Genomic DNA, 144,179 nt, shown 5'->3' with positions numbered 1-144,179 from the left:
GGTGATTAAAAATCGTTGGGGAAAACAGATTATTGACTGTTTCTTTTTTTAAAAATCAATCTGTAAACACAAACAGTCTGCTTTAAGGAGTCAACGCGAGGGGGGAGGAGGAGACAGTTAACGTTTTACCCGTCGGTTTAGATTTCACCTCAGTTTGGAAGTCATGTGAGGAACAGTAGTTGTGGTTTTGGCTGATCCCTCGCTTTCACAGATCCCTTGATGCGTAACATTTTGCACATTTCAACAAGTGCGGAGCCACAAAAACTAGCTTTGTAAGTGTTTCACGAAATGTCCTCCTTCTGTCTCGTCCTCGTCTCTTTACAAAAGCAACAAAAAAGGGACGAATTACTGTAGCTCCAGACAGCCGGGGCTCGCCGAAAGTTTCAAGTGCCTCTGTTGACCGCACACAAAGACGCTGATCTGCTTAGCGGGCTTAAAACTCTCCCTCTTCCTCTGTCGTTTCTCTCTTTCTTATGTCGAGCTCTTCCTAAAACCCCTACTCATACCCCCCGTACACACACCACACACACACTCTGAGATGCCTAAAACGCTGCGGGCCAGATCGCCGGCCCTGAATGAGGATCTTAAAGACCTCTCCCAACCACCTATTAAACAGCTTAGAGGCATATAATTGTCAAACAGGCGCTTCTCCCCAGAATGGGTTTTTAAAAGCCACATTGTTCTTCCCCGCCACCAAAGGTTGAGTAATCCTGAGGCTTAAGCAGCCGAGAAATGGTCCGCCTCATTCTGTTTCTCTCCCGCTAATAAGATCCTTCCCTTTTATGAATGCTCCTGCTTTAATTGTTTGACATTAATGCTAATCGAGCCTTTGTCTTTCTTTGTAACTTCACCCGCCAGACTTACATATATTTGTTTCCTTTGTGCTCCTTTTATTTTTTCTCTTTGCCCATTTCATTTCAAATATTTGTTTAGAAAGTATTTCTTAGTAAAACAAAAAAAAAAAAAAGGGAAAGAAATTGGCGGTAATCACGTGCCGCAGCGATGAAACGAGGAGCCGCGCCACGTTAAAATCCAGAGTTGAACCCAATTACATTTGTGCATAACGATATCGGAGAAGAATCAATCAAGGAGTCCTTTTGCCACAGCTAATCAGATTACGTTAGTGTCCTTGTTGCTCATTCATGGATCACAAACGCAGAAAATAAAATAAATAAATATATAAATAAATGACAAAAACCCGGCGGTGACTTTCTCTGACGGCTTATTTTAATTGGAGGGATGACAAAACAACTGCCTCCTGAAGTCTTGATGTCTGGAAGATAATTTGAAGGCCGGGAGTACAAAATAAAAAAAAAAAAAAAAAAAAGAGCCACTCGCTCCTTAATTAAAATTTTTTGCTCTCCTTCCTCCATGACCAGACGATTACCACATTAGATACCTATTAGCCTCGTGAATGTAGGCGGAGAGACCCAGAAGACTCTAATAAAGCGGGAAGGAAGATATTTGGTTGATTAAGCAGAGCAGGAGCAACCATCAGATCTCTTTTTCTGTGTCTTGGTTAGTGCACTCATTAGTGTGTGCAGCAACGCAGAGTTTTCTGAAGGTATGTGGTGTATAAATGCGCCTAGATATTAATCATTATATCACTTATTTTTTCAGTTTTACTCAGGAAACTACATCAAAGTCAAGCTGAACTTTCGTTCCTCTGGTCGTCCTAAGAACTCGTACGCCCCGCTTGTTCCGGACAACTCAATGACAAACCTCAACATTTCCATAAAGACAAGTGCACCTCCAACACTGTTATTCCTGTCGCCGAGAACTTAAACCAAATAAAATGATTCGAGAGATTGGAATTGTTCAATTAGCCTCCGTCGGAGCCAAGCGATTGGCGGAAAAATGAAATCGCGGCTCTCCTGCCTGAATCTCCAGGTGCCGGGGTCGAGGATTTGTAGAGAACGTGATTGGTAGCTCGTCCCTTCCCGAGAGTCGTTCCAATTGCCGGTCCCGCGCGGACCCCTCTGACCCCTCCAGCCTCCTCATCCTCCCAACGCCGTGGCTCCATTTAGCAAACAGAAGCTGCTAAAGGACTGCTAAGTTGTACTTCAGCGGTCCTCCAGTCCAATCACTCATTTACCTGAAGTGATTTTATCACTCTCCAGAGATAATCATTGAGAGTCCAACACAAAGTGCTGGGTTATTGAACTGACAGCGAACAATTAGCAAAGTTGCAAACCTTGTCCGTTTTTCTGCCTGCGTGCTGCCGGCGTCTTAATAAGGCATTACCGGGGTGAGTTTTGTGCACGAAATGTGCTTTATTTAGATGCTATGATGTAAATACATGCTGGCGAGTTAAAACTAGACATTAGTCTCTAAGTAATGGACGCTGGATATCCTCTCCAGATGGATTTCTCTCTGTCAAGTAGCTCTAAAAGGTTTTAGGATTTGTGGAGTGGGCATGGCCACTGGTTTTTGCATTTTGGGTCCTGCACTCGCAGTGGTTGGTCTGAGGGGAGATTTTAAGAGGGGAATTATCTGGAATGGAGAGGGTGGAATGAAGGCGATTTGTGCGCGAGTGTGTATGTGAAATAGAGAGAGAGAGAGAGGGAGAGACCGAGCTTCAGTGGTCCCTCTGGTCAGTGTGCAGGAGCCTGAAAGCGTGGGCTGTGTTTGAGAAGGCTGCCTGCAGCAGCAGCTTTGCTCAGATCTCCCCTAATCCTTCCCACTTGAACCTTAGTCCACCACAATCTGCATGCCAACAGATTAACACAATACGCAAAGATAATTCAGCCAGCCCAGGACTGACAGTGATCTCACAAATCTCTGAACGGCCGAGGGAAGATACCTCCCCAAAAACCCAGATTACGTCCACAGATCTGAAGCCTTAGACCCTCTTAGGGGCATATATTAGCATTACCGCTGGACGCTTTTATTTATATATTTATCTGATTTTAAAAAACAGATAATGCTGCCCGGTCAGCTTGAGTGTCACAAAATCTGCCTTGGGTGGGATGGAGGGATGAGATCATATCCCAGATTGAGGGAGAAAGAGCAAGAGCGGGAGGTGGAGGGAAAGAATGACGGAGAGGGCTCCGTAATCCATATTATATGCTGCTGGAGATCAGGGGAATTATTTAAGAAGCTCTTTGTTGTTGTTCTTTTTGAAAGTGGCGTTTGGGGACGGGATGAGGACGGCCTGTCCCATTCTGTGGCAGATTATGTGATTTCAATTAAGAGGATGGAGATTGAAGATTGGAGAATTATGATTTGGGGCTTTCAGAGAGATAAGATTGAGAGTGATTAAGATGAATGGGAGAAAGACAAAGCATATGTTTAGATGTTTATTACAGTGACCGCTCACTGTAAAGATTTCTTCCTCTGGTTCCCGTCAAGTGCAGTCACACTTCAAGAGATGGAGGGGGTTTATGTTAACCATTACAAGTGTTAACTCTTAAATAGTGACTGTTTTAGAGCACGTTCCTGCAGAGGTTGCAGAGATTTATCCTGGACGTTCCACTAAACCTTCTCAGCATCACAAGGAGAAATAAACCTTCATATCTGGCAAACTCAAACTACTGAAGGTTTATTGTGGTTTTAAATGATTGAATAGATTTCTAAATGCTCGACATGTGTATTTGGTCACCGGCCGTTTACAGTTACAAAGAGGAACTACAGAGAGCTTAAGTTGTATTTGTACAGGAAACAAACATTTAAGTTCTTTGGAAGACGTTCACTCGTTGCTGATTGAGAATCAGCTGCAGGCAAATACAGTATATACTATTTTGCAGTAGGCTCAAATTTCGTGACAGTCCCGAGCAGGTGCGCCAGCAGTCATGCATTACACGTCAACTAAAAATAATTATTTTCTGAAGAAGACAGAGTAAGATAATATAAGATGAGATGAGATAAGATAGGACTTTATTCATCCCCGTGGGGAAATTAGGGTGTTACAGTGGCAGGGAACAACAGTGCAAGATACAAAAAGAGAAACTATATAAAGAGAAACTATATAAAAGTAAATACGCTATGGTACAAAATATATTTTCATATTGCATCAGGTTTTCAGTAGCTAACCAGAAATTGAAAGAGGTGCTAAGGAGACATTCATGAATATCTTGAATAAAACAAACTCCAATAGGAGTTGCACCAAGTATTGCACAAAAAAAGACATGAGGTAATGACAGGATGAGTTGGTATATATTGTGCTCTTGTATGTCCAAGAATAGAAGCTCGGCAACAGCAGCAGGAGTCTGACTGCTGAGGGGACCAAAGACCTCTGGAAGTGTTCCTTCTTGCACTGTAGGTGCAGCAGTCTCTGGGTGAAGGAGCTTCCTAAAGTCCCAACTGTCTCATACAGGGGATGAGAGGGGTTGTTCCTGATGTTGGACAGTTTAGCCAACATCCTCCTCTCCCCCACCTGCTCCACTGAGTCCAGAGGACAGCCCAGGATGGAGCTGGCCCTCTTGATCAGTTTCTCTTTCTGTCCCTCTCCGTGACTCCGCCACACCAGCAGACCACGGCGTAGAAGGTTGCCGATGCAACCACAGTCTCATAAAAAGGTCCTGAGTAGTGTCATACCTCAGTCTTCTCAGCAGGTGGAGACGACTTTGTCCCTTCTTGTAGAGGACATTCATGTTGTCCAACCAGTCCAGTTTAGTGTTCAGGTGAACGCCCACGTATTTATAGCCTTGGATGTTCACCGGCGCCGATTGTGTCGGCTTTCTTTGGAAGTCAGAAGACAGAGTAGCTCATAGCATCCGACAGCATGGAGGAGTCTCCCTTCTATCTCCAGTGCATTCATTCATTCATTCATCTTCTGTAACCGCTTTTTTCTGTGAAGAGTCGCGGGAGGGGTGGAGCCTATCCCAGCTGTTATGGGGCGAGAGATTGTGTACACCCTGGACAGGTCTCCAGTCTATCTCAGGGCTAACACAGAGAGACAAACAACCATTCACACTCACATTCATACCTACGGCCAATTTAGAATCACCAATGAACCGAACCATGTCTTTGGATGGTGGGAGGAAGCCGGAGTACCGGGAGAGAACCCACGCAGACACAGGGAGAACATGCAAGAAAGGCCCAGTCGGTCAATGGATTCGAAAAATATATAATCCAAAATAATCCTCATTCATGTGAAGAAGGCCAGCCTTGCGGTGAAGTGGAGGTGCCAGTGCGGAGGAATTTTGGCAAAAACATCCAGGCAATCAAGGGAGGCAATCGAATATGTGCACATGCATATTCCTGATAGATTATTTTGTACCAGGAACATCTCATAATCAATAGTACATTAAAAAACTGCTTAAGAAACTCATCAGTTACTCAAACTGGACGTCGTGTGTCATGCTTAACACCTATACCTGAAACGAGTGCACCAAACTGTATCCCAGCCTCTGGTGTCTGGTGTCTGAATGTTGGTATTTGACATGAATTCTGGGGCGTTTAATCCTCTAATGTGGACACTGACTCTTCAGTGTCCACATTAGAGGATTAAGGAAGTGCAAAAGCATGTCTGAGGTTCATTCACAGAGAAACATTAGCTAAATAGACAACACCCAACTTGAACAGCCACCAATTTGTGTCTCCACTGCTCACACAACTCATAACTTTTTTGTTTTTTGGGATGGGGGGGGGGGGGGGGGGGGGGTATGTGTGTGTACGTGTGTGTGTGTGTTGAGGGGAGGGTGTTGCCAAACTTCTTCCCCATTGTGTTTTTCCCCAGTGCCGGGCTGGGATAGTTTGGAGAGCTTGCTCTGTTCCCGCGGCGACAGACTGCGGCCCCTCTCTGCCGCGCTCAAGGGCCCTTGAGGCGGCCATTATCTGGACGCCCGCCTCGCCGAGGCATATGGGTAATTACTGAGCTAATAGAGTGATGGAGGGAGAGGCAGAGGCAGGAGCCTAGGCCAATTAGATGATGCATTAGTGCTCTGTCTTTTGTAAGCACCTAATGTGTGGGGAAAGGATGGGGTAGATAGAGAAAACGTGTCATTTCTGAAGGGTCAGGATCCTTGAGCAAATGCAAACAGTCTCTCCCTCTCTCTCACACACACACACACACACACACACACTTGGGACTTAGCTGCAACGCATACACACAAGCATACGTGCGTGTACACACCAATGCTGAGACCACATTTGCACTTACAACGTACCAAACCACACACACACACTGATTACCGCGCTTTGTTTTGCTCTTTTCTCTAAGTGTCTGAAGAGTGTGAAGTCGTAATTATAGCACACTCTGGCTTTACCTCATGCCTGCATTCGCACACACACACATAAACACATAAACGCACGCACACACAGAAACCAAATGCAGATGAGTCCAAATAAACGAGGACACCCTGCCCAGTCTATTGAGGTCTGCTATGAGAATCCACTCCATCAATTACATTAAAGAGGCTGCCTAATGACGGCCACAGCTGTAATCACGCTCAGCTGAAGCATTTTACACCCCGCTTCTTTGTTTTCACCTATTATCATCCATCCCACAAAGGAGAGAAATTCTATCTCAAGCATCGCCGCAGTGTTTTGAGTTAAGAATGTGCTTTTTTTTTTTTTTTGTCGCCATCCAGTTTTGTCAGATTGTGAATCAGTGTTTTGGCAGTTGCAGCTGGAGTCGTCGAAGTTGGCAGGGAGAGAGAAAGAGAGAGAAAAAGTTGTCTGCTTTGTTGCTAGCTGAGTTTTGCAGGAGGAAAGCCGGTCACAACATCGGATGCAAAAAGTTGAATTTAAAACTTGTTCTTTTTGAGGGTTCGCTCGACGTCGCGGGTGCAAGATTTCGCACCGCAAATTACCGCAATGAATTGCGACCTCTCCAACTTTTGTAAACAGCCGGGACTGAGTCGCTCATTATGCTCGCCGGACAGCCCCCTGTACCACAAACATGTTCTCTTAAATCGCACCCAAAAGAGCTCCGTGTCATTAACTTAATTATTAGCCCGCCGCACAATTAGCGTCAAAACAGTCTCATCAAAGGGTGAACGCGACCAGGACTTTCCAAAGCGTGTGATTAACACTCTAAATCGACTTCATTGTTACACCGGTGACAATAACTCCAAGGACCTTTGCTGTCCTCGCCGCGTCGCCCCCGACTGGACCACGGCGCTCGGCCACTCTGGCGCCAGCCCCACAATTACAGACGTACAGAATGTGTGTGTTTCGGTGTGAGGCCGAACGTTTTGCACGAAGCATTGTTATTCATTCAATTCCAACAGATGAAGCTATAATAGCGACGTATTATTATTCCCTATCAGAAATAGCAGCTCTCATTATCAAACAAAAGACACTATTACTGATATCATTATCAAAAGGGGAAATGGAGGAGGGGGTCCGTAGCTTTCAGCGTTTAAATGACTTTGTTTCACGGCCCCCTTAGCGGGATTTTGCTCTTACCATGATTGGCATGTAAAAAAAAAAAAAAACGGGTCAGCTTCACATCTTTGACCTTGTTGCTGCTGAGTGACAATGTGTGAAGTTAGTGGGCGATCATTGTTAATGGTGAAGCCACGGCTCTTCTATCGTGTGGTTTTTGTTTTATGGCGGCTGTGGAAATACCTTAATTGCACCTAATTCAAGCCTGTCTTTGATGAGGAGGAAGGCGGGGGAGGGTGGGGAGGTGGGGTGGGGGGAGGGGTGCAGCGGTAAACTCAACTGCGCTTGCACTTTTGCAGACGCATTGATCTTTTGTGCAGGCAGGGGGCGCGGGGGGCGGTAGCTGTGGGGAGGTTCAAAGACGATCCCAGACTGGATCACCTTGAGGAAGTTGCTTCAGGTGGTCTTGACGCCGCGGAGGCGCCAAAATGAAAGCGGCCCGCGAATAGGGGCTCGCATGAAAATATGTTTTGAAAGACAGTCTTCATTAGATATTGCGACGGCTTGACGCGCGACCTCGGACACGGGGGAATGTCTTGCTCGTGCAAGTCTTTGTAGACTGAAACAGTCTGGGCTCATTCCTCTGGTTCACATGAGCCACTGCAAGACGTCCCTGATAGTGGGGCAAAACACACAGTCCTCACTTCGTACTAAAGGTCAGTTCATTTAAAGCTTGAAGAGTTTGAAGAGTCCGTAAAATGAAGTTCCTTTTTTTTGTATTAAGGCAGCTTTTAAAAGTTTTGAACCTATCCTTTAACATGGGTAACTAGCCTGAAACCCCAAGATCATGCACTGTGGTGAAGAAAACTTGTTTTAACAGGGAGACACTTTAAGAAGCACCCAGCTCACATGGTGGGGACTCAACTGTGTGTTGGGGGAGAGGTGGTAAAAAAAAAATGTGTGTGGGGGGGAGGGGTGGTAAAGCATCCATGCAGCAGCATATGATGATGCTCGATAAATAAGAGACTGAAGCAGTTTGGAGTCTGGAGTCGATCTTGCACCACTGCTATGACCGTACCGGCTGCAGTTTACGGGACACCTGCCCTGATTTACCATTTTCTTCTCACGATTCAAAAGTTGTGCACACATATCCTGATCAGGCATAACATTATGACCACCTTCCTAATATAGTGTAGGTCTGCCTTGTGCCTCCAAAACAGTTGTGGCTCTATCAGAGAATGGACATGGGCCTTTTGAGGAGGGTGTCCTGCGGTGTTTGGCAACAGGATGTTGTTTGAGGGGGCCTATGGGTTGAGGGGAGGGGCCTCTGTGGATCATCCCACAGATACTTGATCAGTTTGGGATCTAGTGAATTTGGAGGCCAGGTCAACACCTTGTGCTGTTTTTCCCTAACCCTAACCCTGTTCCTAAATGGTTTTTAATGTTGTGGCTGATCAGTGTAGAGCCGCAATTCAGATTACCAATTTACAGATGCACAACGGCCAACTCCTGTCAGTTATGCAAGCACTTCCCTTGTTTCCCGAAGACTAAATAATCTCATATTTGTCCGTTGACGCCAAACTTTCTTTAGCATTGCATCACTGATGTAGTTTACAGTCATTATTCCTGCAATAGTAATCAGTGCGTTACTGTAATTAGTTTTTATTGATAGTGTGGATCTTCTAAACATGATGAATTTACAGGACGTTAATGTGAGCTAAATCTGTTCCCGCAGCAAATCACAACTGTGGTCAAAATCTCATCATAAAACTTTAGCCGAACTATTTGCAGGGCTCTCATTTGCGAAAAGTCGACAACCAGACAATGTTTGACATACAGTATGTGCATAGGTAGCAGTGGGATAACAACTCTCTGTGGCTCTGCGGTATAAATGTGTGTTAGAAAGATTTACATAAGCCTAACACGCTGTGTAAATACTGCTCAACAAACAAGACGCTGGCTTTACCCTCCTCTACGTTCCCCCCGCCCCACCCCCACCACCCCTGGTTGTTAGTGATACAACCGAGTAACGGACTCTGGGACGGTCGAGCCGAAAACAAAACACATGCTAATGCGCGACCCGGCTCTCGAGTCTCACCTCCTGAGATAGAGCACCATAGTTCTCAAGTACGGCCAACCTGGTCCTTAATCCATCAATGGGAGGCCCTCCTCTCCCAACATTCAGACACATAACCATCCCTCCATCCTCCAGACAGAGAGCTCTCTCCTCCTCCTCCTCCTCCTGGGGCATCCCACCCTCCCGCACACTTTGGCCCCTGCCCCAGTAAGACCGGTCCCCATCTCCTCTGGGCTGAAGGGCCCTTCAGACGTCTACTGAGAAAGAGCAGAGGGGGTGGGAAAGAGAAGGAGAGGAGCTGGGCAGAGAACAGAAGAGACTGGAGAGAGAGGGGAGAGAAAAAGATGTGAACAGAGAAAGATTGAAGGAGGAGGTAGAGGAGAGGATGAATATTGGATCGGGCCCCTGAGGGTTATGGCTATAGTTCATGTCGCGTATTAATGTGTGAAGCGCTGGTATTCTCTGTCATGCTAATCTCTCTGAGTTTCTTTGTTGTGTTGGCTGGTAGTGTCACATACACTCATCTCTCTCTCTCTCTCTCTCTCTCTCTCTCTCGCTTCCTTTGCTTTCTTCCCTTCATGTGCGCCCCTTTTGGAGTGGACGATCAGAGGGAGTAATAGGGGGTAAACAGTCCTGTTGTCTAAAAGGATCACATTTGAATAACTAATACACTGTTAGCATTAGCATACATTAATTATTCAGCCCTTTGCGAAAGGTGCTAGCCGTTTTCCAAATAAGCCTCAGTTGTTGTTGTTGGGTTTTTTTTCTCAGTTGTTATTTACAGAAGGAATGCTTCCAGGAATCAGGACACATGAAAGGAAAGAAGAAAAGGGGAAAACGTTAAAAGCTAGCTAGCATCAGCTCCGCCGACCGTCCCCCCCCGGCGCTTAACGGTGTCGCCTGACCTCGTCGCGTGTTTTTTTATTTTGTTTCACCGCAGAAAAAAAAAAAATGATTCAGACGCAGCGCTGAGCTGAGCGGCGAGCGAGCAAGCTGATTACTTTATCGCTTTGAAATCTTGGACGGGGCGAGTAATTGCGAGGACGGGGCCGAGCCAGAATTTCCTGGAGGTAGCGTATCTCTCAAGTCTCAGTTGGTGTGTGGATGGAGGAGAGGAGGACGGGGAGGACGGGGGGGGGGGGGGGGGGGGGGGGATCTTCTCCTGCTTGTTTATCCACAGTAATCAGGAGTCTGTGGAGCAGGAGCGGAGGCTTGGCAGTAGGGGGACACTGCCACATTAGACAGGAATGAATAGCAATGTGCCAAGCCTGGCACGGCAACACTTTAGACACAGCATCCTTTTTGATTTGGTCAAAACTTTAGAGAGAGGAGAGAGAGAGAGGAGGAGGGGGGGATGTTGAGCTGGTGAAAACTGGACCAATGTTTCAGTTATGTTTTTTTTTTTTTGTCTTTCCCCCCCTTCCCTTCCCTTCCCTTCCCTCTGCCCATGAAGTTTTGCGGCAAAGCAATGGGGAGGAACAAAAGAAGCCGTTCTGGGTTGACAAAGAGGAGAATAGATGGTATGCGAACGACAAGCCGCCATCTGCTCTGGAGGACGACCAAAATCTTGACACACTTCAGCAATCCCACAATCCCCTGCTCCAGGAGCGTTCCAGGCACCCCATTCATGCTCGCCCCTCCGCTCTCCCAGAGTCTGTGTGATTTCCCCCTTTTCTCTCCTCCTCAATTAAGTCATTAATTCCTTTCTTCGCCCCCCTCTTAATGACCGCGGAGGCACAAACAAGCCCCGGTTGCTTCCTATTGAGGCCCCGTGATTGGGCATAATTGCTGCGAGGGCCTAAGTACGGAGAACGAGGGAGGAGGGATGCATTGTTTTTTTGGCAGCGGCGGAGAGGGGGGCGCGCAGGAGAAGACGCGCATTAGGTAGGGACCCTTCCTCTCTTGACCTGCGCCGCATTAGTGTCAGCGGACACTGCCCCTCATCAGCGAGGGGGGGGGGGGGCAATGATGGTGAATTGATGGGATCGAGACGTGGGGGACAATATATGGAGGAAAACGTAGGAATTCGGCTTTATAGAAAATGCAAGGCGTCCGCATAAATTTCCATTTTAAACAGCAGCTTTTTTTGTCCACCTGCTCATTATTATGACACATCATGTCTTCATCATGCAAGTTTCAAGACTGTGATGAGAGCCTTCGGGGGGGGGGGGGGAAGGTGCCAAATAACTGCAACGTCCTCGAAAAAGCCTGAAGACCTTTGCTTTCTACTTTTATTTATTGCCGTCTGAAGTGGTCATCTGGTGCGTGCACGGCGCTCGGCTTTTCTTTCTTTTTCTGCGATCCAACCGCATTGTCTCGAGCTAGGCGGGCTCTCCCTCGCTCCACTTTTTCGGATTGGTCCGGTTAAGAGAAGGTTCGGGATTGGTTGTGACTGGCGCTGGCTCGCTACAGAAAGAAAAAAAACATCGAATGGCTCCTAGCTAGCAGTGTCCACCAAGGATGCCCTCCAAAGGAGCGGGAGTCCAGCATTCCTCCCTAAAAATCAGCCGTCTTGTTTGGCTGATTGTGCATTATGTGACCATCTGCAAAAAAAACGGACGAGTGTGTGTGTGTTTATGAGTGTGTGTGTGTGATTGGGAGGAGGGGTGGTGGCTGCAGTAGCGGAGAGATGTGCAGGGAATTAGACAGTCTTTAATAACACATTTTGGGGATAAATGCATTTTTGAAATACTCACAGATTGCTCCATTTATAGATGTGGAGGAGCAGAAACAGAGAGAAACAGAGGGTACAGATAGAGTAAATCTCCAGATTAGAGATTAGCCATAGTGGCAGATTTAAAGGGTTGTCTGGTCCCCCGCCAGCCTGCTCAGGCATCTATCTAGCTTCTGCTGGCCAGGCCTGCCATGGCCCTTCTAAGTAGATCACTCAACCCTTATACCGAGGGATGCCATGTTACCACAGTTGTCTCCTACGGTCCGTTCTTTTCTTCCTCGCGCTCCCCTGTTGTCTCTCGGATCTCAGAAAACGAGACAAAGGGTTCTGCCCGAATCCGTCAAAGGAATGGGCTCGACGGGAAGCGTTTAGTCCAGCCTCCTTGGCTTCGGCGGCGGGCTTGTTGGGCCTTTCATGTGATTTCCTCCCTCAAAATAAAACTCCAAAGCCGCCTCGCTAATGTCCAGATCAGAGGAGCAGTTAAGCACTGCCACCGACCGTTAGTTTCCGAAAGGATGGAGAGGATGAAAAAAGGCGAGGTGGGGGCATTTACTCCTTTTTTTTTTTTGAAACGGTGAGAGTGAGTGTTTGCGTGACGCAAAGAGCGATGTTCCCCTTGGCCTAATGATTATCTTTGATGATTTTTTTTAGGCCCTTTAAGCAGTTCTTATTGGGAACTAATTCCTGTTTTTGCATGGGTGTAAGTAATCTGCTGTAATCGGCATATTCGGCCCAAACACACTCACATATGTATACACAGAAAAGCAGCGGGTCAGATAACTATTACACACACTTGTGGCGTAAATCCCATTGAGGCTAAGCTGCAGGGGTTGGACACAGGGGGTGGCTCCAAAAGTAAGAGGTTAAATATGATCTGTGGGAACTTTTACCGCCTCGGTCATTTAACCCCTTTATGTATTTTTAATCGGGTTTGGGATACGTTTAAACAGACATTTCAGGGCATCTGTTTACTTCCTAAATCTCATGAGCGTTTGAGTGCATTGTCAACAGCTGAAGTGCAAGTGCACTGATCCACATAAATAACACTATATGTTAAAATGATCTGTGACAGGAAAACAACAAGCACAGATGCAAATGTATGTGATTAGGTTCAAACTTATTTTGGGATATTTAATTACTCTCTTAAAGGGGAGTAACCGTTTTTTTTTACAACCTGGACCTTATTTCTGGCATATAATATGATCGTTTAATCACCCATATAACTTTTGTGTCATTTGGAGTTGTTTGGATGATATTTAGATCCGCGTATATCCATATAGTGGGAGTGAATGGGGCACCGAAACGCAGCCTCCAAATAACGTATAATCTGCCGTGAAACTCGTTCATTTCACCAATATTTTGTTATGATACTCTAGTGCTATTCCCCGTTGAGTCCAGAGTTATCTGTTATCATCATCTGGGTCTGTAGATTGACCTACTAACCTCTGACCTGGATGATGTCATCTCTGAGCGCCGCACCCACGACGGTCGGCTTGTTTACCTGTAATTTGCTACTGCTAGTTTTTTGAAACATGGCTGAATATTTTTCCGATTCTGAGGTTGTGGACGACGACTTTGTTTATGATGGACGTCCTTACCGTTTTGAGCCAGAGTATACGGATGAGGAGCTCGTTGAAAGGAGGATGTGGAGGCAGAGAGAGGAACAGCTGGCCAAAGAACAACAAACCGCTGCACGTCTGCGAATGGACAACAGGTAACTCTGGACTCAACGGGGAATAGCACTAGTGTATCATAACAAAATATTGGTGAAATGAATGAGTTTCACAGCAGATCATGCGTTATTTAGAGGCTGCATTTCGGTGCCCCATTCACTCCCACTATATGGATATGCGCAGATCTAAATCGTCCGAACGACTCCAAATGACACCGAAGTTATATGGCTGAGTAAACGATCGTATTTTATGCCAGAAATAAGGTCCAGGTTGTAAAAAACGGTAATTCCATTTTAAAATGAAGTGAACTAAGTGACTGTATTGCACAGTTTTAACAGAGCCTTGAACAAAGACTGAGCAGCTATATCTTGCCTTGCATTATTCTCCTCTAAGCTGCTTACAACCCAGTTGTGGTCTGATACAGAGATGAAATCTTGGAGAGGCGTGTCCCTGGATCCACGAAGCGGTGGCCGCTGATTTGAGAATAGCGCTCTTGGACGGAGGATGTGCTCTGGGGGTATCACGCGCACCCCAAAAGACGGTGGGACACAATGAGAAATCACAGCTCTTTCACTTTCCGTCCATCTGCCCGCCACGGAGCGTGCTCAGTGTGTGCCACTTGGCTTAATTCTGTCCCATCAGCCACCACAAAAGCCCCTCGATCCAATCACAGGGATCAGACCCGGGCCAAGACCACGAGATGGGGAGCCAAGGAACAGACCAGAATCAACAGCCCATTCTCTCAAGATCACACACACACACACACACACATAGAGAAAATATGGAGGCGAGAAGACACACAGGAAATATAATACGGAGGAGGAATGTTTCCACCTTTTCTCTTTTTTTTTTTTAAGTGTCCCAAACTTTTCCTCCGGGGGTGAATGAATAAATGACAAAAGTCAAAGAAAACACGAGGTGTGAAAAGACGCCATATGTTGAATCTGTAATGCCCTTTTTTATAGGCCAGAAGATCAGGGTAGAAAGATGAGGACAGAAAGATGCTTCTCTCAAATACCACACATTCCCCCTCTCTCGCTCTCTTTCTCTGCCTCTCACTCGCTGACTGTTAATTGTGTGAGAGCAGGTCATCAGTAGCAGTGCATTAGAATAATGGAAATAGATGGCAGAGACCTACGGATGGCAACACAAGCCATCTTCCCTATTTGCATGGCTGTGTGCTTTGGGACAATTATGTCATTATCACAGACCTCCGCGTGTTCGTGTGTACTTGTGTGTTGTTGTGTGTGTGTGTGTGTGTGCCGGGTGACAGGTGTGCAAACGAAGCTGCTAAGTGCCAAGGAAATCTGAACTCTTTCACTTTCTCTGTCGCCCGTTAATGTCTCTTAATAGCGCGTCCTCTCCCCGTGTTTCGGCTCTTATTGTTTAATTATTGAGCTCCGACTCAAAAACTTCAAAATCTTTTTTTTTTTTCTGATTTCCAGCCGATAAGACGAGTCCATTCAGTGGCTGTGAGGCTTTCGACGAGGCTTAATGGAAGATGTCTTTCCAAGAGTTTGATGAAAAGGCCGGTGCCGCTCTTGTATCTGCTTTTGAGAATCTAGCGACTAGTGCAGACCCTTCTGAGTGCAGCTAGTCTGAAAGAAAACAACCAGCAAAAGGTTGAATGACCTGCGGTCAGTGAGCTGACAGAAGCAGCGTCTCATCTACTGTCCAGGTGTGAATAAGCAAATTTCCAATACGGGCCCGTTGATGGGCATCAGTAAGCAGTGATTCAAATATATCAGTATAGTATAAAAGCAATTTTAAAATCAAACTTAAACTGGCAGGTAGCAACTAACAGAAGGTTAGGTCTTCTGATCTAAACCGATCAAGCCACAACATTAAAACCACTGACAGGAGAAGTAAATAACCATCTTGTGACAATTCAATGTTCTGCTGGGAAACTTTTGGACCTGGCATTCATTCATGTGGATGTTACTTGTACATGTAGCACCCACCTAGACCAGACAAGGCACCCCCACCCCTAGGGTTGCCAACTCCCTGAAAAATAAATAAGGGACACCTCATTGGCAGGGCCGGCAGATCTGATTGCCTTCACCCTTCCCGGCGGGGTGAATTTTTTTAGCCAATATTTGTGTGTGTGAAACAATTTTTTAACTATTTGACTGGAACATGAATTGAATTAGATGCATATTTTTGAGTGATATGAACACTACACATCGAATCGAATTATTATTCAACAATTTATTTTTAATACAAATTAACAATGAAATAAGTAACTTTCTTACACAGAAACATGTCCTGCTTAACTTAAAACTGTATAAATTAATATTAAACAATATTAAAAGCAGAACATTCCTTTTGATTCTCACGGTAATACGGGACAAAGTGCGTCCCGTTTCAGCTCAATATGAGACGCGTACTTTTGTTTCTAAATGCGGGACAATTACGTTTTTCAAGGGACGGTTGGCAACGCTACCCACCCCATAGCAATGACACTCCTTGATGGCAGCAGCCATCCACAGCAGGATGCAGCCTGACACAGACACACACACAGAAACAGTTTAGGACCAGCACGAGGTGTTGACCTGGCCTCCAAATTCACTAGATCCCAAACTGATCAAGTTTCTGTGGGACGCACTGGAACGATCTGTGTATTTTGGGTGTTATTGGCAGTATGTTAAAATATGTTGTTGTTTAAAAAGTAGTACAAATTGGACACAGCTATGATTTAGTTGGGAGAACTTAATAAAATTGTTGAAATTGTAAGCAGGCTCTGGTGCCTGACACCAGGAAGCTATGCAGTTATAAGAAATAAGAAAAAAAATAGGAACGCACATAAATTATGTCAAAACAATTCCAACACAATTATATGCCTTTTTATCCTCGCTTTGAAACCTGTCGTTTGTAAAAGGCTGCTGACAGTGTATTGTATTTCCTCAAATAGTTCTTTGTCCAAAATAGGCACAGATTGAACAGGCCAGTGGTGACTTTATCCGACTTTTAGCCAAATACGAAAGTCTTACTCGGATCCCCAGTGACGAACCCGACTAGTGCGACGTAGATCTGATGTACCTTTGTCGTGACAAGTGGAAAAAAAAGATGCATAGAGATCCCTTCGCTTATCAGTTGGTATGAAGCTGCGGCAGACGGGTGGTCAGTTAATAAAACAGTAAAACCACAACGTCGCACTTTTTAAACTCGCTTAAAGGGAAAAGTGACACTTGTTGGAAAAATTAGTTTTGATTGAAAAAGCCAGACTTTGCTTGTTTTCAATTTTTATGCTAAGCTAGGCTAACTGAGCGCTGCTTGCGGCTTCGTATTTACCATACTGACATGAAAATGGCATCTTCTCATGTAACTCTTAATAAAAATATGAAGAAATATATTATCAAAGTGTGTGTTTAAGTGAAAACCATTAAAACGTGTTCAACGCCCTAAATCTTTTTCCCACCTAGGAAAGTCCCCTCTTTAAACAACATACAATGAACTAAACCTAAATGGCAGGGACTTCCCATCTTAGCCTCCTCCACCCATCACCTTGTGACCTCTCCAGGCTATATATGGGCCACAGACACGGCCTTCCTTCATTTCCAGTCTGCTGGCAAAAAAAATAATAAAAAAAGACAAAAGAAAATAGTTCAAACTCAGCGACAACATCTTCCCTCCTTCCTCCTGTTCCTCCCTCCTCCACCCCTGAAATATGAAGCCTGTCACACGTTAGCGGGACCTCTTCAGATGCCCGGCTCTTAAGAAAACAGCGCTAAAAGCCGCCGGAGGCGACCTTCGACCCGAACAAGTGTCCGCAGCCTCCGGCGTACACGACTGACACTTCCTGTGCTCGTCAAGGCAGGGAAAGGGAGGCCACCTGCTAACCACACGCCGTCACCTTTCTGTGCGTGTCTCTTCCCTTGTTCCTGCTTAGATTTGATCCCACTGAAACAAGTAACGACCCGCTGAAATCAGCACCAGCCAGGCGCTTTTTCTCTCCACTTTCAAAACAGCCCCCCGGAAAACGCACACAAAGTACATGTTTTGATGGCGGCAGCTGGATCACGGCGCGGCCTGGATTTAAAAAATTAGTATTGACACGACAAATCTGAGCAGTTACGAACGCGAACAACAAGAGGCCATTAAATCCATCAGCGGAGTCTTCGGGCTGTTTCAGTAGCGTCAGAGATGTTGGACAACATGCATTTATCTCACTAGCAGCAGGCATTGTGGAGAAAAGGTGTGAGGTCTTTTTTTTTTCCGTGAAACCTCTTAGCGTCCCATAATCAGGAGTGATAATGTGTCTCATTCTATGCTAATGTGTGTGTTTTACAGCAATCAGGCGACAGGTGATGATAGCACACGCTTAGAGAAGCTCGGGCTGTGTGTGTGCGCGTGTGTGTGTGCTAGCGCGCAAGTGTGGACGCAAGGCACCATTAGTGACTTCCCAGGTCCTCTTCAGGAATACAATGGGCGGCGAAATTGCTTTAATGGAAAAAGGCTAATGCGAGATGCGCACACACACACACACACACACACTCGGCAGGCGCGCTCGCACAAGTACACACACGTGAACACGCTGCCTTAGCAAATCACTCAAGCCTGTGAGAGGTAGAAAAAGGGAGGATATTATCACTTACACTTGAAAAAAAAATAGAGATGGAGGTGAGAAAATAGACGGAGAGGAGAGAGTTGGCGCTGCTCTTCTTCCACTTGCTTTACGCTTCCGCCCACTGCTGTCGGTAGTTTTCCCCAAACAGAGGCGCAGGTTCTCGAGTTAAGATGTTTTCTCCTTACGTCTGTGAAGGTTCTCAGTCATCCAGGTCATGGTATATCCAACAAAGGTTCAAAAAAAGGCAACTGGACTTGTAGAGTTTTTTGAGAAGACGTTTCACTGAAGAAGCTACTCGGATGAGTGGTGAAACGTCTTCTCAAAAAAACTCTACAAGTCCAGTTGCCTTTTTTTGAACCTTTGTTGGATATTTTCTCCTTACCTTCCTTATACGTGACCAACTTGTGACAGTTCAGTGTTCTGCTGGGAAACTTTTGGACCTAGCAATCATTCATGTGGATGTTACTTAGACATGTAGCACCCACCTAGACCAGACCAGGCACCTCCACCCCATAGCAATGACACTCCTTGATGGCAGCAGCCATCCCCAGCAGGATGCACACACAAAAACAGTTTAGGAACAACTCAAAAAAACAGAGACCTGGCCTCCAAATTCACTAGATCCCAAACTGATCAAGTTTCCCTCAAAGGCCCCCCCACTAACAACATCCTGTTGCCAGACACCACAGGACACCCTCAGAAGGCCCATGTCCATTCCCTGATGAGTCACAACTGTTTTGGAGGCACAAGGGAGACCTACACAATATTAGGAAGGTGGTCATAATGTTATGCCGAACAAACATGGCTGGCTGTAGTCTTCACGGTGCGTTCAAGTACAGCTTTCTGGTCCAGACACAAGTGGCGTGAGGCAACGACACAGTCTGCATTTTCCGTCGACAGTTCTTTGTTGCGTCCGGGGCCTTTTTTTTTTTTTTTTTTTTCTTGCCGCTGCCGCTCCATCCGCCCAAAAATAGATCAGATGAGTAAGACGCACGTGAGTCCATTAGCTCGCATGTGGGAGAGCTTCAGCGCAATAAACAAGCAGCTGTACCTGCTGGACCAGAACCTTCCAAGAAGAGCACTTCCTGTTAGCAGCTGGCGGCCGGGACATCACGGCCTGAACCCCGGTAAATGGACAACCCGGCTGAAGACAACCGGGGGGCATTAGCATAACGTCAACAAACAGCGCACGCTCCTTTTTTTTTTTTTGTCTTTGAGAGCCAGACACACACACACACACACACGGTCTTGCACTGCTCTGTAAGACAAGGCACGTTCCTCCTTTGCCACTAATGGTCTCATTTGTGCCCTGCTCAAGGCTGGCAAGGCCTGCAGCATCTGTTTGACTGGAGGCCATGCCATAAGGTGCTGGGACTCCAAGGATCCTCAGCGCTCCCTCAAGAACACGGCTCCGTGCCCCGCTAACCTCACCCCTTGCCTCCTTTCACCCCCCCGCCTTTTCCACTTTAGCCATCATGAAATCATGACATCCAGTTAACTCCGTGGCCTCGTTTCTTCCCAAAGTAGCGCCGCCTCTGCTCTCCTCTCCTCACCTCACATCACCTGGAACCCTTTTCTTCCTTCTCTACTCTCTCCTTCTCCCTCCCCACCTCCCCCTCATTTCTAATTTCTAATGCCCCGCCCTGTCAAGCAGTGTGACATGTCATCAACCTCCCTTAATCTGCCTCTCGCCTTTCTCTCTCTCTCTCCCCTCCTCTAAACCTCCTCCTTTGCTCTCTCCCCCTAGGGTGAGGGAAATGTCATCTGGCTGGGACTGTAACTTAGACTGTCTGTGTGTGTGTGTGTGTGTGTGTGTGTGTGTGTGGCAGAATGCGTCTCACGGCCAGGAAGACTCGCGCCTTGGAGGAACAGACAGATTAGCGGGTAGAAGTCCCGCTCCCAGCGCGGCGTTCCGAGCCACATTCCCAGGGAACGCCTCTCCTCCTTAACAAGCATCACGTTCCCCTCCAGGTCGCCCGCGGCAACCCCACAACCCCAAAACAGGAGGAGAGGAGAAAGTGATCTGATTGCACACACACTCTCTCTCTGTGTGTTAATTTTTGCTTATCTCTCTTTTCTTTGCTGGATAGTCTTTTGCCTCTGAGCTGAAACCTTAAGATGTTTTTTTTGTGTGTGTGTGTGTGTGTGTGTGGTACAGGACACCCCGCTGAGGCCTCTTTAAACCCTCTCGAGAGTGTGTGTGTGTGTGTGTGGATGCGGAGTATAAAGGCCTAGAAGGAGGCACAGCCGGGGTGAAGGGTGGTCTTATGACAGAGGGGGTCCGCGGCTAACAAGCGGTGCGGAGCCACAGAAGGTGTGTGTAGCCGAGCGTGAGGAAACATTTGAGACAGCGCAGGCCCACTGAGATGACCGTGGAGCTAATGCTATGTTAGTGAGCTGCTAACGGCATGCCTGGGCCCTGGCAGGCCGCCCTTCCACACGGATCACAGAGGCCCACAGCGCAACGAAAGGAGACACCTCAGGTCTGGGGGGGAGGTATTACCAGTGACACATCTTTTGGGCACCGGTTGGGACTCCTTTTACCATCTGAGCCTCTCGTAACTCTCATGACTCACGAGCGTTATATAAAAAAAGACTCCCAAATCCAATGTGGCGGCGAAGGTGAGGTGGAACAGCGCTCAGAGCGGGAAAAAATAACCGGCGCTTCCAGTCGAGGTACATGGAAGAGGTTTTATGCGGCAAGACACGCCGGGTAATTTGACTTGAAGGGAGCTGAGACATCTCCTAGGGTTAGCAGGCGTTTAGGCCGTACTTTCTCTCTCTGTTACCCGACACAGTGTTTCCTGTCTTGATTCAAATGCACAAATCTAATCCGTCACGTTGTTCAAACCCACGCTTTGAAGGGTGCAAGCAGAAATCTGTATATCAGGAATTACACCAATAAAATCTACCGATATGTTAAAAAAGTGTTGGCAAAATATCGAATATGTTCGGGCAGCGACGTCAAAAATAAAATCCAGTAACGTGACTGACTGATTGAATTTTTATGAGCTTTGTTGTTTGTTTCTATTCGTTTTGACTGAGATGTGCTAAAAGTATGCTAATTTAGGCCGTCTGTGTATCATGAAGGCCCGGTTAGCATTAGCGCTAACTACTTATAGTATAATAATTAGTTTTTTGTCTTCTTCCTAGGGTTGCCAACTGTCCCTTGAAAAACGGAATTGTCCCGTATTTAGAAACAAAAGTAAGCACTTTGTGCCGTATTACCGAGTGAATCAAAAATAGTATGTAAAATGTCAATGGAATGAATGAATAACAGGGCACTTTGTATGAAAATTTATGTTATTTGTCATTTGTGTCATTTGCACTCGTTCAATAGATAATTAGATCAGCGTATATCCATATAGTGGGAGTGACTGGGGCACCGAAACGCAGCTTCTGAACAACGCATTATCTGCTGCGAAACTCGTTCATTTCGCCAATATTTTGTTCCCCGTTGAGTCCGACGTTACCGGTTATCGGTGCCCCATTCACTCCCACTATATAGAAAATGTCAATGGAATGAATGAATAACAGGGCACTTTGTATAAAAAATTATGTTAAACTTATTCCCAGGCCGTCTCCTGCTCTGTGACCAATGAGCTGACAGCAGGATTCCCGCTGTCAGCTCATTGATTGAGGTACTGTTAATTGTGAAGAACTCTGAAAACCCATACACAACTCAGTTTAATTGAATTCAAAATAACTTTGTCATTTGCACTCGTTCAGTAGATATTTAGATCAGTGTATATATAGTGGGAGTGACTGGGACACCGAAACGCAGCTTCTAAACAACGCATTATCTGCTGCGAAACTCGTTCATTTCGCCAATATTTTGTTCCCCGTTGAGTCCGGCGTTACCCGTTACCCGTTATCGGTGCCCCTTTCACTCCCACTATATGGATATATGCTGATCTGATTATCTCCTGAACGAGTGCAAATGACACCAAAGTTATATGGGTGAGTAAAAGATCGTATTTTATGCCAGAAATAAGGTCCAGGTTGTAAAAAACAGCAGTTCCCCTTAAAAACTAATTAAATAACTAGGATTAGGGATTAAGATTAGTCTATGTCCTCCCTTCTGTAGCTGGACTGTTACACCTTCTCTGACGAAACAAGGAGTGAGTGCGTTTGACATGGTCTCAGGTGGTTTCAGCCTGTAAATATGGCAACCCATTTCTTAGTTTCCTCACGTTTATGTCTATGCTATACCTTGAATTTCCTCAACCGAATACTGTATCCAGTAAATTAAAACTCTTGTAATTGTTTGTCTTGCTGGTTGTTGCACAATGTGTCCTTTAAAAGAAGAACTCACAGGGGTCATGTTGTCTGTTCTGATGAAGGCTTCACACTGAAATGCCAGCTTTGTCAGTCAGACGCACATTAAAACACTGTCAACACTGGGGTTCCTGAATATCAAATTCAGATTCTGGAAAACCTCAAGATACAGTAGTTATATGAGCAGACTGAAACGACATCACTCTCATTTAGCGGTCAGAGGTTGCACGTCGAGTACAACGCATTCAGGGTGATTACATGCGACGTCGCGGCCCTACAATATTAGCATTGGCCCCTCGGTGAACCTGTCGCACTGTCTTGAGGCAGAAAGCTAATGAAGGAGCGCTGCAGGTAGAGGGAGCGCGGCGCACACGCGGTTGGGGGGGGGGTTCAATGATCTGTTTGTAAAAATCACTAAAACCCTCAAGGCCAATCTGCGGTTCATTTCGGAGGCCGTGTTTACACTGAAACTGGAATCAGAACCTGATTGTGTGCCTGTTTTGCACACTTATCTCATTACCACCGCAGAGCTTAATTTTTTATTTTTTTTTCCAGTCCATCGCGGGAGCTAAGGTAAAGAGACAGAGCTGCTTTGTGCTATCTGATCAGATTAAAGCACGAGAGACAGCCCTGGGCGCCGGGGCAGTGACCCCCGCTTCAACAAGTAGTATTACAGCAGTTAATTAAAGTCAGAGTGGGAGGGGATTTTATTAGGCCTGTATTTATTATCTGCAGACGATGATATAAGAAAAATCTGAACTTTTGTACCATGTGTAATGTGCAGTGGGAGGTATTTTATTCTTGAATCTATTTCTGCATACTTGGATCTAATGTTCTTTCCATGCAGACGAAGCAAATGTGTGGATTTCTATTATTTTGAAAAAGAAACGTGGCGCTTCTGGCGGTAGATAGTTTGCCCTTCCGCTTTTTGTTGATATTGTTCGGCCTTGCTTCCTCAGTGACGCTGAACATCAGCTGCTACTGCTGCAGTACTTCTCCATGAGTCGAATGCCTCGAGAAGATCAGGTCTGGACAAAGCGAAATATCCAAATTTGTTAAAATCTGTGTTATTTTACAGGTGACTTGAGGAAAAAAATGCAAAACTGAAAAGAGCTTTATACCATTTTTTTTTTTTTTTTTTTTTACAGTGCTGTTCACCTGTGCTTTACTATGCCGTTGAGCCTGTGTGTGCGCGTTGGTAAGATGTGTGTGTGTTTGTGTGTTTGTGTGTGTGTGTGTGGGGGGGGGGTAATGAAGAGGCATTGTGTCTCCTCACAATGACATCATGGCTCTGACAGAAGCTGGAGAAGACGCCCGAGGTCTCAGAGCGGAACTCTTCAGCTTGGCGCAAGTGTGTGGTGTGTGTGTGTGCAATTGCGGGTGTAAGTGTGTGTCTGTCCCAGGGCTACAGGAGTCCTCCTGGGCTTTGCGAAACGAAAGTCAACCCGTCAAAGACAAAAACAAAACCTGACCACCAGCAATATGAAGCAGAGGGCAGGCCATTTGGCTGCTGCTGCCCGCGCGCTGGTGCCTCTGTGTGGAAGCGAAGGGTGCGAGAGCTGAGGGGAGGTACATTTAAGGAAAGAGGGAGAGAGAGAGGGAGAGAGAGGGAGGTGGGTGCAGGAAGCTGCAGAAGGGGTTCAGGGGTCAATTCAGCCTGCAGGCCCGGGTGACGCTTTCAGGGCTCAGAAAGAGAGGCCTGCGTTGCATCATGGGAGTCCTTGGCGTGTCCTCTTAATCTTGCCTCTGACCAGACGGATCCCTCCCTGTGGCTTCGCACGCACACACAGGAACACACATACGCAATACAACACACACACCTTTGTATGTGAGGAGTCATACCAACAGGGGTGGAAGACGTACCCAGGTCCTCTTGTTAGGGAGAAGAATAACAATGTCAGAATGTGCCATTAGAAGTTAAATCAACAAAATATACCCACAGTACTGGAGAAACATGCACCGGTGCTAGATTTTTATATTCAGAACTTTAGAAAGAGTTAGAACTACTGTTTTTTTACAACCTGGACCTTATTTCTGGCATAAAACACGATCGTTTACTCACCCATATAACTTTTGTGTAATTTGCAGTCGTTCGGGAGATATTTTGATCTGCGTATAGCCATACAGTGGGAGTGACTGGGGCACCGAAACGCAGCCTCTAAATAACGCATTATGTGCCGCAAAACTCATTCATTTCACCAATATTTTGTTATGATACGCTAGTGCTATTCCCCGTTGAGTCCGGAGTTACCGGTTATCAACATCCGGGGTCTGTAGATTGACCTACAGACTCCGGATGATGTTTTCTGACCTGGATGATGTCAACTCTGAGCGCCAAGCGCACCCACAACGGTCGACTTGTTTACCTGCAACTTGCTACAGCAAATTTTTTGGAGCACGGCCGAATATCTTTCCGATTCTGAAGTTGCGGACGAACCATAGCAGTAGCAAATTACAGGTAGACAAGCCGACCGTCGCGGGTGGGCGGCACTCAGAGATGACATCATCCAGGTCAGAAGACATCATCCTGGGACTGTAGGTCAATCTACAGCCCCTGGATGATGATAACAGGTTTCTCCGGACTCAACAGGGAATAGCCCTAGCGTACGATAACAAAATATTGGTGAAATTAATGAGTTTTGCGGCAGATAATGCGTTATTTAGAGGCTGCGTTTTGGTGCCCCAGTCACTCCCACTATATGGATATACACAGATCTAAATATCTCCCGAAGGAATACAAATTACACGAAAGTTATATGGGTGAGTAAACAATCGTATTTTATGACAGAAATAAAGTCCAGGTTGTAAAAAACAGTAGTTCCCCTTTAAAAGTCTAGTTCAGGGGCCAGGACTGGGAGCAACTGGGTGAAAAAATAAAGCTGATTAATGTAGCAGGAGGACTAAAAAATAAAAATAAAAATAAAAACCTCTGCTGAATAAATCAATTTGGAGGTTTCTATAGTCTTTGCATTTGTGTGAAATTATCTGACTTCTTAGTTGGATGAAACCAAACAAGGTAAAAGGGGAAATGTCTCTCTATTCGGCAGAACGGCCCAACCACACACCGTTTCTCGGAAAGGGTCACAGAAGAAATACAGAAGTCAGTTGAAAAAAAAAAAACGCAAGGGTTTAAAAGGAGCTCGTCTGTTTGACGGCTGTTTCGTTTCGGTGTCAGTTCCGAACAAAATAACCCAGAGAAGCTTCAGAGCGGCAGAATCCTTTATGACTGCAAGTGAATATTCTCCAGGACATGAATAAACTGGTTGAGTTGTGAAGCAAAGATCTATAATGAAACTATATTTAACTTGTATTAAACTGACGGAAAGAGGAAAGTGCAGAACCTGCAGAGCACATCATGTGTAAACCTCCAAATACATACAAATCAGACAATGCCATAAAAAGAAACGTGTCCATGAATTAAAGGGATTCTTTACGTAGAGCGTGCAGCATAACGTGCTCTGAGGGAGTCTGCAGCAAATCCAGGCTCATCTCACATCGACGCTGAGCAAGATTGACAGGTTTCTTCTCTGAGCTCGAGCGAACCTCTCGCCCCGAGTGTGTGTGTAATGTGAGACAGGTCTTGCGTCGAGCACTAATCAGCCCAGACTCTTGACCCCCGTGGCAGTAAAGCCGACACAAAGGGAGCGCGCTGCGACGCCGCTAACAAGCGTGTAAATGAGCGCGTGTCGTTTCAGGTGGCGGTGACTGAATCAGAATTTTCTTCAAATGGCAAAATGTCACATTTCTGAAGAGATCATAAGGCAGGAATGTTAAGTGACTGGACTGATCTACAAAAGAAATATAACTTGTGTACAGAGGTTTTCCAGAATCCGGCTCATATGTTTAACTGAAACCTTCCTCCGTTGTTCTGACTGTAAGTGGATTTCGCTTCATTTGGACTGAATCTGGCCAGCTGTTTTGTGGGATTAGGTCTTTTAGGTCTAAGATAGTCACAAGATTTAATCAGAAAAAAAATAAAAATACTACACTATATTGCCAAAAGTATTCACTCACCCATCCAAATAATATAATTCAGGTGTTCCAATCACTTCCATGGCCACAGGTGTATAAAACCAAGCACCTCGGCACGCAGACTGTTTCTACAAACATTTGTGAAAGAATGGGTCGCTCTAAGTAGCTCAGTGAATTCTGGTAACGTAAAATGACAGAGCGGGGTCAGCGGGTGTTGAGGAGCATAGTGCACAGAGGTCGCCAACTTTCTGCAGAGTCAATCTCTACAGACCTCCAAACTTCATGTGGCCTTCAGATTAGCTCAAGAACAGTGCGTAGAGAGCTTCATGGAATGGGTTTCCATGGCCGAGCAGCTGCATCCAAGCCATACATCACCAAGTGCAATGGAAAGCGTTGGATGCAGTGGTGTAAAGCACGCCGCCACTGGACTCTAGAGCAGTGGAGACACGTTCTATGGAGTCATGAATCATGCTTTTCCATCTGGCAATCTGATGGATGTATCTGGGTTTGGCGGTTGCCAGGAGAACGGTACTTGTCTGACTGCGTTGTGCCAAGTGTGAAGTTTGGTGGAGGAGGGATTATGATGTGGGGTTGTTTTTCAGGAGCTGGGCTTGGCCCCTTAGTTCCAGTGAAAGGAACTCTGAATGCTTCAGCATACCAAGAGATTTTGGACGAATCCATGCTCCCAACTTAGTGGGAACAGTTTGGAGATGGCCCCTTCCTGTTCCAACGTGACTGCTCACCAGAGCACTAAGCAAGGTCCATAAAGACATGGAAGATAGAGTTTGGTGTGGAAGAATTTGACTGGCACGCACAGAGTCCTGACCTCAACCTGATAGAACACCTTTGGGATGAATCAGAGCGAAGACTGTGAGCCAGACCTTCTTGTCCAACATCAGTGTCTGTAAGAATGGTCAAAAATTCCCATAAACACACTCCTAAACCTTGAGGAAAGCCTTCCCAGAAGAGTTGAAGCTGTTATAGCTGCAAAGGGTGGGCCAACGTCATATTAAACCCTATGGATTAAGAATGGGATGTCACTTAAGTTCATATGAGCGTAAAGGCAGGTACATCTCCTGCATGTGTCCTGCTGCTTCCTGGAAAACTGGAAGCTTGTAGTGTCACACACGAAAAAAAAACGGCCCATGCGTATCAACTCCTGCTGGATATTTACTACACTGCATGTGTGTGTGTGTGTGTGTGTGTGTGTGTGTGTGTGTGTGTGTGTTTGCATGTCTGCGTGTTCTCTCACATCCCGGTCACAGTGACACTCAGCGGGGGTGGCAGCAGCTTTCTAGGAGCATCACGGGCCCAGCAGACACGACGGGTTGTAGCCTCAGAGCCGGCGCGGCGCGGTCTCACCTCCTCGCGTGTCAGCAGCGCGGCTACACAAGAGTCACCGCCACGGTTCGTGTACTCATCCAGGTATATTTATTGGCGTTTTTCAGAGTGCACCGACAAGACAGGAGAGCACGAAACGAGTGAGCGTGAACAGAAATCAGCGAAACGATGCGTCTGTACGACAGCACGTGGAATATGAAGCAGGTCATTTGTAGTATTGTTCTCAAAAGCCTCGTGATTATACAGGAATTGATATATGTCATGTTACGTATCCATAAAAATGTAAAAGTCACAGATATTACAAAATCACCTTTAACGTCTGGGTGGCAGGTTAGTGGGCGGACAAGTTGCTCAAACACACAAAACACACATGAGATCAAATAAAAAACAATAAAATAAAAAGAGGATTTGGCTGACATGGCAGTAAGTGATTGATAAATCCAGTCTGTTTGACACCTGGGTGTACCTTTCGCCCGGCACGGCATCCTTAAAAAGGGTTTATCTACAAGACACACGGGTTATTTATTGTTCCGACACATTTCTCATAGTAATAAATATATCACACGGATCCTACATGCACAAAATGCAGAGTTGTACAGTGCAGAGCATGTCCTCTGACGTCGATAAAAAACAAACAAAAAAAAAGGGCTGGTTTTTAAATGCGTCGCTAATGCCTCGGCCTTCTTTGAGTGGAAAACACTCGCTGTCCACACAGGAAGAAGGTTTGATCGCTTCTTTTTTTTTTTTTTTATCTATTATCTATTAAATAACTTAATCTTATAAGTAAATACTTCACTCAACAACACCCATGTCCTACCTATAAACATTTTGTTCATTCACCTTGCATAGTGTCCGTCTTATGTTCATGGAAAAAATTGGAAAAAGTTTTGATCATGTGGAGCATCTGTTCACGTCCTGTCAGCTAATCTCGGCAGATGGAAACAAACCGAGCGTATTGCAACGTGGTAAACTCGAGAAGTCATCGTGAATCGTTTGAATAGATAACTTACAGTACTTAAGTAATGCAGTGAGAACATCCTACTCCCATTTTGGCCTAAAACTAACGTAGTGGAGCGTGAAAGCTAATGGATAAAACTGTGTAGTGGATCGTCCCTCAGTACACACACTTACTGTTTAAATTATTGCACCGCACGTGTGTGAAGTGTTCCCTGCGTCGAATAAACGTTACACAGTAAATGAGAAACGAGCACTGCACAAAGACGGTTATTCTGATAGTTGGCAAAAAAAAATGAAAAAAAAATGGGAGATTTTATGTATAGAAATGCACAGTCTGGATTTACTGTGAATCTATTCGCGTTTCCAGTCCGGAGGGGGAGTTCATACTCTCCCAGCATCCTGCAACTCTGGTTTCCACGGTTCCGCAGTGCCGCACAGCGTCTATTTGGGCCAGTCCACCGTGGCAAAGAAGGGGTGGGATCTGATGTCGTCCGCCCCTCCGACGCCCGCCCCCAGCCTCTCCGTTGGGTTGTACTGGAGCAACTGCACAAGAGGACGGAGACGGAAAAATATAACAGTATTATTTCAACTAGTGAGTAAAAAAAAAAAAAAAAAAAAAAAACGCGATTAATTAATTACAAAAAAATTATCGCGTTAAAAAATGAATGCATTTAATCGCAGTTTGCATTCTAAACAACGCTCAACTTTTGTCACTGCATGATGTCCTGGTACACCGATTACACTGATGCACACGTCTGGGCTCGGCTAACCGCTACCAAAATAGAGGAAATCGAATAAAAGCACGTTGCTAGGACTGATGGAAGGCAAATTTTATTTAAAAAAAACTACCTGATGGAAGCCTTGATAAAAGCGGGGTTTTGTGCAAATTGTGCAAAACAGAGTTTGCATACCACCGAAGCACTTCAACCCGACGGTGCCATCTAAATGCAAAGCGTGTCGCAGCGAGCACAGAAATCGCCAGAGCTGTGAGCGCTCTGCGAACAAGATGTGTCGGCAGCCCAAACTGTTTAACCATTTAAAGTCAATACTGTTCTGAAATGGCGCTTTAACTTTAGGTCTGTTCAGTTTTGACCAGTTTCTGCTATTGAAATGCAATTAAATGCATTTTTCCAGACAATAAAAGAGCTTGAGTTTACAATATTTATGTCTGTGTCTATTATTTAAATCACTAAAATCCATTGAAAGTAAAAAAAAGTTGCTTTTCTGGGCAAATACTGTTATGCGATTAAAAATGCGATTAAAAATGCGATTAATCGAGATTAATTCATTACAAAGTTTCAAATTAATTAGATTGATTTTTTTTTTTTAATCGAGTCCCGCCTCTAAAAAAAACAAAAAACAAACATATTTTCAATGATGAAGTATCAGAATCTGAAATAATAGTTTGTGACAAAGCATTATAATTATTAAGTTAGTACACTGGGCCTTTTCTAGCTTGGTCGTCCCGGGAGGCCGGAGGAGCTGTGGCTTTAGCGGTGATAGAAGCAAAACTTGAGTTTGGGATGAGAGTGAAGGGAAAGCTGATCCGAACTGTAAACTTATGTCCCCATGAACTTGGAGTATTGGCCGAAATGGAGTCTTGAATATGGAATTAGTTGCCTGTGTAAGATGGCTGGGAGCTCGGAGTAGAGACACTCCCTCACCTCAAAAAAAGAGGAGCTGAGGTGGTTTGGATGGAGACGGTTTACCAGACATGACCAGCTGAGGGGTAGAGACCCCAAGATAGATCTCTCTGGAGGAATTACATATCTCGACTGGCCGGGGAATATTTTGGGATTGCAGGGAGAGAGAGATGTCTGGAATGCCATGCTTAGCCTGTTGTCACCGCCACCCCACTTCGGATGAGCAGATGAAAATGGATGGGTGTGATGAAAAGTGACTCTATATGCATGAAGATTAAACAGCGTACAGTAAAACTAAGACATCAGGCAGTTTAAATGGATCTGAACACGGTTTAAGTTGTCATGGTGGTGTATGCTTGCTGTAATCTGTCTGCAAAATACACCTCTTCCCAATCATTTACTGTAGTTCTAGTGTGAGCTGGTATTTATTTAATTATTATTTTAATGAAGGGACAGACCCATTTTAGCTCCTCTATTTATTTCTGTATTTATTCCATTATTATTGCTGTTGTTCCCTTTGGGTTAGACTTGCCATACCTTCTCTTGGGAGAGGGAAATCTGATTCTGTAGATAAATTGACCATTAGAAGTACAGAACAGTACAGTACAGTAGACTCTCACCTGCTCCAGCAGAGACCTGGCCTCCTCCGAAACCGACTCGGGGATGCTGAGAGCCGTGTGGCGGCCGATTCCCGCCGGATGGCAGCGCAGCAGAGACTGCGCGGAGGGAAGGAGCAGTGGAAAGAAGGGAGACGAGATACCGATCAATATAAAACACACGATCGCAGCGACACCCACCCAGGAGCCCGGGTCCAGCCGGGACGGGACAGATAGGAGCCCGGAGAGCACCTGAAACAACACTGATCGCACCAACGACAACAAGTGGCGTTGTTGCTCTTTCTTGGATGTGAAAGTCACAGAAAGTATGACGTGGAAAATATTATTGTTTGTTCTTCGTTCACACGGGAGGGGGAAAGCTTACTGGAAGGGACAATAGTTGATTTGCAGTAAATACAAAAGCCGACCCAGGTCAAAAAAAAAAAAAAGAAATTTACACTTTCATAATAACTGACGGTGGCAACGGCAATTATTACTGAAACTTTAAATGCTAGAGGAGAGCGTATGCGGCAAGTGAAACCCATCAACTGTTTGTGTTTGTACTGGTGGACTCTGTGTGTTTTTTTTTTTCCTCCATCAGTTAGGTTGGTTGCCTCCCCTCTCTCCCTCTCTCCCTCCTGATACGTGCTGCAGGAGTTCTGGCTTCGTTCCTAGCCGCAGTCAAGACTGCTCCAGGCAAGATCTTATCCTGCAAGGATCAAGAGACTCTATGTGTGCCTGCCTGTGTGTATCGGTGCCAGGACCGTACCAAGACATAATCATCAAAGGAGACATCTGTGTGACGGCGCTCTCTTTTTCCTGTTTTTTTAAACCCAGGTAATGGGGCTGTATTGTTTAACATGACAGCACAAACCTAACAACCAAACTCACGTTTGGGCCATTAAAGAGAAGCACTGACAGCTGATATTAAAACACACCCAGCGGCAATCAGTTACAGTTTATTCAAATTTAATAGACTAACTTGAAGAGACGCTCTGCACCTGCACTGGGCGCGTACTACTGTGTGTATATATTTGTTCTTCCAGAGAGCGGTAAATTATAATTAGCATGTAGGAAATGGATTCAAAACAAAAGTTTCCTCCCTAGCCTGTCTTGAAAGACGCTCCCTCTGATAATGGACCAGGCGAGCCGCGGCACCTTGAGAGCCGCCCCCCGGTCCTCACCTTCCACGCCGATCCGAGGTCGGCGTGCTCCGAGCTCAGCGCTGCTCTAGGAGCCAGCGAAGGGGCCCGCGGAGAGCCGACCCCACGGCCCGGCAGATGGAGCTCAGGCTGGGGGAGAAAGTCACACCGACACCCCTGGCACTCCCCGAGAACCAGAGTAAGAGACGGCAGCCAAGACGCACCTCGCACAAACGCACGCACGCACACACACACACACACACCGAAACAACAAACTCCACCCACTCAAACACACACACACGCACGCACGCACAGACACGCGCGCAGAACCGCACACAAACCTGGCACGACCATAAAGAGTGTGAGAGAGTTGAAAGCCAAGACACCTACAGACATCCCACAACACCTTAGCAACAAAGATGGAAAAAACAAACAAACATTTATCTTTTTTTTTTGTTTTTTTTGTGCTTTTTGACTCACCGTGCTTGTCAGGAGCTCAAACAGGATGGCGCCCAAGCTCCACCAATCACACGACGGCGTCTCCTCGCCGATGCCTCCCACCTCTGAAACCGGAGCAAGAAAGAGAAAAAGAAAAATCAATAAATTAACAAGCAAAGGAAAGAAAATGTGCTGCGGAGAATCAACCAGTAATAAACGTCAAATAAGAAAATAACCAAACTAATTTTATTTTTATTTTTTTTTTAAATCCCAGGCTATTTAAATTACCTCGCGCTTAAACCCTTAACATTAAACTGTTTCGCCCCGACATCTCGGATTACTTAATATTTCATTGAGCTGAAGTAATCAATTCAAAGCGGGCACAAAAACACGGTCACAGTCGCACATGCACGCACAAAGTGTGCGGCTCATAAAAGGGCGATTTGCATAATAAAAAGCAGTTAAATTGAGGAAACCGTCTGTGCTGCAACTTCACACCATCTGCATGACCTGACCTCGAACACACACACACACACACACACACGCACGCACACACACACACACACACACACACACACACACACACACACACACACACACACACACACACACACACACACACACACACACACACACACACACACACACACAAAACAATAAGAAATGTAAAGCGGGAACACTTGAGAACAAATTTGGATCCAGTTTCTTTGCTTGCGTTTATTTTTAGATCTAGATTATGGCCACGGATAATGATTAGTTTCATTGTCTGTTCATGCGGTGGTGACAGTCTCCTTCCTTGATTTATCTGTCAAAAAGAGAATTTAAAAAAAGTAAAACCCTGACGTAGTTCAGTAGAAAGTCCATTAATCAAAATCTTCTTTGTCTTGTCGGGAAACTTCAAAGATTCTCAGCAGGAAATCCTTTGACTGAAGAGATCAGAGAAGTTTTCTGTGATCTGTGAAGACTGTTCTCAGCCATAAAAGTCATGATATATCAAAAAGCGTTAAAACAGGACTTGTAGAGTTTCTCGAAGGCTGAACTGGACTTGGACCAGCGGCGAAACGTCCAGTCGCCTTCCTTCAACGCTCCGGGCTGTGCTCTTTTACGCGCTCACACTTCCAAAAACCTCCTAAGGTGATCCGTTCATGGGAGGTTTGCTCACAGCTCGCGGTCTGAGCCACCGGGACATCCACAGTCTGTGTTTAAGTAAGACACAGAAGAGTGATACTTGTTTGCTAAAGTCAAGCGCGTCCTCGTGCGCGCATGGCGACTCCACTGGGTACCAGATGGCCGCTTAGCTTCCCCTCTCCTCTGCTCTGCTCTGCTCTCCAAAGGGAGGGAGGCCTGGTCACCCAGAGGGCCCGGGACCAGGGGTCACGTCTGTGTGCGCCCAGGGACCAGGCTCCTCAGCTGGGGGAGCAGATTAGACAAAGACCCTTCATCTCCTGGAGGCTGCCGGGAACTCCGGGGCCCTGTGCAGCTCTCTTGCAGCCAAGGTTAGAGAGGTCTATGATACGACTTGCACGTTTCCTATACACACACATGCATTCACAAACACACACACAGCCAACTGAGCAACCAGTCTTCAGGGCTCCCCAGGACGACTGTTTTGACAGCCAAGGAGAGAAGATCGTCATTGAACGGACCAGTGATACCTGTGTAGTTATGAGCTGGGGGGAAGATACTGGACACACACACACACGCACACACACATCTCAGAGCAAGGTCGATGTCATCACAATAGATTAATGTCTAAGGAGCTGCAGGGAGAGTACAGTGGAGCTGGCTACACTTACCGCTCTGTCAGAGCGAGGCAGGGAGAAAGGGAGATCGAGAAAAAAAGAAGAGGACGGGAAGGGAGAGTTAACTTCAGGCCATGGGTCATTCAAACCCCTCTCTCACGGCGCACTACACGACGCGCACGCTCTCTCCGATCCGATCGCACCTACACGCCAACCTCAACAGCCCAGCCTAAGAAAACAAAAGGACACCGAGGACAACAACCCGTTGCGTTCACCTCGCGGCCTCTTCCTCTTCTTCCCTTTCCTCTCAACAATGCAGTTCCCTCCTGCTTTGAATCTTAATCACACTCCATCTCCTCCCTCCTGGGGGCCATAAGGAACTTTCTCTCTTCTCCTCTCGGGCCAACTTCCCTAAAAACCTAACCGACAGTCATTACCAAAAAGGGGAAGCGAGGTGCGCGCAGGTAGGAAGTAAGGAAGGGGTCGGCGTGCGACGTTCCAAGACGAGGCGAGGCGAGGCGAGGCGAGCTCGTCCGCAGAGCAGCTTTCGGGGCGAAAACTGAGCAGAAGACGCAAACGCACGGAGGCGAGATATAAAAAGAGCAGTAAAGCAATTGAAAAAGACACTAAACATGAGCCGAAATAGAATGAAACGCATAAAATGGGAGCATAACAATACAATACACCATATGTAGTGGTTCATATAAGACAAACGAACATAAAGGAGACATAATAAGATTTAGTTTTAGGTCTGGGGACGGTTATCCGTGCTTTATAAAGCAGCAGTTAAATCTCAACGTCACTTATTGGACACGCAGGAAGAGAACTGGCCGTTATCAGGTGCTGGTGTTTGATAAAGACTTCTTTAATTTGACTTTAATTTGTCTTAATGCAGCTTTAAAAACACCGGTCTGCGTCTACGGCCGCCCCCGGACTCCTGGCTAGGTTTCTAGTTTTTAACATCGGAGGCCGAAGATTCAGTTTAGCACGGGTCCAACACTGTTGACGTTGTAAATCCGCTCGTCATCTGCATAATAACAGTAAAACGTTCCCCCGCGCGCTCCCTGTCGACAGGTTTGACATAACCAAATAAACATATTCAAAACAAACGCGCTCGCACATCTTCACGCCGAGGGCCCCGCATTCAAATCGCAAAGCAGAAGTACTTTCAGGGTACGGTTTCTTCCTTGAAAGGCCCTTTCAGAACAATCAGATAGCCGTCACCTGATTGTTTGGAAAGGTTTGTTCAAGGAAGAAGCTCGGTGTCAAAAGGGGAACTGGGTTTTTATTTTCCAGTAGATCACGCACTGCAGAGCAGGTAAAAGGATAAAAAAAAATAAATAAAAAAAAAAAAAAACAGCGCGCGCACGGCGGGGTCCTCAGTAACTGTCTGGTTACCTCAGAGAGGAAGAATAATGAATTTCCCCTTTCTTAGACACTGAAGACAATCAGCTTTGGCCTTGCTTCCTTCTCAGCAGAACAATAAACAATTCCTGTTTCTGCTCAGAGTTACAGTCACTCAACAGCTAGTTTCTTTTTTTTTTTTTTTTTCCTTAACAGAGAACAAAACATTAGCCACCTGATGTTTATCGGTCGCGATGAAACGGCGACTAAATAAATAAGCAGAAGTGGCCCGGGCAAACAGATTAATACCCCGACACTCCCGTGTTTTCTGGGTGTGAATGTGTGCGTTTTAAAAACATGTTTCCCCTCCTTCTGACACACACACACACGCAGATATAGACACAGGCGCACACAGCGGAGGCCCCCCTGCTAGCTTTCTGGCAAACAGTCATAAATCTGTCATCAGGAATGAAGCCATTGCTCGAGCTGACCCTGTCTGGATAAACAGCAATACATAACAAGGGCAGGAGAGACACACAGCCGCTAACCTCTGCAGCGGCGGTGTGTGTGCGCACGTACTATACATACATCTATATACACACACACATACGCGGCGTAGGAGTCTGCAAGTATGCGGTAAACGCCAGCAATCTGAGTACAGGATGGACATATAGTTGACTGAATTTAACGTTTAGTTGGACGGGATGAAAAACAAGTAAAAAAGAAAATGAATCCAAGTGAGATTGGTTGCTGAACGGCAGCGTAACACACCCCCTGCTGGCGGCTAAGAGGTATTACACGCGGCGATCCACATGGGAGCAACAGACGTTTAGCAAACAAGACCTTTCACGCCTGGACAGAGGTCGGCTCGCTCCTCGGCGCACTTCACCAAGAGCTGCCTTTCCCGCACCGCTCGGCGTGTTTTACCGGCCCCTCTCCCGCCGTGTAATATTCCCCGACTCGTGACGTGTGCGTGAGCCGTCCGGAAATTAAACACAGACGCTCCGCTCGAGTTTTCTACGTCTACCTGTACGGGATTAGATTCGCGCGCTAAAGGGCGCTTCAACAGACGTAGAGGGGATTGATAGACACATTCAGTAACTTTGAAAGAGTATTACTTATAGATATTAAGTGCACGTTTGGTTTCAGTTTTAACAGAGCCATTTTATTGGACATTATCCATCAAGTCCACAAAAAAAGTACCTCACTGCTTCTAGCGATGAGAATAAACTGACATTATTTACAGCAGCAACTTACGGTGCACATGTCTCTGCTCAGCACTTAGATTTTAAGCTGCATTATGAATTGAACTCCTGAGATTAACTCCTGTCTTTAGGTCATCTACTGCGAGCCACTAAAACACACTCTGCCTCTAAATGCTTCTACGTCTATTAGACAGCTTCTGGACAAGCTGCTGCTAAAGGAATAAAAAAAAAAAACAAAAAAAAAAAACAACGAACACTCTGGATATTAAACAGGGCATTTGTTGCTTTCAGGTTTATTACAGCGGCGAGATAGTGTACGTCCCAGACAAAAGGAGGATTTAAATCTGAAGTGACCTTCCCGGCTTGAGAGAGAGAGAGAGAGGGTGAATGTGAGAGAATAGTTTAACGCAAGTGTGCGGCTCGTCGTTCTCGGCGGTTTCAACAGATGTCTGCGCGTTTAAGAAAGGAGGCTTCGATCGAGTTTAAAGCGCCGACGCCACGGGAAACGAATGCCCCCGCAGACGGGAGCGCTGAGCGGGGGACACGGTGCTGCAGTTGAGCAGCAGTTTGTTTTCGGCAGCTTTTTTTTTTTTTTTTTTTAACACAGCGTGCCAGAGCTGCCACGAGCCAGCCGAGGGCAACACACACACACACACACACACGGGGTCACCGCTCGGCCGGGCTGACTGCTGCGCAACAGCACACTCTGCAGGACGGCGCGACCGCAGCAAGGTCCAAAACGCTATTTCAATCTGGAAGGTATTTAAAATGCAACATGACACTATTAAGATTTAACCCTATTAAAGTAAATGAATATAACTGGTGCATTTAGTCTTCTATGAGTTTTACAGTATATGGTTTACTTTACAGTGGGGTAGGCTAATATGTGGATATGAACGGGGGTTTGGTGGACACAGGAAAGAGGATTAAGAATGGAAGTAACTCAAAATATCTCAATATGACAAAGAAGAAAACTCACACAAGAGATAACAAGAGAAAACGAAGACATAAAGTGTACTGGTGTGTTAATAAATCTCTCACCCGGTGCACAGTACATGTTGGCAATGGCCTCCTTGTCGCAGGACTCCTCCACTTCACACCAGCTGCAGAAGTAGGTAAGCTGAACGTGACCTGAGGAGAAAGCAAAAGACAGAACGCGTCAGTCGCCCACTGTACGCCTCTCACCAAACCCCGCACAGTCATGCCGTCACTCCGCCACTCAACTTTTTCCCAAACTATTAACTCACCTTTTCGAGCACTTCCTTCCCCTTCCTCCTTTCCCGCCTCCCTACATCCCCTCCGCGAGCTTTCCAAGCACACAGCCCCGGCGATTACTCCTGTTTAGCGGCTACCCGTTAACGCTATCATTAGAACTAATGGTGTCATTAGGTAGCCGCGGCCATTAGCCCGGGCTAGTCAGACTGATGCACCACACTAGGCCGTTGATGGGCCCTTTAGAACAATAATTACCACCAGGGAGACGAAAACATCCACTCAGCTAATTAGATGCTTGTTGATAACGAGGTGGAGAGAGATGATTGTAGGACGACAAAGGAAGAAGTTGAGGGAGAATCTGTGACCTCGTGGTGAAACGGCGCTCTCGCTTCTGGAAGAGCCTTTCGCTCCGGTAAATGGATAAGATCACGGTTGACTTATAGATGCAGTTCCTCAGTCCAGTGCTGCATGGACTATAGCTTGACTCGACTTCATACGAAACAAGTTACTTAGTTCAGGGTAAAAACAAAACAAAAAAAAAAAACGTGGCATTTTTCTTCTTTTTTTACACGCTTGCTGTTGCCTTCTCTTTTCAGTGAAACCAAACTGGCAGGATCAGTTTTAAGGAGGTCTTTTAGGAGGCGTAAGAAGTCCTTGCAATACATAAATCAATCAGCCACAACATTAAAACCACTGACAGGAGAAGTAAATAACATCGACCAACTTGTGACAATACAATGTTCTGCTGGGAAACTTTTGGACCTGACATTCATTCGTGTGGACGTAACTTAGACATGTAGCACCCACCTAGACCAGACCAGGCACCCCCACCCCATAGCAATGACACTCCTTAAAGGCAGCAACCATCCCCAGCAGGATGCACAAAAACCGTTGAGGAACAACTCAAAAAAACGTGAAGAACAGCACAAGGTGTTGACCTGGCCTCCAAATTCACTAGATCCAAAACTGATCAAGTATCTGTGGGATGACCCACGGAGGCCCCTCCCCTCAACCCATAGGACCCAAAGGCCCCCACTAACAACATACTGTTACCAGACACCACAGCACACCCTCAGAAGGCCCATGTCCATTCTCTGATGAGTCCCAACTGTTTTGGAGGCACAAGGGAGACCTACACAATATTAGGAAGGTGGTCATAATGTTATGCCTGATCTGTGTATATATATATAGTAGGGATGTACCGAAAGTTTTAGGCCGAAACAACCGCAGCAATTTTCGGCCGATAATGGCCCAAAAGTGCATTTTCGGTTTTCGGCGATAAATTTTCGGCCGAAAACTAAGCTGATTGTTTCTTTTAGGAAGTAAAGGAATATTAACTTTTCATATTCTTACATAAATTATTGTTTAAAACCCCGCACAATGGAAATACATGTCTCACCTTGATGGTCAAGCAAGATGTTATTGGGATTCAGGTCCCGACAGATGATGCCTTCTTGGTGCAGAGAGTCCAGGGCCGTCACCATCTCCACCGCCCAGCACCGCACAAACTCCTCCGGGATACGAGCTTGGGACACGGCCAACGACAGCTCGTCCAGCTCCGCAAACAGCCGCGACACTTCTTTATGAAATTCGTTGCCACCTGTATTACTAATAGCTCTTGATGATCCACCATCAAGACATAATAAACTCTCGACTTGCGCGCAGGCCTCGGTCCCGTTTGCGGCCGGGGGGAAGCCTGCGCTGTCGCCGTCGGGGCCTGAGATCACGTTAGCACGGGGCTCTGATTTCTCACTATGGGGGTCGGTATCTGTAACGCCCGTGTCGACGGGGAGGTCGTCGTTTTGGCATTCTTGATTAACGAACAATTTGTCAGAGGCCTCCTGCCCGAACGTCAGGCTGAAGTCGTCCCAGAGCGAGTTGAAAGGGGAAGAGGACGCAACACTGGTGTCGCAAGTTGCAGAGGCCGTACATAAAGATGAAAGCTCCTGCTCTAGCGGCTGCTCCTCCCCATCCTCAGGCTGGACGGGAAGCTGTAAAACATCGGGCTGGACGACTTTTTGAGGAGAGGCCGTGACCTCGAGACCCAGGCACACTCCTGAAGTGTCTAATTCCTCCTGTAAGGGGTCTACAGCCCCAGTCATTACAGGGAGGTTGACCAAAAGGTCCGGTGGATGACTCTCATCCTCGACTACCGCTTCTTCAAATGAGATGACTGGCACCGACTCGTTGGAGCCTTTATCGCTGTAGTCCAAGCCCCAGAACTCAAAGCCGGGGCCCTTGACCTCCTGAGCCAGCTCCGGAAGATCCTCAGTAACATCCGAGCCCAGGTCCGACGTAGAAAAAACGGGCGCCTGCTTATGGGAGAGGCGCTGCTCTCCTAAGTCAAGACAGGCCACCTCACTTGCGCTGTCTTTGCTGTCAATGCGAAAAAACTCCATCGGCGTGTGCTTGGACTCGTCCAAAGACAGAGGCGCGGAGGGGGAGCGCAAAGGACTGAAGACGTCGCCCTGATCCCGCCCCTCGCCGCGGCATTGTTCGCTATCGTTGGCGAGTCCGCTTTTGTCAGACAGCTCGCTGAAGAAGCCAAGCTCCTGAGAACTGATGGGCGACGAGAGGCTGTCGTTGCTAAGCAGCGAGCGGCTACGCGAGGAGGTGGTGGTGGTGGTGGTGGTCGTGGTTGCGTTGGGCACCTCCAGCGAGAGCATCTCCTGCTCGCTCTTCTCTTCGTCCCCCTCCTCCTCTAGCGCATCTGGCTCAACTTTATCTTGTTCGTACTCATTGCAAAGCGTCAAGTAACTGTTGGTGCACTCTTCTTCAGAGGTAGCTCCAGAGTCTGACTGAGCCCCAGTTTGATCTTTGAGGCTGCGAGGGAAAATGCTCTTGAGAGGAGACGCAAAGCGCTTCTGTCTTTGCTTCTTTTGCTCCGAGACGCAATCTGAACCAGCAGAAGGCCCCGAATCGCAACTGGCCGAATCTACTTCTAGCTGCGCAACAGTATGTCGTGGAGAGTGTACCGCCGCCGTGTGGCTCTTCTGGATGAAGGGGATGTCAAAGCTCTCGTCCGGGCTGGAGTTGCGCAGATACTTCCCGACGTGAGACCACAGCTTCCCACCTAGAGATGAAAGAAACAGAGTATGAAGGAGGGTGCATGACCTGGGCAAACAAAGGTATTAGGAGACGAACTGAGGAAGTAGAAGGAAAAATGCGCCATTTCTAGATCACAGATTACAGTCCTCTTCCACTAAAAGGAACTCAGTTACTTCACTTTTTGTTTTCCAATCAGGGTAACAATCAATTTTGTTCCTGGACCACAGTTCCCATTTCTAAAAAAAAGTCACTGCTTCTCGGAGAAGCAGCAACATCGAGGCTTCTCTTACTTCGCACAATAAGCAGGAACAAGGTGGAAGCAAAGAAGAGGAATAGTTTGTGTTGATGTTCAAAGTTGTGCAACGGACATTCAAAACAATCTGCACCAACACGGAGTAAGCTCTTGTCAGCCCTGCAAATACATATTTGAAGGAGCTGTGAACTAGACGTTAGAGAAGCAGATTTAGAACTGTAAGGTCACTAGCTCAAATCCTAACCCCAACCCTCGACCTAACCTCTATGACCATGGTACCTAACCCCACAAACTGCTCTCCAGGTGCCTTGTATGGCTGCCCACGCCTCCTAGTGTACTCATGTTTGTTCAAATGCATGGGTTAAAATACATATTCCTTGTGGATGCTTGCTTGTGTACCTATTTATAACAATCAGGCACAACATTATGACCACCTTCCTAATATTGTGTAGGTCTCGCTTGTGCCTCCAAAACAGTTTTGACTCATCAGAGAATGGACATGGGCCTTCTGAGGGTGTCCTGTGGTGGCAACAGGATGTTGTTAGCGGGGGTCTTTGGGTCCTATGAGTTGAGGGGAGGGGCCTCTGCGGATCATCCCACAGATACTTGATCAGTTTTGGATCTAGTGAATTTGGAGGCCAGGTCAACACCTTGTGCTGTTTTTTTGAGTTGTTCCTAAACTGTTTTTTTATTGTGTGTGCTTGTGTCAGGCTGCATCCTGCTGGGGATGGCTGCTGCCATCAAGGAGTGTCATTGCTATGGGGTTGGGGTGCCTGGTCTGGTCTAGGTGGGTGCTACATGTTTAAGTAACATTCATGTCAATGCCAGGTATAAAAGACAGAATATTGCCCTGTCACAACTTGGTTTGTGTTATTCACTTCTCCTGTCAGTGGTTTTAATGTTGTGGCTGATTGGTGTATTTCCTAACCATTGGCAATTCAACTCGGCACTTTTATAGATCTTCAAAGATGCTTGCACTTCAGCTGTACCTGTGTTAACGTGTCAATACAACAAAGTATGTTCACACAGACTCTGTGCAGTGAACCGCTTTGTTCAGTCGCAAACAAAACCTTGAGGAGAAAAACACCTTTTCGCCACTTTGCAGACATGAATCTCACTTTTCCGTCTATGAAAACACTGCATCTAAATAAATTTGGCTAAACATCCACATAAACAAACGAGTGTGCGCGCACACACACAGCTGCAGTGTGAGCAATTGGAAGCCAGCATCTGTTGTGTGTGATGAGAATAAATAGGGGAGTTCACAGTGATGATAATGATAGCAGGGGCAGCTCGATGGCTTAGAAAGTAAAACCATCCACATGTTGTTTGGTCCAATGTCACTCAGGTCACCCCCTCCCCCCTTCTGCCTTTCTGTCTCTCCCCGTTCAGCTGCTTCCACGTCAGAAGAACGACGCGCAAGCAGCAATCTTGAATTTTCCGCTTTTGACTGAACCGGCATTTGATTAGGTTTATTAGATCATGTTGAACAGCCCCGTATGATATTCAACACTGTCCACTAATATTAGCTCAAGGGTGGGTACGGGCCGCGCCAGATTGAATAGGTTACAGGGCGTTTAAAAAATATGGCTGCCTTTCACCGTACGCGCTCACCCGCTCTCGTGCGCGCGCGCGCACACATCCTAGAGTGAGTGGGATGTAAGGAGGCCCAGGTGTTGGCATAGCTAATGAAGCGTGGCGCCACCTGGTATTCAGAATAATGACCTGTGACACACACCCATCTCTATCAAACATCTGTCTGGAACAAGGGCACAGAGAGGGGCAGGAGATGAGAGGAAGGAGGGGAGGGAGGGGAGGGAGGGTCGGGTGAAGGAAGGGGAAAAGAAGACGTGTCTTACCTTCGGCGTACTGCAGCAGGAGGAAAACGGTGTCTTCGGAGACGATGAACTTCCTCAGCTGCACCATGTGGGGCACAGAGTGAGGCATGATGGTCCTCTTCGCCCGCCCGCAGTCGCTGCTCTTCCTTAGACCCTGCAATACGGAGGCGAACGGTTAAAGGGTAAGTAAGCACGGAAGTAATCGACGTGCACGTAAGGACGAGAGGAGAAAGGGGAAATTAACCCGAATAATAAGGAGGAGACGGCGAGGAGGAGGCGAGCATTTAGGCTACGTGAAGTGTAAGGCGTAAAACAAATGAGCGAAGGAGTTGCGGCAAAGGAGAAACCTTCCATTACAAGTGCCAGCCATGCCCCGTGGCAACCCAAAGTCACCGGATCCATCAAGCTACATACCGCACATGACTTTAAAAGCGCCACACAAATCTATCAGCGCAAAGTTCACATTGGGTGCGAGAGCGGGTGGGTGTCAGAGTGTGTGTGTGTGTGTGTGTGTGTGTAGTCATTTGTGGCAGCGCTGCGTGTTGGCATCTGGCACACGTCTCACACCTGAGAGCAGAGGAGCTGACAGGGACAGGCCCATTAGAATCAATTACACCGGTCACACACACACACACACACACATAGGGGGCTTTCTGGCACACTTCACACTTAACAGTCGGGACGACGGGGAAGCGGGGCGAGACACACGCACACACATTACTACTTACTTTCAGGATGAACGTCTCTTGGGTTCTCTTGTCCATGACCAGGAGAACCTGAGATGGAAGGGTGCCATTAATTGCCGGGTACGAACAGGCATGCACAGAGTGAGATGATGCAGCGGCTACGTCCTCTGGAGTGGTGTTTTTCCAGAGGCCGGGTCAGGGCGTGCACACGGGGGTCGCCGCGAGATAAATGGACGTCCCGAAATTATGCGAGGAAAGCTAAAATGTTGGATCAGGGGTCGCGTTAACTGAATATCTTCCGTCATTGACCTTTTTTTTTTTTAAAGTGACGGAAAAATCTGAAGGCCGTCCGTCATTTTGACAGATTGCAATTCACACCCCTGACCACTTGGTGGCGAGTGAGCTTATTAATTGGCTCTTGTGTCTCATCGCAGTTTGAGTTCCAAACATCGGCTAACCATAGACCATAGACATATGTCTCTATGCAGAATATATGTCTATGTCTATAACAAAATGGAATTTGCATACCACCGAAGCATTTCAAGCCTACGGTACCGTCTAAAAGCTGTTTACGCTAGCAGTCCCGTTCCGAGCACGGACAAGACGTGTCGGCAGCGTTGACTGTGGGCAGCCGAAACTTTTTTTTTTTTTTTTTTACCATTTCAAGTCAATATTGTTCTGAAAAAAGTACTTAAAGTTAATGAAACTTCAATAAAAAATTAAATGCTACTGAATATGTCTTTATTATCATCTTAAAAAAATTAAAGTGACGGGTAAAAATAGATTACGACGGGATTTTTATGACCCTGTCCGTCAAAATGACCGACAATGAAATCGTATAGCGCAACCTCTGTGTTGGATCCTGTCGCGTTGGAACGAAGCAGTCGCGGTCATGTAACTCGGATTAAAAAGAAACGCCTAGATATGCGAAGTGCAAAAGCCATATGGTGGGGAAAAGGTTCAAAATTGAGCAAGAACAAATACGGGGGAACAGTGCAGTCATTTAAAGACACACAAAACCAAACTGATGGTCAACAACATTTCATGTATTTCTTCCCTGAGCCACAAATATTTATTTTTTTGGAGCATATGTGCTCCTTGAAAACTACCGGAGCTATTAAACGTGTCCTGACAGAGATAGTAATGGTTAGCTGTAAATCAGCTAAATGGACCCAAATGTCCACAAAAAAAAAAGAAAAAAGAAGTTCCAACCATTTCTCATTTAACTTTCCCCCGTTCTCTCCCTCTCCCCCTCCGCCTCTCCTTTCTCCTCCTAATATCTTCATTTCCTCCCTTCTTCCGCCTCCATTTTCCCTCTGACATCTCCATTGCTCTTCTGCTCCCTCGCCGTCTCTCGGGGGAGCGCTCGAAGCATATGTGTGTAACCCCCGGTGTGTGTGTGTGTGTGTGTGTGTGTTTGCGCGCTGTAAGTGCGTGTGCGCGCCCTCCCTCTCCATGTGACCCTGACTGGGACCAAACAGGTGCGGGCTAAATGGAAATGAATGGAGCTGTGAGTAAACAGAGCGGCGGCGCTAGCCAGGGCGCTAATATAATTAAGAAACAAACATCAGGGAAGGGGGGAGGTGGCGAGGACGGGGGAGAGGGGGGGGCGGCAGGGTGAGGAGCTCTCTCCATCTGTCCCCTCTGTCCCCATTTAAAGTGAAAGGAGGAAGGAGGAGGAAGAGAAGTGGAAAGCCATTACTGGATAACTTTGTTTCCGCTTGTGTTTTTTTTGTTTTTTCTCTTTTCTTTACGCCCGGATGGTTTTTGACATATTGGATATTTCGGGCGCACCTCTACGGAGGAACACGTGTTGGTGTTGTGTCAACATTTTCCTTAGGGTTTTTTTTTTCTGTGTGTGTGTGTGTAGGATGAGCATCATCGATTCAGTGTTGTGTGTCGCTTTCTGAGCTGCTTGCCAAGTCATTTCATGGCTGAGTGGTGAAGTTGCTTCGCAGGCAGCTGGTTGAGAGGACCGGCAACCCAAACTGACCTTGTGGTAGTCATAAATGATGCTAAACATACACACACTCAGCCCTAACCGTACATCAAGTAAATCTATTACGCTTTATTGCCTCGGATAAGGGAGGCGGTCGAAGAAGGAAAGGACACAAGGAGGAGAAACTCGGCGACGGACGCCGGACGCGTTCTGAGCCAAGATAATGATCGAATAAATGAGCGTCTGCTAGTGGAATCATTTGAAGATAATTCTCTCAAACATTTATTTATATCACTTCCAGATAGTAAACTTACCTTATCGATGACCCCTAACACTCTGTAAGCTACCAGTTCTTCAGATGGACTCTGCTGCCCTCCTCTGCTAGTGGATGAGCAGCACTGAGCTCCAAAGACCTTGAGAAAGTAAAAGAAAAAGCAATCCGTTTATTAAAAGTACGCTAATTTGCCATTAAAAACGAATTCACAAGAGACATCTGACCTAAGTAAAATCTGAAAAGCAGAAAGTCATGGTTATAATAGACTCAAAATAGACTTTTTGTGATGTTTTCCTCGCTCTCTGAAGTAGTCTGAGGACCATAAACCACAGACCACCACTCACCACTGTCTGCGTTGAACCTTGACCCATGTTGCTTCTCAGATGCTGACTGGATATTTGCTCTGCGCGCATCAGATACTCAGCAGTCTTCTTCTTCACCGCCTCTCGCCGAGTGGCGCTGGGTTCGCCTAAGGGAAGGAAATCAATAATTATTCAGTGCAAAGTAGTTTCTACAGAGCAGGGTTTGTGCACTAGCATGTGTTTGTTGGACAAAGTAGCGTGCTATTAATGTTGCAACCTACTGAGCAGCAAAGTTAAAGGGGAACTACTGTTTGTTACAACCTGGACCTTATTTCTAGCATAAAACACAATCTTTTGTGTCATTTGGAGTCGTTCGGGAGATATTTAGATCTGCGTATATCCATATAGTGGGAGTGACTGGGGCACCGAAACCCAGCCTCTAAATAACGCATTATCTGCCGTGAAACTTGTTCATTTCACCAATATTTTGTTATGATACGCTAGTGATATTGCCCGTTGAGTCTGGAGTTACCCGTTATCATCGTCCGTAGATTTGTAGATTGACCTACTAACCTCTGATCTGGATGATGTCATCTCTGAGCGCCGTGCGCACCCGCAACGGTCGGCTTGTTTACCTGTAATTTGCTACTGCTATGGTACGTCCACAACCTCAGAATCTGAAAAATATTCAGCCATGTTGCAAAAAAATAGCAGTAGCAAATTACAGGTGAACAAGCCGACCGTTGTGCGTGTGTGTGTGGCGCTCAGAGATGACATCATCCAGGTCAGAAGACATCATCCGGGGTCTTTAGATTGACTTACAGACCCCGGATGATGATAACAGGTAACGCCGGATTCAACGGGGAATAGCACTAGCGTACGATAGCAAAATATTGGTGAAATGAACGAGTTTCGCGGCAGATAATGCGTTATTTAGAGGCTGCGTTTCGGTGCCCCAGTCACTCCCACTATATGGATATACGCAGATCTAAATATCTCCTGAAGGAATACAAATTACACAAAAGTTATATGTGTGAGTAAACAATCGGATTTTATGCCAGAAGTAAGGTCCAGGTTGTAAAAAACAGTAGTCCCCCTTTAAGAATGATGTGTTAAAGTTTGGTCTTTCTACGCTAGATGTGACATTACGTGATGTTCTTAGGGCACTGTTTTTAAAGTCTATGGGCCAAGATTTCTAATCAGTTACATACTCTAGTCTTCTCTAGTTCTCCTGCCTAGAAATTAAACAACATTTTTAAAAATCTGTATAAAGGTATGACAATGGAACCTTATTCTTCTGACGATTCTGCATTTGCACTTCAATGAAAGTCTTTGTTCTTTGCTTAAACTTTGGGTAAAGGGAGTAAAACCTTTACATGACATGGGTTCAGTGACAAAACACACTCCTTCGGTCCTTCGGTGGCATTCAAGTGGACACCACTGACCTATATGAAAAGGCCAAACTGACCTTGCACTCCTTGCAGCAGCAAGTCGACTCCGCTGCGGTAGCACGAAAAAGCTGCCTGGTAGTCCTGCTCTTTTTCCTTTTGCACAGCGAAACAGATGAGCTCGCTGGCTTTTTCCAGGTAGTCCGACTTTACGTCCTTGGCTTTCTTCACACCGCCGGAGAAGAGCGGCGTTCGGCCTGGCCAGCTGACCTCTGGGTTCGGAGCTGAGGAAGCGGGGACAGCGGCAGGAGACGGGGTGCGGCGTTCGTGCAAGGAGGGCAGGCGAGGGCTGCAGCTGCTGCTAATGTTGGTGGCTCCCCCGTGTGGCTGGTTTGGGGAGGTGCGACCTGAGGCCATGCCATCATCCAACTCGGCCAAGGAGTCTGTGTCCACCGCAAAGGAGGTCAGGTCGCTGTCACTTGACGGGCCTGGGGAGGACAAGAACCCGCATATATATACACTCCACACCAGCCGAACGACTCAAATCTAATGGAGGTGAATTTGTGTGCGATGCAAACTTTACCTCCATACTCGGACGTGATAGTCAAATCATCTGCACCGCTGACGTCTTTTTGAACTGAAAAACATGCCCACACTTTTCTAAGCCAGTCTGAATGAGGAGGTGTCGTGATTTTGGTGGCGGCTTAATGCGTGTGACCCTACCATCGGAGCTACAGTCTGACAGACTGTCAGCCAGGAAGTCAGAGAAGGGCTCAGCAGGTCCAATGAGCTCTGAGCCGTCGTGGACCTCACCTCCCTAGAAAATTATAAAAAAAATACTGCAGTTAATAATCTTTCAGGGATCATTCTTACACTTTTGCCTGTGTGTGTCAAGCACCTTAAAGAAATCTTGGATGTGCTGACTGTTGTAAAGAGCGGGGATATTAGCGGAGAACTGCAGGAGATCCTCCGAGCACTGTCTTCTTTCTTCGATCACAGAGTCATCAAAGCGACCTTTAATGCACACATGGATAGAAAGACACACACATACGTGATACCTCCACTGAGCTAGGGATCATATCAAGAGAAGTAATGCTTGTTTACTGAGTAAAACGCTAATAAGATGCCTCAAGTGTACTGGGCCGTTACACACTAAATCTATGGCTGGTCATTTGCCTTCAGAGAGCATCTGTGCGTCACAGTCTGCCTTTGTTTTCAGTAGCTCTTTGATGTCTGTTCTGCGTGTCTTGCCTTTACAATTTTTGTTGTTTCAGAATAGAACCACAACCAAAGGAAAGAGCAATTGCAATGCAATTATTATAAAGACAGGCTTGGTTTCTATACGTCTATCTAGGCAACGTGTCACGAGGAGGGTTAGTTTCTTACCGAAGACCTTGGCCTTAGCAAAGGGAGGAAACAGCTCAGACTGGCTACATACATTCTTGTGCAGCTGCCAGAGATTGTGATGGAGCTTCCGGAAATCACTGTATCTCTTCCATACCGTTATCTATAGAGAGAGACAGAGGGGAAATGGAGAGAGGCAGAAAGGGAGCGGACTTAACAGAGGAGGAATAGGTGACTCTGTGAACCGTGGAGCTTCACCCGATGGATTACATCAGTTTTATTTACCCAACACCGCCTGAAGATTTGACTTGATTTTATATTTGTCTGTAAATTCAACAGAGGCCCATAAGAGCCTCAAACGACCGGCAATTGTAACATAAGCAACTCCTCCAGTGTTCACACATGGGTTTACAGTCCACATCTCATCATCACCTTGTGAAATAACGCTTCAAAAACAAGTCTGAACAAAAACTCTCGCACACAAAATAAAGTCTTTACTTACTTCGTGGGATATGGCAAAGCATAACGGCCTCACGTTAAGACGCAAGTCCGTTTTTGCTAAAACCTCGGAGCCTGCCGCTGAGGACAACTAGACCGTTCGCCACTCCCAAAGAGAAGCGAAACTCACTAATGGAGGCTTGTGTGTCTCCATTCAAAACTCTCTCGCTCTGTCTCTCAGATACACACACACACACACACAATGTAATTGACATCAGGCGTGCTGCATTAAGGGCTGGTTCCAGGCTGCACAGCGTTCCTTTAGTGTGTCAGAAACGCGAATCAAAACGCACGTGAGCTGGTTTTACTGCACGTTCGCGGACACATGATGAGGAGTTATGTGGTTAAATGTCTGTTCTGTCTTTTAAATGAATAAAAACCAGCACAGTGATGAGAGATTTGGGGAAAACCGCACTTGGAGGAGGAGACGGGCATTCCCGAATATCTAATCTGTGGACGTGTAGGCAGTTAAGTTGAATTCAATTTCTGGCCTGAAGCTTTGACTCAAAAAAATCCCACTTCTAAAGAGGAAAAATGGGGGATGTACATGTAAGCACAACATGTTTTCCACAAGTAGACTTCTGTCACTTTCACTTTCTATTTGGTTAAAATCTCCCAGATCATGACTGTGAAACTGAAACAGTTTAAATGTCTAGTGGTTTTAGCTAAATCTCGACCTGAGTTTGGGAAAATTACAGAGAAAATATTTGACCAAACCTCTTTCAATCAGCCCATCAAGCCCATTTTAACCAACTTAAAATGTAAAAGGTTTGCACGTATTTACAATATAAAAACAACGTCTGCGCGTCTTACCTCTTGCACGTCCTCTGGGTTCTTCCTGGAGATTATCTGTGTAAAAGAAAAAAGGGAGAACAGGACTCAAGGATTTGGAAACTCTGCGCGAGCCGCTACAATAACGAACAAGGACCCCGCTCTGGCTGCGACAATGACTGCATTATGAAGCAGATGACGGAAGTCTTGAGCGTCAGAACGAGACATCGCCAAGAGCCAGGCGGGGACAAAGACACTGAGACTGTCCCGAATGATGGGAAGAAAGGGAGCGGGCCCGTGTACTGTAGTCACTGGACTCACTGAAGGTCTTTATTAGGGGATGTACTCAACCTGTGAGCTGCTGTGTGTGATCAACTTTGACAAAAAGGAAACAAAAACAAAAAACAGCTTGGTTATAATATAAAGCCATAAAAGCAGGTGGATGTGTTCTGGGGTTTTCTTCCTGAGTTAAAATATGTTAGCATAAAGAGACTTATTATTATAGTGGAAGATGGACTTTTAAAGAATTAAAGCCACTAAAATGTGGATCATTATTAAATTAACCCTTGACATTGTTCCAAGATCACAACTTAGCTGAATACAAGGTTTGCCTTTATAACAACAACAACATTACTGATAATAAGGTATTTTTGATTGGAAACGTTGCTTAAAATATAACCACAACACGAGCTGTCCTTTTTTTTTTAACTTGCTAGCTGCTTAGCATCTCAGCAGCTAGCTAACACCGCAGTGTATTGAATCAGCCTGCTTTATATTGCTAATGTTATTTAGCAACTACACAACCCACTAGGGGTTAAAAAAAAATGTATTTTAAAATGTAAGCAAGTCTAAACATATCCGTTAGCTACACGTGTGGTGTCCGTTACCGCTGTCAGCTCGTTATTAAAAGGTTTCACTGCCGTTTCTAATGTTTTTATCATCCGCATCACATTAGCCTGGCTAGCACGGGTCGAGCTAAGCGTCATCTAGCTAATAACACCTAGCATCAGCCCAACCGTTAAGAGTGCCCATCATCGTTTCACTCACCGTCGCGGTGACCTTGTACACCGTGTAGCCCTTCTGGTGCTTTTTCGGATCCGTGACAGTATAAAACCGAGCAAGTTCTCCTCTGTCCCGCTGCGATATCATTCTGAGAGAGACAACATTGCCGAAGCTACCAGCCGGCTAGCCGTACACACATTCATTCTCTGATTGCAGCCAGTCACTGACAACGTCCGCATGTACTTCGGAGCGCCCCCTGGAGGGACACCCGCGGTACTGCAGGCGGCACGTTGCCATAACGGACCCATCCCAGTTCAGATCAGTTTCAGTCATGATGTGTTTTTATTATAGAAGCAATGAAAAAAATTGACATATGCATAGTGCATATAATGAAAAGAATAAAAGGAATACAAACAGAGATAAATGCCTTTGTATTGGTGCTTTAAATTCTAGTACATTTTCATGGCAATAGACTAAATTAGAAGTATATCAAGCACTGTGGTGATAATGCTTAATTATTGCTTATTGTTCACTCACTTTAAAGCCTGTCAGCTTTTCTCAGAAAGAGTTTCTATCATCGCTACTACGCAGCCCTATTCATTGATTATGATCTGATTCATTTAGAAATATTGAAGTTGCAGCTACTGTAGAAATAGTATGAAGGTTTACAAATGCTTGTTGATCCTTGAATTCACTGTAATACAAATTTTCCCTCCTGAATTACACGAATTGTTATTAATATGAAATCAAACTACTTTTAATCAGCTTGAATTGAGATGTACAGTAGCAGCAATGCATTCTTTTGCGTATAATGATCAATGTATTGCTGAATGACTCCCCGCTTGGCGATTAACAACAGATGCATGCTATGAAATGAGGAAATGAAAAGAGTGCAGTTGGATCTGTTGCTCATTCGACCGCGTTACAATATCGCCATCCCGGTCAGCAATGCTATGACGATTCCCGCGTAGTTCACAACGCAGGAAGTGCACAGTCCGTTTGACACAATGGTAATCTTGCATTCAGCGGCGGGTGTCTTCATCATCTTGTTGACAACTCCCTTAGGTTGCGCGAATGTACTCATTGTGCTCTGTGAAAAGAAAAATCGTATTATTATTATTTGCACAAAGGAGCAGACGCTTGAAAAAAAAATAAATAAAAAAAATGTGATACCTACATTGTCATCTGTGATCATCTGAATTTGCGGCAAGGTCTTAAACAACATTTCACGCTCAGCAATTTCATCGTGGTCTGACTTTTCCTCGGCGTATCTGTCAGAAACGAGAAGAGAGCATGCTGAGAGCACTGTTTCGGTCTGCTCTGAGATCATCGGCCTGCCCGTAAGAACTCTCGCACACATTCACGACCAGCAGACACTCGCCCCAGCAGATGAAATCACCAAAGACCCCTCACACGTCCTCCACTCAGCATTTCAGTGGTTTTCTGAACCTTGTAAGTTGTTGGCAAACTAGCAACCGTTCAACCTCAGGTGAAATAAATGGGAAGGACTGCATCAGGCTTACTCTTCCTTCATGTTGATCGCTGACGTATTTGGGTGGCTGATGCAATAGGAGATCTTGATTTCGGGGTAGTAGAAGAGGAAGGCCAGGCACATCTCGTCAGTGGTGGCGAAACCCATCTGGAAGGAGGAAAAAGGAATTCTGGCATTTCTCTGTATATGTAGAGTATGTAGATGGACCCCTTTTTACAGTGGTATGGAAATATGATAGCTAGGCGCTGTAATATTGTTTATTATCTCGTTTAGATTTATGCTCATCGAAGCACTAAAACGCTTAAAGCCAAAAAAAAAACTAAGACAGGTTGTGTAACATCGACCTACCTTTGTGTCTTCAGTGCGATTCTCTGTGTTGTAGGTGCACTCCACTGTGATCTCGTCGCCCTGCAGTGGGAGACCAGTAACACGGCATCAGACAACTAATAACCCGATTAAAACTTTTCTATATCGCGCCAATGAATGGGTAGCAACTGAAAGCGTACCGGCTGGATCGTCTTAACGCTTCCCAGAGTCACGATTTGTTGCATCTCAAAGTCGTAGTTTTCATTTAAACCCAGGAAGTCGATCTGCTTCCCATTTCTACAAACAGTTCATGAAACAAGAAGGTCATTGTTGAGGAGCAAGCTCCAAACGTCTGCATTATTTCCCCTTTAAAGCTCATCCACCCCAAATTCACCATTCATAAAGGTAGTTACCAACGAGAGCTCTTTATTTACAGAATCAATTTTGGAGCCTTATTGAGTACCTGAAGTGGCCAACTCTGACTTTCCTCCCGGCCAAGTGAGTGTGCAACAGCACAGCAAACACCGTAAGTTCAGGCACTGGATCTATAATCTATGGGTGGAAAGCAGAGGCTTTAACAAATGTAGCTGAACTTCTTAGTGTGCTTAATAACCATTGGCATTTGGAATCCATACGGCGGAACGTCATACGTGGGAAAAGTGAGCGGTTTCGCAGACGCCGTAGGTGTGGAACTGCTTGGCTTTCGGAGGGATGCCGTACTGTAGTCCACCCAGTGACAGCACACCTGTGGTCAGGATGCCTACGTCGTGCTGGCGGTGTTGGGCGGTGTAGTACAGTTTTAGTCCGGAGCTGTCTGTAATGTCTGCATAGAGAGGAAAAACAGAGATCACAGTGGTAACTCAGGCGTCAACAATCTGAATTTCATTTTGAAGTCAACTAATGTCAAGTTCTGTGACTGCATCTCGTATGTTTGGGATGTTTTTGTGTTGACAGAGTCGCTCAACAGACTCACAGACAGAGATACAGACCAAAACTTGCCATTTACACTATGTATACAGTATGTATACATATACCCTAAAAACTAGTCTTGATGGGTTTTAAACCTCAAAGAGTTCTGTGGCCCCACAACAACAAATTGGCCCTCGCAACTTAAACAAACAAGACCACAGTCTGCCTGGCCAAAGAAAAAATCTCCACCTGGATTTAACTAAGCAAAGGTAAGAGCCTCCTATTGGATAATTACTGCATGGTTGATTATCTTTCAGCTGGCAACAAGTTATTTAACCCCAACTGATGCAATGAGTAGCTTCTCATTTCTTAAACAACTATGTCTAAAGACACATCCTGTGGTCGTGGAAAAGATGTTAGTCTGTTTGAGAAGGGTCAAATCATTGGCATGCATCAAGCAGAGAAAACATCTAAGGAGATTGAAGAAACTACTAAAACTGGGTTAAGAACTGTCCAACGCATTATTAAAAACCGGAAGGATAGTGGGGAACCATCGTCTTTGAGGAAGCGAAAGTAAGATCATTTCCACACATACAATGTGAAGGGAACTCAAGGGATTGGGACTGAACAGCTGTGTAGCCTTAAGAAAACTCTAATCAGTGAGGCTAACCAGAAAAAATGGCTTCAGTTTGCTAGGGAGCATAAAGATTGGACTCTGGAGCAATGGAAGAAGGTCATGTGGTCTGATGAGTCCAGATTTACCCTGTTCCAGAGTGATGGGGGCATCAGGGTAAGAAGAGAGGCAGATGAAGTGATGCACCCATCATGCCTAGTGCCTACTGTACAAGCCTGTGGGGACAGTGCTATGATCTGGGGTTGCTGCAGTTGCTCAGGTCTAGGTTCAGCAACATTATGTGTTGTCTGTGAAGGTTCTCAGTCATCCAGGTCATGGTATATCCAAAAAAGGTTTAAAAAAAGGCAACTGGACTTGTAGAGTTTGTTCAGAAGACGTTTCACCACTCATCCGAGTAGCTTCTTCAGTTCTGGTGGACTGGTGGGAAATCTGAGGTTTAAATAGGAACTCCTCCTGATGTTCACGGGCATATTCCAAGATGACAATGCCAGGATTCATGGGGCTCAGATTGTGAAAGAGTGGTTCAGGGAGCATGAGACATCATTTTCACACATGGATTGGCCACCACAGAGTCCAGACCTTAACACCATTGAGAATCTTTGGGATGTGCTGGAGAAGGCTTTGCTCAGTGGTCAGACTCTCCCATCATCAATACAAGATCTTGGTGAAAAATTAATGAAACACTGGATGGAAATAAATCTGGTGACATTGCAGAAGCTTATTGAAACAATGCCACAGTGAATGTAATCAAAGCTAAAGGAGGTACAACAAGACTTTTGTTTTGGCCAGGCAGTATATTTAGAGAGAGAGTATGTAGGCGTAGGGTTTACCTGCTCTCTTGGCTAGGTTGTTGTAGTGGATCTCTAGCCTATAAAGTGCACCAGTATCATTGCCCTCGCCTCCAATAGAAATTCCCGCATTTCTTGGAAGCTCAAACGCCTGCAATTTCAGAAGGAAACTGTGAATCAAGTTGGACAATCACACTGACGCACACCAAAAGACGGACAGCGAGATGAACAGCATGAATTCAAAGACGGTCTAAACAAACATTTGCCCTTGTGGATCAATACAGTCCAAGTCTAAGATCCTCGATTCTCCCTCACCCTTCCTCCCACTGCCCACGAGGCCACTACTGTAAGGCAGTAACTCCCGTTGCGGCTCCTGAGGCAATCGCCGTCATACGGTTCAGTCACAAACGAGGGGCAGCGGTACAACACCATGTGATGAACGACGTCATAGTTCTCAATTTCCGGTTCAATCTGAAAGTAAAGCGGAAAAGAAATGAGCACGCTTGGTTTTTATTCTTTCCACAATTACAAACTAGGTGAAGGTACGTGACACCAAGAAAAGGTTACCATAAATATATGATGCTTGGTAGTTAACCTGGATAGCTTCTGGATCTTGCAGTGATAGTAGGTCGTTGTGGGAGGCAAAGTGATCTGCAAACAATAACAACATGAAACAGCTTAGTTTGGACGGCTATTCGTATCCACAGTCATCGTTATATCAGGTCACAGCTGCACTCACGTTGTCTGCTTTGACACTGATATAGTCGGAGGGGGCCAGCACGGTCCTTTGCTCGTGATTCAGCAGGTTTACTTCCTTGGTACCTCGGCGGGCCCCATGATAAGAGATCTCATCTGTTGTTCCATAGGCGTAGATTAGTTTGATGGGCTGGGCCTAGATTCAATTGACCGACAGAGGAAAACAATGATCTTCAGACTTTGCCGTTTACAGCGCACAACCGCAAAAATCGTCACAGTGTTGTTGTTGTTCTTTTTTTTAATCAACCGAAACTGTGTAGAATTTCATGCCTACAATGGTCAACAAAACCTTGCCTGCCTCTTTATGTTGTTGCCATTGTCTTCACATTGGAAAACACCCATTCACAAACACCTCACATAACCGATTTCACATCGTGATAAGCTGGAAACTTGAGTTATACACAGAGAATAAAAGAAAATCTATATATAGGATTACAAGTAATGGGTCACAAGAGTAAAGACTGAACTTAACTGAACCGGTTCAGCTGCACAGAACACTTGATCTCGTCATTCTTGATTCACAACCTTTTCATTGTAGAGCGTCATGTTTTATGGAGATGCAACATGATATGGGGATTTTCACACCAAATATCACGCGTATGGATTTTGTTCTGATACGTTACTGCACAATGAGATAAACTTTTAAGAATGCTTAATGTCTTACGGCAGTGGTTCCCAACCTTTTTTGGGTTGTGACCCCATTTTAACATCACAAATGTCTGGCGACCCCAGACACATTTTGTTTTCTAGAATTATTTTTTTTGATCATGTTTTTTATACTGTGTTGCAAATACAGAGTGGCCAGATTACTGCACAGTGATATTTATTTTCCCTGATAACATGTACAGTTAGGCGAGCTTGTCTTTACAACTGTGTTTCCGTTATCCGGTAATTACCGGACCTTGGCCGGTAAAATCTGCCGATGTTCCCTCAAAGCAAATCTTTAATTTTATTAAAATAGGCAATTTTATTGGTCTTTTTGGCAAAGAAATTTCAAGTGAGGACGAGACGGCTCCTGCTACAGCGCCAAGTTAATTAGGAGTCCATCAAGTGCGCAAGGAGACGCCACCGCTGCAATCGGGCCATTTTGGGTCAAGTGACTCAAGTGACTCGCACGACCCGGCTCATATTGATTCGGAATGATCTGAATCCTTCGAAAGATCTGTGTTTTACACTACTACTGCAGAACTGAATCAAAACAGCGGTGCAGCAAAAATTCAGCTGCTGCACACTTCACAAAATGCGTAAAAAGTAACTTTCAATAAAACGATTATAAATTGACATGCTTTAATATCTTTCTTATATAGCCTGCATATCACTTAGCATTTTAAGGCCAATAAATTCAGATAATATTTTACTGGAATTTCAAACATTTGTCCAGTAAATTGAAAACCTGCCGGTCATGTTGTCCGGTGCCAATTTTTTCTTGCGGAAACCCTAAAACTAAATCCAGCTTCATACAGATATGTGCTTGCAAAAGGAACCAACCGTTAGACATTTCAGGCGACCCCATTTGAATTCCAGATGACCCCACGTGAGGTCGCGACCCCGAGGTTGAAAAACACTGGTCTAGTAATTGATAAAAAAATTAATTAATTCTAGAAAAAAAAAATTCTGCTGCTTGTCCACTTTGGGCATGAATTCCCCTGTGGCGTAACGGTCCTAATGGACAAAAAGACAAAAAACCTTCAGTCCTCACTTGAAATCTCTTTGCCAAAAAGACCAATAAAATTGCCTATTTTAATAAAATTAAAAATTTGCTTTGAGGGAACATCTGCAGATTTTACCGGTCAAAGTCCGGTAATTACCGGATAACGGAAACACAGTTGTAAAAACAAGCTCGTCTAACTGTACATGTTATCAGGGAAAATAAATGTCACTGTGCAGTAATCTGGCTACTCTGTATTTGCAACACAGTATAACAAACATGATCAAAAAACTAATTCTGGAAAAAAATGTCACTGTGGTCGCCAGAAATTTTTGATGTTAAAATGGTTTCACAACCCAAAAAAGGTTGGGAACCACTGTACTAGACATTTCAGGCGACCCCTTTTGAATTCCAGACGATCCCACGTGGGGTCGCAACCCCAAGATTAAAAAACACTGTCTTACGGTGATAGGGAAGTCCTGGTCATCACACGTTTGGTAGGGCCTCCGAAAGCCTATGATGGTTTGCCCTTCTTTTTCCTCCATAGAGAGGAGAGTGTAGCTCTGCTGCTCGTCCACTTTGGGCATGGATTCCCCTGTGGCGTAACGGTCCTAATGGACAAAAAGAGAAAAAACCTTCAGATAGCAGACAGCTTAATATTAGCCTAGCACTATTGTGCTATACTAAAAAACGAAGTGTTCAACATGACATAATAAGCGCTTACTGTGAAGTAGCTCGTCCCGGAGTCAAGGCCCCCTATGATGATGTCCGACCCTGCCATGCCTCCGTCCGGACTCAAACCAAGGCTCACCCAGCCTGTTGAGTTGACTACCAGTTTGATTGTTATTTCTTCTTTCAGACTGTCAAAGCCCCACTTGATGCACACGAGGTGGCCCTGGTCCAGGTACTCCATGAAGGGCAAGTCTGGGTCTGTCGCCCATGCCCCTTCGGTCCAGGCCAGCAGCAAGGAGGCGAAAGGAAGCAGAGCATACATGATGTCTCTGTGAGGCTGGAAATCTTCAAACTGAGCTCAGTGCCTGTGGAGTTGCCAATGCCCAGCCCCATCCCACCCCTGCCCCCTCCACTCGAGACACACCTGCACTGCTAGATGAACTCAACCGATACTGGAGTGCTCAGAGAGTGCTCAGTCATTTAGCATTTGCCCTTGCGGAACAACACATCACTTTTCCGTGCTCTCAGTTGCACTCCTTCGGCGTCAACCTTCACTACGGTTTCAAATTCAAGGATTTCTTCAAAGCTTTCACTCAGTATTGAATCTGAACCCGCTCGCTTACTCATTCATACCTTCTTCCCATGCCTCTGGACTGTAATCAGACTTCTCCTAGACTAGAAGTTGAAACAGGCTCACCTGTTTTCTTACTTTCCCATAGACAGACAGACTGCTGCTGGACGCAGGTGTTCGATATATGAAGAGCACAAATGAAAGGTGTACAGATTAGCCCCTCTCGGCCATTGTCACCTTCTCATATATCAAACACTTTGACGAGCCAAAACCATTTCACCCTGAAGGAATGTGAAAAATGCTGCTGTATTCAAATGCTACACTCCTAGAGTCAGTGTTTTTTTTTTTTTTGCTGAGGCAGTGTCACATTTTCGTGTTTACATATCTCTATGTTTATTATATGCATTTCCGAAACTTCAGGCATCAACTTTAACAGAAAATGAAGCTGCTTTCAGCTTCTGCACAACAACCAACGCTTCAGTTGCAGTCACTACAACTGACATTTCATCTATTCACGAGACACTTCAGCTATCTTTGTCTTTCAGCGGTAATAAATGTATACATTTTAAATGACTCCATAAAGACGCTTCACATGCTTTTACTGCGACTTCCACTATTTTTACAACCCTTCAGTTATCTCTGGTGCCTCGGCTATGTGATCTGAGCGTCTATGCAACAAAAGGCAGATTTTAAATGACATGCAAACACACCAACTAACACTTTAACTGCTACCACCGCAGTTAACACTTCAGATAATGCGTTATTTAGAGGCTGCGTCTCGGTGCCCTGTCACTCCCGCTTTATGGATTTACGTTGATCTAATTATCTCCTAAACGAGTGCAAATGACACAGAAGTTATATGGGTGAGTGAACAACCGTATTTTATACTAGAAATAAGGCCCAGGTTGTAAAAAACAGTAGTTCCCCTTTAAATCGTCTTGATTTGGGATTGTTATTGATGCACCATAAGTTGAAAATGCACACTCTTTCCGGTGAAGGCTAAATACTATTGCATATCTGCTGAACAATATCCACTAGGGGGTGCGCGAGATGAAAAATGTAATGGCGTAGAAGAAGAAGTCGTCTACTTCTTTTATTTCCATACCCCCTGTGTGTGTTGACAGGGTTGTGTTCGCTCCACGGTCATTTAAAGTTGCTGCAGTTTTTGTTTAACGTGGCTGAAAATATAACATTCCCCCCCTTATCTGCTTTCTGCCCGAGACCCCGAGCCTGTCATTCATCCTCTTTGCTCTTAAATGTGGAAGATGGTTCATAACTTTGTTCCATTATATTGAAAATGTTTAGAGTGTTTCAGTTGGGATCGTGATTATTTTGTTATATGTGTGTGTGTTCTGGTCATTTATAGCATATATGGCTATAAAAAAAAAGTTTGTCGCCCTTTTTGGAGGCCAAAAAAGTTTGGGAACCGCTGTTTTAGTGCTTTGTCAATGTGATTAAAGATGAAACCATTCTAATGGTATCGGAGGAAAGATAAAGAGTAAGTGTTTCCGCCCGGTTTCGAACCGGGGACCTTTCGCGTGTTAGGCGAACGTGATAACCACTACACTACGGAAACTGACACGTCACGCTCCAAATTACATTTAAGTAATTAACGTGTATCACTACACTTCATTTACTGTGTTCACTGATAATTAATGCAGCCTATAGTGTTCAACACACTCAGTTGCCCCTCTGGAGAAGAAGGTCATGAATCGCAGGAGGCTATCTCCATGGTATAATTCCTGCAGTCCAAAAACAATCTTCATTTGCCATAGTTATACATCTACAGGGTGAGCATTGCCAAAACAACAAACAAGACAAGTAACCAACATCATTTCTAACTTAACTACCAAACACACCCAAGATAAAATAACCTAGTCATTCAGTATATTCAGGTAGTCAGCTGACCTCATTCTTTGGGCAACATAATGTTGCTGAACCTAGACCTGAGCAACTGCAGCAACCCCCAGATCATAGCACTGCCCCCACAGGCTTGTACAGTAGACACTAGGCATGATGGGTGCATCCAGAGGTGTCAAGTAACGAAGTACAAATACTTCGTTACTGTACTTAAGTAGATTTTTCAGGTATCTGTACTTTACTTGACTATTTCTTTTTCTGACGACTTTTTACTTTTACTCCCTACATTTTTACACAAATATCTGTACTTTCTACTCCTTACATTTGAAAAACAAGCTCGTTACTTTTTTAACCTCCACGTAAAGGACGTGACATGATCGGACATGACTAGAGCATCGGACTAGAGAAGGAAAGTCTACGATGCGCTTCCTGTGTTCTTCTTCTACTGTTTTGAACAGGCAGCCTGTTGGTTAGTTTGAGCTCTGCTGCCCCCTAGTGACTGGAGGCTTGTTTATCGTTCAAGCATCAATAAAGACAGTAATACTGAAAGTCCACCTGACCCCACTATTTGAGAACTACTGGTCTAATGTGAAACAAACAAATTCATGTATGGTGTGGTGTCTGTTGCTATCATTAGCTTTTTGAGGATTTTTTGGAAGCTAGTTTACAACATTAGCAATGCTATGGAAACACACCTTTTGATAGTTTATAGCTAACACTACTTAGCGGTTTAAAAACAACAACCCAATAACCCTCAATTTATTATTAAAAATTATTCAGATGTTCATGCAGGACATCTGGTCAATTCAGTCTAGATTATTTTGCTAGAACTTTTTCATTTTGCAAAATTAACGGATGAATTGTTTCATTAATGGCAAAATCATTTTTACTTTTTACTTAAGTACATTTCAGAGCCTGTACTTTCTTACTTTTACTTGAGTAAAGGAGTTGAATCAGTACTTTTACTTTTACCAGAGTATTTTTTTACACAAGTATCCGTACTTTTACTTAAGTACAGAATGTGAATACTTTTGACACCTCTGGGTGCATCACTTCATCTGCCTCTCTTCTTACCCTGATGTGATGGTTCCCCGCTATCCTTCCAGTTTTTAATAATGCGTTGGACAGTTCTTAACCCAGTTTTAGTAGTTTCTTCAATCTCCTTAGATGTTTTCTCTGCTTGATGCATGCCAATGACTTGACCCTTCTCAAACAGACTAACATCTTCTCCACGACCACAGGATGTGTCTTTAGACATGGTTGTTTAAGAAATGAGAAGCTACTCATTGGATCAGTTGGGGTTGAATAATCACCCATGCAGTAATTATCCAATAGGAGGCTTGTACTTATTTCCTTAGTTAAATCCAGGTGGCAACTTATTGTTTTGGCCAGGCAGTGTAGATTTGACTCACAGTCATAACAGAAGACAGATTCTGTCTCTCCTCTGGTCTAATGGTCCATCCTCAGCAGTCAGAGACACCTGGAGACAACACATTTCAGTATTTCAGTCAGTAATGCCAGCAGATGGCAGCATTTCATATTCTTTCAATTCTCAACGCAAGAACGTCTCTGATGTCTGATGTTCATATTATATCAGAGATGTTTCACACGTAAAGTGAAGTTCCATTTGTAAGTGAAACAAAGATTGTTTAAAGTATACAACAAAGGTCAGTTTTCATATAAGAAGCCTTAAAATGCACACCTGGAAGTGATTTTAAGCTCAATCCCAGCCCTTGCCTTTTTGTTTTCCTTCCCCCCCCCCCCGAGTCAGGAGCAGTTGGAAGTCAAGAAAAGGCCAGCCAAAGTGTTGCATCTGACTTAAAATACATCCAAGCTCTGCATGTTCAAAGAGAGGAATAATAATAATAATAAACAGACAGGAAATATTTCTATCAAAGGAAACTGCTTTATTCTCCTGATGGGAGCCGCGGAGTAGTGGTTAGAGGTGCGGCTAGGGATCAGAGCGGGTCCCAGGTTCACCTCCCCCCATGTCCATGGCTGCAGTGCCTTGAGCAAGCACCTAACCCCCAACTTGCTCCCCGGGCACAATCTGCTTCGAGATATTCACCATGTGGAGCAAATAAGGTCGTTGATTCATATGAATCTGAAAGGATGAGGCCTTGTTGACTTGTAGAGTTATAACAGAAGTGCATCAGTGATGTCAGTAAGCAACTAGAACTGTCCACACTGCAGGGTTAAAATATCATATAATGCTATTACATTAAAAGAGACATGATTAGGGCTTTCTTAAAAAGATAGGTTATCAGAACTGATTCAGTAGAAGTTCTACTAGTGGGGAGTTCCAGAGCTGAGGGACCCGGACTACTGAACTCCAGGTACCTTTAGTCTTAAAGGGGAACTACTGTTTTTTACAACCTGGACCTTCTTTCTGGCATAAAATAAGATCGTTTACTCACCCATATAACTTTGGTGTCATTTGGAGTCGTTCGGACGACATTTAGATCTGCGTATATCCATATAGTGGGAGTGACTGGGGCACCGAAACGCAGCCTCTAAATAACACATTATCTGCCACGAAACTTGTTAATTTCACCAATATTATGTCATGATCCTGCTTTGCTTTGAGGTGTTGGTGACGGGGCTGGTACAGAGCATAGCAGTGGACCAGGGTTTACCAAACAAAGATGTTTTTGCCGAATTTCTCAAGGGATAAATAGATATAGACACGTATTGGTGGGAAGTCTAAGTTTGAATGATTCTGATCCAAGTCTTACACTAGCACATCTTAAAAATAAATTTAAATTTAAAACGAGTCCGCTTTTGGAACGGCTCTTTGAATGGAACTACCTTCAAAGAGCCATAAATCCCATCTCTACTCGTCTGGAAAGTTGCAGGCAAGTAAATGGATCACTTCATTGGTGAAGCTACGATTTTCACAGTATTCACCTCTGTTTTCTAGGTTTATGGAGAAGGATTCCTACAGTAGCCCATACAGACCTCAGCGCTTAGAGGAACTACTTGACGGCCAAAGAAGGCCGAGCAGTACTGACTGTCGTGGACTTTCCTCCACAGCCGCCCAACCTCAAGACTTTAGAATTGAATGAACAGCACAAAAAGCAGAAGCAAATCTTGACAACCATTTAAGAACTCGGCTTATCACGCCATCGAGTTCTCAGACCACATCCCTAGAACTGAAGAAAAGTCTGACGATATGAATGCTTGCAAATTACACAGGAATCTTCTCCATCACTACCATCTATTCCATGTGGTGGATACTAATAGAACCACTGTGCACAGGGCGAACACCTTTTCTTCATTTGCTTGCTAATGCTGTAGCTGCAGTACCCCTGTAGCTGCAGCATTAATCATTTATTTTACCTTTGACCTCACGCATTTAATCACACAGCACACAATGATTCACACCTATGCAGGTTGTAATTTTATTTACAAATAGTAAAAAAAAAAAAAAGAGACCAAAAATATATTCGCTTTAACATATATACATTTACAGGTGTCGCTATTAGACTGTGTACAACAGGACAAATCTCAAGTACACGTGGAGACGGGGTTATAGTGGCTAGTAGTAGATGTTGGGCAACAGAACTTCTGAACGCTGCAAAGGACACAGACTCGGCTCTAAAGCTCCAAAGAAGCTAATTAAATCAGAGGAGGCCTGGTTTCATCTCGGTTCATCAAATCCTGTTTGGAATCATCTGTATTTCCTGGGCAGGTGTTTGTTCAATAGGTGAATTTTAACCAATATCAAGGCCACTGTTAGAAAACCATTCAAAGATCTTAAGAACACAGGCATTAATATTACAACAATAAAGTCCTGACGTATTCATAGCATCCTTAAGGTGAATTAGTGATTTTGGACAGTATAAATAAAATGGCCTTGTTCTGACATTGATAGAAAACAAAAATAATCATAATATTATAGTAATAATCTTAAAACGAAAGATATAAAAATCCAAATAAACTGTCAAAATGACAGGTCATAATAGTAAGAGTACTGAGTTCTAATTTAAAAAAAAAACTAAATTGCAATATCAAGCTAGAATTCTGAGAATTAAAGTCATGACGTTCATTATATAGAATTAGATTACTAATGGAATTAATAATATAAAAAGCATACAGCAGTTGTAGGGAAAATGAAAGTCATGATATAACAAAACACTACCGAAATAAAAGTGGCATATTTAAAAGAGAAGTTGTGAAACTCCTGGCAATAAAACTTAATTACAAGTGTCATAATATTATGGGATAAAATTACAAGAACAAAGTTGGGAATTTACGAGAGAGAGATTATATTTTGTAAAAGTCTAAATGTAACATACTGTTGTATGATGTAATTGGTTTCATCCATAATAATTTTAGTTTAACTGATTTTAGTGTCGTAAAATTTACAAACGGAACCAATGTAGTCAAGTGAATACGCCTGAGTAGCTATAATATTCAATTAAACATTTCCAAACAACTAATTCTAATATAACATACTTTTTACTTTTGTTATTACAACTTGGTTTTAAAGAACTTTTTGTCACATATTTTTTTGTAAAATTACAACTTTATTCTAATAATTTTCACCCCTCCCAATATATTTCAACCTTTTTTTTTCTCTTAAAATCTCAAAATGATTTTTCTTAACAGTGGCCCTAATATTGCGTCTCTGGACCTGGCTCCAGCAGCGTGAGGTTACTTAGGTCCTCACTCACTCGTGATGTTAGCATTGTGTGTGAGAGCAGGAGGAGTAGAGGTACAGCAGGATGAAGCAGTCAATGAGGAGGATGGTGTAGAAACACCTCTGCGTGTGCAAGCTCCGACCCCGCTGAAAGCGAGTCAGCAGCACGGCCAGCAGCAGGAAGAAGGTGGCGGTGTTCAGGAGGAGGAACAGTCTTATGTAGGAAGCTGTACTGGGGAAACCCTCGCTCCCTGTTGTGGCCACCATGTGAACCTCTTTAAATTTGCGTCCCTTGACAAAGCCCCCCTTTCTGTTCTTACGGCTGTCTGGATAATCCATAAACGCCCGCGAGTCTGCGTCTCCCTCCTCTGGACTGTCCTCATAAGTCCGCTTTGAAGTCCTCTGTCTCTCTTTCTTCTCGTTCACCTCAATCTGTGCAAAAATGTCGGGCATGCTCTCGGAAAGCTTCTCCCCAAGGTTCAGCCTCTTGCCCCCTTTACCCTTGCCCTGTTTCTTGGACATAGCGAACATCTTCTCGATAACCTCCTCCGTCTTCTTCTTGTCAGAGAACTGAAGGAGGCGCTCGGCAGTCTTGCGGAAGCTGGCAGAGTTGAGAACCCGTCCCAGGATGTGTCTTTCCATCTGCTGGAAGACGGGCTTGACGTGCTGGAGGTTGTCCTCCATCACGTTGACGTATTCCTCTACTTCCGCTGGGGAGCTGTCTACGACAGCTGCGGCCTTCTCGAATACAATCTTTTTGTGGTCCAGAAGCACCATGGCAAACAAGGGCTTGCTGGTCACATCTCCCGTCAGCAGGTAGATGGTGTAGGTGTGGTCCTTGGTGGCCAAGTAAATATCCACTCTTTTATCATCACCGCGCAGGCTAAAGCTCTGTACATCCACGCCTGGTCCAAAGAAAATGTAGGCCACCCTGGTGTGAGGGTACCTCAATGGCATTGTGACGTTCACATAGTTAGAGCCATTATATGGGTACCCTCGAGGATAATTCCAGTAACCTACCATTCCTTTGTTACTGTGGTTTGTGTCATCCATCCAGAACATCTTGTATTTATCCTCCCCGTGTGATACAAATGCTCCATGAACACCGTCCACCTTTGTACCTTGGAACGGCAGCTCCGTATTGTGAAAGAAAGCGCTCATGGCCCGAGCTGGGCTGTCTTCATCCAGGTGGATGTGGTCTACAAGGAGGAGCAGCTGTGGGTGAAGAAGGAGCAGGTTCCTCTGGAAGCTCCTGATCTTCAGTTCGGGATAATAAGCAGAATGTCCCTCACCTCGGATGAATACCATTCCCTCTCTCTCAATCGCGGCCTCTACTCTACCCTGAGCATCAGCTGCAGGCCCCACCTTGTACTTCAACCACTTTGAGTCGCAGGCTTCCGTAACTTGCCCAGCCCACGGCTTGAAGCAACTCCCTGAGAAGGTCGGGCTAAACAACACCGCGTTGTTCAACAAAGTGTACTTGGGTCCATACAGTGCCTCAGTTATGAATGGGACACCATTGGGTGCAAAGGTGAAAGTGTTCTGATCGGGGTGTTCGTGGCCGGCGTTGAAGTTCCTCCACCCTTTAATCCACTCTTTGTACTTGTTCCTATGAACAATGTCAAAGATGGCGCGCCCCCCGAGCTTCCCCGACTTGAAGGAGAGAAAGGAGCAATTGGTGTTCGCAGGTAAAGCGCTGCCATACGTGACCACACCCCAGTCCTCAAAGTAGTGCAGTTGGGATGTTCCAAAATCTGACGGGGGTTTTGGGATCAAGCCTGGGTCATACCTGCAAGGCAATCAGAAGACAGATGTCAGTCACAATAAGTCACAATAAATATTAAATAAGATACTTATGGAAATACACATCATGCAAGATACCCATTGTCTAATCACGATTTCTTATCATGAATTTAAGCAGCTTACCAGATGAACTCAGTGTGGAGAGTACACCATCGCTGGCCTTTTCCAGCCTGCCCTGGTCCTTCGCTCACCCTGTTCTGATGAATCAGATCTGCCAGCCAGTTTCCACTGCCATTACGCAGTACATAGCGGTCCAAGAAGACCAGCTGGCTCTCAGGACCGTAGAACCAGTTGTAGTTGGAATCTGCAATGGCCACAGTGCGTTGAAAACCTGGCGAGATGTGAAAACACAGTGAGGGCAACTTTAGTGGTGGCCGTCATGCAGAAGTAATTCATTTATTGTAAATAATGGGAAAACATGAGAAATGAATTGCAGATGTGCTGAATGATGTGAAGTTTGCAGTTGCCAAAATGTATTTAATGATCCCTTACAAACTAAGAGTGGGATCTTACATCTAAATTACAACACTCCCACACAGAGCAATTACAAAATCTGTGACCTGTAGTCACAAATATACAAGTTCCCCAACAACATGAGCCTCTCTGAGCAACCTCACTCCCACACTAAACAACTGTTAAAATTATTTCAGAAACCCCCTCGTGCTGTAAAACCAAGGTTCAACTCAGATTTTAACTGATTAGAGGGCTTATGTTTCAGCACCTCAGAGATATTCAGAGATCAGCTAACATCCTGCATTGCTTACACTCATGAACTCAGGCACTCATACTTAATCTGATTGTACCTCAAATGACACTTCAAATGACATTAATCTAATCTTTCACAGTCAAATACTATCATTTTTACTTTAGCTGGTGTTGATCCTCTCATTGTGTTAAAATGATCCACACAAATACAAAAAGTCAAAGGAAAGCAATCATCCTTTACATTTAAACTCCATTCAGTGATTATGCCATAGCACATTTAGTGCTTATATGTACATCAAGTCTCATTTTAGCTATTTTTGGTGCTCATATTAACTTTTAAGGTGTGTTGATTGATTCATTCCATCAATTTATGCATTCACAGCTTAGAAAGGCACCCAGAAAGGTAAAAACTACACACATGAATATCCCATATAGCTCAGTGCAGAAGCAGCTCTTGAATAGGTAGCCTATGGTTATTTTCTGCATTTAGCTGCCTATACGTATAAATCTGGTAAAAGCGTACCATATATATTTCACAGGTATAAATAGTAAACAGGTGTGCTGATCATAGCATTTACCCGGCAGCATGGTCCTGTACAAGAAGGCGAAGTGTTTAAGAAGCCAGGGGTGGTCGAAGTGGCCAATGGCAAAGTGGCGCTGCACCAGGAACATGTACTGGAACAGAGAGCGCGTGGTGTAAGTCCCGTAGGCGACCCCTTCGTACAAAGTGCCATCAGTCACATCCTGCAGAAGGATCATGGACTTCTCCATGATGGACAGGACCTGCTTGGTCCACAGGTAGGCCTCCTGGAGGTAACCTGGAACACAATGAACACAGCTAGTTGAGATGGTGTGGAGATCACCAGTCCTTCCTTTGTTGAATTTTCTGCTTTCACCCATAATATGATTTCTTACTTTTCATTATCGCTTATCAAAGTTTCTGTGATATGACAAACTTGCGTAAGTTTTGAACCACTGCTTAGAGATATCACTCATCCCAGTGGATTTCACTTTTTTCTGGCAGAATTGTGTAAACCAACATTGAAGAAGAGATCTATTTTAAATCACGGATCATCAAGATAGGTAGAATAACAAACATAGCCTGTGAGAATAGAAAATAGAACTATTGACGTGCTGGTCTTTTTGGCATTTTTTGAACATACCCATTGAGTGCAACTGACATTTTGTTCTAACAAAAAGAAGAATGTTTCAAAAACGGACACAAACGGCACAGTAGCATCTTAAGTTGTCCAAATGGAAATTGTTAAATTTGTGCATGCAATCACTCTTAACTACATGATATTTTTTGCAGTGATTTTTGTAGTGTTGTTTGAATTAGTGTGACTGTACTAGCTGGAAACAGAAACTTAAAGGGAAGCTACTGTTTTTAACAACCTGGACCTTATTTCTGGCATAAAATCTGATCGTTTACTCACCCTTACAACTTCTGTGTAATTTGTAGTTGTTCAGGAGATATTTAGATCTGCGTATATCCATGTAGTGGGAGTGACTGGGGCACCGAAACGCAGCCTCTACATAATGCATCTCGTTCATTTCACCAATATTTTGTTATTGTACGCTAATGCTATTCCCCGTTGAGTCCGGAGTTACCTGTTATCATCATCTGGGGTCTTTAGATTGACCATCCTGACCTGGATGGCGCGCACACCTGCGACAGTCGGCTTGTTTACCTGTAATTTGCTACTGCTATGGTTCGTCCACAACCTCAGAATCGGAAAAATATTCAGCCATGTTGCAAAAAACTAGCAGCAGCAAACTACAAGTAAACAAGCCGACCGTCGTGGGTGCGCGCGGTGCTCAGAGATGACATCACACCAGGTCAGAGGTTTGTAGGTCAATCTACAGAGTGCGTAATGCGTTATTTAGAGGCTGCGTTTCGGTGCCCCAGTCACTCCCACTATATGGATATATGCAGATCTGAATATCTCCCGAACGACTACAAATTACACAAAAGTTATATGGGTGAGTAAACATCGTATTTTATGCCAGAAATAAGGTCCAGGTTGTAAAAAAACAGTAGTTCCCCTTTTACTACCACAAAATGTAAAGTTACCTATTTATTTTTTTGCGTGTCATGTTCTTTTAACAGATCAGAGTTTTCATCTAGTCCAGAGAAGCCTGAGAAATATCTACTCCAGTATGCATACATTAAATCAGTTTCCAGGTAACCCGCACATTTGAAAGTGTAAGCTCAAGACAATACAAACAACTGCAAACAATTAATATACAACAGTGTTAAGTGACAGATTTCTACAGAGATCACGGTAATCCACACTGAGGCCGTGAAAGTGCTTATCTCATTGAGAACATGCCAAGCGAGACCCTGTGCAATACAATAACCTGCAACTTCTCATTTAGAATACATGCGTGAGTGTGTTATATCACATGAATAGATAAAATACATAAGCTAACCACGTTTTTACCTAAAGAAACCTTCCAAACACAACATAGTGGTGAGATGCTTTCCATAGCCACAGCTCTATGGAAAGCAAAGGTACCACTATGAAACAGTGCACCATGTATCCTCTCTCGCTCGTGAACACACACTTGCAGAGTTTACTATGAGAACAAGTGACCGCATAAACACTCAGCCACAGTTCACTGAGGAATTGCAGGGCAGTCAGCTGGCTCTGGCTGACACCCGCCCTGGCGACTGGCTCCACCCTAAAGGATTTGTCCCCAACAGTGTTTGGTTTGGGCTTGGGCACCGTTGGCCTTGAACAGAGCAGGTATTTACGATCAAACAGGAGCTCTGAATATACACAAAGACCACATTTACACAAAGAGAGCTTCGTCAGTGTTCACAAAGTCCTTGTGTCTCAATCTTTCACAGATAAAGTTTTGTCAGAATACACAGTGCATCACAGTTTGTTGCGTATAGGGCTTCGGAACCACAGACGAGCTGGGGCGCCCATGCTGACCCCTGTCCACAACCAAAAGCACCAACACTGGGCATGTGAGCATCAGAACTGGACCACGGAGCAATGGAAGAAGGTGGCATCAGGATGAACTATGGGAAAAAGGCAAGCCAGCGGAAGCAGTGTGATGCTTTGGGCAATGTTCCGCAAGGAAAACCTTGGGTCCTTCCATCCATGCGGATGTTACTTTGATGCGTACCACCCAGATAAGCATTGTTGAACACCATGTACACCCTTTCATTGAAGCAGTATTTCCTGATGGCTGTGGCCTCGTTCAGCAGCACAACAATGAGTTTGAGGTGTTTACTTGGCCTCCAAATTCCCCAGATCTCAATCCATTTGTGGGATGTACTGGATCTATGAAGGCCCCACCTCACAACTTACAGGACTTAAGGGATGTTTTTTGTACAGTATCTTCACCAGAAGCATACAACGAAACAACAAAGGACCATAAAAACAGAGACTAAATTTACTTTTAGCACCCATTACATTGTGTGTGGCTATGATATACTGTATATGAATGCAGTCAGGCTACCGCTCAGTGATTCCTGAGTAAAGCTGCTAAGTTAAGTGTTGTTGTTTTTTTCAAATATATCATGTGTTAGCAATCTGTTAAAAAGCTATTTTCTCACTCATGCTGGTTGAGTGAAACTATCATCTCTTCATGAGGTCCCTTGTAAAGCGCACTTTTAACAAATAAAACATGTCACAAACAAAGCACCCAAGCGCTGACTCCAAACAATTCTTCTCCCAGGTTAAGACACACACACGGAGCTGGAGCAAACCTGGGCTTGACACAAAATGAAAGGAAGGAAGGGGTCAGACAGGGTCCCCCCTGAGATTTTACAGAACTGTGCGCTGTGTTGTCGTGGTTGTGCTTCCCCCCCCTACATAAAAAACCCCCAAAAGCAACCACTGAGACCACGGTGGTTTTTAGCAATCCAGCTGTCCTTTAGTTCCCATCAGGACCAGATTGTTTTGTACCAGATATCAAAGGGAAAGGAGAATGTGACAGCTAAATGGAGAACCTCATATATAGACGAATTATGAAGGATTAAGAGCAGCTAGGACAGAGGGTTTCTCTCATAAGACTGGCAGTTCTCACCATGTGAACCCATTATTTGAACCCCTTTGAATTTAATACATTTCCGCAAAGAAATTACTCAAATTATCAGCAGATTTTCAAGTTCTGACAGAGGACAAAGAGAACCCAATCAGACAAATGAAACATAAATATTCTACTTGTGCATTTATTTAATGCAAAGGTCGTTCCACAACATTTCTATTGCATTAAGGTCAGGACTTTGACTTGGCCATTCCAAAACATTCATTTTGTTCTCCATTCTTTTTGCAGAACGACTTGTGTTCCTGGGGTCGTTGTCTTGCTGCAAGGACTCAACTTATCTTAAGATTCAGCTTTTTTTTTTCTTCAGAATTTGCACGTATAATTCAGAATTCATTGGTCCATCAATGATGGAAAGTCATCAAGGCCCAGATGCAGCCAAACAGGCCCAAACAAGGACATTACCACCGCCATATCCAAAAAAGGTTCAAAAGTCCAGTTGCCTTTTTTAAACCTTTTTTGGATATACCATGACCTGGATGACTGATAACCTTCACAGACATACCACCGCCATGTTTCACAGACAAAATGAGGTCCTGAAGCTGGAATGCAGTGTTGTTTCGTGACAAGAAGGAAAATGTGATACCTCTAATTTAAACCAAACAATTCCACTTTGGACTCGTCTGTCCACAAAACATTTTCCCAGTGGCTGTCACACAGGATGTTTAGAAAACTGCTCCTGATGTGTTCTCCTGATGTTGGATTTGTGAACATTAGCCAATGCGAGAAAGGTCTTTAGTTGCTTAGAAGTTACCCTGAGTTTCTTTGTGATCTCTCGATTATGCGTCTTGCTTTTGGAGTGATCTCTGTCGGTTGACCGCTCCTGTGGAGGGTAACGGTCATCTTAAATCGCCTCCATTTGTTCTCAATGTCTGCCACCATCGCAGTTATTTGAATTAAAATTACGGTTATTTTTTACAGTAAAGCCTCTCTTAGTAAATCCTCTGAATTAGCCTTCAGACCACGTGAGATTAAAACCTTTCCAGTGAAATCCAGACAATGAAATTCCTTTAGTTGAGCTGCATTTTGGTTACTTGGCAGGTTTTAACTTTAAAACCTAGCATTAAACTATTTTCACATAAAGGTAGACTGATTTTTCTGTTTGAGCTGGCACAAATCACATTTTTGACCACTAAAACATGACCTACTTGTTTGTGATTTATATAAAGCTTTACAAAACACGTTCGGTCAAATTCTATTGGCTGCAGATAACTCTACCCACTACCAACAATACGGTAGTGGGTACAGTTATCTTTACCAAACTGTGTATCATGTCTGGTATGGGTCAGTTTAAATAAAATGAAACCAATCTTACTCTGGACATACTGTCTGTTGAACAGAGACAGTATTACTGACCACCCCCTTTGCAGTCAAAAAGGCAAAGACACCTCAGCGTTAAGAAGACTGTAGTCACCACACACTTACCTTGGGTCATGTAAATCAGACTTCCTGTGAGCAGAGCCACACAGTTAGTAGGCTGATGGTTGTGCAGGTACTGGAACCCCCAGCCTCGGACGTAGGATTTCTCGTACATCAGACGGGACGCGTTGCCAATCACCTGAAGGAAACGCTCCTGTTGGCCCTTGTTCAAGTACTCATACAGGAAATCGTAAGCGGTGGCAAACCCAACCAAGGAGTGGGCCAGGGGAACTTCATCCCACGGGGCGTCTTTGACAAGCCTGCAATAAGAGACAACAAGATAAAGCTAAGGGTAAGGCATCAGACACATGCGGAGCACATGGATAAAGACAAAAATTCTGCAGTAAGCAAGTGTGAAGTTTCCGCTCTTTACAATAAAATCCCGGCAAATGGCTTGTCAAGAACAAGAAACCTTGCCTTTGCCTTTTAATTAACATTAACACGGCTGTTAAATCCCTACTCACTTTGAAAGCAAAAATAAAGAACATTTTACAGCTGCAGTAATAAAACACATATAAAGAGAGATTAACAGAGTGTCATGGGTAGATTCTGCTCCGGTCAGCAGACTCCAAGCTCTAAGGCTGCTGACTTGGCTGAATTTAAGGAAGGTGTCGGTGTTAAAAAGTCGAAATGTTCTGTAATCAGTAAAAAGAATAGATTATAGACGCGGGGCGAAGTTTAACAGCTGAGCTAAGCTGATCTAAAGGAACACAAATCATCTCACGCCTTGCTGCTGTTGACTAGACCGCTCAGTCAAAGGAGTTAATGAAACCATCCTCACTGTAAGATGAATCTGTATCTAACACTCAAGTCTTATTTGCTAGATTTCAGTAAAAGCAAATTCCGGTACTTTCATTCTGATGCGTTGCTTGCCAAACAAGGATCGTGAGAGGCTGCAGAATCTCCAACAGCTTTCCAAAGAAACATTAGAAGAAACACGTTTTTTTATTTCCTTATTCCAGATTATCAGCTCTCGTATGTGTTGCCGACAAAAATGCGATGAAGTGTTAATTTGCTAACTGCAGCAACAACAGAAAAAGTGATTGGAAGAACCACTTCTGTGTTCAGAAAAGAAAATGAGCTAACAAAGAATTTTACCCCCACGCACAGTTTTCATTTTTGATGGGATACCTATACTTTGAGTTGTTGACATCAATTAGGCATATGAAGAATCCAACAATGTCATTTAATAATATGCTTCTTTAATCAGTCTAATCCAATTTATTAAAATAAGAGCTGTTTCTCTATGATGCCAAGCTCCCTACTACAGATGTTGAGACTACTGTTCTTGTAGAATTGAAGCACGTGTCTGTGATTTTCAGGTCTAATTTCTTCTGGGTCAGAACTTAGTTTTGGTTTCACTTCAGCTCTCTACAGACCCTAGATGTTAATACACACCTTCCACATGTTGAGTGGCAGCAGCTCAAAAAGTGATGCCAAGTCATTGTTGGACTATATATTAACTATGCCAAAGCACACACAACCATGCTTCTGTATGTTTGCTCAGACTGTGTTCTCTTTTTTAAAGAGGCAGGCACCAATCTGCCACAAAGTGGAAGCTCTCCTCTGGAGCACAGTTCCAGGAGTTGCTGCAAACATAACTGAAGGCCATGAACACCACAGCTGACTGATTTCTGGAGCCAGTCTGCAGAAGCCCTAAGAGGTTCACTGACCATAATAAAAGTGCGGCCAAGGAGAAAACTCACAGTGTGCTCCGCAGACGTGAAAACGCATGCTCAGTGGCTTTTCGCTGATAATCGTGATAAATGCCCCGCAAATTACACTAATGCCTCGCCATCTAAAGCCCCCCGAAACGACTGACCACGTGTTCAGCGGCTGGCGGGAGCACAGCAGCCGCGCAGCGAAATGGGAAGGACGTGATTGCCTTCCGCATGAAGTGAAAGGGCAAACTCAGATCATCACTCATCTAATCTTCTGCGCTTGTTATGTTGAACAATACAAGGAAAACGAGGTTGCTTCCTGAGTATCCGCGCTATTTTTAAGCTTGGATCAAGGGATAATTGTTTGCCTGTACTGTGAGGGACATCAGGCGAGTTGCAGCAAAACCCTTGTCACATTTTTCATCTCGGACTGCATACATTTCTACAACGTCGGGATTGCGTAAAGAGATGAAAATGTTGGGGGGACAGTTTGAGCACTACACACATGTCTGCATTATTATTTATACAGTTTATTGAATAGCTATTTAATGTACTGGAAAATAGTATGATATATATTAACAGGTTGTATTAGGGCAAGTTATTAGATATTATAACCCCTGAGTATACAGAATTGAACAAGCCTGTGTTTTAACACTTTTTTAGCAAATTGCACTGAATGTCATCTCAATAGCGAAGATTCTGATTCTGCTTCTGTTTCTGTTTCTCACTCCTGGTTCTTTGAGGTGCAGCTTTAGAACAGGTTACATAGTCCACCTGTTTCATTTCAACTGCAAATATTTGGATTAGGGATGCCAAGATCAAGGCATTTTTTTTAAAAAAACGATCAAATCTGACTGAGCTCTCAGCAACGCCTGTTTTACATCTGCTGCGAACCAAAACCAAACGTCAAAGAGCATGGCTGAACAAGGCTGCTATGTGTAAGAACTTTGCAGAACTGAGAAGAGGTTTCTCAGTTCAGTTGCCAGGTTTAACAGTGTTGACACAAGTTTCACAAATGATAACGGATGTGGGGTTTTTCAAAAAATAGCAGAGCATCTTCACCATCTATTCTTATCTCATTTGACCATAAAGTGCTGACATGCAGAACCCGAACTTAAGTCTCAATCCAAGCCTGCACTATGCAGCTCACATCTGAACATTTCATTTCCTTTCACTAGGGGTGGGAGTGGGAAGGGGCATGTTCAGCAAACAGCTGCTAAACATATTTCCTGAACTAGACCTATCAGACCACAATGCATCTTTACTAGAGTTCTGCCCACAGAGAAATATGAGAACACTATGGAGATGGGATTGGACAGAGCATCTGAAAGGAGGATTTGATATTAATCAAAGCTGGAGGTGGATGAGATATCAGATACCATCAGTAAAATCTGGAAAGATTTCTAGTTTTCTCAGTAAAAAGAAAAACTCAGATTAGACGAAAAGAAACAAGAGATTCAATAATAAAAGACAGAAAAACTACCAACTAGGCTGAGACGCCATCCTCTCCATGTAGTCCTTGGCCAGGTCGAGGGCTCCGGCTCTGTGTGGGTACAGAAGGCAGAACATGGACAGCACACCAAGGTTGTTCCCATAAACCTCATTCCAGCGGGCGCTGAACTCAGCGGGGCTCCAGGGGGGCAGGTACTCCTCTGGGTGCTCTAGCATGGTTTCCCCAGCTTCACGGATCCTCCTTGCCATCTCCCGGTGAGTCCCTGTGGCAGCATACTGCAGCTCCTCCACATCCCCGCGACTGAAGTACAGCATGGGATGGCCATCGTAGTTGCCTCCCATGAAGGAGATTCCTCCGCTAGGGTCCACTTCCACTTCGGCCGCTGGAGCGAGGAGGGGCCACAGCAGACTTATGAAAAAGACTGTGGGGGCCCCACGGGTGTAGGTTCTCATCGTCTCATCAGAGAGAGGACTGTGGCATTGCCGAATGAGCTCAGCTGAGAGAGAGAAGTGAGGGGGAGATTTGAGAAAGCCAGCCCATATTCTGCACAGTCTTTACTTACAAAAGCCCTGCATTCCTTGAATAATTAGATACAGCTGTAGGCCTGATGATGCAGGCTTTCCATACTGATGCAGGCCATCGCTGAGCGGCACTGTTAAGAACGGATTGGTCCTGTTCTGTCAGTAATGAAGTGACTTTTATTTGTAGAGCAACTTTTTAGAGTAGATGTCACAAAATTCAACAGACAGAGCCATGGTAGCAGCCACTGCTTTTTGGGGTGGACAAATTTGTCAATGTTACCAAGAATTTGATGATGCACTCCCAGATTTGAAGGTATTACACCTCTGCAGACTATATTATCTAAACCTCCCAAGAGCTTTATATTATCAGACAAGTCTCGCCATGCACACCCAGATGGCCAGACAAGCTAGCCTGGAGGTCATAAACGGACCATTCCTGCAGTAACATTACTCTGGTCTGCTGAAACAAGCTCTAAGCCAAACTGCCCAGCTTTAAAGAGAAGCACAAGTTGGCCCAACATCTCTAAACTGAACATGGGAGTAAATTCCATGACCTTAGTGGAGCTTGCCAAAGGCCTCTGGGAAAAGCATTTGGCATTGTATAAATGACGTCTAGACTGGAGTCTATTCTAAAGGGGATGTACATGCAGTTTGTGTTGTATTAAATAAACAAGGAGACCTCAAGTTCCAAAAGTTAATTTTGACACTTGACCTTATGATGCCTCACATTCCTTTGTGCTGAACATGAGCACAGATGATTCATAGCCCAGACCACATAGTCAACTCTGGACTAATTTATAACGATAAAGCTGGAACTAAGAGAGCATCCCTTATTTTCTTGTTATTCATAGCCCAGACCACATGGTCAACTCTGGACTAATTTATAACGGCAAACGTAAAATGTAAGACCTTTTCAAATTTGAGTTTGGTTATATTTATAGTTAAGATTTTTTCTGTAAATCACATTGCACCCAAAGAATCTCCAATTACTAGCACACTATTTTGCTAAAAGAAGAAAACATTCCATTAAGTTCGAGCTTGCAGCTCTTAAATGCGTTGACCTGCTACTCCCTTTTTCTGTTACATATCATAGTCAATCAAATATTTGTTACACATGTTATTAATTTAGCAATCAATCTGTGAGTTTAGAAAACAAAGAATAGATTACAGGATAACTGGTTATAGACAGAGCCCTGTAATAAGGGTGTAACCGTGTCAAAGCTTTCTCTGCCATGCCAGGAATCAAATACTAACAGAGAAGTGCAAAGTCCTTTACAGGGCTGAGTTTTAAACCTAAAGGAAGAGGCACTCCTCATATATCTTCTTGAGCAAAGATTTTTTGATCTATTTTACCTCTGTCTGACCAGATAAAGGGAAGCTGGATATGACTTGATAATGATAAATATCATTATTTATCTATTATGTGCACATCTAAAAGTATTCAAGTTATATGTAGAGTATCTAAACAGGAATATACCTGGCATGTGTGCGATACTTAAGGACACAACTCACCCTGGACACTCACTTTTTGACCTGCTACTATCCGGTAGATGGTTCAGAACACTGAAGACCAGTACTGACAGAGGAATGGCTTCTATGCAAGAGCCATAATCACACTGAACACCTCAAACAATAAAGAAATAATGTGAACTGTGCAATAATTCTCACAATGTGCAATGCATCCGTGCAATAATGTGCAATAATTTTTCACAAACAAGTGCAATAATTTCACGTGATGTGCAACAACAGTCACTTCTTATTATGTGTGAATGGGGCTGTTAGTGTTTATAGTTTTGTACATATTTTCTTAATTCTAGTTTTTTACATTTCCGATACTTCTACGAAACCTAAGGGGGACCTCAGGTCACCTTAATTTCGTTGTACCTGTACAGTGACAATAAAGACATTCTATTCTATGTCTTCATAAATGTAAAATGTTCATGATATTCATGCATGTCAATATGTATATTTAACCTCCTTACCACCTCAACCCTCAATTTCCTGATGCAATATGAAAATATTTTTTGTACCATAACGTATTTATTTTTATATAGTTTCTCTTGTTTACCGTATTCTATCTTTTTTTGTATCTTGCACTGTTGTTCCCTGCCGCTGTTGCACCCTAATTTCCCTACGGGGATAAATAAAGTTATATCTTATCTATTCCTATAGTGTAGCTAATAAATCTCTAATGCCTTCAAAAATCTCCTGAATCGTATTACTCACCTTCTGGTTCTTGTCAGCATCCTCCAAGGACTTATTATTCCTCTGCTATTAATGCCTATTGTCTGTTTTTTTTTTTTCTTTAGACGGTTATTTAAAGTCTCTAAGTGCTATAGGTGTCAAGTAGTAAGCCAAATAAATGATTTATTACTATTTATTATCCTTAATACCTCTGCAATAACATGTAAATTTTAGAATCCCTGTTTACACTTACCCTGTCTATCTGCAGAGTCTCCATTTTAGTCATACAGCAATGTTTACATCTTGTGTGGACGGTTAGGAAAGTTTATAGCAGTTTTGTACATATTGTGTTTTTTGTTCATTATTTTTAAAGTGCTGCTCGCTTGTGCTTTAAATTTAAATAAAGTTTTTTTTTTTGAATATGAATCAGAAACCCCAGACCAAGGTTTGAACATTAGCCTTAACTAGCTTATTCTAAAAACTCTCTAAATAAAGTAGTAGCTCAAGCAAATAGTCCCAAATTAATAATAATAAGTGTCCCTGGACACACTGTCCCACAGTTCCGCGAAGGTAAAAGAGAGGAGGATTTTTACAGTTAAACCACCAGAAACAGTTGTGGCTGTACCCTCCCTCCTCCCACGGAGACCGCTGAGATGCTACCTTTCTGACTTTTTCAAACTTCAAGCTAACTCCTTCGACCACAGAGTCTCTCCGTGACATTAAAAAGTCCCATAAAAAGTCCAAAAGTCGCGCGATAACTACTCACTCCGCCACGACGCCGACAGAAATATCACTCACCGATGATATCGATAATCCAAATCCGCGCACAAAAGTAGCCTTGTTCCTATCGACCCCGAAAAGACGTCGGGAGCAGTGAAAAAAAAAAATTAAAATAAAAAATAAATTAAGTTTTACCTGTCAGAAGCGCTGCTCACAAGTACGCTCCTTGCTGTGGCCATCTCCCCTCGAAACAGCAGTGATTTTAAAAGTGATACTAATGCGGTTGAAGGTGTTTGATGTTGTTAGTTTTAAGGACTGAGAGAGAGACTTGGTGTGTGCGGAGGGAGGTATGTGAGAGTGCGGAGCGAGCGTCATGCTGACTAGTGAGGAGGGGCGGCTTAAAGGGGACCTAATGGATTATGGGGTATGCCCTCCTCCCACTCAGCTAGGCTAACAGGTAGTAGAGAAAATAGATCTCATGTAAAGAAGATACAGGAGACAGTGTGGTAATGAAGTCTACCTGTTTACATCACCTAACGTGTACTGGTCCTCACACTGCATCATTAATCTTCTGGCATCATTATTTAACATTTGGCTAAATGCAGAGTCTAGCCTGAAAAGGCTTGCTAGCATTAGTGTGAAGCAGATGTGATGTGATTCTTGTTAGACAATCCTTAAAACAAACCAATGAAATTTTAACATTTAACTAAAACTAAGCCTCTGTCCTGGGGATTTTGATCACAATTTAGGGCCTGTTCAAACCTTGCATTAAGATCCAATCTGGGCAATCCGATCGTAAAAGACAGGTGTGAACACCCCCAGGATGCACTGAGATTGCATTTGAGAGACCCGATCTCTGGTCACATTTGGATGGGTGGCATTTTACCACTTTCCCTTTGGTAGAGTGAGAACACAATGCGTCCTGGGTCACGTTACAGTAAAGATAGTCTGCTCAACAGGGGATCACAAGTGCTATTATAAATGATCACCTGAAAGAGAAAAAACACCGTAAATGATGTCTGTTCATTAGAAATTAGAGCATTTTAAAAATATTTGGTACTTGTAGCCGTGGACTAACAACATAACTATAAGCAAGAATTAATAAATGAAATTACACTTTCTGTGGCTCCATCATTAAAAACCTTGTTGGCATGTGGTTGATTATTGATGCAATCATGTTGATCCCATCACTGCAAAGGAGCTGTGGCGTCGTGGTTAGAGAAGCAGCTTGGGACCAAAGGGTCACAGGTACCCGAGCTAGCACCTAACCCCCAATATATGTTCACACTATGTGAACGACTGGATGATCAAATGCAGAGAAAGAATTTCCCCATGAGGGATCAATAAAGGAATAATTATTAATATCATAATTATGTTTGATTTTTCTGCTTCCACAGCTTGTTCCAGATACGTGTGCAGCAAACCGCTGTCCATTGTTATGATACAGTGGTTGAGATCCATTAGATAGATCAGCTGTTATAACCACTGTGCCCAAAATGATGTTAATAATAATAATAATAATAATAATAATACATTTTATTTAAAAGCGCTTTTCAAGATACTCAAAGACACTTTACATAAAGAAAACATCAAATTAGCAAAACAATGTGAAATATAACACAATAAACATGTTCAATGTTTATTTGCATACAGAGCTTAAAACTAAGATCAGATCTCAAGTGCTGGCTGGAGACACATTTGGAGATCCATGCCAGGTGTAACCAAAGGTACTTAAAGCTGGCCACTTGTGATCAGATTGCCCAGGAAGGACTTTAATGCAAAGTATGAACGGGGCATAAATGTAGAATGTGCTCATGACTGCATGCATGGCTCATATAAGCTAGCGCTTGCACATGTGCAACTTACATCTGGTAGTGACAGCTGCTTCTGTGTTTTGCGGACCACTGCACATGCTGTTTAGGGTTTCCCCTGCTAGGCCCGGCAAGCCATTCCCTGCCTTGGAGTTTAAATGCATTTTTTCGAGGCTCTGGGAAAGCAAATATATGGAACCTCCCTGATTAGAGTCATATCGTAATCAGTCGTAATAAAAGAGGAAAACCTAGCCTTATTTGCAGTTGTAGTCCTGAGAATTTTACTGTCAACTTCTGAAAGATATAGCTATAACTGACAGCTCTTTTTCATGGCAGACATTTTGGCTTGTTTAGGCAGGAAAAGCCCCTATGTCACTAAAAACATTAACAATGAATGCATTCCATTTAGGGAGTTAGTTGAGCTAGTTCCAGGATCTTGGTAGTGTGCATGCTGGCTCATTGTAATGGATTACCGGGAAATTTGATGGAGATGAGCCATTGTAGATAAAATTTGTTTCACCGTGCCTTTCCAGCTCTAGCAAGCCAAATATATGCCATGAAAAAGATCTACTGCTCTGTTGGTCTTAAAACTTTGACAAGTTTACTCAACTATTACGCAGTTCAATCATATTCTCTTGAGTGAAAATGGCAAAATCACATATGCATATCTTGAACCACACATGCTTAGACACAATGCAGAATCAGATCAACTGAATCTCAGAAAGGCTAGTGAAACTATACAAGAGTACAGTTGGTGGCAGTAACACACCAATCAATCCACGGATGTTTCAAACTGACATCCTTACGTCCTTGGAAGCTGAAAAACTGTGTTTTAGCCAATCACAGGTGTATTTTGATGAAAACAATGAACAATCAAGAGGATGGCTGCATTGTACAGTACCACTTTAAGAAGCTAATGCTAATACAGCAATGATGGCCTGTGCTATACGTATACTGTACAAGGACAAAAAAACTATGATTCTCTACCTACTTACATCGTTTTGAATGAAAGTGAATTAACACGTCTTAGTCTCAGCTTCATCTTTATACCAGTTCAGCTCCATTATCAGTGTAATGTACTGTAGGTACTGTGCAATATGAAGTTTACAAGGAAAATGCTTTATGTAAGAAAATTGTAGAACATTTTATTTCATTGACAGTACTTCAACATTTGAACACAGAATTGAACTTTCCCTGTGTTTTGAACAACTTAAGACCACAAATGAATCCAACATAAGGCAAGTGTTCAAGTCAAACCTTCCAGATCAGATGAGTAATGGAGAATGCGATCACTACAGCTGTATGCATTACACACTTCCACACACAGCACAAGTAATAGTACACTTTGGATGAGCAATCTCATATACTTGTGGCCAGCTTGTATGCTGCTTATTGTATTTTCTCTTCACTCTGTATGGTTGGCATAGAGGCAGTTTTGGGGTGTTTAGCCTAGCTTAGCACAAAGCTTGAATGAACTCCATGTTGCATCTTGTTTACGTACTTACGTATCTTGTTGAAACAATGCCGTTGTGGTTTTGAGTTGCGAATGAGCAAATTTGTGATTCGAAACAACTAGTTACGAAAACCATACACATTAAGCAGTCTAGGGTCTTGTCCCAACGCAAATGGTGCTGACTAGCTATATAAGTTTAAAATAATATCTTTGTTGATGATGTCAGGCATTCAATATGAAGCAACAGGCTACAACCAGAATTAAAACAATCAATTGTTGTCAAGTTCTCATGAATATAATTTGGATCTGGTGCCAATGGTTTCTCCGACCCTGGGCCTTGGGCCTTAGGCCTTAGTTATTATGAACTATGAAGTTAACTAATGAACTATGAAGTTAACTAATGAAGACCATTAGTCAATGAAAAGCTTCCTTCAAACATTTGCAAGTTCAATTGTCCCACACTGGATGGAGATTGACATTTTATCCTGTGGTTCAGTCTCCGTGCTAAGCTAAGATAAAAACTACCAGGACGCACAAAGATGATACCAATTCTCTGTGACAGCATCAAGACCTGTTTTTTTTTTTTTTTCCTCCCAGACAGAGAATTCCTTAAATCTTGTGGTAAATCTTGTCATTGCACACCGACAAAACAACCATTCAGAAGTCGGTTAAAGCATATCTCCGTCTGCATACGAATGAATGAAGCACGAGTAGTCCACATTTTTACACAATCACTCAAAGAGCACATGTCACCGTTGCACCAAAAGTAATACAGAGAACATCTAGCATAGTCGTCATCATCCATTATTATTATTATTATTGTTTCCCAAAGTTGTGTTTTTTGAAACTGCTTACACAAAGGACAGTTTGTGCTAGTAATTTAGCAACAATGACCTGAAGATTAAACACCTTCCACGAAACTGACACATGGGAAACAATAGGCCTTAAACCTCATGTTAAGGTTACTAAATGTATACAAGTAAACAATATCTAAAAAATAAAAGGACTCCACAGTTAAAAGTGTTGTACAGTAATACTAACACAATGGCTTCAAAAGACCAAGGGACACCTATTCCTGTTTCGCTTATAGTAGATCACATTCTTGAGGTAATCACTTCGGGAACAAAAAGGTAAATTGTTCACTTTATTTTAGAGAAGTACAAAGAATTTGGGTGTTTAAACAATCTACCATGGCAAATAATATGGGGACTCACACACAAACAATAAGAACACTATATTATTACTTTATGCAGATACGCACACTCACTTATTTTGTCGTATGTACAATACACTAAACCACAAAACTACGTTCAAATGTTGGTGTCATTACAGATAGATACTGTGGCTTACATTCACATGGTTTCTCTGAACAGGTGAGGAGCGTATGCTTCCTGTGCTCCACGGATGATGGCGGAGTAAGGTGGGAAACTACAGGCAAAAATGGAGGCACGTTGCTCTCCTGAGGCAGAGGGGTAAGGGAGGACGTTTTTTGCCTTTTCCTTTTCTCTTTTTTTTTATGACAGACTCTGGCACCTCTTCAGCAGAGAATCCGGGGGCCTGGGGTAGTAGCCGGTGGTGCAGGGCTTGTCAGGGGAAAATCTGGGGAACTTGTAATCCAGAGGGAGATCTACAAAGAGAGCAATCAAACAGAGGAAACGTCTGAGTGATCCAACGCAGGCTGTCTGGAGGTGTAATACTGCTGCTAATACATAAAGATTCAGTTTTAAGTGGGAGAGAACATTTTGTTCTGAACAGCAGGTAGCAGTTACTCAGTTCAGAGAACGTTGGACCCGTGTCAGATATTTCACAATTGAAAGTGACTGCGGCCGGCAAGCGGGATCAGAAAGGTGTTTTAAAATGGAACCTCTGTAGGATTGGGGAAATTCCCCGCTACTGAGGAGGTGAGGATATTAAAATGAGAGCAAATTTGTGTGACATGGTGTGTAATCATGTCTGCGGGGCAAAGATGTTTTCTGTCAGAAGATCAAGAGAAAGTGCAATAAAGACAATCATGTATCCTCAACTGCATTTGTGGCATTCCACTTATATTCATGTTTGAAAAAAAACTACTACAGTATATATTCTCCACACATTTGGGCGAAGAGGGTGACAGTTAGCTTTTTCTGAGCCTAGGTGCAGACCAAATTGCACCACCTGAATGAAGGCCTCAGTATACTTAAAACGAAGTGTAGTTATTCTGTCAGTATTTCGTCTAAAAGCTTCTTTTGGATATCAAAACTAGGGTCTGGATCTTTCAGTTACAGTATAAAAACACCTGTTCCAAATAACTATATCTCTTTGCCCTGGTTACCAAAGTGCGGTATTTGTGACATTTTAGTGTGTACAACCTAGTGAGAGAAAAACTGCACTGTTATAGGGGCGTCATGCCGCCCCCTTTGCGTGATGCCTGTCTTTTCGCCGTTTAAAATGACAATGAACTCATCTGATTTCAGATATTGTAGAAGAGCGTGTTTTAAGAACCATTACCCAGGCTCGACGGGAGTTCAAGTCAGACAGTGCCGTGGTTTGCGTGCGGCCAAATTGCTGGGGCAATCTGACCCGGTCCAAGCTCAAATGGTCAAAGTGTGAAAACAACCACATCTAACTTTTAGCTCCACATCTGTGCCTGCTTTGGTTCTCGGGAATGTTTCTATGTAGAAACGGAATGATGTAGATGTTTGAATGATGGGATTTTGGAAAATTGGAAGAACATGCAATTGTTTTTTTGTTTTTTTTTTCCCAGTCTTAACACAATGGGTTGAATTGCCATGCATGTTCTGTGCCCCATGTGAGTACATTTGCAGGAATGCACTGGAACACCTTTTAGCTAGTAAGTATATCATAAACTATTTTTTTAATTTAGCTGGACTGCACACAAAACTGCACACAATGACAGTAAAACCCTTAATAAATGTTGTTTTATAGTTTTTTTTTAATCGAAGTGGAGAAAAAGATCATTCAGTTTCATGATGTTAACTATTCAGAAAACTTCAGAGTACAAACCTTTCATAGACTCAAAGGGCATATTTTCTTTCATGGACAAATGTTTAACAATGAACAGTTTTTAAGAACTATTCAGTGGATGAAAATAGTAAGTCTGACATAACCGTCTTGGGTTATTTGTTCAGCTAATATTTAAATATTTGTCAGTTTTGTCACTGCATAAGCCCTCCGCTGTAGGAAAAAGACTCATTAAAATAATTGCGTTGCCTTGAACTGGTTTCTAAATCCATCTGGAAAACAAAAATCATTTCTATGAGGGGTCGTGTCTCTTAAAAACTTTCTTTCTTAAAAAGATTGTGAGTCAATTTTCCACTTTATTTCCCCTATGTGCTCCTTCGTAGCAATAGCTTTTACTAACAGGGGCATGCCCTTTCACTGTTAGGAAGACTTGAGTTGAAATGCTGTGCTTACTGAAGCACTATCAGGACTGTTCCCTTCCACGTACCTGCTATGTGCTCAACGCTAGGGATAGCCATGGTGCTGTACTTGTGAATGCAGTGGCAGCACCAGGTCAGTTTCTGGCTCTCCTCGTCTCCTCCTCCGCTTTTATGCATGTCAACGAAGTAGGAGCCCCACTGGTTGGAGACGGCGGAGGGCGACTTCATGCCCTGCCCCTGTTGAGACAGTCAACACACAAACCACACTGTTTAACCGTGCTTTCATTTTCGGGCAAGTTTAGACCCGATTAAAGCAGCCGGGAATAACTATTCTGAGCGTAAGGGTATATAGGGAGACTTCAAACTGGTTTTAACCCAAGGAGCTTCAGGGGTTATTTTCAGAAAAGCAATGAATCATTACTTCCCAGAAGTCCCCCGCTCTGTTACTCATAATCACTCATTCAACATCAGTACATTTCATAGGCAGATACTGATGAGAAGCGAACATCGCACCATGATATGGTGTTTCAAAAGAAGGATGTGATAATAACACACATTGCACACTATCAACTCATGCCGCTCCTAACTGTTGCATAACATCCGACGGGTCAGTTTAAGTGTTTGAGATAATGCTGATAAATGTGTTAGATTCTCATTACAGCTTTCATTAGAAGAGTGGAGACTATTCTTGACATAGAGCATTAAACATACAAAAATTTACAGATACAGACAGCGGGGGCTTCCCACAACTACAAACCTACTGCAGGCGCTTTGTTTTAACATCTTTTCAGAAATGAAACTGTCTAAACTTACTCATTGCTCCAGTGTCATACTGATTTGGTTGGATGTGCAAGCATGTGGCGGTTGGATTAACCTCCTGAGGGGCCCCGGGGCAAAATGTGTGTTGTGTGTTTCATTATTTCCCCAAGGCAAACCATACCAGAGCTCTAAAGCGTCAAGGGTTAGGCTAACTGAACTGCCGACGGAAAATGACTGACAGAGAATTAATCTGTACTTTTTTTTTCTAAGAAAGGACACCAAAATAATTCACAGCCTGACAAATGTCAAGATTTGCTAGTTTCACTGTTTATCGTATTAATACAACCTCGGTTCCTGTTGCTAAGAGAAGTCAAAACCCTAAAGCCGTTGATTTGTTAGGGAGAACTAGATACTTGAGTCAAAGATAGTGACTGCTCAGTTGAATACAAAATATATTTTTGGTCCACATGGGATTTTTGAAAAACCTAGAATCAAGCTAAGTGGCAATGCTTTACCCAGCTGTCAAAGCATTAGCATGCACAATAATGATGTAGCGCAGTAAACGCAGTGTCAGGAATGATGAATCAATAAAAAAAAAAAGACATCGTTTTGAGTTCCATTTCCTATAATATGTTAATGGGAGTAGCCTTGCATAGCTACACTATGAGTGAGGTAACACTCCATTTGGATTTCATTATGGGGTTTGTTTCAACCCTAACCCTAACCCAAAATTCTCGTGCTCAGATGACGTGTACGACTTCTGTCCATCACCACATAAAGCCCGCTCAAACAATTTGACTGGCTTGGGAAATCTGGCATGATCGGTTCCCGACAGAGCTGCCCCAGATCAACTTACCTCACAAAAAATTTTGTGGAGTTTTAACACCGGGCTGCCGAGCTGTACTGCAGCTTGACTTGCGTCTGGACCCCTCCCCCGAAGAGTAACAGTTCAGTCAAAGTTAAGCATCTGTCGGAATTTGCTGTCCTAAGAGCTTTGTCCAAAACCAAAAACTCCCAAGGAATGAATTCATCTCCTGTTCCAATAAGAACTACATTTCTGTGAGGCAGTGAACAGATTTCAGAAACTATTTTGGTCTAGGCTATGCAACTAAAATCCATGTCTTAATAATTCAGTATTCAGATGTCAGGAACTATGCAATCTTTGCATTCGATTAATTTTACTAGTGGAAGTTGTGTACTGTACAACTGTATGCTGTCACTGTATGTTGGAAAATTGTTAGTCTATTTTTGACATGTGTTAATAAGAGTATATGCACGTGACTTCTTTACTACATCTGGGATCATAGTCGTTTTTTCTTCGACTGCAGCTTGCTGCTTTTTGAAAAAAAATAGGAAGTCACGTCCTGGTGCTGGAGTCTCACGCTAAAAGATGTGCTGACTCCTCACTTTTTTGACTGTCCGGATATAAAACATCCCGCTGCTTAATATCATCATCTGCCCTGCGCGGGAGAGGGCTAATGTTACATTACTCACGTAGTTTCCTTGCTGTTTCATTTCTACATCCTGGAGGTAGAATGCTAGATGCGTTGCATAAACCGCCTTTCACCACACGTATAACATAACCCTGCCTCAGCTTGCCAGATTTTTCAAGTTTCCCTGTTATAATTTCAGCATGAGGGGAGGTGGGAGTGAGGGGGACGAGGATGGGTCTGGGAGGGGAATAGCTGCTAAACAGAAACAGCTGCTTTTAGAGGACTTACCTCAAACTTTCCTTTTTTCTCCAGCGGCTCCACTTGAGCCTCGTTGGACATTGCCGCGTCGCTCCTCGGCACGCCCTCCCCCTCCATTTCCTCCACTATCATCACCGTCTCCCACTTTCCAAAGCTGCTGGCGGGGAACATGTCCGATCTCATGCTATCTCCGAAATACACTACCTGAAGGGCGAAAAGGAAAAAAAAAGAAAAAGAAAAAGTGACTGAGGCCTTGTGTTTGTGCTTGTTTATTTGCAGCTGCCTAACAATCTGCACCGAATTCTTCTCTCTAAGTAACGTTGGCGTTTTTCTTATGGTTCCCCAGGGTGAAACAGACCAGACGGGACGGGTCTGCAAAAGTCATCACGGCCTCCTTGACCATCACAGCTCCTTTGTCCTCCACATCTAGAAAGAAAAGCGAGCTGGGACAGGCTTTGCTAAGCTGCATTCCAAAACTACAGTGGAAACGCTCACGGCTCAAAGCTTTAAATGGCACAGTCGCACAGAACTGGCTGAAAAGGGAAAAGACCAGCACACAGGAGTTTAATAATATATCTATAGACAACAGCAAAATTATGAATTGAACAAATCAGGATTATAAAAAGAGATTATAAAAGTCCACCGGAACAGCATCTTCTTTGGCACTGCATTTTTACTATTCAACTGCTTGCACATGAAACCTTACATACTCTAGAATTGTACAATGGTCAATTTCCACTTTTCTTTATATAGTCCTGTGCAGGTCTGTGTTCGCTAACGCTTCTGGTTTATTCGACATAGCTCCATGGTCCTGGAGGACTTCTGTTTTGTCTCAGTCTTTACTAGCTGTATATAGGTAAAGTGATAATTGAGTTACTCTACACCATTAAAGAAGACTTTAATACAAGCTGACTGAGCATCCTTTTGAGGATAAAAAAAAAACAAGTATGTACTAAATGGGAACCCTTTCATTGTCATCTGTTATATGAATGATGCAAATAATAGGAAGAATTAGCGTAACTATGTAATGTTTTGAAATTAAAGCCCCAGTGAGCAACTTTCCTTTGGTTAATTGAAGTATAACCAATATAACAATATAATTGCACATTACATAACAACACAAACCTGATATTTCCTTTGCTGAATTACATAACAAAAAAATCTTCATTGAGAGACTTAAAGGGGAATTACCATTTTTTTTACAACCTGGACCTTATTTCTGGCATAAAATATGATCCTTTACTCACCCATATAACTTTGGTGTCATTTGTAGTCGTTCATCAGATATTTACATCTGCGTATAATCATATAATGGGAGTGAATGGGGCACCGAAACGCAGCCTCTAAATAACGCATTATCTGCCGCGAAACTCGTTCATTTCACCAATATTTTGTTATGATACGCTAGTGCTATTCCCATTCTCAACGGTTGCTCCCCTTTAAGTTTTATTACTTAAGATACCAGTCATTACTGAAGAAATATGTAACCACACGTTTACTTTACATACATAAACACACTGATAATTAAATAAATGCCGATATACTTTTTAAGATGGAATCACTCATAGCCCATTCCTATTCAATTAAATCTTTATTAGATTAATTTATTATTTAGTAATAGTAGTAAATATTATTCATTTACTAATGAACAGACGTCACTTAAGGGGCTTTTTCCTTTACTGGCTATCATTTATAACAGCAGTTCTGAGTTCTTTTTGTGAATGAATGAATGAACGAGGAAAACGGCCCAGGCCAACTCCAAATGTGGTCTGAGTGAGTAGATCTCAAACGTGTCCTCGGTTCTTCCTTGGTGTGTTCACGCATGTACTTCAAGCTGGTCACTTGTAATTGGATTCCCCAGGACGGATGTAAATGTTTGAACATAATGCTTTTTACTGACAGTCTACCCAAGCACTGTCCTCTACAGCTGTGGGTTTTGCCTCATTCTATTTGAGAAACAATTTTTCGCATCTTGGCGGCACAGTGGCGTAGTTATTAGCACTGATGCCTCACAGCAAGAAGATTCTGGGTACTATTCCATGTGGGGCCTTTCTGTGTGGAGTTTGCACGTTCTCCCTGTGTCCGCGTAGGACTCCGATACTCCAGCTTCTGTCCAATGACATGCTAATTAGGTTAATTGGTGAATGGTTGTCTGTCTCTCTGTGTTAGCCCTGTGATAGACTGGAGACCTGTCCAGGGGATACCCGCCTCACCTGATGCCAGCTGGGATAGGCTTTTATTTCCCTTTACTATCAGACATTTTTCCAGATTCACGGCCGTAAACAGCGCAGTAGTGAGCTTTCTGTGTGTCTCTGAACTACTACAACAATAACAACAGCAAACAGATGTACTTGGAACTATCCACTTGTCCACTTGTGGTTTGGTCCGCCAAGATGCATGTTAATGCCAAATGTTTAAAGGGCCTTAGACAATCTCTCCTATTTTGCTCAAAACAACCACTTTAAACGGATATAATATGATCAGTAAATCTGAGGAGATGGGTTATGATTCCCGGGAGGTTTTATCACAGTAACTGGCTCCCACTCCATGTCACCATGGGTTCTCATGATCACTGCGACATTTGGTGCAAAGTAAACTACTACTTAATGCTGTGATTTCTATCAAAACGTTATCATTTGCTGCATTAAAACTGTGGTCCAACTTAAGCCGTACTGGACCATTTTAACCCATTTCTTTATAAATGGAGATGTCGCACATGCTTTTTGTGGAAGTATTTTTTTGTGTGAGATGTAACTAATGTCCCTACAGGAGTCGGAATGCCATAAAGAGGAAGTAACGCATTCCAGTAGCCCCCCCACCCCCACCCCCACCAGGGTTGTGCTCTGTTTCAGGCTGGCCCTTCCACATGTAAACAAACCCGCAGTCTAATCTGGGCTGCTCTGGGCCGGGGTCTGTGGAGCAAGGGCCGCAGGAATCCCTTTTCCACCGGACTTTCCCAGAACAGCTGGCTCTTGCACTCCCCCAAAAGACCGTGGACTTCTCATTGCTCAGCACTGTCGCTGCCAGAGTCAAGGGATCACTGTGATAAATATTTACAGAGGCCAAGGATTCCAGCTCAGAGGCGACGGACTCTAGAAGAGACTCATTGTTGATGGTGGACACAGTTGAAATTAGCACAGCTCTGGATGAGGGGAAGAACCATGAGGACTATCAGACTGCAGGCTAAGTCAGCCAAAATAAAAAAGATAATGTACTTTTGACAATTAAGCATTTTCCACCTACCCAACCTACCAAATACAAATAATGGGATGTGCTGGAACTACTTTGCTTATAATGGCCTCAACAGACACGTAGGACACGTAACTCAACATCAGCATCAACAGCTTTGTCAGCATCACAGACACATTGCGGATGTTGTCATATGAGGCAAGAGAACGTCCGAATGCCGGAATATATCCATGCAGTTAAATTGGTTTGAAATCCTGGTCATACACACAGACATAAAGAGAACAGACAGGCGGCAGACAGCTGCTCCAGCGGGATGTCCTTTTAGCACGAGCTCGTAATGGCGCTCATTGTTGCGGACCCCCGTCTCTTATCAGCTCATCACTCAGAGGTGCAGTTAAAGCCAAAGCCGGGCCCAGGTAAACAGACCCGCAGGCATGGAGAGGGCCCATAATGAGCCCATTGTGCTGCACACTGTGTGAGGGCCAAGAGCACAGCAAGAGGAGGGAAGAGCAAGAGCAATAACTCGAGTTTGCCTTTTACTCCGGTATTGAGAACATAACGACGTTATGTTATTCTTAATTTATGAAACACCCTGTCTATTACATCAACACACACACTTTCAGTGCAGAGAGCAAGCACCCTTGCTTGAACTTTGTCTAGCATGGGTACCTGACTAGCCAGACTCAGAATCTTTATGATCAAGTCCTGTCAACCTGTCAGTTCCAGCACTTTGTTGAGAGTGAATTTTAATCTTCCATGAATGCCTCTATTCAGCTAGCCTGACATAAGTATTGACAGGTTGTTGAAAATGGAGAGAAGTGAAAATGCAGAGCGCCTTAGGTCATCTTAGGCGCTTAAGGTAGCTATAGACTGATCAGGCATAACATTATGACCACCTTCCTAATATTGTGTAGGTCTCCCTTGTGCCTCCAAAACAGACTCATCAGAGAATGGACATGGGCCTTCTGAGGGTGTCCTGTGGTGTCTGGCAACATGATGTTGTTAGTGTGGGCCTTTGGGTCCTGTGGGTTGAGGGGAAGTCCCTCTGCTGATCATCCCACAGATACTTGATCAGTTTGGGATCTAGTGAATTTGGAGGCCAGGTCAACACCTTGTGCTGTTCTTCGTGTTTTTTTTTAGTTGTTCCTAAACCGCTTTTATGTGTGTGCCATCCAGTAGTGTCATTGCTATGGGGTGGGGGTGCCTGGTCTGGTCTAGGTGGGTGCTACATGTCTAAGTAACATCCACATGAATGAATACCAGGTCTAAAAGTTTCCCAGCAGAACACTGAATTGTTCCAAGATGGTCAATGTTATTCGCTTCTCCTGTCAGGGGTTTTTAATGTTGTGGCTGATCGGTGTAAGTGTAGGCTGACGCTGAATTCCACAAGAGCTTTCTCCACGTGGCTGGGGGAACAGAGGGGGCATTGAGCAGAGAGGGGAGGGCTGGGAAGGAGGGGGAGCTGGGGATGTGGACGACTAGTAGTTGGACCTGGGGTTAGCTAATGCAGCTCTTACTCGTTACTATTTGTGACTGCTATGCATACGGACGCATGAATTGTGGGGAAAAAAAGGCAACTTTCAGTGTGAAATCTTGCAGGTAGGAAGAGCCACAGTGAGCTTTTAGACGATGAACTGCACATGCTGCACACCTCCAACTTCAACAACTAGCCTCATGCAGCAATCATTACATGATGTATTCATAAAATAGCAATAATTCGTTATGGTGCCCCCAGAATTTCGTATACTTTTTCTACCAGTCACCACAGTTGTGATAGAATCAATTAGGACTAAAATGTTCGCGGGTTAAACCAAAAACTGTTAAATAAAGATGAAGGCAGAAGAGCTCATCAAAAGTGAAGCCAAAGCAAGTAGAGCTCTCCCTGGTGACTGGCTGTAGTATAGGTCGTAAGCTCCTCCATGTTCGGGGATGGGACTTGGGCCAAACTAAAACACTAAAATACACATCAAACAATTTTTATTTTCAAGGATAGTTACTCTCATTTTAGGTAGGTAAAATAATGCTGATGCATGTCTTCATTTTTCTGAAACTAGCATCAGTTTGGCCAATGCAAGGGAGTGGGGATGCATTGTCCATATTTATATACAGTCTATGGGTTAAACGGATTAACAGATTGAATTAGGCCTCTCAGAAGTGTCCAGTAAGTACCCCAATACATTTTATAAACCTGGGACTCCTAACAAATGCCAGCTTACCTTGGCATTTTTATTCAAGATCTAGTGTGCCAGAATATTGCTTTTATGCAAGCGAAACACAAATCTTGTTTTCACTAAACTATGTTCTCTATACCTGAGAGAGAAAAGGGTTGATGTGTGTAGCAACAGTCTCTAAGAATGGGCTGTATTGTACATACATTATCGGTGAAGTTCCAGTATGCTGGCACACAGCTGCCCTGTTGACAGTCATGCCAAGAGCCATGTTCCCCCTCTCCATCACACTAGTGTGAATTTCCCTGAGCCCATTCATCACGAATCCCTCGTCTCTTTCAGCCTGCCAACAAGTGAAGTTAAAGCTGACCTCAAAGCGAGCTAGAGATGCCGTTCAGTCGGAGGTCTGGCATCCCGCTCCTGTAATTTACAACGTTGTTGGCCTACCTTGGGCTCCGGTTTCCCCGTCATGGTCTTGAGCAGCTCGTGGAGATGCGGCCAGTTGCCCTGGGAGTACCAGCCAGGCTTGTCCAGCGATGGCAGCCCCTCGCTCTCCTCCACATCGTTCACTGGAGGAGTGAAAAAAAGATTCAGACAAAGTGGTCACCAGTGTTATCCAGCACGAAACCTCACTGCCACAGCACTCGCCCCCAAGCCCACAAGGTGAGTAGCTAGTGATCCTAATAACAGTATTCCCATTAAAGCTCTGATTCACAACTTAGGAGTCAGGATCAAAGGGCAAACCATAGGGGTTATGAGAAGATTACAGATGAAGAAAAAAAACATTTTCTTCAGACGTAGTTCTAACATGTTTTCTTTTGAATACTTTTACAACCTCAACGCTCTAAACGTACAATTATTCTACAAGACAAAAAGGCTGGCAGCTAGTGCACAACACTTTCTTGCAGTTACAGTTACTTTGCTCCTTTTTGTGAGAAAGCTGCATTTCTTTCTTTGTGTTGTTGGGCCTCTGTGCAAGATTAAATACAGTACTATCCAGTAAACATTACATTTTCCCTCATTCAGATTAAACCAAAACATAATGTGATGACGTATAGACTAATTATTTGTCTGCTGGTTGTGCCGGCTTCCAGGCCTTAAAGGGGAACTACCTTTTTTTACAACCTGGACTTTATTTCTGGCATAAAATACGATCGTTTACTCACCCGTATAACTTTGGTGTCATTCGGACGATATTTAGATCCGCGTATATCCATATAGTGGGAGTGACTGGGGCACCGAAACGCAGCCTCTAAATAACGCATTATCTGCCGCGAAACTCATTAATTTCACCAATATATTGTTAAGATACGCTAGTGCTTGAACATGGCTAAATATTTTTCCGATTCTGAGGTTGTGGACGACGACTTTGTTTATGATTAACGTCCTAACTGTTTTGAGCCAGAGTATACGGATGAGGAGCTCGCTGAAAGGAGGATGCAGAGGCAGAGAGAGGAACAGCTGGCCAAAGAACAACAAACCGCTGCACGTCCGCGAATAGATAACAGGCAACTCCTGACTTAACGGGGAATAGCACTAGCGCATCACAACAAAATATTGGTGAAATTAACGAGTTTCGCGGCAGATAATGCGTTATTTAGAGGCTGCGTTTCGGTGCCCCAGTCACTCCCACTATACGGATATACGCGACGCTCCACTGGATCTAAATATCGTCCGAACGACTCCAAATGACACCAAAATTAGACCATGAAGACATGAAAGGGACAACTAAAAAATGCAGTTGGAATCTTGGCCTGTTTACACAAACCACAAAACTATGATGAAACATTAAAAAGTCTGAAGCTCCTGTGATTCAGCGTGTTCTTGATTGCGGGTAACTGTTCCCTGCACAGTTTCTGAAGACCAGAGCTGCAGCTAAAGCAAACTGCATTTCAGCGGCCATTACCTCAGCAGCAAGTTGAGGGGAAAACCAGACCGTGAGTGAAAGCAGAGCTGCGGTGACTGGCGAGTTCAGACCCAGCCGTGCCCCTCTCGTCTCAGTCCAACCCCAATATACACCACGTGTCAGCCCGGACGGCTTCCAAAAACATCACATTTGCCCTCTGGAAATGTTGGGAGCCATGCGTTCGGCAGTGCCAAACACAGAGTCAGCCCGAGCACAACGCTTGCAAAGGATGACTAAGGATTCTGAATAGGCAATTCAGTGAAATGAGTGCAGAAAAGTCCAACTGAGAATAAGAACACAGGGCTTTATGCATGTGCATTTGTCATTTGTTTAAAGGGTCAGGGCATGATGATGGTACATGATGAAAACTTATGAGCTCTCCAAAGTCAGCAGATTTATTATTTGGGGACCCTAATGTCCAAATTTGATATCTAGAACAGGTTAATAGACTGGCTGATTGAATTTTTTTTTGTCACCTTGGGGCAGCTGCACTAGCTATAAACACAACACCGACATATTACAAGGAAAAAAGCAGATGTCCTGTATTTGCACACGACTGCCTACTTGCAAGATCACACAGGAACAGCACACACGCAATACTCCCTAGGCGGAGGTTTGGGTCTCCACCTAGCCACGAGGAAACCAGCTACTTCACCATGTTCAGAAGCTGGTGGTGAACTTTGGTGCTGGGGAGACGGCGCACGTTTAGACGACGAGCTACACACACCGGCCCCTCACTGAGCTAACCTTGGTCATTGTTAGGGTTAGCAAACTGGGTTTACTAAAACCTCAACCAGTCTGCTATAATTTGAGGATGGTCGGACAGCTACTGCTTTTAAATACCCCAAATCTCGCCTATTCTTGACAGAAAGGCAGGGCAGCTTTAAACCATTTAAAAACGTCTGTATATAGTTTTCAAAAAACGTAAGCAGTACCAGAAAGAACATAACAGAAGATCGTAAAGTGCTTCACACTCTCTAAACATGTTGGACTGTCCATGAAGAGTAGAAAGACTTAGCGTGCAGCGTGAAGTTCAATACTGCAGCAATATATGTTAGTCTTAATGTTGTCATTGATTGAGATAAGATGATAAAAATGTATAAACCATGAATACTGTATGAACAACTTCAGCTGCACATGCCGAAACGTTTGTCCTAGGATTTTGTGGTGATTTTCATGACTTTCAGGCAACTTCAATCTGCAACAACGTCCAAAAACATGTTTTCAGTTGGTTTATAGGTCAGTTAGTGTATAGAATAATGGATTTTTATCCGTTTAAATGCATGAAAAAAAAGTGTACAGCACGATAAAGTGTGCAAAAAGTGAAGAGGATTTAATTACACTAATGAATGGACTTATAAATGTGGCATGGTTTCCTTGGCTGTTATCTGGAAATAAAGAAACTGCCTTCTTAGAAGCGGGTAATAGCTCTTTTGGACAGGCAGTGGTCTTTATGTTGACTCAGTGCTATTTAGATTAGAAGTAACAGTCTTCACTCTCCCTGACAAAAAAAAAAAAAAAGTGGTGTTCTGCAAAGTATAGGTCGCCTTAGGTTAAAACTGAGGTTAAATATCCCATAAATATTTTGACAGGAGAAAGAGAAAGTACGGAGATGAATACCTGCACGTCTGCGGGTTTTTGTGCAAACACACACACACTTGCAGCAACAGCTGTGAGGATGCTGGACTTTGAGAACAGGGCAGGAATGAGCGGTATGTGGTCAGGAGTTTAAATAGTGCAGGTGAGATTAGCACTACCTTTACAAACATCTGTGGCGCCCTCACTGAAATAAGACATGAAAATCAGCCAAACTGATTTGTGTGCAACGCTTGTGCAAATTCTGCACATTATGTGTGTACTATAGATGAACAACAACAGAAGACATGATAAGTTGGCACACTTTCATAGCACTTATGGAGGTGACCTTGCACTTTCACTGGTCTTGTTTTAAAGGAGTGAACAAATATGTCAGGATGTGCTGTGCTGATAGCTGAGGCGGCCTTTGATTTTATTGCAGCACTCTGGATAAGAGTATCAGAGTTAGATCCGTGGTGTGCACACATAAGAGATTAGGTTTTTCTACTTTATCTAAAGTCTTCTTTATTTTTCCACTTCAAACTATCTCCACCTCAACCAACTACAGCAGTAAACTTATCAGAAGTAACAACCTAGCATCATAGAGCAACATTTACAAGCATATTTTTGGGATTAAAGATTATAGTCGGGAAGAAAACATCGGTAAACACCGCAAGCTACTTACACAAGCTACTTCAGAAACGGTAGCACGACTGACTGCAGCGTGACGCCGCAAGATGCGCACCGATACGCATCTGTGCTTGTTGTTAGGCCAGCATACAATAAATCTTCCTGCACAGAGCAGGGCACGCTTCTGAATCAGCTTCTGCCTCCCTTGCTTTCTTTGCGTGCAGTTGTAGACTTGCGTAGCGTAAATTGCGTAAGTGGTACGGATGCAACGGTAGAATCTTGAGGATATAAGCCGACTCTATATGACTCTTGCAGAAATGCATTAAACCAATATCGCAGGAGAAGCTCTGACACATGCCACTGAGCAAAAAGATGTAACAAAAATCTCGACAATTGACAGAAAACGTATCATTCAAGGACGCCACTGTTAGACAGCACATATTTTAGAGATATTTTTTGTGGATCTTTATAAGCATTCACCGAAAGAGCCAAGCACCCCAGCGTTATTTCACAATTCAGATCTTCATTAGAACCCGCTATTTTCATCCTGCACGTTGTTAGCTCTGCTGTTCTTCTTCGTGTTACCTGTAAAAAAGGGGATTTTTGATCCAATGGAAGGGGAGGAGGATTTCACACCAAACACATGTCCACTGGCCAGCTTTATCCCAACTCCCTTAGTCAGGTGAGTCACACTAGACAACTGGACACGAACCAGAATGGTCAACTGAATCCAGTCTCCTTACTTTCTTAAGGTATCTATTGGCTGTAAAAAAGTTTTTGTTTACATACTATAAATTTCCCGGAGACAGACTACTTTTAAGGTTAGGCTTAAAGGGGAACTACTGTTTTTTACAACCTGGACCTTATTTCTAGTATAAAATACGGTCGTTTACTCACCCATATAACTATCATGACAAAATATTGGTGAAATGAACAAGTTTCGAGGCAGATAATGCGTTACAGGCTGCGTCTCGGTGCCCCAGTCACTCCCACTATATGGATATACACTGATCTAATTATCTCCAAAACGAGTGGAAAAGACACAAAAGTTATATGGGTGAGTAAACGACCGTATTTTATGCCAGAAATAAGGTCCAGGTTGTAAAAAAAAACAGTAGTTCCCCTTTAAGACTATCTTTTTTGGTAAAGCTTATAGTTAGGTGTACAGTTATGCTGCTATAGGCCTAGGCTGCTGGGGGATGATGCACTGAGCACATGTCCTCTACTCTCTCACACCGAGCTCCAATCCTCTAATTTCTCATCTATTTCTTCTCTATTTCTCTCTCCATCTCCCCAACCCTCCCCTCCACTCCCCCCTTGTTCTCTTCTCTCTCTTTATCTGTCTCCATCCGGCCAGCCTCAAGCAGATGGGTCCGTCCATATGAGCTGAGTTCTGCTCAAGGTTTCTTCCTGTTAAAAGGGAGTTTTTTCCTCGCCACCGTCGCCTTCATGCTTGCTCTTGGGGTTTCAGGCTGGAGTTTGTAAAGCGTCTTGAGATAATTTGTATTGTTATTGATGCTATATACTGTACATGCTATATCATCTTATAGGTATTTGGATCCATTGGATTTTTTTAATTAACAATGCCAATGGGACCCCCGCCCCGCAAATGTTGTCATAGAGTATTTTGAACACTAGGAATAATGTAAGAAATAACATAAATAACAGCCACTGAACTCTGATTTACTCTTTGCCCCATGAAAGCACTAGCTCCTCAAGTGTTTACAACCTGCCCGCTAGCTTCTGCAAGAAGGGTGCATCTGTTTTCCACTGCGTGTAGCACAAGCAGGTGCTAATTTGATAGTCGCTCGATGTCAACAAGACAAACTCATGCTGAGATGGGGATGCATTGTTGCAGTGGGAAACAAAACAAGGGAGAATAGAATTAGCAAAAGATTCCAAGAGAGGACATTTAGCGCATTAATTAATTGACGTATGAAGTCTGTACGGACTATGAGGATTTGGTCACTACAACAGAGCCTTTGGACTGTAAGAGGAAATAAGTGTAAGAGGAAGTAACAGAATAAGATCTGTGAAGGTCATAGTATAAACACAGTTAAAACAAAGGCAACTGGACACTTCACCACAATGCTTTAAATGGATCAACTTTGACTTTAATGCCACTGAGCTAAGTCTGCTTGGTTTAATTCTAGCCCTAGAGTGCTCAACTTGTCAATTTCTTCTTAATAAACTTTTACTGGCTCATAAAGAAAGCTGAAAATGTGAAGAATGCGGAATAACAAGTAATGTTTCCAGCTAAAGAGCAGAGGCCAGAGGAAGAGCAGATGCCGATGCTTTTTCTGCCAACGTGGCAAAACTGAGGAAGGGCGAGAAAGAGAGAGAAAGAGGGAGAGGGAGAGAGACAGAAGAGAATATTTCAGCGAGTGGATCATCCCGTCTTCACACATAATGCATCCCCAGTGTTGCTGCTGGCAACGAGACAATCCAGATGAGAGGAACATTCCAGGAGGCCGCCCCTTTCACCGGTGCACACCTCCACCGCCACCACCAGCAGCCAGGATCAGACGCTCGGGCCAGAGAAAGAGCAAGAATAGCCCAGAAAAAGTAGCAAGAGCTGTGGAAATTGCTAGTACTGGGGATGTGAGGTGACACAACAGCAGCTTGATCTCATTGAACACGGCTAACAGCTGTTTGAAATCACATTAAATATAGATCAAGACAGAATTGCAACCAGACTGTCCTGAAATTCTGTAGAACACACTCATAAAATTATAAAAGGGCCTTTATTAAAGAACTGTTCCCCGAAACTACACATGTAGACAGTTCTGGACTTAGGTGCCCAGGTTTAAACATATCTGTGTGAGTAATGTCTTGCTCCACCTCAATAAACTGGAGTTGTGGGAAATATGGTTTGACAGAGCCTTCTTTTGCAAGGACTTTTGCTGACTGAAGTCTAATGTTATTTATTTAGCAAATTCTATAGCTGTGATGGCGCTGTTTCTAATTCTCACTGAACAAAGCTTGGTGTATTGATCTTGCTAAACTGCGGTCACTTTTGGTTTACCTGATCATGCTTTGGATATAACTGATCCAGTTTCCACCGTGCTTTATTTGACCCAATTTACACACGGTTCAAAAATGTATCCGGGACGATCAGATCACAAGTGGACACACTGTATATAAATAGATTAGTTTAGATGATAATGAATCCGGATGCATCCCCAACAAAGACTCCACATTTCAAAGTGTTGGGTTGCTTTCACAGGGTCATTGTCCATCTGTAGTAGGAAGTGCTGTCCAATCACTTTTGCGTCATTTGGTAAAATCTCAGCAAGTAGTATACCTCTATACTATCTATCTATTCATCCATCCATCCATCCAAAACTGGACAGGGCCTCTAGGCTGCAAGGTAAGCAGCCCCAGAGACTTAGTCAGCTATGCTTGGCAGCATGAGTGATTCACAGTGGTTTATTCCATTGTAAAATGCTGCATTGTATCTATTGTATTATATATAGTATATATTTCACATACTGTTTGCAGAAACATAGAACCTTTCTCTATATGCTTAACATATTAAATACTAATAATAGACACACAATAGAGTGCAGTAGGACCTGAGAGTGGCAACCTGGTACTCACCAAGGGTCCTAAAGGGTCTCTGCTGGGGCACTAAGGAGAAAAACCCGGGTTTCAGGGCGTTTGTGATGATGATGTCGAACAGTTCCTCAAAATCCTTCCTGTAATAGCGAGATAAACAACATCAGGTGTGTCTGCGTGATACACAATACCTGGACAGCATCCAAAATGTACTAACACAAGCACGCACAGTCTGGCTCACTCAACCTAAACAAACGTGGAATTCCTGTGGAAGGAATACCGATAAAGTAAACACAGTGAGCAGGGTAGTATACACTCACACAGGCGAGCATGACGAGAGGTGGATGGTGTCGCTAGGAAAAACTGCAGCACTTGTGTACTGTATGTGTACGATGAATCTTCTTTATAATGTATGAAACAAACAGCAGCCTTAGACAGACACGGAAAATATGTGAACGGATCAGTTTGATGTATGGAAGTGTGGACTGCAAACAGGTATCGCTAGTGGTTTACACTGTGTGACAGAAACAGCAATATAAGGATAATGCTAACTCTAAAACACAGTCCACAGTTGCTCAGTTAACACAGACCGTGTAGCTTTTTAAAATGGCAATAAATAATAATTCACTTTGATGATTAATTGAATGTTAACTTGGTGGAGCATCGGTTTAAATCTGCATCAGTATTCTGGTAAAGATCCTGAACATTGGTAGACCTTGGTAAATTCAAGTTCCTACAACTCTTGGTTTCTGATTTGGAAACCCAAATAACAATGTGCTAGAAAAAAATCTTGGTTCCTGGTTTCTGGACATTATTTTTTAGGAAATTAAAGGGGAATTACTGTTTTTTACAACCTGGACCTTATTTCTGGCATAAAATATGATCGTTTACTCACCCATATAACTTTGGTGTCATTTGGAGTTGTTCGGTGCCACGTATATCCATATAGTGGGAGTGACTGGGGCACCGAAACGCTGTTGAATCAGGAGTTACCTGTTATCTATATACACTATATTACCAAAAGTATTCGCTCACCTGCCTTTACTCATTCTATGAACTGAAGTGCCATCCCATTCCTAACTCATAGAATTCAATATGATGTCGGTCCACCTTTTGCAGCTATTACAGCTTCAACTCTTCTGGGAAGACTGTCCACAAGGTTGAGGAGAGTGTTTATAGGAATTTTTGACCATTCTTCCAAAAGCGCATTGGTGAGGTCACACACTGATGTTGGTCGAGAAGGCCTGGCTCTCAGTCTCCGCTCTAATTCATCCCAAAGGTGTTCTATCGGGTTCAGGTCAGGACTCTGTGCAGGCCAGTCAAGTTCATCCACACCAGACTCTGTCATCCACGTCTTTATGGACCTTGCTTTGTGCACTGGTGCACAGTCATGTTGGAAGAGGAAGGGGCCCGCTCCAAACTGTTCCCACAAGGTTGGGAGCATGGAATTGTCCAAAATGTTTTGGTATCCTGAAGCATTCAATGTTCCTTTCACTGGAACTAAGGGGCCAAGCCCAGCTCCTGAAAAACAACCCCATACCATAATTCCTCCTCCACCAAATTTCACAGTTGGCACAATGCAATCTGAAATGTACCGTTCTCCTGGCAACCTCCAAACCCAGACTCGTCCATCAGATTGCCAGATGGAAAAGCGTGATTCATCACTCCAGAGAACGCGTCTCCACTGCTCTAGAGGCCAGTGGTGGCGTGCTTTACACCATTGCATCCGACGCCTTGCATTGCACTTGGTGATGTGTGGCTTGGCTGCAGCTGCTCGGCCATGGAAACCCATTCCATGAAGCTCTCTGCGTACTGTACTTGGGCTAATCTGAAGGTCACATGAAGTTTGTAGCTCTGTAGCAATTGACTGTGCAGAAAGTCGGCGACCTCTTTGCACTATGCGCTTCAGCATCCGCTGACCCCTCTCCGTCACTTTACGTGGCCTACCACTTCGTGGCTGAGTTGCTGTTTTTCCCAAACGCTTCCATTTTGTTATAATAGAGCTGACAGTTGACTGTGGAATATTTAGGAGCGAGGAAATTTCACGACTGGATTTGTTGCACAAGTGGCATCCTATGACAGTTCCACGCTGGAATTCACTGAGCTCCTGAGAGCGGCCCATTCTTTCACAAATGTCTTGTTTCACAGTCTGCATGCCTGAGTGCTTGAATTTATACACCTGGGGCCAGGCCAAGTGATTAGAACACCTGATTCTGATCATTTGAATGGGTGAGCGAATACTTTTGGTAATATAGTGTATCTACGGGAAACGGCACTAGTGTATCATAACAAAATATTGGTTTAATGAATGAGTTTCATGGCAGATAATGTGTTATTTAGAGGCTGCGTTTCGGTGCCCCAGTCACTCCCACTATATGGATATACACGGCGCTCCACTGGATCTAAATATCGTCCGAATGACTCCAAATGACACCAAAGTTATATGGGTGAGTAAACGATCGTATTTTATGCCAGAAATAAGGTCCATGTTGTAAAAAACGGTAATTCCCCTTTAAAGTTCCCAGGCCTTTAGGTTGAAAAACACACCGGCACTTGTTCCCTGGCCCCCTTGTTGGATGTATGGATCAACAAATTGCAATATTTGTGGCCTCGCTGAAGGTATTTTGACATTTTAAAACCTTTAATCATGATGATGAGCTTCACATTGCTGGGAAATACCATTGGCTCTTGAATAAAGTGGACTTTTAGCACTTCAGTGAAGTCAGAAAGGGAGCTAATAACATCAGAGAACTGAACAACTACCAAACCAATGCAAGAAACTGTCGTCTTCTAGTTGTGGCAGTTAGTAACAGCAGTTTCTTTGGCCAGTTGTCTCCTGTCAAACAGCTCTAGCTTAGTTGTGTTACTTCTGACAACTGACTGCCGCTGGCCTCCAGCTGGCTCACTGGGCTGAGTCAGGGCCAGTGGTGTTTTTTCTAGATTACAAGGTTGTGTTTCGTGACACACGAATGGCTTTCCTTCACAAAAAAGTGCTCAGCAGTGAAAGGCTGACATGACACACCTCTCCATAAACCACCACTGGCAAGATAAAGCCAGTCTAAGTTCCTCATGTAACGGTCACAACATCCTTTTTTATTCCTTGGCCCTTTAAAGCAATGATTACAACATGATTTTAAGAGGACATGTACATACACAAGCAGGGGACAGACTGTGAAACCGCAGGGAAGAATGTGAAAGGGGTGAGGAACAACTGGAGTGACCAGGCTGTTTATGTTCAACAGGAAATAGTAAGAAAGTTGGAGGGAGAAGGGACATCCAAACAGAGAACAATCACCTCTGAGCATACCATCTAACCAGGCCAGGCAGGATAGGATAACAACACTTCACAAGGAACAAAATGGACTCTTGTGTGTTCAAGCGCAGCTGCAAGTTGGACATTGTGTTTTTTCAAGGCACTTTTGCGGCTTGATTGAGTGTAAAACAGGGCTTAGGCAACAAAAATAAGCTTAAACCACAAGGTGTGCAGTGGTGCACTGCAGACAGAGGGAGGCAATGTAGCACTTCACCAACAGTGGCTGGTTGAAGCCTTTACATTTATCTTCTAAGCTGGCATAAATTGTTTTTGGCAGCATGGCAGCATAAACTATAACAAACTACACACAACCACACACTGTATATAAGTATGGACAACGCATCCCCACTTCCTTGCATTGGCCAAACTGACCTATAGCGTCAAATAACAAACTAAAACGAAACTTATCAGAAAAATTGACCCTTGAGTATGCATTAGTACTATATCAACTATCTGAAATGACAGAAACCATCCTTGAAAAAAACATTTTTGAAATGTATTTTAGTGTTTTAGTTTGGCCCAAGTCCCATCCACTAACATGAAGGGGGTGGAGCTTATGACATATACTGCAGCCAGTCACCAGGGGGAGCTCTACTTGCTTTTGCTTCTCTTTTGAGGAGCTGTTTCGTTGCCCATCTTTATACAGTCTATGCACACAACCTTAAAAATTGCTGAAAATAAAACGGTCGCCTCTTCACACATCCAGCAGACATGAAACTTAGCATCACATCTCAAAAAACAGAAACAGACGTAAATCAAGATCCCTAATAGCTTCAATAAAATGTTGGCGTTAGCTTTCGCTTTAGTAGAGAATTTTTATGTACAAGTCTAAACCTTGATGTAGGGCTTAATGCAGGAGAAATAAAATTATCTTTAACGTTTTAATGACTGTTAAGTGGTCATTAATAGAAAATTGTGTGATATAATCTTTTTTTACTTGTTTTATTTCAACATTGGATCCACTGAGGAAGGTTTTTAAGCAGAAATAAAGTAAAGTTGCACATTTTATTACCATTTGTATTTTAGACCCTTATCACCCTTTTTCTACACTAGTATATACTACGTACTAATTTTGTTTTTCAGGTTTTTTTTCCTTTTAGGTCTACACACTCAAGTGGTGAGCCATTGGCCCTTTATTAAACTGCTGTAAGGTATGCCATGTAAGGAATGTTTTGAGCTGAACAAAAAAGAAAAAAATGCCAGCGTGGACGAAGCAGGTCATAAATCCTTTGTTGGCTGTTGTGGTTAAGGACTGCAAACCAGACCCTGGACTTGTCAAGGAGGGAGGGCTGTCTGTGGTCTCCGTGTGGGCAGTAGTCTTACCCTAGGATGTGTTCACAGATCAGCCTGCAGTAGTCGCTGTGGGAGCTGGTGATGAGAAGCAGAACCTTCCCGGCATTTTTCATGCTGCGCAGCCAGGCCTTTACGGAGTCGGAGCAAGGCTGCAGGTACCGGCCAGGGTCCCTCTTCACGCTGGGGAAGTATGTCCCTGCATCATCTGTACAAACACATAAATGTCATCAAATTTCAACATTGCTTGGGTGACCACTTTGCAATTGAAATGTCTTGACAGTGCAAACAATTTTATAATCGAATGTTTTTATAATTTAACTATCCCATCAAGGATTAGTGTCCGTAATTGTATACATCAGCTATGGCTGATTCAGCCTTTTGGCTCAAATAAACCCAGGTCAACAGCATTTTTTCTCTGAGACAGACAACAAAGGAGGTATGTTTCTAGTTTTCTTTATTACAAACTAAATGTTGAGCAAAAGGGGGTCAGGATTTAGCTGCTATGGCTTTAGCAACTAAACTCAAGCTCTTTATTTCTGCTTCTTAATTTCCACATTTCCAAAAGGACCACAGGGTCACTTTCTCCACTGATTCACCGTCAGTGCGTTCTATACTTCTAAAGTCTTCCAGCTGATCTACGATACATCCCTTTAGCATCCTGTTAGCATACTGTACAGTCCTAAATACGGCAGCACTATGAAGTTACATAATCTCGGCCCATCACAGAATATAAAACTTGACCCAGCGGTCTCATGTAAATGCAAATTCATTGACAAGACCTTTAAAGAATACAGACACTTCATGCTTATTAGCACGGTATGTCCGTGCATGAATAGTAGGTTACAAAACAGTGCAATTCAAACAATGTGATGAAACGTTAAGGTTGACGGTTTGTAATTACAAGAAACAGGATTTCTTTCTACTGCTGATGAGTACCATGGAAAAGTGTTGCGACACAGTGCAGATGTAGAAATACTGCAGTTTTGCTGATTTGTAACTTACTAGCTATGTTTGGAACTTCCTTTGCCATGGAACTTTCCTCCCACTTCCACCTAAACGACCAGTTAATTCTGTGGATTCTGGACTTTCTCACTAACAGGTGCCAGAGAGTACCAGTCAACAACTCCCTCTCACACCTCCGCTTTAACTCGACCGGCTCCCCCAAGGGCTGCGTGCTATGACCCCTGCTCTTCAGCCCAACTGCCACCTGGTCAAGGACGCTGAGGACACAGTTCTCCTGTCCCTGCTGTCGGGCCATTCGCATCACCACGGACCGGCTCTTCAGGAGTTCACAGAGTGGTGCGACAACTCGCGCCTGGAACTGAACGTCAGTAAAACCAAGGAGATGGTGGTGACCTTCTCCAAGAAGCAGAGGGGACCTGGCTACAGCAGCCACCGCCATCATCCACAGGAAGACAGTGGAGCTGGTCGAGGAGTTCAGATATCTGGGGACCATCTTTGAAAACCTGCTGAAATTCTCCTCCAACACAGAAGGGACTCTTGGAAGGTGCCAGCAACGACTATACCTCCTGAGGAAACGCAGCTCCTCTCGAGTCAGCAAAGTCTTTCTACAGACTTTTGATTACAGTTTTATTGAGAGCGTCACCACCTTCTCAATAACCTGCTGGTTCCACTCCATCAGCCTCCACAACAGAAACCGATTGCAGAGCACTGTTTTGCTCTTTCGGTCTGCTCTAAGATTGGCCAGCAATTCAGCAATGGCTAGCAGAAAAAAATCACCAAAGACTATTCACACGTCCTCAGTATTTCAGCATTTCAGTTAGAAAACATCATGATTCCAAGACTTTTCTTAGAATTTGGCCACTAGGAACAACTCTTTGCACTAAGAATCTTCAGGAATACAGCCCCTGACTTTTAGGAAGAAGACCTTCAAGAGACCTGAAATAAACCTGTTTGTTTAAGACAGTGGATGAATTGAGGGTGCACAAGGGGTATAAGTATATGACAAGTTAGGATTTTATGATGCAAAGCTGCTCTAATTCAGTCCCAGAATAACATTATAGAGGTAGGAAACTAAAGCTAGGTAGGCTCATTTTAACTGGCACTGTTCAATGATGTGAACCTTGTAATAAAATATAAATTCAGCTTTTGCAATATCAAAACGGAAAAAAAAAAAAACGAGGCGAGCCACGCACGGTATTTGCTCTCGAGCCGTAGGAGGTAACTAATAAGTGAGAAGTGGTGTTTCTTGTTTCGCAACCAGGAGAAAAGAGGGCTTAGGAAAACAGGGTGTGGATGAGTGGCGTGTATTCACGAGCTGAGGTATTTACCCTGGCAGAGAGCGGCGGCCTCTCAGGAGCATCACTGGGCCTTCACACACGCGGAGACTGTGTTTACACTGTGGCCCACACTGTCCTAATTCTGTTTCTTTGGCCTGAGGCGGACCATAGTTCAGGGGCCGTATTCCTTCTTAGCGCAAAGAGTTGCTCCCAGCGGCCAAATTTGAAGAAAATTCCAAGAATCGTGATGTTTTGTGAGAATTTCCCCTCAAAGTTTGGAGCAGATCTGGTAAAGATAAAAGGTATTCCTAAAGAATCTCAGCTCTTAAGGTGAGATCTGTTAAGAGCAGGGAGGAGGACTTGGAAAAAATGGCGGAAAGGAGACATTTATCTGTTGTGCTATATTTTCCCATGCCTGGTTCTTGGCTTGTAGTGTGACATTGGGGCCAAATCTACGTCTCAAAACACTTTGATTCACATTGACCAATTGAGCCAGAAGCAAACACTGTTCCTTTGTCCAGTTTCCTACGTCTGCTGTTTGGTTTGTGGAAGATCTGAACGCCAACTAATGCCGCTTCTTATAGGCCGGTTAGCAATCACAGAAACTGAAGAAAGCTGAGCCATTTTACCCTCGTTAATACCAAATGGATGAAGTGCAAAGATTACCAGTATGGTAAACGGACGTAAGTGTCTCATCAGTCTGAACAGCAAACAGCTCCATGAAGCTACACTTTACTGAGGACTCATCAGTGCCGCAATGTTCGGGAAAAAGTTTTAACAAGGAAGGTCACAGTAGTAATGATGCTACACCATCAAGCGGTTCCAGTGGTTAAGCTAAAACAGAAAGTAATTTCTTGTGTGGTCTTGTTTTTATATAGCGCTTTTCAACCTACTGGTACTCAAGGCAGTCACAGTGATCCATCAACCCATTTGCTCACACAAGGGGTTCAGTGTCTTCCAGGAATCAAACTGCTATCCTTCTGGTTCATGGACAACCCAATCTACATATTGAGCCACAGCTGCCCCTCAACTTTACAATACAAGGGGGGAAAGCCTATAGGTTACTTCAAACATATTGGTATACCAACTCGACAAATGACTAATGAAAGTTAATGTTGGGGTTAAAATGGTCTGTTCTCACAGGAGCATGAACGTGTTCATTATGCTGTTACATTACATTGTGACATGACAACCTGACCAGTGTTGATATTTCACAAGACACAATGTCAGGTCATCACGGTAGCCAATCTCATCAGTTCAGTTTCATTGCAACTTACTGTGGTGATAACTAACGAAGTGAATGACATTACACAAGTGACAGCATAAAGCACAATGAAATGTGATGCAGTTTGAGTAACACATCCTGGAAAGCGAACTAGGAACAGTTACAGCGGAAGTTGTTGTCTTTTGACAATAGACGAGCAGTTTTCAGGTCACAGGTCATCCACCAGGAATGTGCGTTTCCGCAAATCTCACTTGTCAATGACAACCTTTTTGCAGGATGACCTTGTGGTTTTGACAAATTGTCTCCTGCAGTGGTATACCGGTGGACTGGGTCAACATTTGACCTGAACATCTGAACTACGACAAAGGCGGATGAAATTCCACATAGTAGGGTGTAGTTCTTCTAGTCTGTTACAATATCATAAATATTGTAATTTTTTTTCCATTCTGTTGAAATGGCGTTAATGCACAACAAAAATAAAGATTAGAAAATAAAAATGAGAACGCTTGCATTTTTATTTGTTCATTGCAGTTATCACCATTGATAAATGCTACATTTGTCAGAGGATGGCTTAGCAATGGAAGGTTTGACTGAAAAAAAATGCATTTAAGTCAGAATTTGGATAGGAAGGAATGGTTATGATAATGTTTTATTCAGGGCATCTCATTTTTGTTTATGGAATGAAAATGCAAACCAAGGAACCTACTATAAGTGAGAAAGGTTTGGACTTGCTGCCCTCCAGTGGTAGAACACAGGACTACCTTGAAGAAGTAAAAGGCTCCTGACGGTCCTAAAGAAGGCAGTAGAGGGTTCTCACCAGAAGGTGATGACAAACACAAGCAAGCAAAGGCTAAGATTACCATCGGGAGCGCAAACGCTGCTGAAAAGCTGCTGAAAAGCTGCTGAAAATGCTCCATCTGGCTATGGACAAATTTCTTTTGAAGTCTTAATTGTATCCACAGATCATTACACCTTCAGTTAAACATATAAATCAGGTCAGGACGACCAATGGTTGACCCTGAGTTTGAAGGCTGTACCTCCTCTGGGACACTGCAGTATAAAGCCCGTGCTGCCTCATTACCAGCAGCCAGGGAGGTCAGCTTGTCAGGTTAAGAGAGCTCCCCTATCACCAAAATCCCATGTTGCAGATATGTGTGAGAGAGAGAAAACACAAACTAACAAAAAACACCACATTTGATCAAAACCCATGATGTACAGATACAGAACAGAAGCTGTTTTACTCCACTGGACTTATAATTACCATCCACCCAAGGGCCTGGGAAAGGGTCTACCCAACTTTTTGGATATACCATGACCTGGATGACGGCGAACATTCGCATACAACAACCAAGGAGCATTTAAAAGGTAGCAAGGGCCCCTTGACATTAATCATCTGCCTTTCAAAAGGGCAAGACTGTAATGTTCAATTTTTTAGGATTTCCAGGATTCAATGACAGAGACACATACCCCTGGCCCGTCTCCAAGTCATCATTTCCAGATTAACTATCCAGAACCCAGGAACAATCAGACTACCATGATGTATGTACTTCCGTGTGATCCGCAACCTGGTGCTAACCACATATTAAACAGCTTCTAAACTGCTTTCAAATCAACTTAATTTTGTGATTTTGAGTTTGTTGGTTTTTGGTGACTACAGCCAACATTCCCACAAAGCTCTTTACATGGCTAATGACAATATTCCACCAATATTCCCATTTATATGCAGATTTCTATCAAACATTTGACCATGTCAACCAAGCCACCTTCTGGAAAAGGTATACATGGCGATATTTCTTTTTGACCAGTGGTGTGGGCTATTCTTTTGGACATTTATCACTGTCCAAGCCTTGCAAAATGGTTGGCTAGTTGAGTTGTGTACAACACACAGAGCTGACTGTACACAGATGACAGGCGTGTGGCACAAACTACAGCAAATAATGTGTACTTTTTTTAAAGAATGCTAAATTCAGAATAAGGGGTAACTGAGAATATCCAAACTGAATATGCTGTTTACATGTCTCATATCAAATTTGGATCATTGACATCTAGTAGTGCATTATGAAGAGAGGCCAGGCTAACACCGTTCTGCTCCAGCACAAGTGCCCGGGCTACGAGGGCACTGTGGCGAAGCAACGTACATGTGCCTCCACACCGTTGGGTGTGAATGTAGGACTGCAGAGCCCTGAGGGCCGGCAGTCCTGTGGCCGGGCGCTGCGCCGTGCAGGCTGGACGCCAGGCCCTGGACAGCTGGAGAGCTGCCCAGTATCAGAGAGAAAACCGCCACTGGCAGCCACTCAATCTCTCTCACACATCAAAGCGACCTGACAGGATACACAAATCAACAGTTGCAGCGCAAATTAGGGCAGAGCACGAGAGCAGCCAAATTGCCACACCAAGAAGAGATGTGGGAGCAGAAACTGGAGGTGCAATCATTTTCTTTATCCACCAGTTGATCAGCATGGAAGATTAAGAAAGAAACATAGAAAAATACATAAAAAAAAAAAATTGTTTCTGATAATGAGGATGAAACTCTGTTCAGTATATACTTTATAAGGCCCAGAGGGTCTCTATGGGTAAGCTATAATCTCCAGTGTTTTGTCTCAAACCAGCATCCAGACAAACCGTGCCTTTGAGCACCTGTTGGAACCACGTGGAAAATACTGGCTGGGCCACTTCGTCTGTGGACTTTCCATTTTTAGCAGACTCACCGCAAATTGCTGCATCGTGTACCTCATGGTGGACGCAGTGCATGTGAAAAAGCTCTCTATTGAGTTACGCTGGCTTTTTCATGTGCAGGTACGTATAATATATACAGTAGAGTTTAAAATATGTTGCAGAAGTTATTAACTGACCATCAGCAGCTAGCTTAGACCTTTAGCAGCTTTAGTTTGAGCATTTTTTCCTTTTAAAGTAGTGCTGTGATCAGTGGTCAGGGTGGGCCATGGTTCAGTGTTGCAGAAGTAACCTCACTGGGTTCGAGATAGAAAACACAGCATGATGGGACAACTACATTTGACGTCACATCCATGGCCTCACACACTATACTGTCTGACATACAATATATCTTTACCAAAGCACTGAAAGAAAGCACCGGACCCATGCAATCTGTATTTGAGCTGTTGCACTGCACCAAGTGTTTCATCTTGATGCACGTGAAACACAATAAAAGACACTAAAAAGGTTAAGAGGCTAAACTTTCAATGGCTGCACAGCAAGGCAGACTTTGTCTCGCAAAGTTTTTTTCCTTTTCTGTGGAAAAAGTGCCACTGAGGTGGAGATAAGCTGCGACACGAAGAACAATGGCAGCTGTGGGACCGTGGTTTTTGGACACCCTTGTGCAGATCACTGTGGGGGACAGTGACGCCAGTTGAACAGTCACTCTCCCCTTAGAGCAAACGTGAGGGACATCGCAATCTGTCATTACACCAAACCAGAGCTATATTTAGCCAAAGCTATCTTAGGAAAGCTGTGAGGATTTATACGTCAAGGCCTGATCTCAAGCGGATCATATCACACATTTTCCACTTTTCCCCCGTTTCACCTACAAAGTGAAAAAAGGGGCAAATTATACTGTACATTACCTTAATAGCCACGGAAGCGTTCGAAATACGCCCAAGAAAAATGCCAATTCAAGCATATCTTTGCAGAGTTTATACACAAATACAGAAGATAAATTGCCCTTCAGCTTAAATATATTTAAGTGCATTCATCTTAGCCGCCATCTGCTGACTCTCAGAAAATAAATAAGGCACAGAAAGCAAAATGTGTAAAACTCTGAACAAGTCTGGTCCGGTTAGTTTTAATCATAGGGGGTTTATGGCACTTGCAGTGATGAATGATCCTCCTGTCTCAAGGTGCAATCTCCATAAACAATAGCTTACCATCAGGCCACCAGGAGCATGCTGGGAATCATTTTACACTTTAGGCTCTTAGAAGACAATGCATGTGGGAGCGTTGAATTTTATACCCCTATTTCTTACAGTCTTGTTGGTTTTAGTGAAGCGGAATCCTCCACACAATTACTGACACTCTTTCATCTTGATAGTTCTTTATTTTGCCTTTTTTTTTTTAGTTTTACTTGCGAGTCAAATACTAGCTGTCTGCCCCTTAATGTGGAACAGACCAGCCGACACGTCCTTATTCAATCCAGATGTACCGGTCACAGTGACCACGTCTTTGCTTCTGGTGCAAACTGGGGTTTCTGCAGAACGTGTGCTGAAGTGGAGGCAGTGCTCTCGCATGCTGAATTGAGGAGTTAACTGCTCATAGAAAATAGCTAATAAAAGAAAACAGCTAATGTTTATAGTTATAGCTTGGGTAGTGGGGTCACAATCATAGACTGTATAAAGATAGACGACGGAACAGCGCCTCAAAAGTGCAGGCAAAGGAAGTAGAGCTCCCCCTGGTGGCTGACTGAAGTATAGGTCATAAGCTCCACCCCCTCCACGTTAGTGGATTTGACTTGGACCAAACTAAAACACTAAAATACACTTCAAAAAATTTTTTTCTAGGATGGTTTCTGTCGTTTTAGGTCGTTAATATAACACTGATGCAAACTGAAGCGTAGATTTTTCTGGTAAGTTTGAACTTGTTATTTGACGCAACAGAAACAGGATGTGACATCATGATTAGTACAAGCTGCCATGCCAACTGCTCCTTGAAGCAGTCCGCAGGACCATAAGAGTTGGATCGTACTTATCAGACTATAGCTCCAAACTCGCAAGAGAGCACCGCCCCGGGAACCCAGCATCAGTTTGGCCAATGCAAGGAAGTGAGGGGGGGTGCATTGTCCATATTTATATACAGTCTATGGCCCACATACACTGTAATGTCACTGCTAGGCCATCGCCTGCAGTGCAAGAAATATCCCCAGAGAGAAAAGTAAAGATACTGACCACTACTGAGAAAATACAGCAACTTAACTGCACATGGCTACTTTGCATACATCAACACGAACCCATCAATGACGAAACACATTACACACAGCCTCGTCGTGAGTTTGCCTCATCATGAGCAGTGATACAATGTTGACCCCCTTGTGCATGTAGAGAGACTTTTATTTAAAAGATTAACAGGTTTTTGCCTCACTGTAGGTCAACGCAACCCAAACTCCATACTCAACAAATATTCGTTTTATTGTGCACAACCTTAATAACAGTGACGTGGGCGATTAAAGACTTATTCATTTGCGACTATTGTATTGTTAGAATATAATAACAGTAACAATGGTTTGTGGGACCAGCTTTCGTCAGACTCCAAGTGTTACTGCACAGTTGAGTTTTTACGACGATGGTTCCTTTTTACAACTCTCTAACAGAGACAAGATGTAAAAGGTTTTCTGTTAGGACTCCATGAGGGGTATATCTTTCTGTAGCAGTGCAGTTCTTGCAAAATACACAGCACTACAAGAAAATCCAAGTTATATGACATTCCAGAGGAGCAACTCTAGGTTCCATTTAGTTCTCAGGACTGACACATACTACCATTTCTTCAGGAGTGTTGTTTATTCGATATGGTGCAGAAAGTCCTTTGACTGTTATTGTTGCATGCAAAACACATATTTAGCTTATCTGAGAGCAAACAAGGGGCCAGATTAAAGCACAGGCGCCACACCGATGTCATTTACCAAGTCAGACATAACAGTGTACCGCCCCACCCGGATGGGTGATGCTTCACAGTTGAACATATGTGTACATTGGTTGCGACTGACAAAGGGACTCAAATACCAAACAGATCATTTTATGCATGGAAATAGGCTGGCACTGATCTTAACAGGGCCAACCAGCACTTAGATGGCAGTTGTGGCTCAGTCGTGTTTACATCTCGCTCTGTCTCCGGAGACTGCAACAGGACGGGTGAAGGTAAATGTTTCTTTCCTGGACACATAACTGTATGTTAACAACAAACTCTAAACAGGCATACATCTAACTCCGTCCTGTTATCAAGGATTGGGTACAATGCTGGCTTCATGTGCCACACATCACTTAAGACTAGGGACTGAAGCGGAGGATATACGCAAATTACCAAAAATAATAATAAAAAAAAAAAAAAAAAAAAAAAAAAAAAAAAACTCTCGCTTCTTGTTGACGCCACCTCAGGTCCCAATAGGAAGCGTCACACTCCAATATGCCAACAAGAGGGGGACACATAGCAAGGATATTAACTTTAAACCATGGGTTTCTATTCAAATTGATCTTGATTTGAAAGATCTGACATCGATTCATATAATCATCGAATCAATTTACTTGCCGTTTCCTGTATGTGAGACTTGTTTCGCACGACAAATTAGTCCATGCACGAGGGAGATCCGAAACACAACGAAAGTCTCACTTCTTGAGCTTCTTCTAAATTTAGTAGGGTGTGTGGCATGTCTGCCAGCTCAGAAACGCTGATAAAAAGCCGTGTAGTCAGTTTGTTATGAGTGGTCTGAGACTGAAAATGGGCCATTCAGCGAGCCGTTTCAAGTTTGACTCGTTTGTGACGTAACTAGCTCGCTCTGCCCTGTCAGTCAGTGGTCCCTACGCGGCTTCAGACAGCCTCCTCCTTCCGTGTACGCAGGTAGCGACGACGCTAGCGAAACGAAGCCGCATTTTGTTTCAGCCAGAATGAAGCAGTCCTTTCATGTAAGCTGCTCTGTGCTCGGCTGTAAAGGCCCACAAGATAAAACTTGCCGGAATAAAACAAAACTAGCGGGGCTAACATGGTGGCAATTGTATGGTGGAGAGCGGAGCTAACCACAGGGCTAAGTTAGCATGCTAAGGCCGGGTTAAACATGCTGCTGTTATTTGGCTAACGGACACTTTTAGTGTGTTTGTACATTAGTATGTATGTTAGCTGACTGGTTTAGCTGTAGTGGTGTTGTCATTTATATTTTTGTAAGTTTCCTATTTGTCGTTGAACAGTAGGCTAACCGATTTAACCCGTTGTCTGCTAACCGGTATAGCTTACTTTGTCTTTGTGTAAGAATCTCCGTTAACATATTTTAGTATTTAATGCTCTTGTGGTTTGAGCTTTTATGGGACAACCTTATGGACTGATGTAGCTTCTGAGCGCTGCCATACCCTACTGATATGCTCAACGGTTGCATCGGCAACACTACCCATGTCTGCCCGGGTCCTGTGTGGGCGTATCTCCCGGAAGAGGAGGGAGGGGTGCAGGCTAAACATCTCGTTGTGAAAAGGGCTGTTTTTGACCTGGTGAATAGGGGCTCGTTTGACAGTCATTGAGAATTTTTAACCAAAGCATTTGTAACATAGATAGATAGATAGATAGATAGATATTTTATTAATCCCGAGGGAAATTCAAGCATCCAGTAGCAGTAACATACATTGAACATAAAATACAAAAGCTATATAGAAAATAGAAAGTGACTAGAAATAAAATGTTTATACAACTATAAACAATATCGGAGGATAATATAAAGATCCAATGTTAAAAATATAAATTCAATCAAGTCATGAAAGGAACATTTCAACTTGTGGAATTCTGCATCTGATGCTACCCTTAAATAAAACTAAAATGGGACCTTGTGAGTCAGAGTCTATACAGGAAACCGGTAGAGATACCCAGCCCTACTATTTACACTTCACTTAAACAGTCAATCTGCAGAGCTGTGTCTCACCAGGCAATGCTTTTGTTGTCTTTGTGGGTCTCAACCTCAACAACTAGTCTCTCGTCGTGCATTGTTCTACACACACACACAAGCAGTGCAAGAGGTGAGGAGAGGGAGAGAGAAGGAGAGCTGCTACCAGCCGGGATGTACAAGCACAACTTCTCTTGTCCAACAAGGCATCATATAAATGCTGCTTGAGTCTTCAGATTGCTGAATTTGCTGCTCACGTGAGTGAAAAATAAAAAGTACATAAAGGACATCCAGACACGTCTGTCCGTGTTGTTGTGGCTAATTTGTTATTTGTCTGATCAACCAATTATTTTTTTAATTTATCTATTATTCTTTTGTTACTTTACTACTAAATAATAAGTCATAACATTTTCTCATAATAACACATGTTAACATGAATTCCATTTCAGACTTTCACCTAATGATAGTATAAATTACAAAAGTTAAGGATTATTTAGTTGAGACCTAATTGGAAGACGCTTCTTTACACCTGTCCTATTTATCTGCACCCAATCAGAGCTTATGTCCACTTTGTTTAGGTTTATTGGTCTATAGAGCTCCAGTAGCTGACGTCACCCTGCACCGACAATCACAACACCGCCATATTGGCAGGAAAGGAATTACTATGAGCAACTAACCAACTTGTCCTTGTACCAGTTACATCCAAAAATGGTCGGCAGCTGCTGCGCCCCAGGATGCCATAATAGAGGAAATCGTTTTATAGGATTCCCAAATATCCCGCAAGACAGCAGATGTGGATTACTGCAATAAAACGCTCAAGATGCAGGCAGAGAAAACGGAGCGGTGGGATCCCTCAAGAAACGGATTTCGCTTGTGTAGCGATCACTTTATATCAGGTACAGAATCCAGCATTTTCCAAGTCCATTGTCTTGTTTTTTCAACATGTTTTTAACACGATGTCCAACAGATTTCTTTTCATAAGGCAAATTAGGCTAATGTTCATAACGTGGATTACAAAGGGGCGTTGCTCATTCAGTACTGAAACTACTCACAATGAGAAAGAAATTCGGGATTAAACAGTTACTTGTTAGTGTAGTTGCGTTACTGTCATGAACCTCCTCAGCAAAGGTCTTCACTGAATGCTATCAGTGACGATCTGGAGTCGGAGGAAGGAAAGTTAAAGAGGTTATATATACCTGGATACTGCAGGTGAGGAACATTGTCCGCAGCGCCTGTTTCGATGTTTTGCCTTGTACTGGTCAATTTCTATCTGTTTAAAGTGCGCAGTAACCTCTGGCGGCCTGAAATCAGCGCTGACGCCATTCATTTTTCCTCAGAGTTTTCCCGCCAATATGGCGTTGTCAACAAAAAAAGTCACATGCCGCCCAGAGCTCCATAACTGCCTACAACCTGCCAAAATACAGAGAAGCAGCATTGCCAATGATGGCCATAAACATCTGCTCAAGAGAGTCAAAAGAACCTCTGCACACAATCAAATAGTCCTACAACCAATCAGAACTATTTTGTTGTAAACAAACTCAACTCCACATCACTCAGATGACGTGAATGACTACGCTGCTGTTACTCTTCTGACTGTCGCCTCATAACCTGCCGAAACAATTTGATTGGCCGGGCAGATCTTTAACAGAGCATAATCCTTTCTCAGCGGAGCGACCCCAGACCAACTTTCTGCCACAAAAATCTCGTGGGCAATGAGGGGAATTTGGGCTGACTCCCAGGCTTGTGCTGCACTGCAGACAGATACTTAAAACCACGGTTCTGACTGAAAAACGGTCACCACATGTTGACAGCGTCTCCCCGACTGATTTTCTTCTGCTTCTTCTTCCTCTTTTGATTTGATTGGTGGTTGGCAAAGCAGCATGCAGCTATGTGTAGGATGCAAATCTGTGTGTTTTTACATAGCACTTACTGGTACTCAAAGCGCTTTACAGTCGCAGATACATCTAACCATTCGCTAACACACATTCACACTCCATTGCCAAGCACTGGGAGCAACTGGAGGTTCAGCGTCTTGCTCAACGACACTTCGGCATGTGGCACATTCCGGGATCGAACCGCGAACCCTCTAGTTCGTGGACATTCCACCTACTGAGCCACAGTCTGTAGTCGTTTTCGTCTACAGTCAATTTAAATCAAATTCATATTACATTGTTTATATTGGGGTACAAAGCATCGTACGCCTTTTTACTATACATTTTCTTCAACAGCTTGAGCTGGATTTTCTCTGCTAGGTAGAGATAACATGACAAATGACATTAAAATAATCACATTTACTCTATCCATTGAAGGCGGTGTATGGAAGAGAGTGACACAAAGCAGCTTGCAGGATTTCACACTCTGCCAAAAATGTATAGTACGTCGTTCCCTTACAGAGAATGCTTCATGTATTTCAGAGTGTGTGGTGTGGGAACATTTAAAATGCAAAAAAAAGGCATATAATTAATTCAATGCCATTATGCCAATTTGCAGCCTCATTTAGGCCAAAGGCTTGTGGCACGGATGACTTCACCGTCTAACTTAAATCTTTACGAAGCTGTAAAAACATGGATACGGTTGCTATGTCAATATATGAATGACACATGCACAGACTCACTCCTCGAGAAGGTCACTTAAGACAACGGTGGGTGAAGTATGGAAAAAAAACATCTACTGTGACAAAACTAGGATAATCATGGAGATGACATTTCCAAACTATTGTGGATACTGATAGGGTTTAAGGGGATATAAGAATACAGACTTGATTAGTGCTTCTGGAAAAGCCGTTTGTGTATACAGCAGGGATTTGGGGAAAACTGGCAAAAACGCAACGGGATTCTACTGCGCAGGAGGAGAATCAAACAATAAACTTCATGGTTAAATGCAGCCTGCGCGTCTAGAAAGCAGCCAGTCTATCAGACGTAGAGCGCTCACAAACAATTACCCTGTGTGGAGCTAAACAACCTCAGCAGTCAATTTAGCAGTGGACGCTGAGGTGAATGAGTGGTCGGAGACGTGGTAGATTTGATGAGCGCATTTAGGTATTTTTGCAGCTTAATGCCATGTTTGAAATGAAACTGCTGACTTTAAAGCTGTCTTATTTTGGATTTGCTGGATTACCATAAAAACCAGTGCACGTGTCCCTTCGCCAAGGCTCGCCCCCTATTTTACTGAGAAAATTAGGCATTACTTTATTTCACTTGCTCCGCCTATCTCGGTAGGTCCTCGCCGACTTCAAACTAGCAGCCGAATGACACATGTACATATTGCTAGTAAAATTCAAACAAAGCCACAAGGGTCGCAGAGGTTTTAAAATGTTCAGTATAAAAATCTGTCACTTCTACTACTCCCTATCACTCTCAGCAGCAGCCACATTTGTTTATTCTTTCTCAAAAGAGAATGTGGCTTTAATGAGCTGCCAGTAATTATACTGTATAGAGGGGCAGGCTCAGGTCATCTAACCAGTGGTCATTACAGTTTCATAGGCAGCCCCCTGTTTGATACAGGAGAGCAAGCAAAACCTTCCATGACCAGTTGCTCAACAAACGATCCAACAATAACTTACGTACATAAATACAGCTTAAAGTAATCAAATCAAATCAAAAGGAGAAGGTGATGTACCGTCAACTCGTGGGGTTAGTTTGCGAGCAACTGTGGTAACATTCATGCCATCGAGCTAGTTGGCTTGCTAACTGCTGGTAGCAATACTCCACCAGGTTCGATGGCTTTCTAATTGCCAGCAAAGTGTTCAGTTGGTTTGTGCACCCAGGCACATTTCAACAGCACCTGTAGCAAAGAAATTTCAAATAATATAGTACAACAGAGAGCTATGTTAAAGAAGTCAATTATACATTGTACACTGGCCAAAAAAAAGTCGCCACCTAGATTTCACTAAGCAAATAGGTAGGAGCCTCCTTGGATAATTACTGCATGGGTGATTATCTTTCAGCTGGCAACAAGTTATTTAACCCCAACTGATGCAATGAGTAGCTTCTCATTTCTTAAACAACCATGTCTAAAGACACATCCTGTGGTCGTGGAGAAGATGTTCGTCTGTTTGAGAAGGGTCAAATCATTGGCATGCATCAAGCAGAGAAAACATCTAAGGAGATTGAAGAAACTACTAAAATTGGGTTAAGAACTGTCCAACGACGTAATTTTCACACATGGATTGGCCACCACAGAGTCCAGACCTTAACCCCATTGAGAATCTTTGGGATGTGCTGGAGAAGGCTTTGCACAGTGGTCAGACTCTCCCATCATCAATACAATATCTTGGTGAAAAATGAATGCAACACTGGACATTGCCACAAATGCATGGTGTGATCAAAGCTAAAGGTGGTGCAACGAAATATTACAGTGTGTGACCTTTTTTTTTTTGGTGGCGACTTTTTTTTTGGCCAGACAGCGTACATTACCTATGCCTCTGTTGAACAGGAAGCAAATGAAGTACTGAGAATGCCAACAGGAACAGTTTAAAAAAAACAAACAAAAAAAAAAAAAACTTACCTAATTACTTACTCACTACCAAAAGCGATTTTTGTAAAAGTGACAGTTACGCACCTAAAATACCATTAAATGTAAGCTGTTACTCTACTCACGTAGGGAGCTATACTGATTAAAACTGAAGCATTTCCACCCCATTAAACCAACAGAAGGCCAACTGAAAAACTTATAGACAGGAAGTCTTTGTACCATATCAATCCAACAGATCACTTCAATCTCAAAGTGCAGGCCTACTTGTGGTTCCTAGAGTTTCAAAAGCTAGAATGGGAAGTAGAACCTTCAGCTATCAGGCTCCTCTCCTGAGGAACCAGCTGCCAGTTTGGGTTCGGGAGGCATAAAACCTCTCTACTTTTAAAGTTGGGCTTAAGACTTTCCTTTTAAATAAGGCTTATAGTTAGGGCTGGCTCAGGTGACACTGAACCATCCCTTAGTTACGCTGCTATAGGCCTAAACTGCTGGAGGATGATGCATTGAGCATTTTATTTTATTTTCTATGGCACATGCTCCTATCCTCTAATTTTTGATCTAATTTCTTCTGTATTACTACTCATGCATTTGTGTGCTACTATTATATAGCATGTTAACATCTGTATGTCCATCCCCTGCATCCCTCTCCCATATACGCTGGGTTCTGCAGTTTCTTCCTGTTAAAAAGGAGTTTTTCCTTGCCACCGTTACCTTTGTGCTTACTCTGGGGGTTTCAGTCTGGTTTCCAGACCGGGTTTTGTAAAGCGTCTTGGGACAATTTGTATTGTTGCTGACGCTGTTGAAGTATGCCAACATACGGCAAATGCTGGCACTGTCAAAATAGCTTGCAACTTTATTGAAAGCAAGGTATGGTGTTCTAGGATTTGTACTTTCCTCTTTGCAAAAGTACTTCCATATCTTTGTAACCAATCACCAGCTCAGCGCAAAAACACGTTTTCTTATTACCGCGAACTATGTGAAATTCTTTGCACTGTGACTACAAATACCTTAAAATGTGGCTGTCAGACATGGTCGGATGACACAATTTGTTCAAAGCATACTGGACCCTTTTAGTCTTGATCCTAGTACCAGTGATTTAATGTTTTGCCCATTCTTGCTTCTTTAATATCTTTTCTTCTACTTCCATCATTACCCAAAAAACTGCATCGTTTGGATGATAAACTGATTTCAGACACAATACCCAGTAAACCACACTGCTCAGTGGTGGTGCCAGCAATGAAAGATTCACAGCACAGAGCTGTGCTGCCCTAACATTTTGGGAGGAGTTGCAACGTTCAGACTGCGCTTTGTATCATTCCTCCACAGTCTCGCTATGTTCTTTCTCAAGTTCCGCTGTAAACAACAGATGCTTTGATGTTGTTCTCACTACTTAATCTTTAACTGGCCATAGCCAAAAGCTACAGAGGGTGTATGGAAGTATGTGAAGTATTTCCCAACAAACCTGATAAAACAGAAATCTGACACTTCACTCCACAATCCAGATGTTGCCTCTTCTGTGCTGCAGGACCCTAAAACAAAAACACTATTCAGCTAATTTTGACCATTGTATATTTATGCTGTGAGTACATTTAAAGTCTCATTTAAGCAACTATAATGGATTTTAATAGCTACTACTATGTCCAAATAGTCATTCTGTGCAATCTATTCATCGGCTGTGGAGAAAATAAAACCAGCAATATTTATACTTCTTATGTGTGACCTGCTCGTTATTCTTTTATACTGAGGGTTTCTTTGGATTGGAGGCGGAAAAAAGAGCCAAGGGCTTCTGAACGTCCTTACACATTCTTCCCACTATGCTAAGAATGGTTCTCAGGGACACTTCCCAGCCCAACACCTAAAATAAAACCTAAACCGACAAAAACAACAACTGACCTGAGCTATGAGAGCAGCCCAACAAGGGGAATCCACACAAATTCCAGTATATTTAGGACACGGGCCACCGGGGCTGATAAACACTGGGTTCACGATGCCATAAAGAACTCTTAAAGCATACATTTATGTGCCAGTAATGCAGTCCATTGGGAGTAAATAAACACCCAAAAGGTGAAGAGTTCAGGTTTCTATGGCTACAAGTTTGAAAACACAAATTGCAATGATCACGCCCTGTGGAAAAAAAAATAAAAAAAATGAATAAACCGATTTGCTGACTCAGTAAAATTCATATTTGGCCACAAAACTACCACTAAGTATAAATTGTGTCCTTCTTCGGATACATTGACCTGAGAACTTTCACAGAAATAATTTGGACACACCCTCTCATTTAATGGATTTTCTTTATTTTCATGACTATTTACATTGTAGATTCTCACTGAAGCCATCAAAACTATGAATAAACACATATGGAATTATGTAGTAAACAAAAAAAGTGTGAAATAACTTCAAAGTAGCCAGCCTTGCTTTGATTACTGCTTTGCACACTCTTGGCATTCTCTCGATGAGCTTCATGAGGTCGTCACCTGAAATGGTTTTCCAACAGTCTTGAAGGAGTTCCCAGAGATGCTGAGCACTTGTTGGACCCTTTTGCCTTCACTCTGCGGTCCATCTCATTCCAAACCATCTCGACTGGGTTCAGGTCAGGTGACCATGGAGGCCAGGTCATCTGGCGCAGCACTCCATCGCTCTCCTTCTTGGCCAAGTAGCCCTTAAACAGCCTGGAGGTGTGTTTGGGGTCATTGTCCTGTTGAAAAATGAATGATGGTGCAACTAAGTGCAAACCGGATGGGATAGCAGGTTGCCGCAGGATGCTGTGGTAGCCATGCTGGTTCAGTGTGCCTTCGATTTTGAATAAATCCCCAACAGTGTCACCAGCAAAGCACCCCCACACCTCCTCCTCCATGCTTCACGGTTGGAACCACGCATGTAGGGATCATCCGTTCACCTTTTCTGCATCGCAATGAGACACAGCAGTTGGATCCAAAGATCTGAAATTTGGACTCATCAGACCAAAACACAGATTTCCACTGGTTTAATGTCCATTCCTCGAGTTTCTTGGCCCAAACTCTTCTGCTTGTTGCTTTTCCTTAGTGGTGGTTTTCTAGCAGCTATTTGACCACATCATGTAGAGCTGATGTAGAGCTGTGTCTGCTACTAGAACTCTGTGTGGCATTGATGTGGGCTCTAATCTGAGCTGCTGTTAACTTGCGATTTCTGAGGCTGGTGACTCGGATGAACTTATCCTCAGCAGCAGAGGTGACTCATGGCCTTCCTTTCCTGGGGCGGTCGTAGCACTTGATGGTTTTTGCAACTGCACTTGGGGACACATTCAAAGTTTTCACAATTTTCAGGACTGACTGACCTTCAGTTCTTAAAGTAATGATGGACTGTCGTTTCTCTTTACTTAGCTGATCGGTTCTTGCCATAAACAGAATTCATATTACGGCAAGAAAAGGGCTGGCAGCTGTGTACCAACCTGACTTCTGCACAACACAACTGATGGTCCCAAACCCATTAAGAAGGCAAGAAATTCCACAAATGAACCCTGACAAGGCACACCTGTGAAGTGAACGCCATTTCAGGTGACTACATCATGAAGCTCATTGAGAGAAGTCCAAGGGTTTGCAGCGCTGTCAACAAATCAAAGGGTGGCTACTTTGAGGACTAATATTTGGAGTTATTTCACACATTTTTTGTTTACTACATAATTCCATATGTGTTCATTCATACTTTTGATGTCTTCAGTGAGAATCTACAATGTAAATAGTCATGAAAATAAAAAATCAACTATTCTGACCAACTGTTTAATCACTAGGTTTGAGAGGATTCTTTTTAAGAAAACTGTCAAGTTGTTCACATCTCAATTATTGAATCAAAAAGACGTCTCATCGAAGTAATCAATTCTTAATATTTCTGAATGCTTTGCCCTGAGCTCCATTTAAATTCAGAAAAAGTTCTGAGGAACGCCGCCTTTGATTCAGTCGACAGAATCAAAGAGGAGGGGAAAGAACTGAAAGAATAAAAGAAATGATAGGCCGGTGCGACTGCACCATTCAACTAGAGACTAAATCCCGTTATTTTTCTCTTCCATAACTGTCTGTGTCTCAAAAAATTTAAAAAACAAAAAAAATAGTAAAGACTTAAACATGTTTTCCTATGATGTTTGTAGGAGTTGCCAACTGTCGCTGCTCTTTCCATTTTTGTCTTTGTGCACCATAATTACTTCGAGCCCTGCGTAATTTGGTAAACACTGGCGCTCCTTCCACAAAAACATAAACATAATAGTATTGGAGCTGTTTAAGGGCCTTGGGTTTGGCCTCCCGACACCTTTTCTCACCACTAACGCCACCTCTGCAGTGAGCTAGCAGCAGACCTGAATCTGCTGTGCTTCCCAGTGACATGGGCGGACCAGGGGAATGGAGGTGTGGAGGGACGTGCTATTGTAATTGCAAACTTCTGATGCAACAGAAACAACAGGAGTCTGGGAGTGATGGCTGAATCTTTGCTACAGTGAAAATTGAAAATTTCCCCTTGAGCTTCAGTGGATTTTGATGCTTAGTTCCTAGCGAGAAACTATAGCAGCTGATAGTGAAGACTTTATGGTGACGATTTACAGAAGGTGTGGGATCTTTATCGTAAAGCATAAAGAATTACATCATAACACAGACTTGTTTTCACTCAGCTAGATGTCACTTCACAAAATAAAACTAGAAGAATATCAAAGGACTTCTCAGCAAGCTTCCTGCTGGAGCTGCAGCTACATTTCTGTCATTCACTGGTTTATGGCTTCCACAGTAGCCAACCCAGGCAAGACGAAACATGTCATATTGGTTCAAAGACCTTGATGTGAGATTGAGAAAAGATATTCTCCAGATGCTGGGATGGACCGATTACAACACCACTCCTGGAAAAGTTCCTGAGTATGAGCGGAACTGGGAGGTAGAATAAAAATGAAAAGTACTGGTCATTACAGCACTCATTCAGCTTTGATTAAGATCATTGACTTTAAAGTAAACCACTACCTGATCCTAAAATAAATCCTAAAATGAGAGCCAAATTTAAGTTGGTTACCAATGAGTCCAACGTCTCTGGCTTTCGTTTTAATTTCAAATGAGACCTGCCTCTCCGTAATTTCATGCAGACTCGGTTAAGAATGAGCCTGAATGAAAAAAAAGAAAAAGAAGATCCAGAAAGATGCAGTGAAGGCTTTTGGTTTCTATTCTGATTCGCAGTTAGCCTCAGGTTGGTCAAGCTTCCAACCATGATTTTTGTTTTTCGGATCTGCGTAATTGCAGCCAACATTTAGCCAGGAGGTCCAGCTTCAGTCATTCCATTCATAAAGCTCTAAGTGCCTCTTAGTGGCGTATTTGGTTTATTAAAACGTTAAATCTGAGCCACCATCGCTTCCCAGCTCAAACACTCTATCTTTAGCTCCTGCTTTCCACTCTTCCTTGCTGGCCCAGGGACATCAACCTGCAATTATTTTCTTTTTTTTTCTCTCAGGCTCCAGGGCATCCTCAGATCTCTGGGTACTGAATGAAGAAAAGACGAGAAACAGCAACAAAAAAAAAGGTGTAAAAGAAAATACAGATTAAAATATCTGTACTTTCACTAATATCAGCATTGTGTGGCTTTTAAATTAAAAGCCTAAGACACCAATGATATTCTATTTAATATGTAGCAATGGCCAAACTCTTATTGCCAGACGACTGGCTGGTGGCATGAAACAGCCAGGTGTTGGGGGATGCATTGGGACAAGCCTGATCTGCAGACCTGAATGATATTCTCAGTGTTTCAAATATCTGCAAGTGTCAGCTGCAGAAATCCAGTCAGGCTTTAGCATTTGAGAGGACTGACTTCTTGACAATGGCATGGCAAATGAATGAACAATATGAAAACCTGAAAGAAAGGACCACGATGCAAAGTGCATCCTTCAGAATCCAAAAAAGGTTCAAAAAAGGCAACTGGACACGTAGAGTTTTTTGAGAAGACGTTTCACCACTCATCCAAGTAGCTTCTTCAGTTCTAGGTTCGTTAGAAAGTCCAGTTGCCTTTTTTGAACCTTTTTTGGATATACCATGACCTGGATGACTCAGAACCTTCACAGACATCCTTCAGAATCGTTTAGAAACATATATATAGCTTGATCATAAATGGCATTTCAAGATAATGTGGAAAGCAGAAGCCGAGCATGCTGGGAAACAAGCTCTGTCATCATCAGTTAATTAAAGCCACTGAATGAGCATTAAGTCACGTCTGGAGTGAAGCAGCACCATGTTTTTGGGGGGGGGGGGGGGGGGGGGGGGGGACAATGGTTACAGCAGCAGACCCTTCCCATGAATACCACCCATGAGGAGGTGTCTGAAAAGACTGAGAATGCACCGTGTCAGAAAGGCTCTACGTACAGTTCATCTCCCCTCGTAATTGCATGTTTATGCTCTATGGCTGCATTTTGCCATACACAGGCCTACCCAGAAACTGCATGTGAATCTAAGTAGCTGTTTACATTAAACCTCACAGATGCCAGATTTAGATAGGGAGGCATTAATTCTGACACGCCAAAAAAAGAAAAAAATCCAATTGAAATAAAAAGCAGCCATGCCTCATTGCGGTCACAGCCACTTTCATGGTGAGATGCAATGCCATATCTGCAACTTAGAAAGTTGTTAAATGTCGACTCCACCCCCGCACTACTCTGTCATTTCATTCAAAGAGTTTACCAAAGATGCCTACGGTTCTCTGAGCACTCATCTGCGGCTGCCGAGAGGTTGGTAGCCTAAATGATACAGTCAAAGGGAAGGAAAACCATAGAGATACTGTATATTACACAGTGGCAGGACCAATCAAGACTCTTTGGCTACATTCACACTGCAAGCCTTAGTGATTAGATGCAGTTTCCTTTTGTTTGGCTGCTCACATAATTTTTTAAACGTGGCCAAAATCAGACTATCCAAATGCCCCAAATGATTATATCGGCTACAATGTACGCCCTGGGCCTTTGCTTGCACATTACTGTCCAAAATCTATTTAGGAGGTAACACATGAATGTCCCACCAGTGACTACTGCCAGCCTTCAATGTTTATATTCCCTGAATGACGCCAGCGAAAGCAGAATTATGACAAGTGTCTATCTAGAGTCACGTAAAAGCTGAAAGGATTACAATACGATGATATCGATCTGAGGTTACATTGATCTAGGACTGCACATGATCCTGGCTCAAAGCGGAATCCAAAGTATCGGATTCTCTTTGATTTGTGCTGTTCACACTATTGAAAATAACAGAATCAAAATCAGAAACGACAGCACAGAGGCACTGATCATGGCAGCACAAGAACAGGCCCTAGGTACAAGAGCCATAGAGGCCAAGATCTACATGAGTAGATCAGACCCAAAGATGCCTCTGAGACAGTCCAGCACATAGTAGCAGGGTGTAAGATGTGGTGGCAGGCGTACATGGAGAGGCACAACCAAGTGGCTGAAATAGTGTACAGGAATATCTGTACCCAGTATGGAATGGAAGTACCCAAATCCCAATGGGCCGCACCACAGAAGGTGGCTGAGAACAACAGGGCCAAGGTTCTGTGGGACTTCAGCTTCCAGACTGACAAACAGTTCCTGGCTAACCAACCGGACATAGTGGTGGTAGACAAAGAGCAGAAGAAGGCGGTGGTGACAGACGTGGCGATACCAGCTGACGCCAACATCAGAAAGAAGGAACACGAAAAGGTTGAGAAGTACCAAGGGTTGAAAGAACAGCTTGAACAGGTGAAGGCGAGCGTGGTGGCCCGTGGTAGTAGGAGCACTCAGGGCAGTGACCGCCAAACTGGGAGAGTGGCTCCAACAGATCCAGAGCCTCAGTCCAGAAGAGCGCAGTCCTAGGAACAGCTAAGATACTGCGCAGAACCCTCAAACTCCCAGGCCTCTGGTAGAGGACCCGAGCTTGAGGATGACACAGATGCCACCCCAAGAGGGTGAGAGGGACCTTAAACAGAGGACGAACTGTATGGATTGTGCATTTAAAAAGTGTGCATTAATAAGAATAGTGTAAAAATAAAAATATACATTAACAAAGAAAGCGTGTTAGGGTTAGGGTTTTAACGGGAGTCCATGTGCAATCTCAGTGAAATCTCAAAAATCGTATCCATGGCAACACCATACTTCGGGTTTCTTGTATTAGACCAGAGTCCTACTGTCCTATTCCAGGTGACATCTGGAAGTTGCTTGACAGTCTCAGATCTGACACATACACTCATACTGTATGTATACTGTACACTGTATGTACACTGTACACCCTTCATCTTATCACATATACTGCATACCGACACCATATGTACCCATTATGATGTCCCTACTAACAAACACTGTACGTCTATTAAACCTTCATATATCTTATTTCTCTCTCCCATAGAGCGCCATTATTGCCCAAAAAAAAAATAGACCCTGCTGCTTTGCTTCACTGATATGATCCCGACAAGCTGACACCACAATAACTGCAACCATCCGAGCAGTGACGCAGACGAGCGTCTTAGAACTAAACCTCACTTCTGCCTCCTGGTGTCTTAAAGTTGCACTGCGGCTCTCTGCATCAACAAATGTCACAAAGATAACTCACAGGCATACAGCTGCCCGGAGAACAGTTTCTACTATGTGAAACTTAAAACTTCAACACAAATCAAGTTCAGTCTGTTGAGTTTAAGAACATTAGTTCACACTACCACGTCTTTCAAACCCAGAAATTGTTGATGGACAAGAAAGACATGTCCTGTTTTACATTTTACATTTCACCAAAATTGAGGGAAAATGGCTTTTTAGTTTATGTGTCCTGCCACGGCCTCAATAGTACTAAAAGTAGTAGTAATAGTAGTCTTCAGACTGGAGGAAAATATTGTCAGACTTGCACAGTCTTTACTTTTCCAGAAAAACATCCCGTCACAAGATGCTAAGTCAATAACTTGATGTTTTTTATACAAACAAAAAAGTGCAGTGATGAATGCTATAGAAGGAAACTAATGGGGACAATTTAAGAATCAGTCACCAGTGAAAAAAAAGCACAAACACTCAGTCAAATGAGATGTCAAATGTGTGATTTATTAAAAGGGATGTGTAGGGACTGCCCGCCATGGCTTTAATTAGTGATCACCTCTAAGAGACAAACCAACAAACTATGAAAATGTCTGAAAGGAAGCCCCTCGCTGCTCCGTGCAGACAGAGAGAGCCAGATGCAAGGAGAGGAGACAGGGAGGTGAGGGAGGACCTTCACCCTGAAGTGACAGGCCTCCTGAGGACATGGCACCCATCATTAAAGATGACATCAGAGCAGGGAGGGGCCTTCTGAGCGAGGTAGACCCTCCATGATGCTTGACAGTGGCTTGGTATAAATACCTTGAGCCCAGTGCCTTGGGAAGCAGCAGCTGCCGCTCAGAGAGTCAGACTTCGCAACTAAGGATATACGAGCGCCACGCCGGGACAGCAGCCTCCCGACTCCCCCACTGTTTCTTTGGAGGCGTAAACCTTCACGGTAAGGTGGTTTTTTGTCTGATTTCAGGTTAGTTTTGCATGAATACCAGTTCCAGTTCTCCAGTTGCAGGCAGCCTCTGGTTAGATGGGTGGAAGAGTGCTGATTGTTCCTAGTATAACAAGTGTAATGAGCCATGTCCTATGGCTGAGTTTAGACTAGGGTAGTATTTCTGGCTGTGACTGTTGATTACAAAAACTTTTGAAACCTTAGGAATGATGAGTATGATATGGCCAGTGTAGGAAGCATTTCTGCTGTTGCAGCACAGGTGCCATGCTGCTATGGACTGTGTTTTGGATGCGGACTGTCATCACAGGGAAACTGAGCAACGATGCTCATTCTCAAACATTTTCTTTTTTTTGCAGGTTTAGCTTCGCGACATGGACCTGAGGGTAACAAGCGTTCTCCTCGTCCTCATAGCCCTGGCAGAGGCAACACCTGAGAGGTACTACCATGTGCCAAAGGTGGCCAAGACTCCATACCCCGTAAAGAGTCATGGTGAGTCACGTTTGCCTTGTTGTACCTATTTTTTTTAATGTTCTGTATAATAATTAAACTCCAGCCAAGCACATTGTTGATTTAAAGTTGCTGCTGGCTCCAGTAAGAAGCTGTTTGCACCAGCTCTATAATCCATCAGATTTTTGTTCAGCAATTAAAGCAAATCTAGTATAATTAACCTGCTAAATACCACCAGATGAAACTTTTGTGGTATTTTTTGACGTTCTGCATGTTTTGGACGCTTTAAGGAAAATGGGAAGGACGAAAAGCAAGACAAATGGCACCAGAGATGTTTTAGACATATCCACAAATGACCGAAAAACAAATCAAGTTTGCAACTCTCAAACACTGCTATACTGCAAAGACAAACACCTTCCAAATAAAGATAATGAATAGCCTGCAACTACCTTCAATTTCCTGAACAAACTTAAAAGTTTTCAAGTAAATCACTGTCAGTTGAGCTGTCGAATGAAATTAAGACCGCGACTTTAATCACCGATCTTAAAATTATGATAGCCTGCATAAACCCTGCAAAAACAGCAGTCTTTTTCATTACTCAAAAACAATTTTTCGTTTGCTACAAATTCCAGGTCATTATCATTATCATCATTATCAAACTAACTACTATGACCTTTCACGCATTCTGACGAACTGTTATATATCAATAAATGAGGTCTGCTCAGCGCTGCCTTCTATCATTAAGTCCATTAAGTCCCATCAAGCAGGTTCACTGGACTGCTGTGTGTGTGTATCACACCATAACTGCGAGGTGTGGTATAGCTGTAAAAGAGTACTTGTCCTCTGGATAAATAAAGGTGAAATAAAGAAAGCTATAAGTAATGTAACTGCAAGAGTGATGCCTAACTCTATATCTTGCACTCAAACTAAAAAGGATTCAAATGTTGCACTCAGCACTAGAAGTGTATTTCTGCTATTTGAAGAGGTACTTTTGTGGTTAGACTACAATGAATATAGAAGAGGACAATGAAAGCTCGGATCTGACAAATCTCCAAAACAGATGCTGTTACCACGTTGTAGGCACACCCTAACAAACCGCCTTGTAATATCGAGATCAAACAATAAAAAATGAAAAAAACTGAAACAACAGAGGCTGCACAGAAATACTCACATAAACAGTGCATTTAGCAAACCACAGCAAAGTTTACTGGATTTTCTGTTTGCAGTGTATAGAGAGGGGCTAATTTTTTCCAACATATATATATATAAAAAATAAAAAATGAGTAGCAAACCATGACAAAATGGGGGAGAGAGTGTTACTAAATCAACCAAAACTGAGCGTGTGTTTATAGGCCACAGGCAGTTCAGATCCTGGGACGGCCTCTGTGGCCACTATCAACACCTTCAGTTTGTGGTGTTGCTGGCGGCCAAAATGTCCAGTTCTGGCACAAATATCCCCTGTGGGCTTTCAGACACAGCCCTTATGTGGCAGGGAAATGACAGACCTGTCAAAGCATTTTTTTTTCTCTCCAAACACCATTTCAAAAGACAGACTAGCTTTGCTGGATTTTTTCCAGCCAGAGTATGGTGTACAGGACAATGCAGTGACATAGCATTTGCCAGAGATGTTGTTTGTGCACATTTCAGAGATAAAGATACTTAAATATTCTTAAAAATGATTTAATGTTCAAGTGCAGGTAGATCATATTCTGCATTTATTGCAATGACTAAATAGTGTCTATATTCTTTACACTATATAGTTACCAGTTTATAAATAGGTGAACTTATAAATGTAATATCTAAGATATTTAATTCTGGGTTCAAGAATTAACTAAAGTACAAGTAGTAATAAGTAACAGTGCACTAAATGTCCAAATTGATGTTTATCAATTATGAGTTATCACTAACAAATACAATTGGCCTAAGGGTTACTGGGGTTACCATGACTAGCTCCAACCAGCGAAATGTTGTATAAAGATTTTTAGAGTGGAAACACTGGAAACACTGCTTTCATTTCCACCTTTGTTTTATAGGGCATGGTCAATCTGGTCTTGACTTAAGTAATGAATATACAATAGTGAGTAAATCTATCCACCAAAATAACAAAATTACATTATGTGCCAGGTTAGGGCACTACATGCATTCCTTTAATCTTGCCCCTAAAGTCTATGCTGTGTAGCAGGAAATGCATCAAGGTGTTGTTGACAACTTGAAGACCACTAACTATATATTCCCTGCCATGGGCAGTGCAGACAATTAAAGAGTAGTGCGGGCAATCAAAAGCAATTCACATCATGTGGTGTGCTGGGTCCCAAACTAGCAGACATAAGCATGGTGAAAACATTACCTAAGGTCAGTGGCGCTGCGAAGAAAACTCTAAAAAGAACGGCGCGAAGGAGCAATATTTTTAAGTCCGGTTGTGGTATAATGGAGTAGAATACCCACGGACCAAGAAGATATCTTACATAAAACACTTAAAAGGCACAAGATCTTTCACTACTTATACACACATATATAGCTTTCAGTTTGAGTTTTTACATTACAGCTTAGGACTCAGTACAACAAATCGTATCTGAACTAAGTGATCTAACAGAGATACACCTGCTGTTGTGACATTATGGTATGTGCATTAACCGAATAATTTAATGTGTATCTGTATGTGTTGTGTTCCATAGCTGTTGCAGGCCAACAAGGTCCTCCAGGTCCTCCAGGTGAGCCAGGACCAATGGGTCCACCTGGAGCTCCAGGAAAAAGTGGTGTAGGACATAGTGGCCCACAAGGCCCACCAGGACCTCCTGGACCCCCTGGGTACACTCAAGCTGGTAAACCTGGGTCCCCCGGTGCCCCTGGAAAACCAGGTGCTAATGGCATACCTGGTGAGAGAGGTGCAACTGGCCCCAGTGGAGCAATGGGTCCCAGAGGTGCACCTGGTACACCTGGAATCCCCGGACCCGCTGGGCTTTCTTCTGTTGGAAAACCTGGACCATCTGGCATCCCTGGGGCAATGGGCCCAAGAGGAGAGCCTGGTTTGAAGGGACATCCTGGTATTCCTGGCCTTCCTGGCACCAAAGGAGAGAGAGGCATTGGAGTTCCTGGAGTTCAAGGACCACCAGGCGCAGTTGGACCAATGGGCCCATCTGGCATGCCTGGCAAACCCGGAGTTGGTAAACCTGGAGCCTCAGGTTATCCTGGAGAACCCGGAAAGTCTGGTACGCCAGGAAGAGATGGTTCTCCTGGACCAATGGGAATGCCAGGAGCGAAGGGTCACACTGGAGCTCCAGGCACAGGAGCACCAGGAAAACCAGGTCAGAATGGTACCCCAGGTTTGCCTGGACCTATGGGAGTTAAGGGTCCACAGGGTCCTGCTGGTCAGCCAGGTTCCCCTGGTATGCCAGGTGTTGGCAAAACAGGTGAACCTGGAATACCAGGTAGCAGAGGAGCTCCTGGTACTCCAGGAACCACTGGTCAGAAAGGAGAGCCAGGCCCAACGGGATATACTGGCCAGCCAGGTGCTACTGGTCCTATTGGTCCAGCTGGTCCACAGGGTGCAAGAGGATTTCAGGGTGAGGCAGGCCCAGTGGGACCCAAAGGCGACATTGGAATGGTTGGTGCACCTGGCCCAAGAGGAACCAAAGGTGATCAGGGAGCTCAGGGTTTCACTGGAAAACCAGGTACCCCTGGAGCAGTAGGTCCTCCAGGAATTCCAGGTCATAATGGTGTTCAGGGTCCAAAGGGTGCTCAAGGCCATGCTGGTAGCCCAGGACTCCCAGGTGCCAATGGTGCCCCAGGACTAAAAGGTCACAGTGGCCTTCCAGGAGCACCGGGTAAAAGTGGTGAGAGTGGCAGACCAGGACCAATGGGACCTGGTGGCCCCCCTGGTCCAGCAGGTCCTCAGGGATTCAAGGGCCATCCAGGTCTTCCAGGCCCACCTGGCCCAGCTGGCCTTACAGCAAAGGGACTTTCTGGCCCCCATGGTCCCCCCGGAATTCCAGGTGCCAGAGGTCATGATGGTCTCCCAGGCCCTGCTGGTCCTCCAGGTCCACCTGGCCCACCAGGAGAGGTGGTGTACCACCAAGAGAAGAGCATGCCAGTCAAGTCCCATGAGGTTGTGATGCCTCATGAGATGATGAAGGCTCCTATGTCCGCATTCAGTGCTGTGCTGACCACGGCCTACCCCCCAGCTGCATCCCCTATTCAGTTCAACCAGGTTCTGTACAATGGTGAGAATCATTATGATGCCCACAGTGGTGTATTTACCTGCCAGATCCCAGGTCTCTACTATTTCAGCTATCATATGCATGTCAATGGTGCCAATGCTTTGGTGGCTCTCTACAAAAATGAGGAGCCACTTGTTTTCACCTATGACGAGTACAACAAGGGATTTCTGGATCAGATGTCAGGCAGTGCTGTCCTTATGCTGCATGCAGGTGACAGAGTCTTTGTCCAGATTCCTGATGAGGAGAGTAATGGTATTTTTGCTGCAGATAATGTTCACTGCTCCTTCTCTGGGTTCTTGATTGCCTCAACGTGATTTCATAAATCCAAATAAACCTCAAAATCTTATGAAACATTGAATTACTCAGAGAAATAGATCAGTTTACAGAATTCAAAACTGAGATGTAGATTAAAGAAAAACATAAAAATATGGTTGTACGTTTCGCAAGATTAACAGCTCATTCAACTCTTCAACGTTCTTCAATCTGCTAACAAGTCACTCAACAGAGAGAGAGAGATTAATGTTGATTAAAGTTTTATGGTTCAAATTGATCCCTAATTCGCCCTGTGTGTCCCTTTGTAGTTTTAAGAGACGTGAAACAATATTGGAAGATATCTATATATGGTGCTCTCACAGCTACCTGTAACATTTACAGCATGTCTTTTATTTGTGTTTGTTTTATCAGTGTCTGTTGTTTAAGAATTTTCCTGTAATATACACACACAAGACACACAAAACTGTTGTACTATATGTTATTAGAGATCAGCACATTCTCACAAGCACTGTGACCAGCAAAACAACATGGAATGAGAAATTCAAACTGCATTTTTTTTTTTTGTTCAAACAACTATGTCCCATTGGATGTGTTAAGTTATGTACCACTTACTGACCAAAACACAGAATAAAAATTCTACTTTGAAAAAGAAAAACATCCTCTGTGTATCGAGTATGTGTCGCTCTTCCAAGCAATAAACTAAAACGTGTGCTGGTTTGGAATGAAACCCTTACCTTTGAATGCAGATGTGTTGTAATTGTGGTCGATGGCAGCCACCATGTCTTTCCAAAAGTCGGAATTCACCTCATTTCCTTGCTGTTAAAAAAAAAAAGAAAAGAAAAAAACATTAAGATGTGTTTCAATATCAACCATTAATGAAACCATACAGTATTTCATCAAATATCACCTTGTGCAACATGTCCACAACTCTTCCGCAGAGGAGAGCCCCAGGAAGATCAAAGTAGTTGTCATAGAAATAGTATTTTGCTGAAAAGATGAACATACAAATCAGTAAAACAAAAACAAATCTGAGAAAATATACACTAGCCTGCATAAGAATCAACAGTATACAGTTAGCAGGCAATACAGGTTAATGTAAACCTCATACCAGATCTTGTGAATGAAGTATTGAGGCTGTTGAAGTGCTTCCACTCCCTTTTTGGGCCATAATGTTTGAGGATTTCTTCTGTGCTGAGGTCAGTGGTCCCATGTGTTGCTCTAATCAAGAAAGCAAAAAAATAATAATCTGCAACCTCAAGGTCTGCCAGAAGAATGAGACTTTCATGAAGCGAGAGCTTACCGCAAGACAGTTCCATCTTCAGCCAACTTCACGAGGTTTCCGTCCTCAAGATCCACGACCAAGCCTTTAAAGCTGGACGCAAAAGTCAAGAAGTTAATAAAACGATATGAGAAGTGCTGGCTCACATTTGTTTTCTGGGACACTGGATATAATTGTAACTGGATTAAATGAACGGTAAAACGCTTGCTTCTGGTCGTGCTAAAATTCTGTATTTGTGTCATTTTATAACAGCATGTTGAGTCTAGAGACGTTTCTAAGGAAGATCTCAAACATGTTTAGCTTAGCTTGAAGTTTAGTCTACTGTAGGAAGGTGGAAGATGCTAGCTCTCAGTTGGTCTCAAGAAAAGAAAAAAAAATGAATCCCGAGCATCAAGGTCCCCTGCGATAGACTGGCGACCTGTCCAGGGTTTACCCCGCCTCTCGCCCGATGACAGCTGGGATAGGCTCCAGGCCCCACCCACTGCGACCCTTCACAGGACAAGCGGTTACAGAAGAAGAAGAAGTATCAAGGTCCTGCAGATGCAGAACTACTTATTATGCAGCATTAAGTATTTAATCAAGTGTGCATGTAGTGGCAGTACAGAATGTTTTTCTGTACTAAAAGGTATGAAAATAAAACAACTATTAAAAACTGAAATTCAACTCCAGAAGGATCAGGCCATCCTGCCTAAGTATTAAATAGAATTATGTCCTGTAAAGGGTTGCGGGGGGGGGGGGGGGGGCTGGAGCCTATCCCAGCTGTCATTGGGCGAGAGACGAGGTACACCCTGGACAGGTCTCCAGTCTATCACAGGGCTAACACAGAAAGACAGACAACCATTCACACTCACACCTACGGCCAATTTTGAATCACCAATGAACCTAATGAGCATGTCTTTGGACAGTGGGAGGAAGCCGGAGTACCCGGAAACTCCACACAGAAAGGCCCCAGTTGATTATTCATATATATTATTACTAAAATATATGCACTTTGTGAAAGTGTAAAAATACCCAGTAGGTTATTGCACATTGTGGTGAAGAAAACAATAGCATAGCTCTCTGTGTAACAGAGATTCATAAAGAGAGGGGGTGGGTTGAGGTAGTTGAGAGAGAGAGATAAATAGAGCCTTTATATCTCCTACTGATCATGGGATTCTCGTTGCACATGTTTCGGTCACAGTTTCCCTTTAAGCAGAGAAAAGCGCTGGTGCTGCTGCTGTTGCTGACTCACCAGAAATCCCAGGTGGCAGGAGTTAGGTTCATCAGGTCCTTGTCATATCCTTTATGCTCCACCAGATACCTGGCAAAGCTTTCGTAGATTAGCTGTAAACACAATGAGCACATCAAACCCTGGAATGAGTCACGGGCAACGCAAAAGCAATTCGGCTTGCAGCATGCGCCGCTTAACGTCAAGAACATGCAGGTTTTATGTAACTCAACGCAGGTCACAGCTGAGTTTAGCAGCTTTCGGTGGCTTTAAGGCTGCATTGTGACAACATAACAAGCTAAAAGCACAACATCTGATTCGTCAGCATGTTATAAAGTTGCATGGCAAATGTGTTAAAGGGGAACTACTGTTTTTTTACAACCTGGACCTTATTTCTGGCATAAAATACGATCATTTACTCACCCATATAGCTTTTGTATAATTTGTAGTCATTCAGGAGATATTTAGATGTACGTTTATCCATATAGTGGGAGTGAATGGGGCACCGAAACGCAGCCTCTAAAAAACGCATTATCTGCCGCAAAACTCATTCATTTCACCAATATATTCACGTTGAGTTACCTGTTATCATCATCCGGGTCTGAAGATTGACCTACAGACCCCGTCGGTGGGCGGTAAATGATCGTATTTTATGCCAGAAATAAAACAAAATATAACGATAACAAAATATTGGTGAAATGAACGAGTTTTGCGGCAGATAATGCATTATTTAGAGGCTGCGTTTCGGTGCCCCATTCACTCCCACTATGTGGATATACGCAGATCTAAATATCTCCCGAATGATTATAAATTACACCAAAGTTATATGGGTGAGTAAATAATCGTATTTTATGCCAGAAATAAGGTCCAGGTTGTAAAAAACAGTAGCTCTCCTTTAACACTTACTTATGAGTTGTCTCTTCAAGACTGATTTTGCAACTAAGTGAGTCTGTCAGTTCCATAAAAACGAGTCTTTAGTTTGGGGATTACATATCCAGGCCTACAGCACTGACACTGTTAGTATACTATGCATCTCTATAACACTGACAAGAGGAAGCACAAATGAACTCCAGGCCTAGTAAACTGCAGTCATCGATTTGTTATTTGTAGCTCAGTGTCACAGCAGAACAGCAATACCCCGAGAGTCTACAGTTACTGTCGCCCTAAACCGCAGCAAATCCACTATGATATGATGATATGAGAATCTGTTTTCTGTCTGCACTTGTGTGCATGAGCGTCTCCGCAGACTTTCAACCTGTGAGTCACGCAGAGACAGACTGCAGCACCGGGAGCACCATCATCGCATCACCTTGAACACGTCTCTACACCGCATCCAGCCGCCACCGATCGCACTAATATGAATTTTTCACTGGCGTGTCTCAACATATTAGAGGTGGTATTCACGAGGACCCACTGTGACGCTGCTCGAAGCGTCGCGACCACCGTGCGGTTATGGGGAGCTAGCCGCCCGCTTCCCCTCCACACACACACTCACCCTGGAGGTCTCCTTCAGATGGTAGCGGCAGAGCGTGTGGTCCAGGTCGAAGCCGATAACGTCGCAGTCCGACAGGCTGAAGTATTCGCTCATTGTGGCTGAGGGCTTGGGGGGAGTGCGGGGGGGGAAGCGCTCCGGAGCACGAACTTGTGCACAGCAGCAACAGCAGCACAGCGTTGCCTAACGTGTCAATGTCACTTGACTGACGGCGGATGGGACGGGACTGGACCGGGCACGGCGGTGCAGCGAAACACAATTACGCGAGCCCGCTTTCCATTTAATCCCAAATGGCCGCTCGCTGCACGGTTAATGTCAGACAGTTGTACAATGTGGAGGAAGAAGGTAAACTCTCGTGCGCCAGAGGAAGGCGGCAGAGAGGCGAGGAGAGCGCAAGAGCGTGCGGTACTTCCGGGTGTGAAACGAAACCGTAATATGCGCTGTATAGGCGAAGGGGTGAATTTGGTGTGCGCGTTCGACTTTTTGGGGCAAATATGAACTGAAGTATCATGTAGGTCAGTGGTTCCCAAACTTTTCACAGCCCGTACCCCTTCAGACATTTGACCTCCAGCCATGTACCCCCTACTCCAGTGGTTCCCAAACTTTTCACAGCCCGTACCCCTTCAGACATTTGACCTCTAGCCATGTACCCCCTACTTCAGTGGTTCCCAAACTTTTCACAGGCCGTACCCCTTCAGACATTCGACCTCCAGCCATGTACCCCCTACTCCAGTGGTTCCCAAACTTTTCACAGCACGTACCCCTTCAGGTATTTGACCTCCAGCCATGAAACCCCTACTTCAGTGGTTCCCAAACTTTTCACAGGCCGTACCCCTTCAGACATTCGACCTCCAGCCATGTACCCCCTACTCCAGTGGTTCCCAAACTTTTCACAGCACGTACCCCTTCATGTATTTGACCTCCAGCCATGAAACCCCTACTCCAGTGGTTCCCAAACTTTTCACAGCCTGTACCCCTTCAGGTATTTGACCTCCAGTCATGTAACCCCTACTTCAGTGGTTCCCAAATTTTTCACAGCCCGTACCCCTTCTGACATTTGACCTCCAGCCATGTACCCCCTACTCCAGTGGTTCCCAAATTTTTTACAGCCTGTACCCCTTCAGACATTTGACCTCCAGCCATGTACCCCCTACTCTCACGCTCTTGTAGCAGCTAGAAAAAGAAATGTCTGTGAGCCTGTCGCCACACCCACCGCCCACATTTAAAATCTCTTAAAGTGAATTATTTCTCACAAAATAGATTTTTTTACCAGCATTTATCAATTTTTGGCAGTTAGCCAGGTGACCTAGTTTACCTCAGACTGATGACTTGACAGCTCAAATGACAGAAAGTTATCAGAATTGTTGACGATATAATTTAAAGACCCATGCTCGGGGAAAATAACTGTAGCAAGTATAGCTATATATCATCAGGAGATTTGCACCTGCCCACCAATCACAGACATTTCAGGGAATCGGTGTCTTTCTTATTTAGGTGACCTAGCGCTAGCTACATTAGCAGCAAACTGATACATAGCTTCAAAGCCAGTTGTCCTACAATCCAGCTATTAACATAACTGACTCACATGAAAAACAGTCTTTTGATTTTTCATTTAGGTGGAGAATCAGAAAATGAGAAAACAACCTGTTATCCGTTTTTTCAGTTTCAAAATGTAATCAGGCTGAGTTCAGAATCAACTCTTTCATGTACCCCTGAGGGTACACGTACCCCAGATTGGGAATCACTGATGTAGGTAATCCAGCTCACCCCAAGCCACCCTGACTTATTATCTCATGTTTCTGACTTAATAATATAAAAAATATTAGATTTTTTGATCATTTATCAGATGTTTTTTTTTTTTTTTTGTCAAACTGTTTACTCTTTTTTATTTCCTGGCACTGAATTGATTTCACGCTGAACAATAAAACTGTAACACAGTATTTCCACACCCAACCTTGTGTATGTACAGTCAACTGAACCTGACTAATCAGCTGTTCTTCCAGTATTTCAGCCCCAGGTGCTGTCCTCCAATATGGCCTCTAGAGGGCATAGTTACTCTCTATAAAGTACCTATTTGGCAGCAGATGCTCACTGCAGGCCGGGCGATAGACTGGCGACCTGTCCAGGGTGTACCCCCGCCTCTCGCCTGATGACAGCTGGGATAGGCTCCAGCAGACCCCCGTGACCCTTAACAGGAATAAGCGGGTACAGAAGATGAATGAATGAATGAATGAATGAATGAATGCTCACTGCAGCCATGCATCAACAGCGCCTTCCTGTTGGTGCAAGGGAACTCAAGGAAATTCACAGTAGGATTTACATATTCATGGAGTTCTGCTCCACAACTTTAAAAATAGCTGCTTTCTTAAATCTGCTTTTTTTCTGTTGTGATATACTGTCTTCACATATGACAGCCCCTCATAATTAAAGATATAAGACTAAGCAGTGGTTGTCAATGGTGTCCCAAGCTTCCACAATATGCCCATGAAGATCCAACACTTCATCTGAGCATACACTATAATAACAATAACAGTCACTACCAAACAAAGAGGTCACACATGCTAATATTTCGTTGGACCTCCTTTAGCTTTGATTACAGCACACATTCGCTGTGGCATTGTTTTAGTAAGCTTCTGCAATGTCGCAAGATTTATTTCCATCCAGTGTTGCATTCATTTTTCACCAAGATCTTGTATTGATGATGGGAGAGTCTGACCACTGTGAAAAGCCTTTTCCAGCACATCCCAAAGATTCTCTATGGGGTTAAGGTCTGGACTCTGTGGTGGCCAATCCATGTTGTCATCTTACAATGTGCCGGTGAACATCAGGGAAGAAAAAAATCCATTGATGTAATAACCTGGCCATTCAGTATATTCAGGTAGTCAGCTGACCTCATTCTTTGGGCAACATAATGTTGCTGAACCTAGACCTGAGCAACTGCTAGTGCTATTCCCCGTTGAGTCCGGAGTAACCTGTTATCATCATCCTGTAGATTGACCTAGTACTAACGAGTTTAAATAAAGGTAAAAGAAAGAAAGAAAGAAAGAAAGTAACCTCTGACTTAGATGATGCCATCTCTGAGCTTGTTTACCTGTAATTTGCTACTGCTAGTTTTTTACAACATGGCTGAATATTTTTCAGATTCTGAGGTTGTGGACGAACCATAGCAGTAGCAAATTGATAGCAGCTGACTCCGGACTCAACGGGGAATAGCACTAGTGTGCGATAACAAAATGTTGGTGAAATGAACGAATTTC

The 144,179-nt window shown here is 43.7% G+C and overlaps 5 protein-coding genes across 5 annotated transcripts; 1 reads left to right on the top strand and 4 right to left on the bottom strand.

The window, feature by feature from the left end:
* Positions 1 to 27,937: 27,937 nt before the first annotated feature.
* On the bottom strand, positions 27,938 to 51,705 carry rps6kc1 (ribosomal protein S6 kinase polypeptide 1). The gene is made up of 16 exons (XM_084560473.1): positions 51,525 to 51,705; positions 50,520 to 50,555; positions 49,251 to 49,371; positions 48,763 to 48,878; positions 48,588 to 48,681; positions 48,448 to 48,501; positions 47,945 to 48,352; positions 46,519 to 46,643; positions 46,215 to 46,313; positions 44,004 to 44,051; positions 43,297 to 43,429; positions 39,536 to 41,209; positions 37,963 to 38,052; positions 32,673 to 32,755; positions 31,075 to 31,170; positions 27,938 to 29,354 (listed from the first exon to the last, which is right to left on the bottom strand). Exons 1-16 carry the CDS (start codon positions 51,624 to 51,626, stop codon positions 29,253 to 29,255), a joined length of 3,381 nt encoding a protein of 1,126 aa, XP_084416599.1. The 5' UTR covers positions 51,627 to 51,705; the 3' UTR covers positions 27,938 to 29,252.
* A 97-nt stretch (positions 51,706 to 51,802) lies between these two features.
* Positions 51,803 to 59,033, bottom strand: LOC311499485 (DBH-like monooxygenase protein 2 homolog). Its single transcript, XM_084560474.1, has 13 exons — positions 58,737 to 59,033; positions 58,477 to 58,623; positions 56,348 to 56,500; positions 56,176 to 56,259; positions 55,924 to 56,079; positions 55,651 to 55,759; positions 53,928 to 54,100; positions 53,741 to 53,829; positions 53,478 to 53,574; positions 53,320 to 53,379; positions 53,003 to 53,118; positions 52,657 to 52,750; positions 51,803 to 52,569 (listed from the first exon to the last, which is right to left on the bottom strand). Exons 1-13 carry the CDS (start codon positions 59,004 to 59,006, stop codon positions 52,402 to 52,404), a joined length of 1,716 nt encoding a protein of 571 aa, XP_084416600.1. The 5' UTR covers positions 59,007 to 59,033; the 3' UTR covers positions 51,803 to 52,401.
* A 5,091-nt stretch (positions 59,034 to 64,124) lies between these two features.
* Positions 64,125 to 80,698, bottom strand: dse (dermatan sulfate epimerase). Its single transcript, XM_084560963.1, has 6 exons — positions 80,481 to 80,698; positions 76,891 to 77,356; positions 73,753 to 74,006; positions 68,844 to 69,083; positions 67,684 to 67,891; positions 64,125 to 67,546 (listed from the first exon to the last, which is right to left on the bottom strand). Exons 2-6 carry the CDS (start codon positions 77,310 to 77,312, stop codon positions 65,800 to 65,802), a joined length of 2,871 nt encoding a protein of 956 aa, XP_084417089.1. The 5' UTR covers positions 77,313 to 77,356; positions 80,481 to 80,698; the 3' UTR covers positions 64,125 to 65,799.
* A 1,976-nt stretch (positions 80,699 to 82,674) lies between these two features.
* Positions 82,675 to 141,272, bottom strand: nt5dc1 (5'-nucleotidase domain containing 1). The gene is made up of 12 exons (XM_084560140.1): positions 140,926 to 141,272; positions 139,455 to 139,546; positions 138,245 to 138,316; positions 138,053 to 138,162; positions 137,852 to 137,931; positions 137,679 to 137,760; positions 107,042 to 107,216; positions 102,448 to 102,545; positions 95,184 to 95,305; positions 89,410 to 89,583; positions 86,998 to 87,166; positions 82,675 to 85,176 (listed from the first exon to the last, which is right to left on the bottom strand). The coding sequence occupies exons 1-12, from the start codon at positions 141,016 to 141,018 to the stop codon at positions 85,064 to 85,066; spliced, it is 1,380 nt and encodes a 459-aa protein (XP_084416266.1). The 5' UTR covers positions 141,019 to 141,272; the 3' UTR covers positions 82,675 to 85,063.
* On the top strand, positions 131,850 to 137,601 carry col10a1b (collagen, type X, alpha 1b). Its single transcript, XM_084560139.1, has 3 exons — positions 131,850 to 132,001; positions 132,364 to 132,496; positions 135,130 to 137,601. Exons 2-3 carry the CDS (start codon positions 132,379 to 132,381, stop codon positions 136,983 to 136,985), a joined length of 1,974 nt encoding a protein of 657 aa, XP_084416265.1. The 5' UTR covers positions 131,850 to 132,001; positions 132,364 to 132,378; the 3' UTR covers positions 136,986 to 137,601.
* Positions 141,273 to 144,179: the final 2,907 nt, after the last annotated feature.

The sequence above is a fragment of the Chelon labrosus genome, assembly GCF_963514085.1.
Source record: "Chelon labrosus genome assembly, chromosome: 14".
Classification (NCBI taxonomy): domain Eukaryota; kingdom Metazoa; phylum Chordata; class Actinopteri; order Mugiliformes; family Mugilidae; genus Chelon; species Chelon labrosus.
This window is presented reverse-complemented; position numbering and strand designations above follow the sequence as displayed.

Coding starts and splice junctions, on each gene's coding strand:
- nt5dc1 (XM_084560140.1), bottom strand. CDS start 141,018: ATGAGCGAATACTTCAGCCTGTCGGACTGCGACGTTATCGGCTTCGAC. Junction 139,547..140,925: donor ATCTGAAGGAGACCTCCAGG/GTGAGTGTGTGT, acceptor TTGTGTTTACAG/CTAATCTACGAAAGCTTTGC. Junction 138,317..139,454: donor CCTGCCACCTGGGATTTCTG/GTGAGTCAGCAA, acceptor TTTTGCGTCCAG/CTTTAAAGGCTTGGTCGTGG.
- col10a1b (XM_084560139.1), top strand. CDS start 132,379: ATGGACCTGAGGGTAACAAGCGTTCTCCTCGTCCTCATAGCCCTGGCA. Junction 132,497..135,129: donor ATACCCCGTAAAGAGTCATG/GTGAGTCACGTT, acceptor TGTGTTCCATAG/CTGTTGCAGGCCAACAAGGT.
- rps6kc1 (XM_084560473.1), bottom strand. CDS start 51,626: ATGATATCGCAGCGGGACAGAGGAGAACTTGCTCGGTTTTATACTGTC. Junction 48,879..49,250: donor TGCTAAGGCCAAGGTCTTCG/GTAAGAAACTAA, acceptor TGTGCATTAAAG/GTCGCTTTGATGACTCTGTG. Junction 31,171..32,672: donor TTGAGCTCCTGACAAGCACG/GTGAGTCAAAAA, acceptor CCCTCCGCGCAG/TCTCTGCTGCGCTGCCATCC.
- LOC311499485 (XM_084560474.1), bottom strand. CDS start 59,006: ATGTATGCTCTGCTTCCTTTCGCCTCCTTGCTGCTGGCCTGGACCGAA. Junction 54,101..55,650: donor CAACCTAGCCAAGAGAGCAG/GTAAACCCTACG, acceptor CTCTCTATGCAG/ACATTACAGACAGCTCCGGA. Junction 53,575..53,740: donor GTCAGAGTTGGCCACTTCAG/GTACTCAATAAG, acceptor AACTGTTTGTAG/AAATGGGAAGCAGATCGACT.
- dse (XM_084560963.1), bottom strand. CDS start 77,312: ATGAGAACCTACACCCGTGGGGCCCCCACAGTCTTTTTCATAAGTCTG. Junction 74,007..76,890: donor ATGGCGTCTCAGCCTAGTTG/GTAGTTTTTCTG, acceptor CTCTTATTGCAG/GCTTGTCAAAGACGCCCCGT. Junction 67,547..67,683: donor CTCCACACTGAGTTCATCTG/GTAAGCTGCTTA, acceptor ATTGCCTTGCAG/GTATGACCCAGGCTTGATCC.